At 43.2% G+C, this 121,896-nt stretch overlaps 1 protein-coding gene across 1 annotated transcript; it reads left to right on the top strand.

Moving 5' to 3' along the window:
• The first annotated feature begins 9,661 nt into the window (after positions 1-9,661).
• On the top strand, positions 9,662-88,467 carry SIM1 (SIM bHLH transcription factor 1). Its single transcript, XM_061626275.1, has 11 exons — positions 9,662-9,836; positions 34,214-34,296; positions 35,692-35,781; positions 38,294-38,402; positions 38,505-38,590; positions 42,407-42,606; positions 42,697-42,803; positions 45,946-46,093; positions 70,095-70,260; positions 81,465-81,870; positions 87,491-88,467. The coding sequence occupies exons 1-11, from the start codon at positions 9,662-9,664 to the stop codon at positions 88,222-88,224; spliced, it is 2,304 nt and encodes a 767-aa protein (XP_061482259.1). The 3' UTR covers positions 88,225-88,467.
• Positions 88,468-121,896: the final 33,429 nt, after the last annotated feature.

The following is a 121,896-nucleotide window of genomic DNA, read 5'->3' as shown; positions in this document are numbered from 1 at the left end:
CAGCACTGCTACAGGAGAGGACCCTTCCGCTACTAGTCAATTTCACTTCAGCCCCCAGGGCCCCCCCCCCGTGATGCAGTTCCAAGGAGTCGAGCTGATCTCGCGTGCTGTCTGGTATAAATGAGAGCTGTTCGTGCATGCTCTGTGGATCTCCCGGAAGGGGGTGGAGAAAGATCTGGGGAGGGGGCGGGATGATTAGGAAACTTGATACACTGACGAGTAGTGCTGCAGGCCCAGCATTTTACAGCAGTCCTGGGAAGCCCATGCATTTCAAGGACAATTTGCATCCTCCGATTTAGACGCCTCAAAGAAACGGTTAGCAATATTGAAGCTAGCAACGACAAGCGATTTTTATTTCGATTGTTCCTTTTAAAAAAATTGCAAGCCAATAAATTGCTTAAATGATTTGCACCCAACCCTGTGCATGTTTCATGGGAAAGTTCCGCAGTATTCGATGTGACTTGCCCCAGAAAAGTGTGCACAGGATGGCAACCATACACGATGCCTCCCTCTTCTCTCATTCATCTCTGATTTTCACAGTGCAGTCCTATGGATGTCTACTTAGACGCAAATCCTATCGAGTTCCATGGGGCTCACTCCCATGTAAGTGGGTATAGTAAGTATTGCAGCTGTAAGTGCCTGTAGGTAAAGGGAACCACATTAGGCAACGTTCGGTCGTGAGCCACTGATGATGGCTGCCTCTGCTTTTGGTCGGAGAAAGGTGGCTGAGTTATGCACTGGGTCTTCTCGGATTTCCCCCATAAACCGTCCACCGCACACAGGCCTTAAGAGTAGCGAATGGCACCACCCACATCCACGTTTCCCACCCACCCCTCCTCTGGTGACCGAGCAGCCAATGGCAATAGGTACCCGATAGTGGCTGTGTGTAATTTGTGTGCTTAATTTAGTTTAAAGCAACACCACAGCAGAAGAGTAACAGCAGATGTTGAAATGTGAGTGTGCCAGCGTGTGCATGCGTTTACCTAAGAAAGCAGGCTTTTACCCTGCATCAGGATCACTGAGACCGGAGACTTAGTAAAATAAGAAAAGCTACTTTACTTATAGAAACACATAGTAGATAGAAAAGGCATACCTAGTTCTAATTAACTAAGTTGGAGGCATAATGCCCAGGTGTAGGGGTTAGCCTCATGGCTTGGAGAGAGCAGAGATAAAGGACTGTCTCCTTTCTCCAGACAGTTGGAGAAGAAAGGAGTGGAAAGGGCGGAAGGAGAAGGGGCAGGTAAGCTTCCCTAAAGACGTAACAGTCTAGCGACAGAAGGAAGTCAGTCAGAGCATCACAGGTAAAGGTAAACAAGCCTTTCCATCTGGAGGACCCTAGCTCTATCTCCCTTCTGGAGCATAAACAAAAGAACAAAACAGGAGTTGCTCTTGCCCCACTTCCAACACCCCTTCTCAACAAGTGTTTGGTTCAGTCCACGAGATTCGTCTTGTTTCACAGCTTGCAATGTCTGAGTTTGCCCAATGACTTCGTAAGAGCGTCTGAAGTCAAGTCTTCTGTTGGACAATACTCCATCTTGAGTAGTCCTCTGTGGTAGGTGGGTGCTTCACGTCTATGTACTTGGTGCGTGAACTCACCCCTTCTGACTCCAAGAGTCTGTTGCATCCTTGCTTGCTTCCGAGTCCCTCTTGGTTGGTGAGCTGGTTTTTCAGCACAGGTATCCCACCGCTACCACCACATCTGGCTTGATAACAGTACTGATATACAGACTTTTCTTTAGCATTTGGCTTTTTCTTGAATTTCCTCTTGTAGCCTGCAGCTTTCTTTCCTTGAGGAAGCTTGGTTGGTGTCCAAGTTTCACTTTGGTGGAGAGATTCCAGCTCTTCCTTTGCTGGCTGCCTCCACCTTTCAGCTTCAGCTTTGGGTAAGGCATCAATCTCTTTCCAGGTCTCTGGTTCTGGAAATTCATCTCTTACAAAGTAAGCAAGTCTCTCTAGTGGTACACCTCTTCCATTTCGCTGTCATCTGTTTGGTGTGGCGCCCCTTCTGGTTCATGTGCGCACTTTCTTTCATCAAAATGGACAGCTCTGCATACTTCAACTTTGCCAGTTTTGGGATCTATTACTCTGTATCCCTTTTGCGTTGGAGAATATCCAATGAATATTACTTCCCTGGCAGTGTTGTCAAGTTTGGATCTCTTTTCCTTTGGGATGTGCACAAATACACGAAGGTTAGACATACTTGGTGTCCTACCATACCACAGTTCAAATGGTGTTTTGTTGGTTGCAGATGCAGGAAGTCGGTTCTGCAAGTAAGTGGCAGTAACCGCAGCTTCTCCCCAGTACTGCTTTGGTAAATGTGCATCTTCCAGCAAGGAACGAACCATTTGTTCAAGGGTCCTGTACATTCTCTCTGAGACCCCATTCTGCTCTGGGTTGTATGCAACTGTAGTCTGGTGCTCTATGCCTTCCTCACAGATAAAGTCTTGAATAGCTCTAGACACATGCTCCCCTGCATTGTCAGATCTTATGATCTGTGGCTTTCTGCCTTTGTTGGATACAATCCTAACATAGTCCTTCAGTTTTTGAAGTACTTGACTTTTCTCCTTTATTAAATACATTGTAGTATATCTGGAGTAGTTATCTATAAAAGTCAGCATGTATAAATTTCCACCTTGGGAGGGCACTTTCATTGGCCCACAAAGATCAGTGTGAATTAACTCCAGAGGCTTATTGGTTTTCCTCTCACTTTTCTTAGGAAATTTTGGCTTCACACTTTTGGTTTTAATACAGCACTCGCAAGTTTGTGTACAATTGCACTGTTTCATTTTAATGCCTCTTGCCAAATTCTCTTTTTCAAGAGCAGTTACTCTAGTTAAACTGGCATGTCTCATCCTTCTATGCCAGATATGCAAGCATTCAGAATCACTAGTTTCCTTGACCACATTTGCATGCATTGTTTCAATGTATTCTAAAATTAAAAGTCCATTTTTCAATTTTGCAGTGCATCTTATTCCTCCTTCATCTAGAACAGTGGTTCTCAAACTTTTTTGGTTCACAGCTCACTGTAAAACATATAAAAAATTTCTGGCGCACTTTGTGTACAAAATTAAAAATATATTAATATATTTTAAACTATGAATAAAAATAACTTAATAATAATATACTTTCATAATATTCGCCGCACACCTAGCCACCTCTCGCGGCGCACCAGTGTGCCCCGGCGCACTGTTTGAGAATCAGTGATCTAGAACATGGCAAAATTCTCCACTCATAGTAGATAGAAAGGCATACCTAGTTCTAACTAACTAACTAAGTTGAAGGCATAACGCCCAGGTGTAGGGGTTAGCCTCATGGCTTGGAGAGAGCAGAGACAAAGGGATGTCTTCTCTCTCCCAACAGTCGGAGAAGAAAGGAGTGGAAAGGATGAAGGAGGAGGGGCAGGTAAGCGACAGAAGGAAGTCAGTCAGAGCATCACAGGTAAAGGTAAACAAGCCTATCCATCTGGAGGACCCTAACTCTATCTCCCTTCTGGAGCACAAACAAAAAAGAACAAAACAGGAGTTGCTCTTGCCCCACTTCCAACACCCTAAAAGTTGTCGTTTGTAGAGTGACGGATCCGCGTTAAGGTGGCCAAATGGCCATCCAAGGCAGTAATCGGGAGCCCATCGAAGTGAAAGGTCCACCACACTTTTTCTTCGCCCTGAGTGCAAATCGGCGGCAGTCCTGTGAACACTCGCGTGGGGCTGAACGCCACTAAACTCACTGGGGGTTACTTTCGGAGGAGCAATCGCAGGTTCCAGCCCCCCCTCCCCATGAAAGCGATACAGAGGAACGGAATGGCGCCTCCCCGGTGGGATTGTCGCCCCTCCGTCGGGCAGAGGGATTGCTGTGAGCAACTCAAGAGCGGCAGTCTCTCTCGGCCTTCCGCCCTTAATCGCAGGCCCTCGAAGGACTCCTCGGGGATCAAGGAATGAATGGCACTTCCTTTCCTACCGCTAACGAAATAATCTTCTTCAGTCCGTTACTGGACCGATTATAGCTCCATTTGGGAGCGGCCTGGAGGAGGGGTTGTTGCACGATCAGCATCCAGGCCATTCTCCACGACTAGAACTGAACCCGATTTTTCTCCCATTTAATAGCAGATCACATCAGCTGCTACCCAAGCTGAGCTGGGTGTTGCGTAGATAGAGCCACAGCCACAGAATTGAATTGCCTTTACTATTTCTCTCTCCTCAGCCACTCTCACTCCCTCCAATTTCTCACACCTATTTAAAACTGTACACGTTCGATTCTCCCCCCCCTTTTTTATTATTTAAAGAAAGCCTTTAGTATCACTTTTGCGTCGGGGAAGGAAAAAAAAGATTACTACTACCTATCGAGGAATACAAGGAATTTAACTCCGTGAGGACTGCGCAGGTGCAGGCCGATCCTAAGCCTGTTGACTCACAAGCCCCTTAACTGCCTAATAAGTAGGCATTGGGATTGCAAACTAATGGCAGACGAGCAGCTTTCCAACTAAATGTTCTTAGAATCCAGACGCCCATCCTTTAAAGGCAAAATATGTACGATCTCTCTCTCTCTCTCTCTCTCTCTCTCTCTCTCTCTCTCTCTCTCTCTCTCTCTCTCTCTCTCTCACACACACACACACACACACACACACACACACACACACACACACAGAGGCGGGCACAGAGTGCATCCAACTTGGCAGGTGCGATCCCTTCCTACACCCGCTTAGGGCTGGAAGGAAGGGTTAGCCGAACTCCCCTATCTTGGAAAGCTTAAAGGCTGCAACAGCTGCCTTCATATTACGCGCTTATTGCGATGGGTTCTTCGGCATTTATTTATTTATTTACTGCCCTGCCTGCTTCCAAGGGCTCAAGACGAGAGCCATTTAGAAAAGCGGAAATTCAAACATTAAAACTGTCCTGCTCGCCTCCGGCCAGCTTCTCCAAACAAGAACCTTCGGGGAAGACACACATTCTCCTCCACTTACGAAGATTCAGCGATAGGACCGGCCACCGCGAAAGCCGCCATAGAAGGACATCTCCCCCCAAAAAACGCCCCTCGCCAAAACGCCCCTTGCCTTACACCTAGTCGTTGTCCAACAAACAAAGCAGCAGATCAGCGTGAATTAAATACGTAGCATTATCAATCCAGCAGCAGGACACAAAAAAGTTTTAAAATAAAAAGAGAGAGGGGGAGGCTGTGGCTCCAGGAACAAGAGGGACAGGCTGGCGCGCCTTTAACAATTGCTTGGAAGAAGGAATGTCAAGTACCTGGGCCTCCTTCGCATCTGACCACCCTAGCAAAAGATCCTCGTTCTCGGGGCCTGCCGAAGAAATTTGGGAGCCGAGGGTGCACAGTACCCCTGAACGTGCACAGAATTGGCCGTAAAGGTAAATTTCATTTCAGATCCTTAGATAGGACAAACGCAAGGCGCGCTCCTATTGTACCTGCCTGCTCTTCCCATACGGCTAAAGATATGAACCCAAAGAGCCGAGGAGGGGCCGGAGACAAAGATTTGCTCCATATCCTATGGGGCTATGCAGGCTTCGCTCTCCTCCGTCCCCTGTTCCCTTTTGCTGCATTTATCCATGAGGAATTACTTAGTGCAGTCTGGTCCTATCCACACTAGGAAAGGGGTGTGTGCAGGATCAACAGCCAGACCCCGCTCACAGTGAAATAGCGAGCGAGCTGGCCTGTGTTCGCTAATCCCTTAAGAGACGAGACTTTTAATCTAAACGTCTAAGGTAAACGAAGGGAAGTTGCACAGTGCTTTTGAGCGCTAGGTTTGCGCTACTAGATCATAAGGAATTAACAGGGCAGCCCGAGCCATGTCCCACTGACAGGCATTCCCAGGCAAGGGCAGATGGAGCGCAGCCTGAATTAACAGAGTAAGCCTTTGCATGTTTACTCGGAAGTAAGTCCAGCTGCAGTCAGTTGGCCTTGCTTTTATGTAAGCATATTCAGGATTGCAGCCCAACGAAAATACGTTTCCATGTAAACAGGCAGATGTGTGTGTGTAGGTAGGTATATAATATTCAGATAGATAAAGATAGATAGATGTGTACACACATCACTATCAGTGTGTACATTGACACATTTTATTTGCCTTTTTTTACCTATTTACTTAAGGCAAGAGGGATTGGGGGGACGCATTTCCAGAGTTAGCAATCCCCCAGCATGAGAAAATGTGCGTGGCAGACATTGGCTAAAGGAGATCGTGTTAATCAGGTCCTTCTTCTGAATTGAAACTCTTTCAGGCTGCAGTCCTAAACACATTAACTCATGGGGATCAATCGCATTGGACTCAATCGGACTTCTGAGGGAACAATATGCTCAGGATTGTCCGTTAATTCTGCCTCTAAATGTTTGGCTCGGTCCTCAATTTCCTGTTTTAAAAAGCAAAGTATATATTGCCTTCCAGGTTTGATTCTGCCTCTGTTGTCTTCAACTCGCAAGACTGTTTTGGGGGGGGCAGTTTCTGTTGAACTGAGCCCCACTTTCTGCAGGCAGAAAATTTAGGGCTCCTTCTGGGTGGAAGGGCGGGAAATACGTACATACATACATACAAGATCTTATTTCCGTTTCATTAAATCATGAAGAGCGGCGGATTTAAGCAGGCCGCGCGCCTGGGAGAGTCGCTCAGATCGACAAGAGAGGCTTTCAAAGAGTGCGTTTAAGAGGATCGGGTTGTAGGGAGTCTAAACAATTTTTATTTTGCCCTGTTATCTATTTCCAGAGGAGGCTAATGCCTCTGCTCTCCAGAAATAAGTTGGCTCTATAGAAATTCGTGGAAATATATTTCCAAATAATGTGTTCCAGTCCTGGTATTCATCACGGTATAATTTGTGTGACAATCCTTACTTTATTTACTTGGAAGGATATCCCGTTGGCAACAGATTCTTTTGGAAGGGGATCCGATTGGTTTGCAACACAATATCCTCCCACCGAATAAATTTAAAGGTCTGACTCTGAGGCTGTTACACGTTTACACTCTTCCCGCAGTTACCCACATGGACAAAGTGAGCAGACGGCTCTACGTAGCCAGGTGTCCTTTGCGTTCTTCAAGGTCTTCTTCAAGTTCACAGGCACAAGCCATTTGCCGCTTTGGAAGCGCGCTGGGAAATTGGGGGCCGCAACTGCAAAATCTTCCCCGCCTCCCTAACTGCAAGAAGCAAGCTGGTTAACGCGGGCATTGCTCTAGCAGAATGGGCGCAAGCAGTTGGTCCCCGAATGTTCCTTTCCCAGCACAGCAGAAGAGACGCCGGCCGCTCCGAGCCGCGGATGCTTTCCTTCCCATCTGCCTGGTAGCCGGGAGTGGAGCGCTCCGGTCCTCTCTCCCCGGGTCCGCTCGACTGGAGCGCGGAGGTCACAAACCTGACGCTGAGCGCCAGCTCTCGGGCCCGCACAAGGGGAAAAGTGGGTGTGTCCGGAATGCGGTGACGTCATCCCGCCGCTCAGCCAGTGAGAGGCCGGTCTTTCGGAGCCCCGTTCCAATAGGAAGCGAGCTGGCTCTCTGAATGGCATTAAGGCCGGGCTAGAATGAAGCAGAGTTGAGAAATGAAGTTGTGCTAAAAAGCCCTTTTGGCTATCAAGAAGTTTATTAGGCATTTCTCCGCCTGAAAATTAAGGAATCTTCATTAACAGCCCTTCCTCCCAGTTAGAGCCCAGGGCGAGCCTGGGAGAAACCAGAGGGGATGGGACGGAAGAAAATTCCCTCCCCGGCGGGGGGAGAAAACTTTTCCACCTTTGGCGGAACTTCCTGATTTTCATTCAGACCCCGGTGAGCTTGGGCGCGGGGACGGAAGGTAAGCGGCCGCAGGGCAGGCAGCCGAGGGTGGGCCCCGAGGCACCGGCGCTGGAGCGGGGAGGTGCGATCTCTTTGCATTCGGGGGAAATGTCATCTAACCTTTTCTTTTGTGCTGGCCAGAGAAAGGTCTCCTTGACCGATGCGCTCTTTTGCTGGGCAGGTCTGTTTGGGGAAAGGCGGAGGGACAGACATTTTAAAGTAACTCTGCCTATCATCACAAAATACATTATTTGTGAAACTACATTAGAAAGGGGGACTTGGTCCAGCGCATGGGGGCAGATCGGAGCAGGATCAGCGGCAGTTGGTTCTGCAAGGGCAGAGCGACAGAGATCGCTGTCTGGTCCTACCTCCTAAACGTCCCCCGTATTCCTATCCAGAGAGAGAGAGAGAGAAAGAGAGGAGGGACGAGCTGATTTCATTCTCCATAGATGTCACCATCCGCAAAGTGGTTAAGCCAGAGGGCCGGGTTTCGGAACTAATTGATCGAAGTGGATTTCAAACAAGACTAAACAACACGTTACGCAAAGGAATCCAGCCTAACTGGTTTCTGGATCTGAAGCCCCGTTTGTGGAACTTTACTTCTTTCCGTGAAATCGTGGCTGGATCGTTGCTTATATTTTTCTCCCAAAGAAAAAGTGGCTGCTAGGAGGACATGGGGAAAGAGTAGTAGTAGTAGTAGTAGTAGTAGCAGCAGCAGGCAACAACGGGCCCAGCGGAAGCCCCCTTAACATGAAACGACTCTGAGGCACACTCACATCAACAGGGTGGGAGGAGGAGAACACCTAGATGGGACTGTGCCCTAAATCATAATTCTGGTTATTTTTTCTTGGTTAAAACTCAGCGTCCGTGCGGTATGTTTGATGGAGTGGTAAGGGATTTCGCTTGGTTTCAATTCTCAAAAGGAGCGGACACAACTCTAAGGGATGTCCCTTCAAAGGGAGACCATCTGGCCTTCTCCCAACGCCTCTTTCGAGTCCATTCGCCGTCTCCCACTCCACATGTGAAGGACACATGGGCCCCTATGGCAACCCAACCCTCCCCCCGTTTAACTCGGAAGCGAGTCTCACTGAGCTCCATGGGACTTACACCCACGTCAGAGGGCAGAGGACTGCGGCCTTACGGTGGCAATCCTATAGGTGTCCAACTCAAAAGTCAGGTCCATTGAGTTCGCTGGGACTTACTCTCGGGATGCCAGTCGTATTTCCTCCGGGGACACCAGAGCAGGTTTCCACGCGACGGTGTTTTCCCTCGAAAATTCACCCTTCGATCCCCCTGTCTCACTTTCCCGCCGCTGTTTTCTTCACAGTTGCTTGAAGGAACCTCCCTGGACCTTGCAGATTCCCGAAAGGCAGCAACAGAAAGGCCGGCCACTTCTTCGCAAAAGGGCCTGGAGATTCTCAAACGGGGGGGAGCACGGGAGAAGAGGGGCGCCATCATGTCTCTTTTGCCAGGAGTTACATTTGCAGCCTCGACAGGAAGAAAACCTCAGGGATTCCCTTGGTTGGATCGCTGAGATCTGAATCTATCATTGTCGGTCTCCTCTTTTTCCAAGAGCGTTGGGATGCTCTGAGCCGGATGCGCAACTTTTCCCGCCCGTTGATAATCACCTCATTTTTACAGAATATTCTTGCGAAGCAGAACGTTTTAATAACCGATGGTTTGGCTCCTGTTATCAGTCCGCACCCTAACGCTTGGGCCCCCGCGCCTTCGCGTTTTAAAAAGCGAGGCCTGAGGGGGTCACAAGATGGCTCGGTAACGCAAAGGCAAACAAACAAAAAATAATCTCACGATGCTTGGCTCGAACTGACCGCGGCTGACCCCTCCCCTCCCTTTGGATGCATCTGTGGAGCTTCCATTGTCAGAAAGAAGGGGGACGAAACCACCATGAAAGAGAAGTCCAAAAATGCGGCCCGGACTAGGCGGGAGAAGGAGAACAGCGAGTTTTACGAACTGGCCAAACTGCTGCCTTTGCCTTCGGCCATCACCTCGCAGCTGGACAAGGCCTCCATCATCCGGCTCACCACCAGCTACTTAAAGATGCGTGTGGTTTTCCCCGAAGGTAGGTGCCCCGCCGGGATTCCTCCTCCTCCGCTTCCCTAAGAACCTGGGCATGGGGAGGATTCCTGGCACGCGTTGGCCTCTTTCCCGGGGTCCAGGAGTTCCGGAGCGGAAGAGAAGTTCCAGAGGGAAGGCGAGAGCCGGGTAGTTGCCCTCCTCACCTTGCCGGGAGATTCTGTGGCTGCCCCGCCCCGCCCCGCTATACCTTCATAGCACTTTCCTTCCCACCTCCAAGGAATCCTGGGAACTACATGTTAAGGGCTCTAGGAACTGTAGCGCTGTGAGGGGTGAACTACAGTTCCCAGGATTCTTTGGGGAAGTCATGCGCTTGAAAGGTCGGCCGCCAGGGTTGTTTTCGCCGAAGACAGCTCGCTGGAGGGGTTCCTCGTTGTCAAAAATAAACAAACAATAAATCTTTTCCTTCTGTCTCTCCCCTCCCGTAAACACTTCCCCCTTTGGTACATAGGATGTGTTTCGTTGGGAAACCAGCGGGCTCCTTTGTCAACACGTCGAGGCTCAGAGCTCAGCTGCTTGTTCCAGCAAAACAAACAATGCCTTTTCTCTCCACCCCCCCCAGCCCTCCCCCGACAAAGCCACGTGTATTGCCCAAAAGGGCAATTCTTCCATATTTATTATAGATAAATTGGGCAGGAGGGAGAAGGAGGGAGGCAAATTAATACAAAGCTCAATATTTGCATAGAACTAAGCTCAGCTCTGGCTTCTGTGCGGAGCAAAAGGAGGCAGCCGCCGACAGATGCAACGGATCGCAGGGAAAAACGGGGGGAGGGGTCGGACGCGGGGAGGGAGAAGCAAACGAATTTAAATCTCTGTCTTGAATATGCATGAACTTGGCACATCTGGATGTGAGGCCGACGATCGCGGCTTTTGAGAAGGTATATAAATCAAAGCCGTTGTTATAGTTAGGAGAAAACTAAGGCAAAACAGTCATGCTGGTGCTCTTCCTGAGAACCTAGGCCACGCTGGCTGCGGGAGGACACACTTCTAGAGTAGCTGTGGCGGATCAGGATGGGGGAATGAATAGCTGTGCGATTCTCTGGCCTTAGAGGAAAATAAAAGAAAAAAGGCCGAGCCGGATCCCTTAGTGATTCTCTGGCCTTAGAGGAAAATAAAAGAAAAAAGGCCGAGCCGGATCCCTTAGTGAGGCATCGCACACTCCAAACGCAAGAAAAAAATTAGCCAGAGAGAGAAGAACCAGGACCGTCCACCTCGACTCCCTGTTTAAGAATAAACCATATTGCTTAGTCTGTTCTGTTTTGTTTTTAGACCACGGTGGTACTCTACAGTCTGAAACTTGAGTCTATTGTAATGCATTGTATTAAAACTTTAATTTAAAAAAATCCTTTTAACTTAAGTCTTTCGAAACACGTCAAACGCTTTTCTTCTGTGAAACCCCACTCCTAAATACGTTCGGTCTGAAGGCCTCTGTACGCTTAGGTGGAGCAAAAATCCTGTCCAACTCCGCGGCACTTACTTGTGCTAGCCAAACCCGCCTCCCTTCAAGCTCTTATTTGGAAGACGGGCTCCAGGTATGTTCTGTTGAAACCAAATGACCCTTCCTTCCAGTCTACTTAAGATCGGGATGTGAATATATTGCCGATTAATCTAAACGCTCTGGCAAATGAGAAAGGAAAAATGCGTTTCGCTTAATAAGACCCATGGCTATTTTTAAATCAAACACGCGGGTGGAAAAATCACTGAGGATGATCTGAGTCTTTTGTGAAGATTAAACAGGAACCAGGGAATATAGGGGACGGGGACACACTGTAGAGGGAACTTCTCCCGGCGGAGTTAACGAAAATAACTCGTTAGGGGAGCGGTAGCCTTAAGAACAAATGCAGTATTACAGACATGAAAGGAGGCGATGGGATCCACGGGATGTTTTTGTTATGAATCGGAGAAGAAAATCTGCGGCAATGTATTTGTTTTCACTCTTTGTTGGTGTAAATGAAGCTTCCATCATTTCATCATTAAGTTTTCGTTTTTGTGTTTGTAGAGAAAAGCCAGACCCGACCATATTTACTTGGTAAAGTAAGTTTAAACCATTTAAGTGGCACTTATTTCCAAGTAAGAAACTAAGAATACTTGTTTAGAAGAGGTTCCTTTGCAATCAATAGGACTTCAGAATAACTGGGCTTGGTATCCAGCCGTGCGTTTTACATCTTTGGGAGAGGCAAGTCAACCTATTAATATGTGAATTAAGCTGGTATCGCAGAGCACGATCCAGGTGACATTCTTTCACCTCCACAGATTTCTAAGGTGGTGGGACCTTGAGCACATGCTCAGAGGTTAGCAAAGGAAATCAAAGGGGTGTAAAGGTGCTTAATTTTGGTTGGGTCGTGCCCATGCTTTGTAACTTGTAATTAGTTGTGTTTCTTTGAGCTTTTGATGAAGGCAGTTTGGAATCGAATTTATTTCTGCTTTGCCGTCCTGCATTTTCTTCCCACGGAACAGGGCACCTCCAGATTCCGATTCTTTTTTCTTTGTTTGCAAGGAAGTTCCCTCGATTTCAACGTGGGCACGATCCAGCCAAAGCTAAGCACTTCCCGTGAATTTTGCCAAGAGACACAGCACGTGTCTAATTCTGCTATACCGCGATCGATAGGATTGAAATCTGCTTAGGTTCGGCTGCGTCGTGCTCCAAGCTTGGGAAAGCTATCAAAGGGTGTGTGTGTTATATATACTGAGCGGCAATTCCCAGGTGTATGTGTTTAGGGGAAGGGCGCTAAGAACTCTGGGGAAAGGAAGATGCAAAGGCAATGAAGTCGCCTTTTTCTTCTGGCGCATGGATTTTGGAGCGCTTTCCTTTCTTCTGTTTTTCCTGGAGACTGCCTTTCCGATAGACTTAATATTTCCCCTTTCGAAAAGGCGTCCCCTTTTCGATTGTCGACGCGGAACTGACCCAAGTGGGCCGGTGGGGCCGGTGGGATTCCTCCAAAGATGATTAGCCGCGATTTGCCCGCTTCCTCGCTCTCTGCGGGCTAACAGTGGAGCGTGCTTCGTGGCGGGTCTGGTCAATTACCAGCGCCTCCCTTGCGGGCTGGTTTGATCAGAAGAAGCATCTGGTGTTGCTTGTAGGCTGCGAGTAATAAGAGAAGGCAAAGAAGGGCTGATCCCCCATTCCAGCTCACCCTGGCTTGTAAAGCCGACCAATGCCTAGAAAGAGAGCGAGCGAGCTCTGCCAGGGGATTGTGTGGCCAAGTGCAAAGCGAGCCAGATCCTCTGCTGGTGCTGGCCACAGCACATGCCACACTGGGAGCCTTATTAGAGGCAGCGGGCGAGGGGGCTTTGCACCAATGAAGCGGATGGATCAGGTTGGCCTGGATTTGCTCCGGTGCTTTCCCAAACCTCCCTTTTCCCGAAATGTTGATGTCGATCTTTAGCACATTGGGCACAATGCAACGAAGAGTCGCGTTCGAGCCCCTTGAAGGCGCTAGACTGCAACCCTAAGCACGTTGATTTGGAAGTAAATCCCACCGAAGGCAGTGGAATGTAACTTCTCCCCAAACAGGCCCTCGCTCTCTTCTTTGTCCCCTCTCACTTTCTTCTTTGTCCCCTCTCACTTTCTTCTGTGCAGCTGCTGCTTCTAGTTGCCTAAAACTCTCTCCCTCCTCCTCGCATCTTCTCTATATGGGCGGGGACATTTTATGGCTTGTATTTTGATGAACATAAGAAGAGCCTGCTGGATCAGGCCAGTGGCCCATCTAGTCCAGCATCCTGTTTTCACAGTGGCCAACCAGGTGCCTGGGGGAAGCCCGCAAGCAGGACCCGAGTGCAAGAACACTCTCCCCTCCTGAGGCTTCGGACAACTGGTCTTCAGAAGCATGCTGCCTCTGACTAGGATGGCAGAGCACAGCCATCATGGCTAGTAGCCATTGATAGCCCTGTCCTCCTTGAATTTGTCTAATCTTCTTTTAAAGCCATCCAAGCTTTAAAATCAGTACAATTCTGAATGGGGGGACTCAACATAGAATCGGACTGTTAAGAGTACTGGATTGGGGAGGATGACATGAAAATAAATCTAACTGATTTCCTTACTTCCAAGCAAGGTTTCCAACCTGCACCTAGCCATGTTTATCAAGTCCAATGGATTTCAGCAGAGCCTGCTTACTTCCGAGTAGGATCTCGGCCATAGCTACCTTCCGGGATTTGTAATACGTCACCTATTTACGTCTGGAAAGAGCCCCATTCTCATATGTCTGGGTGGTCTGGACTAAGCATGTTCTGGATTGCCGCTTGAAGGAGTGAGAGGGAGGGGGGAGAGAAGACTGTAAGGGGACGATCCACAAAGCAGTGATTCTGCATACCAGTTGCTGGAAACCACAGGAGGGGACCGAGCGCGCTCCGGTCCTGCTTGCGGGCTTCCCACAGCCATCTGGCTGACCACTGTGAGAACAGGATGCTGGACGAGATGGGCTCCTGGCCTGATCCAACAGAGCTCTTCTTCCGTTCTGATGTTCATTTATGGGGAACCTCCAGATGGTGCTGAGCAACAACTCCCATCACCCTTGACCATTGGCTATGCTGGCTGGGGCTGAAGGGGGCTAGAGTCCAGCAACATCTGGAGGGCCACAGATTCCCCCTTCCTGAGTTATAGAGCCATCTGTTTTCGGTGAAGTACGCCTGGCAATCAGTCCCATACAGCCTAAACCGCTTGGCAAAAGTTGAATATCCTAGGACCAGTTCCTCTCCTGTAAGGATTATTGGGACTGTCTCTACCAAGTATGCAGTGGGGTCGATGCCTTCACTGTTAAAAAGCTCAGAGGTCTTTACATTCAAGCGGGATATAAATATTGTTAAATAAAATTAAATACATAAAGAGCATAAAATTAAATACATAAAGAGACGTAAAAGGCAAATTCCATGCTAGCGATAATTAGGAAAGGTATTGAAAATAAAACAGCCGATATCATAATGCCGTTGTATAAATCTATGGTGCGGCCGCATTTGGAATACTGTGTACAGTTCTGGTCGCCTCATCTCAAAAAGGATATTATAGAGTTGGAAAAGGTTCAGAAGAGGGCAACCAGAATGATCAAGGGAATGGAGCGACTCCCTTACGAGGAAAGGTTGCAGCATTTGGGGCTTTTTAGTTTAGAGAAAAGGCGGGTCAGAGGAGACATGATAGAAGTGTATAAAATTATGCATGGCATTGAGAAAGTGGATAGAGAAAAGTTCTTCTCCCTCTCTCATAATACTAGAACTCGTGGACATTCAAAGAAGCTGAATGTTGGAAGATTCAGGACAGACAAAAGGAAGTACTTCTTTACTCAGCGCATAGTTAAACTGTGGAATTTGCTCCCACAAGATGCAGTAATGGCCACCAGCTTGGACGGCTTTAAAAGAAGATTAGACAAATTCATGGAGGACAGGGCTATCAATGGCTACTAGCCGTGATGGCTGTGCTGTGCCACCCTAGTCAGAGGCAGCATGCTTCTGAAAACCAGTTGCCGGAAGCCTCAGGAGGGGAGAGTGTTCTTGCACTCTGGTCCTGCTTGCAGGCTTCCCTCAGGCACCTGGTTGGCCACTGTGAGAACAGGATGCTGGACTAGATGGGCCACTGGCCTGATCCAGCAGGCTCTTCTTAAGTTCTTATGTTCTTATGTTCTTAAATAAGTTTTAACACCTCGAATGCCGACAGGTTCAGTTGGAAGCGGGGTGCCGCGGCTTTGCGGACTTGGGTTTGGCCTCTTTGGTTGGTTCTGGAAGACAGGCAACTATGTTGTCTGTCTTCTGAATTTCCCACCAGAAGCCCAGGCCTGAAACACGAGTATCGCGAAAGAATATGCTGGGCCGACATTGAGGAGATCTGCTTAGACTTCTGGTCTGGCCCTGTGGTGAGAATCGGCTCACGCCATCCAAGACTGTACTTAGAGGTGGTAGATTGTTTTGTACCTATTCTATGCGGATAAAATGAGCTTTGCCTGTTCTCTCTTTCCTGAGCTGATGGTGGCCCTCCAGATGTTGTTGCAAGGCAGAGAACATGCAAAGCTAGGAAAGATTATTCCACGCCCCCTTAACTCTGCCGCATCTCTTTCCTTCCTTCCTAATCCCAGAAGATCTTACTGAATTCGAATCCACAGCGGTTCTGAGGTCAGAGGGCAATTTCAGGACTGGGTTTCACCTCGCTGTGTTTATGGGCGAGCTCTGGCCTTGATCCTTTTATAAATAAATGGAAAAGGGGGGCATCCCTCCCGTTCTCCTCCTCCCTCCTGCAAGGACAAAAGTCTTACTGAAAGATAGGCACATTTAAAGGTGAGAAGCTCTGGCTAACTTCCTCCCCAGAGACAAGCAATGACAGAAAGAGCGAGTGGAAGCGAGAGGCTAAACGAGACCATGACGCAATGGCGGAGCCCTGCTCGGCTTTCTGCGTCAGAGCCCTGTCCGGGGAATATCTGCCTGCCTCCCCGGCGTATGCTACGGATCGAAGGATCTCGGGCGAGCCCAATAAGGAGTCCCTGAAGGAACAGAATCATTGTAACGGGACCCCCCTGCTTGTATTATTCACAGACTGAAATGGAGCAAAAGGCCATCAAGCCTGTCTGCATCCCAACTTCATGTCCCATCTTTTGCAGAGAGCTGCTATTATTATTATTATTATTATTATTATACAATAATAAAATGCTAAATCATTTTTGTATAGAGAAGCAAAACTCAGACAAAAAGACAATGGTCCCAATTCACTTTTTAATATTTTCTAAGCAGTGTGTGTACATTTAAATTATTTTTTAAGACCACTGATTATTGTATAGATGTTGCTCAACATCTGTGTGTGACTGGACAGACGGGGCTGAGCACTCACTTGATAGCTAAGGATTTACAACACAGAGCTAATAAATTTCTATAAACTTTATAGTCGAATGCACAACCCAGCGACCGGCTTGCTTTTCAGACGGGTAGTGCCTACTCAAAACCAAGCCCCAATGAAACCAATGGGGCCACCCCTCAAGAAAGCTTCGTTGATTTAAATCGAAGCTTTCAGACCTGTTTCACTGCATTAACGACCATTCTGACGGGTGAGTCCAAGGGGCAGGTAGGTGGAGGGATCGAGGCATGTTCAGGCAGGCATTCCAAGCGGTTCCAGGAAATTAATGCTAGAGCTAAGCTTAAAATAAAATGTGGGAGTTCGCCCGTCTATTCTGTTGTGGTGGAAAGATTTTCTGGGTCTTAATTTTTGTGCGTGTGTATGCCCGCTTGATATTTCTCTCACCCCTTTCATCATTTATTTTTATAATCTGGGATGAGACTTACTAAAAACACGCGGGTGTGTACTTATTTGTCGTGCAGCGTGTTTGCATCCCTTATTGAGTCGTCCTTAAACGAGGTGAGCACCCAAAGAGACTTTTCTCTCTCTAGAGTCAAAGATCCGAGGAAAGCTTTTCGTGTCCAAACAGCGGGGACGGGTGGGGAAGAGGAAAGGACGGCGTCGTCCTCTAAATAACAGATCTCCCTTTTGGGGAGGGCGGGAGAACCAATTGCGGGAGCCTTGAGGAAGCAGAAGAGCTGCCCTGAAGCCACGAACTTTTGCTCGCCAGAATTCCTCTCTGCTCTAAAGCGATCGTTTGTAAAAGGCTGTGGGTTGTTGAGGGAAAGGTACAGGCCCTATCCTATGCTGACAGCAGGCTCGCTCGTGTCGTTGGGTTATTTCTCTTGCGGCGGTTCCAAAATAAAAGTGCAAGTTAAAACAACAGCCGCGCGTGAAGGGATTTTCCGCGCGTGAAAAGATTCAATTCGCATCGCTGTGACACATTTTTCGTTGATTTCAGTTAACCGGTCTCCTGTGTGCTCACTGCGGGGTCGTGTGTTTGTGTATGTGTGTGTGTGTGTTATGCACTACCTGACCAGAAAGAATAAGGAACTCCTCCCGAAATCGCCACATCTTCTCGGCGCAGGGTGTGTGTGTGTTAAACGGGGGTTTGACATCATTTTTAGTTAAAATAAAGAAATGCGAGACTTTTTGAAAAGACATGTGTTTTAAAGCAGAGAAAGAATCTTTATTGCTCAGAGCCATAGGCTACCACGATGCTTTATTTTTAAGGGTACAATCGCTTCATTTAGTTCGATTCTGGACGCTCCAATGAAGCTGCGACCCTATAACTATTTACCCAGGAGTAAAATGAATGGGACAGGCCCTGACTGGCCCTATATAGGTTAGTTGAAATCGCTTCGCCAGGTCCTACGTTGGATCACTTTGTAGTTACTGTTTTCTTAAATAAATACATTTAGCATTTTAGTTTTGAAACTCATGGTCTTGTTTCATTTTCGGGAGGAAAAAACAGAAGGAAAGGGGATAAAAAAAGAGCCAAGAACCTTGTTTCCCACGTGGATTGGTGATTTAATGCTGTTTTTCTTGCTGCTAAGGGAAATGATTGAGCATTGGGTTTCAATGTTTATTTTCTTACAGACGTTTTTCTCATTTAAAGGCCTTTAAGCTGCCTCCCTTTGTTTAATTCCAGTTTTGATGTGGACTTGAAATGTGAAGTGCAGAGGGAAAGCCCGTGCATAGCTGCTGCAAAAGCAGATTTATGGCCGACAAAAACAGAGATTGGCAAAAACCATGATTTCTTGTCGGAAAGCAGTCTGAATCGCCAGAGTAAAATGATGCTAAAATAATGGTGATGATAATAATAATAATAATGGTAATAATTAATAAGTTGTTTGCAGATGCTTTCATCAGTCGTGCGATTAGTATGTGATGAAATAATTCATTTCTCTCCCTCCCCAAGGATTTTAGGGCAAAATGTTAAAATTTCTCCTGTGTTGCTGTGGTTTGCATAGAAAACGGGATCGTTTTGTAGGCTCGATGAACAGCACAATGCTAAATATGAAGTTCAATGGGATTTACTGTTAGGTCAGTGAGTATAACATTCATCCTAAAGCGGGTTGGGCTTTTTCCTGGTAAAATACGACGATGATTTCTAATGATGACTCCATAGCTGTTCTGTTCCCCAGTAAGTTTTACAGAAGCCAGTGTTTATTGGAATAAAAGATTGTACAGAAATAGAAATAAGTTTTTTTAATTTTTTAATTTTTTAATTGGGGCACATTAAGGTATTGGATTCCACTGATTTTTAGAGAAGAGAGCTGAGCAGCATTTTGTTTGTGTGTTCATTTTTATTTGTATGTAAAGCGGACTTGCATTTTTCTTTTTAAATGGGAGAAATAGTAAATAATGCAGGGCTCACTAAGAACTGCAGGTTCTACAAGGCCGCAATCTGAGCCGATCCGACCTAAGATTAGCACCGCAGCATAGGAACAGAACATGGACTGGATACTAAGAGCAGGAGTCTTTCTTTTTCTTTTAAAACTAAACTTCCTAGCTGTGGGGCTTTGGTTTTTGTTCTCAATAATTAGGAGTCCTGTTTCTCCACACACCCCGATGTAAAGTGCTCTGGGTGGATCCGTCCCATACTTCCATTCGGTCAGGTAAGTAAGTCCCATTGAGTCCAATGAGACTTATTCCCAGGTAAATGTGTATAGGATTCCAACCTTAATCCAAGTTTCACCAGAGCAGATAGGGCCAGTAGTGTGAAAAGCACGCCCGAATTTGTGAAGTTGCTCCATCCCCGAAACACTTGGATTTGTGCGTTTGAATTCAGGCCATCTTAAAGTCAAATACTTCTCTTTCCTGGTTTTTATGGGGGGGGTAGTGGTGAAGGTGGAGGGGGTGGATTACTGCTGGGTCCAATGAGTATTAACCCTCAGTGTCCCCAAGATCGGCAAGAAAGGGGAGAATTGCCTGCGGGAAGCTGAAAAGGTGCTCTTTTGTGAGCTGCAGGCTGAAATGGCAGTCCTCCGGAAGTCTGATGACCAGGATCACCTGACAGACGGAGAGGCTGAAGGGTCCCCACGTGGTGGGGAAAGGGGCCGGCCCAAGCAGGGATCCTGCACGTGCAAGGCCTGCTGGTCGCCAGCTCGACCCCTTCAGGGACGCTGATCCGAAGCTGAGTAGGCAATGCACCCCAGTTGTCCTTCCCGTTCTCCTCTCATTTGAAAGCAGAGGCGAGACAGCAGATTCACACGGCATTTGTTTCCAGTGTGATCATTAACAAATCACAAAGTAAAACCGCAAACATCTGAGAGCACAGAGGGCTTCTTCAGATGCGCTGCCTCACCTTAGCAGCAAAGCACCTTGGTCCAATAGAAAGACGGATCTGATCTACCTCGGTAGTCTTAGGTGCGCACTCACCTGGGACAAAGTCCCATTAAGCTCAACAGGGCTTCCTTCTGAGTAGACATGTATAGGGCTGCAAGGTTTATAAGCAAACGTTCGTGTTTCACCGAGGATGGGGGGAGGAGGGAACCGGGCAGCCGGGATAAAAAACAACCACCCTGAGTTTAGACTAGGTTTCGGTTGGTGAGTTAACATATCCAAAGGGGATACAATCCTGTCACAACAGAGTAAGGAATCATAACAGGAAACCTCTCAGAGGCTGGGACTGAAATAGAGCTCGATGAAAGGCCTGTAAGACTCCCTGCCTGCTCGCTGCTTAGAGAAGGGAGGGCCTACCTGTCCAATGGGTCTTGCTCTTTTAAAAACAAAAGGTTCCCAGGACTGGAGCTTTAGGCTGCTCTTGGGAGTATAAGTCAGTGGGACTTACTTCTGGGGAGACGCGTAGGGGATCGCTGCCCGGTTCTGCCCTGCTAACACCTGGCTCGGGCACCTCATGGGTGGATTTGGCAGCGCAGTCGCCGCTGCCATGTAAGTAAGAAAACGATGCACGTGACGTGAATCTCAGGTCGCTGGCGAGAGTGAAAGCAGATCAGATCGGCAGGAAAGGTGACATTCTTTAAACACTTAGTGAAGCACCCCGTAGAAGATGGGGAGGGAGGGGAGAAGAAATGGAAGAAGTCTTCACGTAACCTTTTCTAACTTCTTTCTGATCAACAACGGTCCAATTAAGGAGCCCCACTTTGGGGTTGAGGTCAAGACAGACCGCGTGTGATTTCTTTCCTTCTCGTCTGAGCCTGGGTTTTACACGGGAAGGGCCACGGCTCAGTGGCAGAGCAGCTGCTCGGTTCAGTCTCTAGCTTCTCCCTGTAGGGCTGGGGAGAACCCCCATTGGAGCGTCGTTGCCCGTCCATATGGACAATCCTGAGCTAGGCGGGCCAAGGCTCGGGATCTCTGCATAAGCCTCCCTCTCTCTAGAGGCACCCAGAGAAAAACCGCGGCTTGGGTCCTTGGCTGGAACTCGGATTTGACCGGGGGGGGGGCTCAGTCCGGCTTCAGGGGAACCAGGACGGAAGCTGGGACGGGCCCCTGTGCCGTGGCCGTTGCTGCAGAGCCTCCAAGGGCGTGGGGAACCTCAAGCGATCTGCCATCCACTGGATTTGAAACGGTTTTTAGAGAAGGCTAACCTTCAGCCCAAGTCTCTTCAGCGGGAAAGGGCAATGTGCAGGACTTCTTCGGCAGATTAGAAGAAACTCCCTTCGGACTGACTACCAGAGAAAGTAGCCGTGATCTCGGTTGCCGCCCCTGCTTTCGGTCCATCATTTCCACACGGAGATTGTGCTGCTGCGTGTCCGCTAAATTAGAGTGCCGGCCTTTAGTTGCAAGCCGGTTAAATCAAAGGCCAAGGGTTGTGGTACATGAAGGCGGGACTGTACCAGTTCAGGCTGCTGCTGGGGGCTCACCTGATGGAATGTGCCTCTCTCTAAACCAAGTGTGAGGAACCTTGGGCCCGCCAGATGTTGCTGAACTACAGTTCCCATCATCCCTGGCCATTGGCCATGCTTGCCGTGGCTGATGGGAAGTGACGTTCAGCAACGCCTGCGGGCCAAAGATTCCCCGCACCTGCTGTCAACAAAGCAACAAACCACCTGCATGTTGTCATTGGGTCAGGGTGAAAGCTAGACGAGAAACTTTCCCCCTGGTGTCTATTTTTTTTAACGTGCAGGTAACTTTTATTGTATTTTATTTTGTATGGAGGAGCTTTATGATGTGAGCCCCCGGGGCCAATACGACCTGGGTACCGCCTAGACACAGGTCTAACACCTTAAAGAGAACCAGGCCGAGGAGTTAGACTGAATCAATCCCAGGATCTTTAAGAAGGTCCAGCAGATCAACTAAAGCAAACTCCAAGTATTCTTCTGGCTTAGCCAGGTCGGGAACTGCATTTTTCAAATAAAGTGTCTGTCGGATAATTTCTCCTTGAACTGACAAAAAGGAGTGACTCTGGTGTCCAGTATCCCGTTTCCCTGCCTCCACGTCTTCCTGATCAACAGGTTCCATAGGAAATTAACTCCACCGCGGGATTCTGGTCATCTCAGAAGAGAACCTACCCACCTTGTCTTGTATTCTTCCTTCTTTATTTCGGATTGTAAACTCCACGGAGGGAGGGATCTATCCTTTTTGTTTTTGAATGTGTAAAGAGCTGCGCACACTGACAGCACTGAGTGACAACTTTTTAGCGTTAGCCTTGTCATTACTTCAGGGCTGTGGGGTGGAAAGGTCTGAGATTTAGGAAGAAAAGGTGATGGGGTTGCAGTGAATAAACGCTGCAAAGTCTCCAGGGTAACTCTAAGTGCAACTAACTACTCTAGAGTAAATTGTATCCAAAAATAATGGGGGAAAGATCACGGCACAGTTCAATGATATGAAGGGAAACGGGGTTGTTTTCCCCAGTCTTATAGTGAAAAAAGGTAGAACTCTGGATTGGTTGACGGGCAAGTGTACCAGGTAGTCTAAGGCGACACACAGCTCTCAGGCACTAGGCTGAAATACATCAGGGCTATGGTACTGGCCTACCTTGCGGCCTTGTTGTAAGTATGAAACGCACGCAAAGCACGCTAGCGTGATCCTTTAGTCCTAACCGTATGTGGATTTATCCTGCGTTCTTCCCAAATTAATTCTGCCTCACTTGATAGCCCTTTAGATTGCCACTGGGTATAGAAGCCACCCCCACCCCCCAGTTGAAAATCACATTTGAAAATCGGAATATCTTTTGTGTGTGTGTGTGTTTTGTTCCTGAAAAAAGAACGTTCAGGGTAATCCTGCACATGTTGACTCAGATATAAGCCTCACTGCTTTCAGTGGGTCTTATTGCTAAGAAAGGGTGCATAGGATCGCGGTCTTATCTAACTGATTGACAATTCCACCCTATTGCATATTTACCAGGAGGTAAGTCTCATCGTGATCGTAGGACAGGTGAGCGCTCCAAGGATTTCACCCTTAGTTATTCCCCCCCGCCAGGTTTCCCTCTACTCCCGATGCGAAAGAGGCGTTTGGGGAGCGGAGGGACTTGCTAGCACACAGAGCCCCAGAGCCCTCTCCCATCCAAAGCCTCCTGGCTGGGGGTGGGAGAGGGGCGCTTTGGCTCCAGATCCCTGGACAGGCATGTCACGCGCTAGTCTCTTTTCTGTCTGCCCAGCTTGGGAGGGTGAAATGCCGCGGCAGAGTGGGCGGGGCTTCCTCGTCTCTCCCATTTCTGAAGGGATCCACGACCCTCTTCCAAAGTATCTTAGTGGACTTGCCATTTCATTCAATGGGACTTACTTCTCCTTACAACCAATGCGTTTAGGATCTGATCTAAGGCAGTTCTTCAATCTGGTAGCCTGGCTGAATTGGGTCCTGGGTGGACTTTTAAGTCTCAGCTCCCTACACCTATCTAGGGTCATAGGAACCTGCCTGTTCCTCGGTAGGGCCATTGGGTGTGTTTATAACCTGAGTTTCAGGCCGCAATCTTATACCGACTTACCTGGCAAGAAGACCCACTGAACTAATTAGGGCTGACTTTTGAATAAACACGAGTTAGGCTAGGACTGCCCTTTTAAGACTGAGCTGCACTCTGAAGCGGTGATCTTAGTTCGGCATTAGAACGCCTTACTACAGTTCCAGCGATCTTTGTCTAGTTTAGAATTAATGACATCGCAGTAAAAGTGTGGAGACAGAGGCTAAGTGGCGAGCCCATTGAAATGTCGAGCCCAGGGTGCTGGGTGCATAGCAGAACAATCGCACCACAAACCAAAATGCAGTTATGTGGGCCAAAGGCAGTGGGATAGATAAAACACTGTCAGCTCAAAGCATTTGTTAAGGTTAGCAGTTCACGCAGATAATAAGGCTGTAAACACACTAGTCGCCAGTTCAGAGCGTTTCCATTGGCCCAACTGGAGGAGGAACGGGTTGATCTGCCCATCTGTTGTGAAATTTATTTGAAGCTGAACTTTTAAAAAATCCGCACTCAGGCTGCTCCCATCAGGTTTTACAGTAAAAGGGGGCGGGGTTTGTCTAGTCTCGTGTGCCCCGTTTTCAGGAGAGAGAGGTGGAGACGCACTGGAACCTGCAGAACAGTGAGTGTGTCTCGACCTCTCGGCTGGCTTGATGTGGGGCAGGAAACATCACTCAGGTCCTAGAAAGAGTTCATCTGGTATGAATAAGATCGAGGACTAGAATCTCGTTTTGCTTCTATTATTATAATGATATATCCCTGCTACTGCAGGGCAGGTTATAGGAGGCGTTAGAAACCATTTTTATAGCCTAATGTTATCATGTTATTACTGGTAAACACTGCCGCGAACATTGGCAATGCTAGTACTACCGGGGCATTACTGTAGCAGTAAGTTAGGAGTAAATCAATAGTATAGCAGTGCTATACAGCTGCCCGGGCTTCTGTGTTACTCACCCTATCCTACTGGCTGTCACCTAGATTTTTACCTGCTGCTTGGAATCGCATCGTTAAAGTTACAAACACAAGAGAACATTTTTCCCTGCACTGCAATGTTTACTTCTGTCCTGATAAAGGCCTTGGCGCTACTGCTGTTTCAAATACTGCCAGATACTAGTGATTCAATGTAACTATACCAATATAGAGAAACGTTTTATCTCCAGTTTGTGACTTTTATCATACACCCGCCGTCAGACGACATGTGGTTTTTCTGGGCAAAACCCACCAAGATAACAGTACATTGGAATTCTCCTTGCCTTTTTTCGGACACTTCCTGCTCGAGGAGATTTTTTCACATTATTTCTTTGTGGCTGGTGGAATCACGCTGCGGAAGAGAGGCAAACCCCTGGGCTTTGAGTCGAGGTGGCCTCTCCTCCATTCCTCCTCCTGCCTGGAGCTGGCTTTGAACAGGCACGAAGCACATTGACGCGGGGGTCACCCCCGTCCCGCTGCAAGCACCTCAGTCAGCGGAGGTGGTCAGAAATCTCCGACGGGCGGGTTGGGGAGAGAGCGGGCAGGCCAGGCCAGATCCATGTCTTGCAGGTCCCTTAGAGCTCTGTGCGGAGGTTGCCTGGTCTGGAAAGACTCCCTTTCTCTTTTTATTCCAGCGGAGCCTGTTTCCAAATGTAGATTTATTGTCTTCGACGCAACTGTTCTGGAGAAGGATGTAGGCGGGTTGTAAAACAAGCAAACAAAAAAAACCCCCAAACCCAAACCTCACGGAGTTTTGAATATTACTACAGGCGCTCCTGTGAGAGAGAGACGTCTCAGTCTACGGCTCACAAACCAGCACAATTGTGGTTTTGTTTTGTTTTTCTAAAACCGGTGTATGCCAATTAGCTTCCTGGGACTAAACGTAAACACAATCGACGGCGTATCTCAAGAAGCCCTTTCCAGCCCCCTCCTAAGCATGAGCTATTGGAAGCTGAGAGTGCCCAGGATTGCAGCTCAAAGGTCTTAATCCGGATCGAAATCCAGCCCAAGGGCTCCAAGATCAGAAAAAAAGCCTTGGGCAAGTGGAGAGGTGGTTCACAAAAAGGACTTCTCCTCTTCCTAATCCTCCCCCTCCTTCCTCTCCTCTCACCCCAAACGCGATCGATGCCTTTCGGCTGGCAAGCGAAGCCGGCAGTTGCCTAGACGCTGCTGAGGGCAAGAAGGGGCGGCGGCGGCGGCGGCGGCGGCGGCGGCGGCTTTGTCGTCATTCCGCCTGCCGAGCAAACGGTGCCTGTGGGATTAGGTCAATTGGTGTGTGGATCTCCTCCGCCTCATTTGGTTACTAATTGGTTTCTTGTTTTAGAAATCGAAATCTCATTTCCAGGAAATCACAAAGCCTCGGCAAGCAAGCCGCGAAAGTAATCCCGGGGTGGCCTTTCCATGGCAATCGCCGGGAAAGCAACAGTCCGGCTTTTCAAGCGAAATGTGAGCTCGTTAGAGCCATAATAGATACATCCCACCCAGCCCTCTTTTTAAGGCTACTTATGTAAAAATGGTAAAACCAGGCGCGGAAAGGAGATTTAAAGAAAAAAATCTAGGAAGGTTAATTTAGCGTAGCTTGGAAATGTTCCAAAATAGATTATGTTTTCCCTTTTTATCTCCGACCACTTTAGCCGGGAAAAATCCCCCTTCAGACTGCAAGGGCTTGAGGCTCCTTTTTCAATGAGACCCTCCAAATTGCAAGAAGTAATCTTTAGATCTCCTGGCTGGCCTAATCGCAAAAGCAAAAAAGCAAGATCTGCGTCTCTCGGTTTTTTAAAAAAGAAAACGCAATTAGACAGTTTAAAGAGGAAGAAAAACTGGCTGCGGTAGGTCAAGTGCGCGGGCGCGCTCACACACACACAATACCCAGCTGTTTAAATTGAACGTTAAAACCGGGGGGAAATATTCATTTTTTAAATACAGAACTATAATGTATCCGAGGCTGCAATTCTAGTAGCACTTGCTTGGGAGTAAGTCTCATTTAACTCAGCTAGTCTTCCCATCCATTAAACGCGCATTGACGCGTGAATGGAAACATTACGAGTTAAGCACCATCGATTTTAAAGCAACTTACATTAAATGTTTTCAGACCGGGACATTCATTTCAGATGGACTAGAAAATGAGGCATCACTTCAAGCATACGGTCTTCCCTCCCCAAGACTGGCATGGAAGTAAGCCCCAACGAACTGAAAACGACTACTTGGGAGTAGTCATGATTAGGATTGCGCTGTTACTTCGGGGTAAACATCTCGGGCTATAAGGCTGCGATCTAAACACACTTAGGCTGCAATCCTCCTTACCTTGGAGGAAGTCTCATTTAATTCAGTGCGATTCACTTCTGCGTAGACTTGCGTAGTAGTTTGGACTAAATGCTGTGGAATCAACAGGATTTTCGGCTAGGGTGGTAAATGTACAGCTGGTGGAGATCAGTCCGTTGGGGCTTGTTTGAGTTTGAGATCCCAGGGCTTGATTTACAGTGCCTGTCTACTCAGAAGTAACTCTCACTGAGTTCTTACTCGCAGACCAGTGGATAAGCAAGCAGCCTTCAGTTGCTGTCACCTTCACCGGATTGCGGATTAGAAAGACTGACAGGCTTATTTCTGGGGATCCTCCAAGCAAGGTTTTAAGGACTTCAATGGAGAATAATCAGATGGCTGCCAGTCGTTCACAGCGCTCGCCATCGGAAAGGAGGGGGACATATCCCCCTCCCCATCTCAAGTGACAGAATTCGGAAGAGAAACATTTGGAAGGGCGAGCAAAGCATTTGCTTAGAAAATATTGTCTCTGCTTGGATGGAGGAAGATTTTCACCGGGAGCAAAGGGCGGTAGGGCGGGGGGTGGGGAAGAGGACTTTCTGCCCCAAAGTTAACCTATAATGCAGACAAGCTAGTCATTCACCCGCCAGGGCAGGATCTGCTTCTCCGTTTTTAACTGCCTAAGAAGCAGGCACCTCCCCCGTCCACCCCCCCCCCTAGATTTTTGCCTTGGGATTGATCAGCCGCTGGCAAAACACGACGGGAAAAGCGCCGAGATGGGGGTACAAAGTCCGGGATTGGCCAGATAGTCAAAACCCTCTTTCCTCCTTCTTCGAAGCCTCCTTAATCCCGCTAATGAACCCATCAAAACAAAACTGAATCCGAGATGTTCTGGCCTGCCAATCTCTAGGACCGCTGCGAAGTACCTTCAGATCCTCGGAGGGGGGGCAAGCCCTGTAGCTGGCTTGTTCTCTTTATCCAACGATTCACTACCCACTGAAGCCGCCATCTCCGCAGTTGCGTCCAATAGCTCGACAACCACTCCTCGCTTACCTGAGCTGTGAAGGACCGGATTAGCGGACAAGGCTACCATCTCAGGCACACCTGCCCCTGAACCTAAGCGCGGAGAGGGGACTTACTTCTAAACTAAGCAAATCTACTCCGGTTTGGGCTTCAAGGCTGAAATCCTGGGGTGTGAGCGCCACTGAAGTCAAGGAGTCTTCTTTCCAAGTTCACGCATGAAACCATCAATTCTATGAGCACTTGGAAGTAAGCGTCGTTGATCGACATTGAACTTACTTGCTAGGAAAGAACAGCTTGGAACGCTTCGATCCCTGTCCTGAGGGGGTTTTTTTATGCCACAACATCTGTTGATGTGGCTGATTGCGATGTCCACGTTGCCAGGTGTCACTTTGGAAGGGAAGATTTTTGAAATCCACAGGATTTCCCTCCGAAATAAGAGCTATCTCTTCCTCTCAATATTTAGGGGTGGTCAGGTGGAAAAGAAGGCAGGGCTCCTGGGCCTTTGAGAGTTGTGCAGAAGCACCGATTGCTTAACAAGCCACACCTGCGGACGTTTCCGTTTCTGCGGGACTGTTAAAGAAGCAGGGGCCCTGCCCTCCTCTTTTGCACCCGAACAAGATCACCAACCACTAGGGACGTATTTAAAGCACAATCTTCCCCCGCCGCCCAAGAATCCTGGAAGCTGTCGTTTACCTGTCATGGTGGGTACGCAGTTTCCAAGAGAGAAATCTGGATGGACGCGCCTTATGGAACTCGCGAAGGCTTGTCAAAGCCCAGAGGGCCAGTTCTCACATACATGTAAACCGTTAGAGGAATCAGCCCCACAGATAACATAATTTTCATGCAGAAGGTTCAGGGAGGCAGTTAAGTAATTTTACACTCCGGGCTTAAAGATCTCCGTCTCTGCCCCCCACCCCGTTTAGATTACTTCACTTGTATGACTTCAAGTGTATCGCTTTCCTCCTTTCAAAATGTGGTCAGCCAGCCCTGCTCTGTTGGGGCAGGTCATGCTCATCCCCTTTTGTGGGTTCCTAGACTTCTGTCCCAAGTCCTGGCCTAATGGGGCCACCGTGGAGGGTCCCAGGTTCATTACCTGGAATCTTCAGGTATTTTATTGTATGATATTTATGTGTCTGATTTCTAACCCGCCCTTCACCATAAGTGTCGGAATTCTATTGAGTTGCGTAGCAGAGTTGTGTAGCGCTGCGGAATGGAGAGTATTGAGCGAGCTTAGTGTGTGTGTGTTTGAATCTTTGCTAAGATTCTTCCTTCCCTGCAAATTAGTCAGACAGAGACTTTAAGCTTTAAAATAAGGAACAACTACTTTATTCTGGAAGTACATGCTTGATAGGAAAGAGTTCTATATCTAGCTAACTGGCTATGCTGGAGCAGCCTGCACTGGTCCCAGTGCTGGCCCTCATCCTGGTTGAGAGGAGAGACAAAGAGAAGATGTCTGCTCCCCTCTTGAGAGAAAGAGAACACTGAGAAAGGCGGGAAGGAACTGGGATCAACATTCCTTTGCTTATCAGCCTAGCAGGAAGGGAAGAGATGGCAGGATCAAAGGATAGGTATAGCCTCAACCAGCAAGAGGTCTAGCTCTCTAGCTACCCTTATTAACTCCATGCAGCCTCAACCCACGAAGTTGGAGTTGAACCTCATACATTCCAACAATAAGATCCCAAGGTGGGTTACGACAATAGAATATACAATGATCAAAACCAACATAGCCATGGCAGTGAGAAGACACACAAAAGTGTTTCAAGCAGAATAGAACAACACTGAACTTGGCAAGACTGTTGTCAGAAGCCAGAGAAGTTCTGTTAGTCAGCCTGACAGGACCGAGCTAGGTGGACCTTATCAATAGCTGCTTCTCTGTCACTGGTTGATGGGCACAGACATCTAAACGCCTGCAAGAGCTCATCCTTCCTCTTCCATTTGGGTAGTGCAAGGTTAGGCAGACCCGGAAGCTGGAGCATTTCACAAGTGTCGGCTGAGTGGTTTCCAAGAGAATTCGACCAGGATGGTTTTAGGTCTGCTTTCTCCTTTGTTGGTATTGTCTTCCTCAGTCTTTGCTGCTGTTGTAAAGTAAAATAAACTTAGATTGCATTTGGGTTAGCTTTAAATACTGGCTGGACTCTAGAGACTTAGGCCCAGGGATGTAGTCGTCCAGGGTCTGGGGGAGGGGCTTAGACCCCTTACTTTTTTGGAAGCAGGGGGTCCCAGCTGTCGGAGAGTGGTGAAACTGGGAATGGAGAGACTGAGTGAGCCTTTATGTGTGTTTGAATCTTTGCTAAAGATTATACCTTCCCTGCAAATTAGTCAGACAGAGACTTTAAGCTTTAAAATAAGAAATAACTACTTTATTCTGGAAGTACATACTTGATAGGAAAGAGTTCTACATCTAGCTAACTAGCTAAGTTGGAGATGCAAACGCTACGCCTAGTGTTTGCCCTCATGCTTGGAGGAGTATTGTATTGTGTACTGCCTTCAAGTCGATTCTGACTTATGGCGACCCTATGAATTGGGTTTTTGTGAGGCTGAGCGGCAATGACTGGCCCAAGGTCACCCAGTGAGCTTCATGGCTATGTGGGTATTCGAACTCTGGTCTCCCAGGTCATAGACCAACCCCTTAACCACTACACCACAGAAGGAGAGACAAAGAGAAGTCTGCTCTCCCTCTCAAGAGAAAGAAGAAGGAAGGATGGAAGGAGATGTGGTTAACATCCTCCGCATATCAGTCTAGCAGGAAGGGAGAGACAGCAGGAGATCAAAGGACAGGTATTAGCCTAGCAATCAAGAGGTCTCCACTCTAGCTACCCTTTTTAACCCCATGCAGCCTCCACCCACAAGTTGGAGTTGAACCACATATTCCAACACCAGCAGGGTCCCTATGTCTACAGCATCCTATGAGCCAATCAGCATGAAAGCCACCAGAGAAGAGTCTTCTAACATGCTTGCTTGTCCTTTCTTGCTGACTGAAGCCAGAGTGAAAGAAGGTGAGTCAGCAACTGAGAAGACTCTTTCAGTAGGTAAATCTCTCCCTTTTTATGCTTATTGGCTTTTAGGGATGTCTGTTGTTGTGGGAGAAAGCATTAACAAGGATCTCATTGTCAACCCAGCAGCAAAAAAGGATGTGTGTTGCTGTGATTCTCATGAAGGGACCCTGCACTTCTGAATTTGCCAATACACTACTGCTTCAGTGGTAACCCTATACCCACTTATTTGGAGTCAGTTGCATTGAACGCTATAGGACTTATTTGTGAGTAAGCATGTATAGGATTGCACTGCCAGTCCTAGCTTTGGGAGACCTGTTGTGTGTGTGTGTGTGTATTCATCCCGCTTGAATGCGTGGGACAGGACGGAGATGTGGAAGCGGAATAAGGACGGGTACCTTGATCTGAAAAGAGAAGTGTACATAAATCGGAATTTTCTAGACCTCATGGTCTCAGAGAGAGAGAGAAAGGTTTTAGTTTAAAATCTGAGCTTGGAACAGATCTTCGTTACAGCACTGCAGCTAAAGTGTTGGGTGTGTGTGTTTTGTGTGCTTAATTTTGTTTAAAGCAGCACCACAGCAGCAGAGTAAGCAGATGTTGAAATGCGAGTGTGCCAGCATGTGCGTACGTTTCCCTAAGAAAGCAGGCTTTTACCCTGCTTCAGGATCACTGAGACTGGAGACTTAATAAAATAAGAAAAGCTAAAGGCATACCTAGTTTTAACCAACTAGCTAAGTTGGAGGCGTATAGCCCAGGTGCGGGAGTTAGCCCCATGCCAGGAGAGAGCAGAGACAAAGGAATGTCTCCTCTTTCCCGGGACAGAAGGAAGTCAGTCAGAGCATCACAGGTAAAGGTAAACAAGCCTATCCATCTGGAGGACCCTAGCTCTATCTCCCTTCTGGAGCACAAACAAAAAGAACAAATAGGAGTTGCTCTTGCCCCACTTCCAACATAAAGCACTGAATACGTAAAATGTGAGCTCAGCGGATGAGTTGCTGTCCTAATTGTTAGCTCACGCTTAGGACCTGTCCTACACCAGAGAGCCTTGCATTTCCTTGGGCTCGATAGCTTTCACGAGTTCTCACGTGCTTGTGGACGCGATCGAGTTTAAGGGAATGCGAGGCTCTCTGATGAAGGCGCGGCATGCCAATAGCGGGGCGGGGGCGGCCTGGAGAGGGATAACACGAAGGAGGAAGAGAAGAGGGCTTGCTGAAAGGGCCGGTGTTTGCGCAGCCGAGCTCGACCGTTAGCTGGATTTAGCTGTATCAGCAGCAAGAGGCAGCTCTTTGGGCTCTTGTTTTCAATTCTAAACTCACTTAGGTGGATGCAATGGGCTGAGGCGGCACCGATGGGGCTTTTCTTTCAAGAAAACGTGTCCTGGAATCCACGCGTAACAGAGTCTGGATGACCACGGAGGAGGGGTGTCGGGGATGTGTGCGACGCACATTTGTTGGGATCCCTTTTCGCAGACCGATCCACGCCCGAGCTGAGAGACCGCCACGCCCTTGGATTCTCATCCGTGTGTGATACCCCGATCACCTCAGCGGTTTCAGTGGAACTGTAACGCGCCCACTTCCACCTAGTGTGTCTCTGTGTGTTAGTTTAGCCAAGCACACTGGGTGCAAAGCACACTGATTTACTTCGGAACCACAATCCTACAGATTGTTACTTGTAGCCGTTTCCGAATAAATTGTGCCTGGCATCGTAGGTCAAAGCCAATCCTTTCGATTCAACCGGCTAGCTGCAAGCATTTCAGAAATATTTTCGGAACAACAACAACAAAATCCGGTGGTGGTGGGGAATGAGGCCAGAGAAATAGCATTGCATACACGCCCCTCCCCATTTCACATCACCCTCCTTCCCTTGACTGAGCCGAGAAACCCCGGCGGCGCCAGCCATGCTCCAGCAGGCTTGCAGACCTGCCTGCCTCTGTTGCTGTTGGAGGCTGAGGGAGGTAGCTCGTGGCTCAGGAAGTCATCCCTCCAGACCAGAGAGAGATGGAGAGAACAATTCCCTACATGGAGATGGGGGATGGGACAATTGGGAGGTAAAGTGGCGGCGGGGGGGCTTAATCTGTAGGGAAAGAAGTTGCGCAGTGCCCTGCAGGAGTTGGCAACTTCAGCCCAAAGAGGCGGGCCAGCTGTTCTGTCCAGGCTGTCGCCGCTGCTACGGCAAGAGTTTCTCCGAAAGAAATATTCTAAAATAGAAGAGGGGAATTATCCGAGGGAGATTATAGGGACCCGATCCTGCAGGACAGCTGGAAATATAGATATTAGATATATAGCTGTGTGTATGTGTTTCCCTTGGATCCTGAGAGAGCACTTGACTAGGGATTAGTACAGGAGATAATCCAATAAGTGATCCTGATTGGGGAAGTCTCTCGGCAGCCCTGCGGTGTCTGGTGTCAGACAGAATCTGTGATCGTCTCTTGATAGGATATTCGTCCTCCGGGAATTGTGACGTGCTTCTCAGTCGTGTTTCCTCAGACGCCAGTCAATCCCACGGCTTTAATCGAGATTTGTAAAACGATCCGATGGCTTTTCCTCTAAATAAAGTTTCTCATTGAGCAATGGAACTGATTCCCAGATGAGGGAAGGGGAAATTTCAGGACCCATTTCTGGGATGGGGGAAAGAGCCACCAAAGCAAAAGTTCATTGATTGGAAATCTGCAAACAGGCACGGAAAAGTTATTAATTATCATCACTTTTGTTTTATTGTTTCTTTTATTCAAATAGTTGATTGGCCATTAAATCATATGTGTGATCACACAAACTGGAGATTTGTTAACACACAGCTTGATACTTTTGAAACATTTAAACAAAATTGTTGTGGTTAAGCTGAAGAGCCGCTTGATGTCAGCTTCCCCAACGTTTCTCTTCCCAGAGCGTTCCAACATGGATTTTGTTTTCCATATTTTTTTTGGCAACCCTCACCCGCTCATTTTCTGGATACCAGAATTTGGGTCGTTGTGTATGGGATAGATATGGGGGGAAAGGACTTCGATTTTTTTTTTTAACGAGCCGGTTGGTAAGGCTTCGATTATGTGAGGCACAAAAGATTTCCAGTCCACGAGTCGGCCGAGAGGGTGCTTTCCTAGTCCTAAAAACAAATCCTACTGGTTTCAATAGCATTTTCGTTCAAGGCTGGAATATCTGAAGTTCTGTATAAATTTATCCGCATGTAAACCCAGCCGAACTACATCCAGGTAATGACATTTAAACTGTACAAACACACACATACACACACACGCTGTCTCTCTCTCTCTCTCTCTCTCTCTCACACACACACACACACACAGAGAGAGAGAGAGAGAGAGTTTCCTGTACTGTCAGTCGCAATGTGCAGCACCAGAAACACTATCATCATTCGCAGCAGTAATTTCTTAATTCTAGAATAGGCCATAGGACCCTCCGGCCCCGTCTCTCTTTCACGCGTTGGTGTCTCCACAGGACTTGGAGAAGCCTGGGGCCACTCGACCCGAACCAGCCCTTTGGACAACGTTGGGCGCGAGCTGGGATCCCACCTTTTGCAGGTACTCGCCCGGAAAGCCACTCTTTCCCTACTACTGATTTTACATGGGGAGACCCCACAGCCCTGTCGAGACGACGACAGCCTGGACGGGAAGGCTGCCCGTGGGGAACCCAGAGGAGCGGGTTGTTTTTACTGCATCCGAGCTCCTGAAACGTTTACATGTAAATGTACTGCCTTCAAGTCGATCCCGACTTATGGCGACCCTACGAATAGGGCTTTCACGGTAAGTGGTATTCAGAGGGGGTTTACCATTGCCTCCCTCTGAGGCTGAGAGGCAGTGACTGGACCGAGGTCACCCAGTCAGCTTCATTGCTGTGTGGTCTCCCAGGTCGTAGTCCAGCACCTTAACCACTACTCCACACTAGGTCTCCCTGAAACATTTACAGGCTGGGAATTTACTCCTCCTTTCTTTCTCTCCCTTCGAAATAAGTGACCTCCGAGGGCCCTGTGGGCAGGTGACAGGTCTGTTTCAGGAGTTGCGGGAGGGGCCATCGTCTCAGGGTAGAACATCTGCTTTTGGCCACAGAATTATATATATAATTCAAACAAATAACATCCAGAAGAAATCGGCACGTTCGCCTTAAGTGAGCGTACCAATCCACGACTGAGCCAAATACCGACACTGGGTTTTATTCCACGTAAAATCAATCGGGCGGTTTCAGTCCAAGCACTCCCACTGAAGTGGGCACCGAACCAGAGAGCGAGTCTACATCTACACTACACAGTGAGGTCGGGTTTCTACCGGGATCTCCGTTTTGGCTCCCCCCAAAGAGTCTTGTGACGGAACCGCGGGTTAATGGGAATACTCACCCGGCATTCTCTGAGAGAGATTCCTCCCAGCAGGCATCCTGGGGCCCTCCAGGGGTTGCTGGACTACAGCTCCCATGATCCCTGACCGTTGGCCAAACTGATTAGGGCTGATAGGAAGTGGAATCCAACATCAGGCTGGAGGGCCGCAGGTTCTCTACCCCCGCCTCCCCCAAGAGATCCTTCTCTTGGAAATACTACAATAAGGGTTCCTGGGATAGGGAATGCCTGTCAAACTAGTGTCCTTCTGCAGTGTGGCCTTAGGATCAGCCCTTCAATGGGGAATGTTCTTTAAGAGAGGAGGCCTGTCTTTTGCATTTCCCCCTCATGATCACATCATTTTCGTCTCGGACGGTGCACTCCTGCACATTTCTATTCGGGAGTAAGCCCCACTGAGTTCCGTGGACTTACCGCAGGGTAAATGTGTTTAAGGCCTGCAGCCTGAAAGGGAATCCCTCCCTCCCGGCGGCTTAGGGGGAGGCTGCTCCCCCCTTCTCATTGTTAAGGACTCGGGGAGGGAAGCGGGAAGGGCCGGCGAGGACCACCATCTGGTCGATTAGACTTGACAGCTTTTTCCTTTTCCTGGCAGACTTTGGACGGTTTCATATTTGTGGTCGCTCCGGACGGCAAGATCATGTACATCTCCGAGACCGCTTCTGTTCATCTGGGTTTGTCGCAGGTATGTTGTGGATGTGCGGGCAGGCGCAAGATCCACGCAAAGAGGAGAGGGAGGCCCGTTTGAGGGGCGGTAGCCGATGCCAGCGCCCCCAGAAGCGAGATGTGAACGCTCAGCCCGCACATTTGTCGAGCAAGGCAGGAAAAGTGAAGACTATCTGCTAGCGCAAATCCCAACCACGTTGACTAGTCCGTCCATCCGTCCCATTCATTTCAATGGGTATTTTTGAGTACATAGGTTTTTTTTAAAAAAGTTTTCCTTAACGTTTTCAAAAACAGACTTGCCAATAAAAACAGCAAATATAGACAGTGGTACCGATCTACCTCTGAATGCATAGGATGATGCTTTCAAGTCTCATTGAAAATGACTGCCAGCCGAACAGCCCGGCCCTGGATGTGTTTGTCGGGAAGCTCCGCTGGGTTCACCCAGTTTACTGGCCAGGGAACGTGCATAGGACTGAAGCTGGGTAGTGATTTCCATTGCGCTGGGAGACTTGGGGCAATGGGGCTTGTTTCAACTAAACACTCACATAGTGCACTCCCAGACATCTCTGTTCAGAAATAAGTTTCATTGAATTCAGTGAGGGTTACTCACAGTTAGGCGCCTGTAAAGATGGCAGCTACAGTCTCTATGCAAACTTATTTTGATGTAAGCCCCCTTGAATTCAGAGGTGTGTGGCATATACTAATCCAGACTGCAGATGGGGGTTCGCATGATCTAAATTAACTCCACCTAGAAAACTTGAGGCAGAAGAGTTCTAGTCTAGCCTTCTCCCTAGCATGCTGTTTTTCTCTGTGCAGCGATCTGTTCTTTTGCGTTCAGTTAAATAATCCAACACAAGCACTGTGCAGAAATGTGGCCCAGTCACAGATTTACCACCTCTACAAATGCCAGGGCTTTCTTTGGAATAAATATGCACAGAATTGTCTTGCACATCCAGTTAACCTAGAAATAGGCCCCCCACCAAATCGTAATACAGCCAAGCAACAAAATAAGTTAGTGTAGTCTACCAGTTCTGACACTTAGAGCTGTTGCTTTTTTCCTGGTTGGGCTCTTGTGCACGATGATCCACAGGAGTTGAAGCTTTGACCCATTCTTTACTTAACAGATGGGGGAAATGCATAACCTGTTGAATTTCTAGTCACACACCATTTAAAGGCACAGGGATACTTTCTGGGAATGGCAACAATACCTCCTATTTACAGCCAATCTTAAGCATGTTTACTCAGAAATATTTTATTTATGTATGTATTTCAGCAATTTAGATATAGCTTAATTGCAGTCATGATATACAGGAGACAATACAATGAAACTAAGTGTCTTACAACTATAAAATAATAATTATAGTTAAAAAGTTTTCTGGAATGAAGAAGTTCAACAGGGAAAGGCCCTATCTGACCTCAAGTTGAAGGGAGTTCCAGAAAATTGAGCCCACAATGAACACATGGTTCCTGGTGGATACAAGCCATGCATCCAAGCCATGGGGGACCACTAACACGACTCCTCTGAAGCCTCAGTAATTGGACAGGGTTATAAAGGACCAGATGGCCCCTGAGGTATCCTGGACCCAAGTTGTTAAGGGTCTTGCAAATTTTTATTTATTTATTTATTTATTATTTAATTTATATCATGCCCTTCCTCCCAGCAGGTAAATCAGTGACTGGGCCACATCTCTGCACAGGGTTATACCCTGAGCCTAGCTTGGTAGCCTATGGGCAGCCAGTGCACGTTTTTGAACACCAGAGTTATTTGCTGGAGACAGTCTGTCCCATCAACACTCTAGCCACAGTATTTTGCACCAGCTGGAACCTCCAGACCAAGCCCAAGGATAGTCATACGTAGAGCATATTGCAATAATTGAGTCTTGATTATCAATGCATGAATCACCCTGGCCAGACTATCCTTGTCCAAGAACATCTGCAGTTGCCCTAGCTGGTAAAAAAAAAAGAGTTTGCCTTCAATAGGAGTATACTTAGAAACTGAATTGCACCGTCAGGCTTCACACTATGTGGAATCTGTGGCCCTGCAGACGTTTCTGGACTCCATTTCCCTTCATTCCTGTCCAGTAGACAGGTTGACTGGGGCTGATGGAAGCTGAGAGTTGGGGGACTTCTGGAGGGCCACAGGCTCCTCACTACTGGTATAAGGTCTCCAAACTTGCTTGAGGCAGATGCCGGTTTGCAGTTGAATTTGAGTTGCCCATCTAAGGCTGCAATCCAATGCACACTTGCCTGGGAATAAGTCACATTGAACCCAATGGAGCTTACTTCTGAGTAGATATGTATTGGATTGCACCCCAAGTCGAAGTGTCTTGCTTGCATTCATTGTGTGAATCACAGTCCTTCGCCGAGGCGTCAAACTCCAGACAAAGAGGGCAGCGGCTGGTTTCCAGCGAGTTGCTTATTGGCCTGGGGGTGGCCGAGATTTTTTTGGGCCTAGCGCGGGGCACGTTGTGTCACCCATGGGGATAAAAAGACAGCCCCCTTTCCTTTCTGCCCCGATTCTCTTCTTGCAGGTAGAGCTGACCGGCAACAGCATTTACGAATACATCCACCCAGCCGATCACGACGAGATGACCGCTGTCCTCACTGCCCACCAGCCCTACCATTCCCACTTCGTTCAGGGTAAAGTTAACCGGGTAAAGCAGCGGGTGGGAAGGAAGGCAGCGGCCGGCGGCAGCAAGTAGCCTCTTCCCTGACATGAGTATTGTGCCCCTTTTCTCCTAGAGTACGAGATCGAGCGCTCCTTTTTCCTAAGGATGAAATGCGTCTTGGCCAAGAGGAACGCTGGCCTGACCTGCGGAGGCTACAAGGTGGGTGGGCGCAAGAGGGCCAACTAGTGGCTGACCGAAGAACTGCTTGCTCCCTGGCTTGAGGACGAAGGCGCTGTGAAACCTTCGCTCATCGGAATAATCGGGGCTCATTATCAGAGCCGCATTGTTCTGCATGTTTCCGCTTCTATTTGAAGGACACTTACTGGGAAGTAGGTCCCATTCGTTTCCTTTCCCTGGGACTTGATTCCAATCAAGACTGAGATTCTTTGCCCACTTATTTGCGAGAAAGCCCCGCGCGGTGGGACTGACCTCTGAGGAAATGTCCAGAGGGTTAGTCTGTAAGGCAGCAGGTCTTGGAAGTAAGCCCCTTGAAATCGGTTTAAGCTCCAGTGACTGCTTGCGATAAGGCTGAACCTTAAGGAAGGCTGTGTAAGTCGTATGCACAGAGAGAACAAGGCTGCACTCCGTACTGTACTACGGCTTACTAGGGCGTCAGCCCCCATGAGTGTTGCTGTTGGTGCTAAATTAGTTTAAGCAGCACCGCAGAGAGTAACAGCGGTCTGAAATATGCCAGCGTGTGTGCGCGTTTACCTAAGAAAGCAGGCTTTACCCTGAATCAGTATCACTGAGACTTAGCAAAATAAGAAAAGCTACTTTATTTATAGAAATACATAGTAGATAGAAAGGCATACCTAGTTCTAACTAAGTTGGAGGCACAACACCCAGGCTTGGGAGTTGGCCCCATGGCTAGGAGAGAGAGGGCAGAGACAAAAGTTGAACTTCAGAGAAGTGAAGAGAGGGCGGAAGGAGGAGTGGCAGATAAGCTTCCCTAAAGAGATATCAGGCTGGGATGGAAGTAAGTAAGTCAGAGCATCACAGGTAAAGGTAATCAAGCCTATCCATCAGGAGGACCCTAACTCGACCTCCTTTCTGGAACATAAACAAAAGAACAAAACAGGAGTTGCTCTTGCCCCACTTCTAACAATGAGCTCAATGGTTGACTTCTAAACACACATAGGCTTGCTGTGTCTTTGGCTCTGCCGCTGGATCCTATGGATGTTTGTAAGGCCCAGTGAGGCCAATGGCACTTTATTCTCACCTAACTTTAAAAGGTTCAGAATAGTGCTGTAGGTGGAAGATATTTTCCAGAATATTATTATTAGCTGCTTGTTTCCCAGAAAAGTGAAACTCAAAGCGACCTACAAAAAGCATTGTAAGGATCTGGTTGTTGGCTTGCTTAAGGCCGTAACACCCCCACACACACTTTCAGTGGCGCTGTGGCCAGTTTCTGAGTGCAGTCCAGGGGTGTAGTTGTGCAGGGTCTCAGGGGTCTTAGACCCTTTACTTTTTTGGGAGCAGGATCCCAATAGGGTCCCTATATCTCCAGCATCCTACAAGCCAATCAACATGAAAGGGGAGGGTGTTAGCCACTGAGAAGAGTCTTCTAACACGCTTCCTTGTCCTTTTCTATGGATTGGAGCCAATCAGAGTGAAAGAAGGTGAGTCAAATACTGAGAAAATTCTTCTTGGTAGCTAATACTCTTCTCTTTCATGCTTATTGGCTCCTAGGCATTATCAAGGATCTCACTCTCAACCCCACAGAGTGGGCATGGCTGTGATTAACATGAAAGGACCCTGCTCTTCTGAATTTGCCACTACACTATTGGTGTAGGCAGTCTCCCTGATAATCCCCTTGGCCACATCCCAAAAGCAATACAACCAAAATGGATTTTTGGCCAATGCAGACATCATGGCTTCCCTATCTAGCCCCCAGCCCCTTATTATTTTGTTTAATATCCAGTCTCAAGAAGAGTTCTGGCAGACTCAGTCATTTGCTCAGTAGCGCATGACATTTTGGTTGGTCATAATAAAGGGGCTTTGGAATTTTTCAAAAATCAAAGTGGTAAAATAAATAAATCAAAGTAGCCGTTTAACCTCAGCCATATGCATGCTAGTGTAACCTACCTCTTCCTTTGCATAGCTTATTTGGTGATGTTCTCTCTGAGAAAAGCTTCTTTGGCAGGCAGAGAATTGGCAGATGACATCATCATCCCTGCTGTGAACTAAGCAGAGCCACTTCCTGCCTGCTCCTCTGCACCGCTGCTCACTTCCTCTGAGTGGATTTGCTTAAGGCTGTAGTCCTATACACTGTTTCCTAGGAGTAAATTCCAGTGAACCAGTGGGACTTCCTTCTGAGTAGACATGCCTAGACCTGCCCTGTAAGAGACCTGAGTGCTGGCATGGCATAAGGGAGTAGTTTCCTCTATTAGGCTGCAGTTCAAACTCTACTTACCTGGGAGTAAGCCACATTGAATTCAAGGGGACTTACCTCTGAGCAGACATGGCTAGTGTTGCTCTCTTAGAGTACTTTATAACAGCCCCATGTTTTCTCTACAGAAGACCCCTTTGATTTCAGGGCACACTTAGTTGGGAGTAATTCTGCTGAACACCAATAAAAGTGCATAAGATCATGCTGCACGGAAGTCTGCTGCATAAATAAGCATGTTGTATCCCAAAGAGGGCAGGTCTGCTTTCTGAATTTTATCTGACTTTGTTCTGCGCCTAATTCACTTGATCAAATCTTTCTTTAGAGAGTCAGGATTTCTCTTGTGGCTCCAGTTCTTCCAACTCTAATGCAGCACAGCTCAAAGCCCATGTAATCCAAAGGGATGTTGCAAAGCTGTAGTCTGGAATGGCTACCCTACTAACCCTCCAGTAATACTACATGGCTTGTCAGCAGATCTATACTGGACACATGCAGGGGGATGTCCTAACACATTTTGTAAACTTAAAGGACCCATGTGGGCACAATGGCCAGCAGTGCAATCCTACAGTGTCTACTCAGAAGTAAGTTCAACTGAGTTCACCTGGGCTTATTCCCAGGTAAGTGGACATGGGATTGAAGCCAAAGGCTCCACTCCTATGTACACTTCTTTGGGAGTAAGCCCCATTGAACACAGGAAGATTTTCTTTCAAGTAAACATCCTATGCAGGTTGATCAGATCACCCGAGGCAAAATTTGTATGTTGTCTTCCACATTCCCAAAATACAATACATCCAAATGTAAAGTGTTCACATGTTCAGCTGAGAGTCAATCAGTGTCCATAAGACTAGCATTTGGGTTGGTTCAAGCATGCATGCACTACTGAGCACTGCAGGGCTGATGATGATTGGCATCTGATTCCATATGCATCTGATTGGCATCTGATCTGATTCCATACAAAAGAGGCAGGGACAGCCAGCTTATTGATCGATTAGAATAATTTTTTTTAAATCATAGTACTGAAACCTTTATTAGGACTAGCTAAATTGGAACCCTAAAAGGCGGCTTACATTAAGACACAAAATAGGGTGCAAGCTGATTTCACTGAGAAGCATTATTTATTTATTTATGAGATTTGTTAGACACCCATCTGACAGAGGTTAATCTGCCACTCTAGGCGATTTACAACCAAACACAAGTAGGTTCCATACAGACCTAATCAAAATCCTAAAAATTAGAAATTAAAAATTAAAGCTTAAACATTTAAACATTAGGAGTGATTTGGTGGATAATCCATAATGACCCATTCAGATGTGCCTAGTCATTACTTGGTGCTTTAGTTTTCACTGGGTGAGGAACATGGAAGTGTGAACCAAGTTGAGGTGAGGAGGGAACAGCAGCGCGATCGTCTCCATGTTTATTATGAGGCAAGTCCACTGTGTTCAGTCGGGCTCACTCGACCTGAAGTGTGTTTAGGGGTTGCCCTCCTGAAGTGATCCATATCTGCGTGTGCGCCATTTCGCAAGATCACTGGCCACGGGTGGCAATGCAAATCTCCCTCTTGACTAGAAGGCATCTCTGTGCCCCGACAGGTCATTCACTGCAGCGGCTACCTGAAGATCCGGCAGTACAGCCTAGACATGTCTCCCTTCGATGGCTGCTACCAAAACGTCGGCCTGGTGGCAGTCGGCCACTCCCTACCCCCCAGCGCCGTGACGGAGATCAAGCTGCACAGCAATATGTTCATGTTCCGGGCCAGCCTGGATATGAAGCTCATCTTTCTCGATTCCCGGTAGGTCGGTCTCCTGGCGTACTTTCCACTTGCCTTAGGAGCACCAGCCCGCCAAGTCAAAGCAACCGACGGCCTCTCTTTCTTTGGCAGGGTAGCCGAGCTGACCGGTTACGAGCCTCAGGACCTGATCGAGAAGACGCTTTACCACCACGTCCACGGCTGCGACACTTTCCATTTGCGCTGCGCTCATCACCTGCGTAAGGAGCCTCTCCTCTTAGCTCCCTTGAAGTCCTGACCTAGGCATGTCGACCTGAGTTCACTGGGACGTCCTCCCTCCCAAAGGAAAAGTGGGCGGGCTGGCCGGGACATTGCCAAGAGGCTGCGCGATGCCAATCGCGCTTGCTGGGAGGGAGGTCCCATTGGGAAACGCGTGCGTAGAACTGCAGCAGAAGAGGGCTTCTAGGGAATATTTTCCAAGCGCACCCGCCCCCAAGAATCCTGGGAACTGTAGTTTGTTAAGTGTGCTGGAAACTGTAGCTCTGTGAGCGGCAAACTACAGTTCCCAGGATTTGGGGCGGAATGTGCTTTAAAGGTATGGTGTGCGGGCGAGGCACAAGGTCAGTAGCGTTCCACCCGAGGCTGTTCACTAGAAGAAAGCAGTCAGGATTTCTCCCTATACGTTCTAGGAGCAAGTGGTCCCTTTTAAGTATTCTGTTACTCTTCATGTTGCTGCTATGATCGTTATGGCAAAAGAAACAGCGCTCTTATGCGGAACGCTAAACCGATAGATGTGTTTTATGGATCATCGACATGACTTTTGTGTTGGAGGGGGGAAATGTGTAGATGATGTTTCCAATGTGATTCCTTCACTCCAAAAGAATCTCAGGCCTATTAAGGTAATAAAATATCCAACTCCACCCCTCAAGAAGGATTATTTTTAGAAAGTAACGAATGATAAGCATTTCCCCCACCCCTACCGCTGAAGGGTTTTATAATGTGTTAATGGTAGGTATGGAATAGGTTTGGCTTAAATAAATGGTATTATTTGGGGGAAGAGCTGTGTAGAATTGCTTTTCAAGCCTATTATGAGTGGAAGTGCAACTTCATAAGAGCAGAACCCTTTGGGCTTAATGCAGAGCTATTCAAATAATTTTATTTTATTTTATTGTGCAAGCCATTTTGGTGGGATGCACATACTGTCTCCCTGCCAACCCTTAATTTTGGATCCTGACTGTTGCTGTATTGGTCCCAGATTTCTAATTATATTTACAAGGGTGTGAACCCTATTAACTTTATCTTAATTTAGGATAGGGCTTCAGAAGAACCATCAGATGTTAGTGGCTTTGAATGAACTTTTCCAGGGCAGATTCTTATCACTGCTTACATTGGTTTGCTGTTTGGTGTGCTACTTCTTAGCTTCTTGCCTGTGTTTAACAATTGTGTGCCAGACAGAAATTCACCAAGTGAAACATTTTCTACAACTAGATCTCCACGCTGAGGAAAACTGCACTGTGAAAGGTGAAGAATGCCTTTCAGAGTATCAAAAAGAGTTGGCCCTAGCTGCTACTACAAACTTCTAAAGAAATAAAAGTGATTACACAATTGCTTTTAAGACAGAGACAGTGCACAAGGAGGGCTGGGATTTCAAGCCACTTAAATACTATTTTAAGTAAATTCTATTGAGTTCAATGGGGCTTTCTCCCAGGTATGTTATATATATATATGTACGTATGTATACACACACACACTTTTACTCTCACTAGAAACAATGGGAGGGAAATAAAAGAAAACTAGTTTATGTCAGTTCAGTTGACAAAGATTTAGCCTGGGTCTGGGGGCTTGTTGGGGGGGGGCTGGAAAGGCATTGGATCCCTAATAGTCTGTAGTATCAGGAGACCAAAGATCCAACACTGGATTGCTGTGTCCAAGAAGGTCTGGTCCTAAGGCCTTTGGGGTGCTCTTCCAGAAGTCATTGGATTGCAGCCTAAAAGTCTTAAATCCAATTACTCTAGATTATTTTGGTTTGTGGTCCACAGCTTCTGAGACCCTTCCTAATTAAATCGTATATAGTTTTAAATGTATGCTGTACTTTTAATTGCTGCCATTCTGCACACATTTACTTGAAAGTAAGCACCTTTGAAAACTATGAGGCATTTAAGTAAACTTGGCTAAGAGCGGCTTGCAGTATATTTTGTTAATTTGAGCTCCTTTGGATCTCAGACAAGAAGATTGGTCTAAAGTCTAATATATCATTTTAACACAATTTGGGACCAGAATAAGCTACTCCTATCTATATTACAAGGACAGTGTTAAGTTTGGTAATTATAGTTTTGTAATCTCCAGTTATGGAAGCTTTACAATCTAATCTTATGTGACTACTCAGAAACAAGCCCCAGTCAGTATAGGCAAGTGTGTATAGGACTGTAGCCTCAATCTGCTTTCAGAAATGCTATGTTGATGTTTGATGGGGAAGGAGGTCATAACAGCTGAACCCTTTAGTAGCGTAGACACTACAAAGCTTTTAGTCTCTCTCATGATTGCCAGGAAAAGGTATTTTCACAAGAGACCTTAAGAATGCCTTTTAATCTAACTGCTGACACTTGTGAACTCCTGTAATATAATAATCACATGCCAGAGACTCATTTTAAATTTGATTGACATCCTGGTTGGCAAGTAGACTTTCTTTTGCATTTAATGATTGATTGTGCCTTTTGGTTGCCGTGATCTTACAAAAGAACAGTAACTTACCACCATCTGCCACCACTTTGGTAAAAGTTGTAATGGGAGGTGTGACTTCTTTTAAAATAGGTGTAGATCAGGGATGGCCATCAAACATCTGAGGACCACAACTCCCATCATCCTTGGCCGTTGGCCATACTGGCTGGGGCTGATGAGAACTGCAGTCAAACAATATCTTAAAGGGCACAGATTTCCCATCCCTGGTGCAGGGGGATGTGGTGGTCTGGAGAGGTATCACTCTTGAACAGACATAATGTACATAATTTGATGTATTGATCGCCTTTCCATTGAGCTCTCAATGTAATGGTGTAATGATCAAAAGAAATACACAGCACTGGTAAAACTATATTCTAGTCCCTGGTGAGAACATTGAAAGCCTTTCTTTGAGACACTAGTTGCCGATCGGTCAAATGGAATCCAGAGAATGGACCAAGTGTGTTCACTGCTATTCAGCCTTGTTGAAACAAAGGGGAAGTAGATCTGGATGGGAGGCCACCCCATTGCCTTGAGCTTTCTACAAAGTAGGACACAAGTTAAACTCACTGAAACAAAATAAATGAAACAGAGCCATTGTAGTGATTTACTATTCCTCCTTGGAGGTACGACAGAAATGGGAGCAATCGCTCACTAAATAAATCTGCATTTTTCTTTCTTTTTCAGTGCTAGTGAAAGGACAAGTTACCACTAAATACTATCGCTTCCTGGCCAAGCAAGGTGGCTGGGTCTGGGTGCAGAGCTATGCTACCATTGTTCACAATAGCCGATCTTCACGGCCTCATTGCATCGTCAGTGTCAACTATGTGCTCACGTAAGTGCTGCCAAGTCCTGGGAGGTGTTTGGTGCACCCCAGCAGAGGGCATGTGTCGACTCTCACAAGACTGGGGCATCGTATACCAAAGTTCTGCTAATGTGCAAGTTCCATGGTCTTAGCAAGGGGCTGTTGGAGGAAACAAAATAAGTGCTTGATGGATTGCATCAAAGGTGCTCTTCTTTTTCTTTTTCTGTCATGGAAGTGCTTTAAGTGGGGTCATAAAAAAAAAAGGCCAGTATTTCAGTCCTGCCAAGAAACCTCTCTCTGGCCCAGTGCTTTCATTGACAAGGCCCATCCCTCCCCATGAACTTGGTAGGAATCCACAGAATTCTTTCATCTGTCTGAAAGCTTTTCCCTCCTGTCTTCTGTTTCCCTAGAGGGGAGAGAACAAGATTTAGAGCTTTGTCACCCCTCGAGTTTTCTCCCTCTCTGTCTTTTTACAGTTGAAGGGGGCACCCTGCATTAAATAAAGTTTAATGCAGCGTAAAAGAAAGGTTTCAACGTACGGAGTTATTTATACTTAGCAAACAGGACATCTGTTTTTCTTTTTCTCCCAAAAAGGAAAAAAACCTGTGAGTTTGAAGTTCTTAATTTTATCCAGAGTCTCTATCAAAGCCCCGTGATTTCTTTCTTGTTCAAAGGAATGGAGCCTTACATGGAACCAGAGAGAGAGAGAGAGAGAGAGAGAGAGAGAGGGGAGTGAGTGGTGGGGCTAGAGTGACCAGAAGGGGTTCAGTTAGCATACTAATAAAATATAGGGGGGGGAAGAGTAATGAAAATGTTGACTTTTGCCCCTCGCTCTTTATCCCATCATTGTTAATATTTAGGTACTGCCAAAGGGAGACATTTATGTAGATGGCATTAGACTTCATATTCAAGGTCATTCCCATGTGAATTTGTTATCCCTTAACGCAGTGCACAGCACAATCCCTAGGTGTATTAATTCAGAAGTACATCCCACTGTGTACAGTAGATAAACACTCATGGGGTGCAGTTTTATGGCAGAAACACACCTACTGTTCTGCCGGTTCCAGGGCATCTCCGCCTCTCTCTTCTGAAAATGGAGGCACACGATGCTACTCAAACCTCACTCCTTTTTACTGTAAAACCTGGAGGGAGCAGCTTGAGTGCTTTTTTAAAAAAAATCAGCTTCAAGGAGATTTCGCAACTGATCAGCAGATCAACCCGTTCCCCCTCCAGGTGTTGCTAATGGAAATGTTGTAATCTGGCAACTAGTAGGTTTACAGCCTTAGTTGCTTTCTGATTTCAGGACTGAAGTTGTTAAAGAGTAGTTAAGGGGAGATTGCCCTCATCACCTGTAGTTCATTTCTGGCTGCAATCCTATACTGGTTTATCTGGGAAGAAGTCCCATTGAGTTCAATGGGGCTTTCTTCTGAATAGGCAGGTGTAGGATTGCACTGTAACTCTCATTTGAAAGCGTATTGGTGATTGGGGGTAGGGAACCAGGCTATGAAGTCTTACTGAAACACTATTTACATGTAGCCTGTCTACTGCCTCAAAATGTCATCTCCATTCTTGGATCTTGTGTTATGTCAGCAATGTGTTAATGAACTTCTCATATAGTTCCTGTTGTGTGTGATGGTTTTGGGTCACAAAAAATAAAGGTAGCTTTGTTGGCCAGTATGAAAAATTCCAATATCCATATTAGGGCAATACCTTGTTAGACCGACCAAAATGTCAAAAAGTGTGCAAGCTTTTGAGCTCTCCAGAACCATCAGGCTAGATGGCAAACACTATGAAATGTGGGAAGAAGTAGCAAACATTCACACGAGTCTGTTATGCAAGTTTCAGGTTGCACCAAGGCCTGCTGGCAAGAAAGAGTATACAGTGCTTGACCCCCCCTCCCATCTTTGAAAATATAGATATCCACTGTTGCCCAGGTCTGTCTCCATCCTTACATAAAACACACAGTTTTTGTTAGATGGAAAATAGATATAAAGAGAAACAAGACAATTTTCACATTAATAAAGCTGGAGATTATAGAATCATAGAATAGTAGAGTTGGAAGGGGCCTATAAAGCCATCAAGTCCAACCCCCTGCTCAGTGCAGGAATCCAAATCAAAGCATTCCCGACAGATGGCTGTCCAGCTGCCTCTTGAGTGCCTCCAATGTCAGAGAGCCCACTACCTCTCTAGGTAATTGGTTCCATTGTCATATGGCTCTAACAGTTAGGAAGTTTTTCCTGATGTCCAGTCAAAATCTGGCTTCCTGAAACTTGAGCTCATTATTCCGTGTCCTGCACTCTGGGACGATCGAGAAGAAGTGGACTACTGAATAAAAGAAAAAGCTGATAGATGCCAAACTGAGTAGCTTTTCCTAGCATTTGGAGGTAATGTTTCATCTGAGAGTAGAGCCCCATCATGTGGTCTGGATTATGGTCTAATTTGGATGGGGGTATTCTCATGATCACTTTGCACAGATTATCACCTACCCTCCTGTTGTACTAGTGGAAAGTAGTAAAAGAGACAAGCTAAACATTTTCCATCTTTTAACTGTAAAATGATAATATGATGAAATAATCTGTGGATACTAGTTATATCATACAAGTAAAAATAATCATCTACATCTGAATTAAAGATCAAAGATTCTAACACAAAATTCTAAAACTAGCCAGGAGAGCTGCACAAAGATGTCAAAGGCTATTCAATTAATACTGATATTTTAACAGGTGAGGAACACAAACACCAAATAGCTAACGGTTAGTCACAAAGGATTATTGTTGCTTCCAAGTTTTGCTTGCTATTGTTAAACGATTGAGAGTCAGAAAACCTTGTCTGTCTACTGCAAATCTCCCAGAAATCTACTGGTAGAAATCTACCAGCTGCCCATATTTTCAGCATTCAAAAAGTGCTGTAAGGATTCTTGATCATCCTGAAATCTATCTTCCTGCTCATCAATAATATTGAAAAGAGAGGGGTTGAGGCTGAAATGTGGTGTTGTCTGTGGTTGACCAATACATTTAGGTGATGTGAGACTGGAACTGAGGGCTTCATAATTCACTGTTTGTTAGAACAAGAAAATTAGTTCTTTTCACGGATTGCAAGCATTTTCATAGGACCACTGCAGACCAGTGGAAAAGATATCTACATTCACTGTAATGTTCCTTGGATCGCCAGCTGAGCAATGCAGTGCGCAGTCAAGAACTGGGGAGGTTCCCAATAACTGACGTCAGCTTTACAAGCCACCATGCTATGCTGCTTACAGTAGTGATTATGACCAAAATGACTTGCTGATCATGTGGGTTGAGTAAATCACAGGACCAACTGTCAGGGCCGGTGAAAATGCAGTCATGTGTGTTTGGTGTTTATGCCTTCCATACCATGATTTGTATGCCTTTGTTAAAGAGGAAGGGCCCTGGTTCAGAGGGACAGCATAAGCATTGCCTGCAAAAGCTCCCAGGCTCAGTCTCCAAGTAGGGCTAGGAAATACTTCTGTCTCAAACATCGGAGAGCTATTGCAAGTCAAAGTAGGCAACACACTGCTAGATGGACTTATGCCCTGGCTTGCTATAAGGCAGCTTCCTGTGTTCCAGTGGGAGGTATATACATTCCCTTCAGCTACAATAAAAAAAGGAATAGGAGAAGTTATAAGACTGGAAGCAGAAAATAGTGGGTGTTTGGGGGGGAGGAAAGGGTTTTTTGCTATATACTTATTTCTAGCTTTTGTATTTGTAAGTCATCTATGATTGTGCATCTGATAGTAGCACAGTCTTACATCTATTACTTAGAAATAAATTCCTACAAAACAAAACAAACAGAAGGAAAGTGGACATGAAGCTGCCATGCAGGATTGTATCCAACAGAAACTTTGACTTAGTGGAAAGTGCTACTATCTACTAAAACTGGGCACTAGTCACAATGGCAATGTTCTGCCTCCACTGTTGGAGGCAGTATGTTTCTGAATACCAGTTGCTGGAAATCACAGGTGGGGAGAGTGCTCTTGCACTCAGGTCCTCTATGTGGGCTTTCCATGGATATCTGGTTGGCCACTCTGAGAAAAGAGTGCTGGACTAGATGGACTTTTGGCCTGATATCTTATGTTCTTATGCATGCCAGGGTCAGAAGAATTTCTGTAGTTTGTCATAGAGCAGTGGTTCCCAACTTGGGGGCTGTGAACCCCAGGGGGGGGGACGTGAAGTAATCCAGAGGGGGCCACAAACAGTAAAGAAATGAATTATTTATTCATTTCTTTTACAAAAGTCTTCACTCCCTGGACACTGTCTGCTCCCCACTGCCACTGCAGATGACACCTCCCCCTTGCTCCAAATGAGAGGGGAGGACTTTTGCTGAAGTGCCAGAGTGTCCTTCAGGCGTGCCGAGGATAGGTATCTGCTATGAAACAACTGGCAGACGCCAAAGGAAGCTGAGGGTGGAGCTATCAGGAAGAAGAGGGGATTACTATTGCCAACTCCCATCTTCTTGCACTACTGCTGCTGCTGACATCCTTGCTCAGAACGAGAGGAGTGGGCTTTTCGTGAAGCAAAAAGAAGCAAGGCCGCAGGAAGCAGCTTTCCCCCTTCCTTCCTGGAAGCAAGCCAGCCTGCCTTTCTTGGCTCCTGATTCACTGCCATCTCCTTTTAAAAATTATTCTTATTTGCAAGGCCACCCAGATCTCACCTTTGGCCCAGATGGAGCCAAGGAGCAGAGAGGAAGCTCAGGACTTGCTTGCCCCCCATCTCTGAGGCTAAGTGTATGTGCCAGTGTCCCCCCTTTCTTCCAACTACACTCTGCCCCCTCTCTCCAAGATGCTGCGGCAGTTGAGGGCTTTCCCCCTCCCACATGTCCAAATGCATGCACACCTGCAGATGCTTGCAGGTGTGTTTGTGTGTGTGTGTGTGCTGATCCGTCTTCTGCTCCACTCTCATTCTCCAAGTGCATGTCAGTCAAGTCATCAGTTCTGATGATCATCCCAAGGCCTAAAAGCACTAACCCCCTCCTCAATCTAACTACCCTTTTTGTCTTCACAATCTATCATCCCCACCACTACTACATTGCTGCATATAATAATAACAACAACAACAACAACAACAATAATAATAATAATAAAAGCTCAGCAGGTTGGCTGCAGCTGGGGTCCACTACTATAGCTGAAATGTATTTATTTAATTATTGCATTTATATCCCACCTTTCCTCCAAGTTGCTCAAGGTAGTCACATGATTCCCTCTCCCCTCTTTCCATTTTATCTTTACACCAACCCTGTGAGATAGGCCAGGCTGAGAGACTGTGTCTTGCCCAAGGTCACCCAGTAGGCTTCATGGCTGGGTGGGAATTTGAACCTGGATCTTAGTCCAACACTGTAACCCACTGGTGTTCGGAGACAGAACTGTACATCTTCAGACTATGTGTTTGTGCGGGAGGGGATACCAATTTGATGAACCTTTGCATTAAGAAAAGAAAGCAACACTTCCTTGTCTGCAGGGAGCTTTTCAAGGAAAAGGATATTTGGAGATGTGATTTTGCCATGCAACATTTTTTGAATTAACAGAGGCTAAAATTACAATTAGCATGGGGGGGGGTTCACAAAATTTTTTGAGCTTAAAAAGGGGGTTCCATACTCATAAAGGTTGAGAACCACTGCCATAGGGAATGGTACAATCCCCACCCACCCACTTAAGCTCCCTCCCTCCACACCAAAAACTACTCTTGAGGGTTTGGAGACTCTGGAACAGAGCGGGATATGCTGTGGAGAGTTGCAGTCGTGGGGATGGGGAGGATAAGTGAAAATGGGGTGACCCAACTACACAAGGGGAAGTGCCTTCCACTATGGCAAAGCCATCATTGCATACAGCCCATAAAGGCCATTACATTTTTTTCGTTTGAATGGCTCATCAAGGTGTTTCCTGTGGGACAGTTCAGTATCTTTTCCTTGGTACTACTTGTGTGGCATCTCCCTCACTCCCCTCGCACCCATCTGTATGGCAAACTATGGCACATTAAGTCGTTATTAAGACAACTGCCATGTTGTGATGGTGGCAGCTCTTTTGTGTATCCTAACTCTATCGTGCTTATGTTGGTATGAAAGCTATCAGCTTCTAAAGCAAATGCATATTTATCCTCTCATTGGAGCCCATTGAGTTTTGGCTGATTTACACATGTGCTACTGGAGATCCAGTTAACTGACAACACCAAACTGAAGTTAGATTCCATAAGTCCTGTCTGTGATGCATATATATTTTTTCTTTTAAATGGTTGGGTCTCAGGAATGAGCATTCATGTGTGAACTTGTGAACTAACCAACCAAACCCACTGCCATAATGGCATCCTATACAGGGACCATAAGATCCTGTACACACTAACTAGGGCACACTGAATAAGCATGCCTAGGATCTGGAAAGAGCTACTCTGACCCCACACCCCAGCTTCATGAGAATTTTTTCCAGGCTAGCTGAATCTAGAAACTAATCCTCTAGTTCTGGAAATGTCTTCAATGACCTCCTATGTAATCTGCCACTCTTTTTGGGTGGGGTGAGTGGGAACCAAAAACAAACAGAGATAAAGGAAATAATAAATTTAGCCAGAACCAACTAAGTTTTGAATAGATGACTACTTTACCATCAATGTCTGGCTGGGCATTTGCACCCTCCTAAACATGACCGCCTCTGTTACCTGCATAACTCATGTGCTTTAGCTAGAGAGAGAGAGAGACCGGGCATGTATGAACCTGGAAATAGGCACAGTACACTGTAAGAAGGACAAATATACTAGACAGCAGCACTTTCAATCAGTGGATTCAGAAAGTCAGTGGCATTGTAGCTCATTGACAGATATGGTTCTGGATTAATGGTGGCACCAGAAAAAAGTATTGGGGGGATGACACAGAAGGGACAAAGTATGGGGGGTGGGGAGCTGTGAAAAGAGCCTTTCGTTCAAGTAACCATAGGGGTCCAGGAATGGAGGGGGAGATACTTGGAGGGGCACTTTCCTTCTTTCCTTTCTCTGGCTCTGTATATGATCTGAGACACCCAGAGCTTGTTTAAAGTGTGTGTTCTTGTATGAACAATGTGCGTTGATGATCAGGAGTCTGAGTATTAACATTTCTGTTAAAATGTGTGAAACAGTGGATACTCCCCCCAACACTCCCCCCTATTTTCCTTCCTTATGCTGTTTTGGGTATTAGTTTCAGTCTGCCTCACTAATTCTGAATACTTAGGGAATCTAGGAGTAGTAATTATTTTAGATTGCTTGATCTGGATTGTGTCTCCACAGCCTACAGGCTCACCAATTAAGAAAGTTCAGGCGCTTATTGTGTTGCTAATAATGTTGTCATTGCAGTGATTAAAAAGCAATGTCCTGTGGCTGTCGATGGAGCTATCATGGTTGCTAGTTGCGTGCGGTTTACCTTGCACATCTGGTGGGCCAGAGGGCTGACTTTTTTCTCATCTCTGCCAATTAAATAGATTTTGGTATTGATTCTCTCTCTTTTGTTTTGATTGAATTGCTTTGCTCTGTTTTGAAGAGGGTGTGTGAGTGACAAGGGAGAAGAGTGATAATCAAGTGACCTTTGATTCCACCATAAAACCTCAGGTACTTACATTTCATCTAGGTGGTCCCTATTGCACACTCTTGTTTCCCAGTTTCTTTGGTTTCCAGTAACCGGTATTCGGAAGCATACTGCCTCTACAATAGCTAAGCCAAAATACTTGAATTTCAGGTTATTGAAATAAGGAATTGCACCAGGGGTAAGTTCTTCAGTTGAATTGGGTTTTGGCTTGGATTGCTTAACAAATGTTAAGAGTGATTAAATATTCTTTTCCCTGCATTTTCCCCCATGTAGATATGAGAAATATAGACATCCAGCAAGCAATGCGTATTTCCTTCTCCATCCCTTGCCTTTTGCTGCATACTCTTTGCTTTGCACAACCTATCACATCATGACCCTGCTCTCCTTCCTTTTATGCTCTTTTCTTTCCTCAACATGTATATTTAGGCACTGGTGCATACATCTGTAAGAGAAGTGTGTATGTGTGGAAACAGTGATGGTTTGTGGCTCCATGTCAGTGGGGCAATGGAATCCGCTCTGGGTTTTAGTCTGATGAAAGTACCTTGACAGCTCCTTGAAAGTAGAAACCAACCAAGTCTGACATCAGGACCTGACATCAGGTGACTGATATCCATTTTACATAGATGGATGGATGGATGGATGGATGGATTCCTTTACTCGGTCATTACCTGAAAACTTCATAAACTTCCCTGAAACAAACAAATAAAATGCAGCTGTCAAAAAACACAGTTTGATGACCCAGCTAAGGCAGAGTTTGTGCATGCTGGTTAGAATTATTTAAATAAATCTTCAACATCTTTTTTTTTTTTTTGCTTGAACTGGATTGCAGATTGAATTGGATGTGGAGGGTTTGTGGCCCTCAGATATTGTTAGACAACAGCTCTCATCATCCCAGACCATTGGCTATGCTGGCTGGGCCCAATATATAGAGGACCACAGGTTCCCCATCCCTGATTTACATGGTTGCAATTTTGGGGTAAAACCCAATTTTCCCAAAAAATGTTTATTTAGAGCATTTTATCCCACTTCCAAACAAACTCCCAAAGCAGATTACAAAAATCAGTAAGACTGCTCCTGCCCTTGAGGTTAGAATCTAAAAGACAGGCCATAGTAGGAAAAGAGATAGGGAGGGAGTAAGAAAAAAGCAAACACAGGCACTTGCTGTTATAATGACCAGCTGGAATGAAAGCAGTTCGGTGAGAGAAGCCGAAAGATGCTGGTCTCAGCTGCTGATCCTACTCTCCATCTCCTCCTCTTCTGCAGTCAGTCAGGTGATGAGAGAGGAGCTGGATGGAGTAGTTTCTCAGCAAGAGCTGATGGAGTGGCCCTGTTTTCTTTCTCTCCCCCTGCTGTAGCCTGGTTGCTACCAGGTACCAGCTGATGGAGGGAGGAGCCTGATGGAACTGGCTTCTCTGCAAGAGCTGATGGGTGATCCTGCTTTCTTTCTCTCCCTCTGCTGCAGCCTGATGGAATGGCCATTAATCAATGATGTTGCTGGAGAGAAGACTGACAGAGCTGTACAATGACTTAGCATTTGATGACTGGAAGCTGAATGTGTGATCTGTCTGAGTATTGCCTGTATAACTGTTGGCTGGATGGGGTGGTATGGAAGAAGAAATCAAGCCAAGTTATTCTCCTTCCTTGGTTCTGTGGCTTCTTCCACCTTCCATCATGTCTTAAATGTGATTGAGTCAGAAAACAAAAACTGTATTATATACCAGTAATCATATGATGGGTGGAGTACATATAGCAAAAAGCCCAATATCATGCTTTGACCTTGAGGGAAAAATATTGTACCCTGTAATAGAATGCCTGTTAGTGGAGGCTGGACAAGGCTAGCGTGTGGCAGAAGCAAAGAGTGGCTTTTGTTAATATGGATGGGTAGCCAAATGCCAGTCACTATGATGTGTGAACTGGATGTAAAAGGTAGGCCTGTACATTTCAGAGGGAGTGGATGGAACTATCTGCTTCTAACTGAAGGGTTGCTTTCCCTTTCTGTAAGCGAATGGTAGCTATTCACTTTTAGGTGACCAAAAGGAGAAGGGGGGGGAAGGAAGAGTATGCTTGGGAACACTGTTCAGTGGTATCTGGGTAGTCAGCCCAGTGTTTTGAAGTGAGGATGTGGTTCTTGTTGGAATATGTGGTTCAACTTGAACTCGTGGGTTGAGGCTGAATGGGGTTAAAAGGGTAGGTAGAGAGGAGACCTCCTGATTGTTAGGCTAATACCTATCCTTTTATCTCCTGCTGACTCTCCCTTCCCGCTAGACTGATATGCATAGGATGTTGACCACATCTCCTTCCCTCCTTCCTTCTTCTTCTTTCTCTTGAGAGGGAGAGCAGACATTTTCTCTTTGTCTCTCCTTCTCCTCCAAGCATGAGGGCAAACACTAGGCTTAGTGTTTACATCTCCAACTTAGCTAGTTAGCTAGATGTAGAACTCTTTCCTATCAAGTATGTACTTCCAGAATAAAGTAGTTGTTTCTTAGTTTAAAGCTTAAAGTCTCTTTCTGACTAATTTGCAGGTAAGGTGTAATTTTTTGCAAAGATTCAAATACACAAAGCTCACTCAGACGCTCAAATACCTAATTTCGCTACTCTGCAACAGTTCTGCTCTTTCTCAGTTGGATTTCACTTTTTGTCTCCCCTCCATAACTTTGAGAACTTGGTCGCCTCCTATCTGTATTGCTCCATCCCTATCATCTGTGTATGTCTTCTCCTAGGTTGTTTTGTGTGTGTGTGTTTGTGATGCTTGAATGTGACAGAACCCTGGGAACTGATCATTTAAAAATAACTCATGGCATTATATACAATCTAAAGTGAGACTTGCTTGGCTTTTCAAGTAATAGCAAATAAAGCAAGCATTTCTCTCTGGAGAATGCTGGAAATATTTCACTGTATGTTGTACTTGGATGTTTTTAATGGATTGACATCTCTCCGATACAATGTATGGTAGTCCCAATTGCTCTCTTTACATTGCTGATAAGGGCTACAACCTATAATTAGTTGCACTATGTGGTCAATGCCTTATTTAGGAGAGGAGTTAAAAATCTATGATCATAGCATTGGAGATAGCCTTATCCGAGGTACTTGTTAAGAACATAAGAAGAGCCTGCTGGATCAGGCCAGTGGTCCATCCTCCTTGAAATGTTATGGGATCCACAGAGTCAATGGAATAAAAAAAAATCTATATGGGTCCAGAGGCAAAAGTGGGCAGGGCAATAGATGTGACCCATAACTTTGTGTAGTAGACTATAATTCAGTCATGCAAAAACCTGTAGTTTCTACACATATATAATCTCTTCATCATTCAGGGAAGCAAGACACATGCTCACAGTTCAAGCGCACATTCCAGTCAGACAAAAAGACTCAAGGAGGCAGAGCAGGACTGGTGAAATTTGGTGAGAGTGTCCTGAGGGCCACATAGAAAGGTCTGAGGCTATCCTTAAAATAAATGCCAGTGCATGGGTTGCTGTGCTAACAGGAAGGTGCCTTTGCTCATGTTATGAAATCTGATCCCAGACTGCAGGCACATGAAGCCACCACCTTATTGAAGCTAAGCTGGCGTGGTGTGGTGTGGGTGTGGTCAGTGCCTGGATAGGAGATTGTCAGGAAGGATGCTGCCTTGGGTTTCTATGATGAAAGAATGGCGGGGTATAAATGTAATTAATTGGGATCAGATAATCATGCATGGGCGCCATTGATGCTATACACTGGACTGCCCTTTTATGGTCTAAAGACTTTCAGTTTAGCAGGATTCTGTTGTTGTTTTTAAAACTCTTTGCCTTACATAGATGCCTCTATTTCTAATTCTCCTGTCAGGGGCGTACCAGATACTGACTCCTCAAATTATTTTTATATCTCCCCTTACTCCTTCCACTGTTAGATACACAATAACAATAACATTTATATATTCAAAGTCCAAATCTTGCATTTATTTTGCCAGTTTAAATAAAGGTGCTGAATGTATATTTAGGGAAGCATTACAGCACCAAAGGCTTAAGCAGATTAGAAATGAATAAATCCAATTAACGACCACATCTGTGCAATTTGATAGGTCAGTGGCATGGATGAACTGTTTGCACAGTACCCATAAAAAACCATTAATGATCAGCAACTTACAAGAGGTTTAATCAAGGATCAAATATTTATGATGTAAAATATTTAGATTAAAAAGAAGATTTTGACTTTATATCAATGAATATAACTTTTTAATGATGGCTGTCTTATGGCCATGTTGCTGTGTGTCGTTTGTTGGTTGCTCATAAACTGCAATGAACCTCTGGGGTTGCTTGCCTCACATCTTCAGCTGCATCAGACCTGATGGATGTTTATCCAGTCCTGTCTCAAAAACCTCCCTGGAAGAGAGCCCACAGTTTCCCTGGGAATTATTCTCACCATTCACTGGATTTTCTTTTGCTTGTACTCAAACCTAACACACTTTCTAGTCACTTCTTGGCTGTGTATCAGTGTCAAGGAAGTTCAAATTATTTTCCATTTTCACTTAGGAAGACTTTTAAATGGGAAGAGCTCCAGCTTAATGATGAAACACATACAGAAGGTCCCAGGAAGGTCCCAGGTCCAATCCCTGGCATCTCTAGGTAGGGGTAGGAAAGATTCCTGCCTGGAATTCTGGAGAGCTGCTGGCAGTCATGTTGACCCTGGAGAGCCAACACAGTGCCCTCCAGATGTTGTTGGACTCCAACTCCTGCCAGCCCCGGCCAATGCAATACAAGGAGTGCTGGGATTTGTAGTTCAGCTACATCTGCAGGGTATCACAATGTCTTCTGATGTAGACAACACTGAGCTAGAAGGACCAATGAGTGACTTAGTGCAAGTTGCTTCCTGTGTTTTTCCTCCATCTGAATTAGCATAACAAGGATCAGTGTAGAAGCATACAAAGTTCCTTCAGTGTTTCCCATTGTGTCTTTGGCTGCATATACATGTATAGTTTAAAGCACCCCCCACAAAAAATCCTGGGAACTGTAGTTTACCCCTCACAGAGCTACAATTCCCAGCACCCTTAGGAAACTAAGTTCCCAAGGTTCTTTGGGGGGAAGTGCTTTATTCAGTCTTTTACTTAGTAGGAATACTCCTCATCCATTATAATCAGGGTTGGCATTACCATGAGACAGACTAAATCTGCTGTCTCAGGCCCGTTTTGAGCATCATTGTCAGCAAGCTGTCATTGTCTACTGTTAAGCTTTTTTTTTCTTAAAAAACAAAACAAACTGTGGAGGGCATCATGTACATTCTGAAATATCTTGGTATCCTATATGGCATACAATATAAGGCATTTAGGTTGCAAACCCAAACACACTTAATAGGGACTAAGCCCCTTGAACGCAGTGAGACTTCCCTCTAACTAAAAATGAATAGAACTGTAGTGTTAAAAACTCTACCATTCTTACTTTTTAAGTTATGAGGGAGGGAAGAAACACAGCTTTCACTTTGGGATCTCCTGCATATTTGTTTGTTTGTTAGATTTATATTCCACCATGCTGCAAAATGGTGCTTGAGGCAGCAAACAAGAAGAATACAAGCCAGTTTTCCACCCAAGAGATAGCAGTCAGTGCTGTGCAGGAAAGTGAAGCTGCAGACTTGACCAGCTGAAATAAAATGAGGCTGGGGTAACAGGGAAGGAAGGCCAGTCCGGAGTAGCATTCAAACCCTGACAATAATCTTGTGGATCTGTGTTGTGCTGGTTCAGTACATGTGTCCACACAAGCCACATGGTGCTGACCTCATCCTAGTCCCGCATTAGTCCAAGCAAAAGATCATGTCCCAACAGCCATGAGTATTATGAATATGAATTTAAGAAAGGATCAAACCACAAGGGAGGAGCCTATGGCCCTCCAGATGTTGTTGGACCACAACTCCCATCAACCCCAGTCTGCTTCTGTGTTGGAATTGCTTTTTAATATGTTTTTAAACTTTTTTTTAAAAAAAGCAATATGTTTTTAACCTTTTGTTTTGAAGATGTCTTCAAAGCTTTTTAAAAAAAATGTTTTCAAAGTTGTTTTGTTTTAATGTATTTTAAAGTCTGTTTTTATGATGTTTTAAAGTGTTTTTAGTGCTTTTGTTTGCCACCCTGGGCTCCTGCTGGGAGGAAGGGCGGGGTATAGATAAAATAATAAGTAAAAAAAATAAACCCCAATGGTTGGTCATGCTGGCTGGGGCTGATGGGAGTTGTAGTCCAGAACATATGAAGGGCCACGGGTTCTTCACCCCTGGATTAAACAGATTCATGGAAGGTAAATCTAAAAATGTTGAGTAAGCATGATAGTCCAGAAAGGAAACACCGTATTCAGAGAAGACATATCTGAAGCTGGCCCTACATAAGAAATGATGCCAGCCATTTCACAATCTGCCTGACACAGCAGTAAGTGGGCTTAATGATGTTTGCTCCTGATGAAGCCAATGGGGCTGCATTGCTTTCAGTTTAAGTCTTAACTGGGTTATAGATTAGGCCATGAATCAAGATATCTAACACAAGCCTACTGAAACAGACTTGGTTTTCTGCAGATAGGCAGTGTGATGTAGTGGTTAGAGTATCAGACTAGGACCTAGGAGACCAGGGTTCAAATTCCCACTCAGTTATTAACACTCACTGGTGACTTTGGGCCAGTCACAATCTCTCAGCCTAGCTGCCTACCTCACATGGTTGTTGCGAGGATAAAATGAAGAGGGAGGAGTACCATGAATGCAACATTGAGCTCTCTGGAGGAAAGATGAGATATAAATGTAATAGTAATAAATAATATAAACCAGTAAAAAAAGAGTTAATCCAATTGAAGTCAGTGGGACTGTGAACTGGCTCAAATGAAGGTACATTTACAGAAGTATTAAGTAGATTTCTATGCTGCTTCTTAGCTGAAGCTTCCAAACCAGCTCAGAATTAAATCTTTCATACAATTAAAAAAGAAGAAGCATTTTAGCAACATTGTCTCTCAATTCTCTTTGCATCAAGGACAATGGTGAAATCTCCACTGGAAGGTTTAACTATCAGCTGTGATGGGAGTCCAGGTTAGGTCCATGTCAAGTGCTTCTGAAATTCTCACACAGAATGACTATCCCAAGATCATCTGAGATTCTTATTGTAGTAGAAGGAGAAATTGAACTCGGATCTTGTGATGCTCTGTCCAACATCACTGGTATTAATGGTTTTATTTTATTTTTTCTCAAACATGTAAAAAAGATTGTATTGAAGATTGAGGTGAAAATGTCTAGTCTAGGAAACTGTCGGGAGTCCCTATTAACTTTGCATATAATGGGGGATGCTCTGCTGTCGGTGTGTGAGGATTTACATTTCTGTGCCATTAATACAAATAAGAGATACTGTTTATGCATAAATGCTTGGATATTAAAGTGGAAATGTAGTGCAAATGCTGGCTTTGAGAAGATGCATTCTTAAAAGATGGGAGGGGGAGTAGAAACGGGCTGTTTTATCTCTCATCTAATAGGCTTTCAGCACATTCCCAGCAGACATGCCACTAAAAAGCATCTATGAATTTAAAGTAATGGGAAATGATGCTATCTAAACTAAATCAACACACTAACATGCTCAGTGTTGACATTGTGGGATTGTGCCATGGGATTCAGCATTGTTAAAAGGGCATTATTTCAAATGAAACATTGGATCAAGTTCTCCTCCTCATATCTTTGGTGCCAATCCAGGGTGATGCTGAGAGTTCTCATGGTACTTTTCAGACAGCTTCTCTGTTAGCCAACTTTCTCATTATTAAGTGAATTCTAACATCTAAATGCCTTTGTGAATTATTGCCAAGTGCATGTTGTCTATTTATTGCATAGTTGCTGCATTTATAGGAAACATTGATTTGGCCCATTGTATTTGAACTTAACCCTACACAATAGCGCACATACTACTATGAACAGAGTTGTTGTTTTTCATTATCCCCACCCCACCCCATTCAGTCCAACTTACAGCCCAATGTAGTTGAACTGCTTGGAAGCTGGCTGTTGGGCACCCATGTGCCATGTGTTTTGAGAGGGAGGGATCAAGTTCTCTAGATCACGTTCTTCCTCCATAACATGTTGTAATACTTATCCTGGCTTGGAATGTCATATATTTTCCTGCCACCACTCCACAAGCTGCTTGAGAGAGCAGGAAAACGGATCGCATCATGATAATCATGACACTGGGTAAATGTTGCTACATGTTATAAAGGGGGAGAACGGTTGTAATCATGTGTTTGGGCAGTAGCTCTCTCTCCTAGAAAGTAGATCTAGTATCTGATGCAGATGCTCCTGTCTTACCTGTCTCTAAAATGCTAAAGGAGATTTCCTTCTCCCCCTTCTTGCCTGCTGAAGTTGGTATTTACGAATTTGTAAGAATTTCGTATCATAGTAAATTCTAGTGCTTTTGGGGGATACTATTATATATTTCTGGTGTTCCTCACATTGAAACAATTGTGATTCCCAGAAGTGATTTCAATATATGAGGAAAGCCAACTGTTACAAGAAATAAGTCGGCTGCATGGGTGATTCTGGGCGCTTCCAGCCAGATGACCTTTTTTTGTTGAGCATTCGTCCTGATTTGTTTGCAAGGAGGCTAGATTATGTTGAGTCAAAGCAAGTGTTATTCCACATGTTTCAATGCATTTCCCCCACATTTTCCTTGTTGCAAAAAGTCTGGTGTTTGGGGGAGGTGTGTTTGTTGCACAAGACCCCCCCACCAATCAATTATAATTGTGCAACTGGAATTTGCTGGTATGTGATTGAATCCCACCCTAGTTACACTCTGGAAGTGCCCATTGGTGTTCTTTACTTCTGATATAGACTGTTGTTTAGGCTTGCAAATCTATCTTCTGAAGAACCTAGGACTTAGGTCATTGTGGCTTGCTGCATGCCACCTATCCCCTCCCTACCTTCTGAAAAAAGAACATCTCTTTTTTGCATCTGCTTTCACATGGTTACTGTCTTTGTCCATGTATACTTAACTTTATAACTGGCATTTATGATGCTCAAATTTTCAATTTGTCACTATTGGCTTTCATTGTTGTCATGTTCCTGACAGGGTTTCTGCTAGCTGAGTGGGCTGAAAGCAAGATAAATAGTCCTTTTTTCCTTTTCAGTCTCCAGTCTGCAATGACTGTGTTTCTGGAAAGGCAATACAATACACACAAAGGCAGAAACAAATCTTAGTGATTAGTGCAATAACCCAGCTTCTCAGTCCTCTTTCTATTGAGATCAGTTTATGTCTGAAGCACAGCAGTTTATTCCTTCTGTATCCTACAGTTCAGTTTATCTAACTGGGTGACTTCAGTGTGAAGGGACTTGGTGTGAGAAAACAAGAGCCTCCTTTTCCAGAGGTAGCATTATCCAAACTGCTGTGCAGGACTTGTTGGACTAGGATCTGGGAGACTGGGGTTCAAATCCCCACTTGGCCATGAAGCTCATTGTATAACCTTGGACCAGCCACCATCTTTCAGCCTAACCTATCTTGTGAGGATAAAATAGGGAGGAGGAGACTTGTGTACACCACCTTGAGCATCTTGGAGAAAAGTTTGGCTATAAATGAAATAAAAAAGAGTGGTATTCAAAATTATTTTGCCCCACCTGAAGTAGTAGAGTCCATTCAACCGCTTCCAAACTCATCCAGTTTATTCTGCTGCATGTGGAGATCAGGCTTCAGTGAAATGATATAACTCATTCCCATAAAAAGTGGTGATAGTCACTATCCCTTTATTAGTGGATTAGACAAATTAATGGAGCATAGTGCTATACATGGCTGCTAATATATATCCCCACCCCAGGATCAGAGGCATCATGCCTTTGAATAGCAGTCTGGGACACAACAGGCGATGAGGCTTATTTGTCCCTATGTCCTGCTTTTGAACTTCCCATAAGCGTCTCTTTGGCCACTGTGGGAGAATGGGATACTGGGCTAGATAGGTTTTGGTATGCTCCAGCAGGGTTCTTCTTATGTTCTTTATGTAGATTATGAATGTAAGTCAGGCCATTCTACACCACTTTCATTGTGTCCTGCCTTCACCTATCCCGCTCAAATAAACACCAATGGCCAGAAGGGAGAAGGCGGACAAATGACCACAAGCATTTGTATATTCAGATTAATTGTACCTCATCTGTGAATGGCTAAACAAGCAAAATTTTCAAACCAGCACATAATTTATAGTGTTTCATGCATTTCCAGTTATAAACTTTTCTGTCCATGGTATGGTATAGAATAAACTTGCTACTTTTATCTAGGAGGTCTGGCTTTGCACAATCCCCTGTAATGAGCCGCTGTTCTTGGCTTGATTTCTGATTACAGTGTCTCCAAAGAGATTTCTCCTGCTCCCCATTGTGTATGGTTTAAAGTTTTGTAATTTAAGAACTCTAAACAAATGAGTTATTTGGCTGCTGTGGATTGAATATATTCAGACCCATACCACTAACACTTCAGATAGATTTACTTGAGTAAATATAGAGCAACATTTGGAGTGAAGTTCAACATTTCTACTCTTTCAAGGGACTCTTCCCCGCCCCCTGCCCTGGGGGCTCATGTCTAGATATAGCAAAGGAATCCTCTTGCATATCCTGAGAAGCCTCAGGAGTTTAGATATATTTTTGGGGATTGTGTACTCTTTGTATTCTTGGAATATGTCGTGGTTGTGTTCTTAGAAAATTGTCTCTCCATTACATGGTATCAATTGTGTTGTCTTAGTACTTTCCTTAATGCTTGATGCTTTTCATTGTGCCATTTGTTTTCATTGCCTCCTTATTGACATATGGAGCTCTGGGCATGAAGGTTAACTGTGTTCATAACTATATTTGAAAAATATTCTGTTTGAATGAGCAATTTCCACTGCTCGCATGGAGCATCCTCTTGTCCGGGGAAGAAAATGGTATAGCTGCTTTGTACATGGCAATCATTCTGATGTGTAAAACCCAGGTGTGCTCCCGGGCACTTGAAACATGGTGCATATGTGAAATTCAGGCTCAGAACAGGTATTGGACTCTGTAGTAACATGCCTTATGTGGTGGGGCAAGAGATTTGATCTTGGGTAAATGACCCAGCACCATGTGAGTAGCATGTTGTATGAGCCAGGTGAAAGCATATAGTGTTTACTGGGTAAATCATTTACCTTGCAGATTCTTTTTTTTATTATTATTAATTTTTATTCAAATTTTCAAAAACAAAAAACAACACAAAACAAAAAAAATTATACAAACAAAAAAAATAAAATGTTGACTTCCGATTTGTCACAGATCAACCATAGGTCTACAATATATAACAATCCTGTCTCTAAAATTATATTACAAAATCACTTTCCTCCAGTAGTTATCTTAATTAATCATCAAATCTCATAAACATTACTTTATTCTTTCCACAAAAAGTCCAAAAGAGATTTCAATTCCTTGAGAGATATCTTTCAATTTTTCTCCAAATAAACATGTCGCTTAATCCATCTGATTCAAATCTGTTAGGTCCAATAATTTCAATAGCCATTCCTCCATTATCTATATTAATTCCATCTTCCATCTTCAATAATCCTGTTAAGTCCAGTAATTTCAGTAGCCATTCTTCCATTATCTGTTGTCATAGCCATAATCCAAATAAACATATCGATTAATCCATCTCGTCAAATCTATTAGGTCCAATAATTTCCATATCCATTCTTCCATTATCAATATTAATTCCATCTTCCATCTTCAATAGTCCTGTTAAATCCAGTGGTTTCAGAATCCACTCATCCATTATCAGTATCTCATGATGATCTTGCTGTCATAGCCATAGTCATATAACAAGAGTCTGATGGGAATTTCCCCCTTCACAAATACGTCCTTGCCATCAAATCTGAATATGTTGCTGAAATATTGTTGTAAAGTCACTTCTCTGCTCTTCTTTTTTACAAAATGCACTGGCTCATCTCTTAAAAGTTTTTCCATTGTCACATATTTGTAATTAATTCCATAGATTTTTTCTATGTCAAGCTCCATCACATCATTCCAGTGAAGAAAATTATCCAAGACGTTGATAACTTTATCACTAATATCTTCATTAGTTTCTTCAGAGACAACGTTGAATTCCAAACAGTAAACTTTATTTCTAACATCCGTAAACTCCAGATCTTTTTCCAATTCCTCATTTGTTCCAGTCTCCATGGCTTGTATCTTCCCTTTAATTTTTCTTTTCTCATCTCTAATCCCATCAAAATCCTCTTTCACAGAATCCCCTGTTTTTTTAAACTCCTGCATCATTTTGCTAAGTTCAATTTTCATCTCCTGTCTACCCTGTCTCAGGGTTTGTTTCATTATATCAATCTCACTCATTATTTTCTGAAACATAATTTCTTCCATGGTCTCAGTCACTTTCCTGGTTGTCATTCTTAAAACCACAAAAACAAAAAATTATTTCAGCCACAATTGGGTTAATGTTTCAGGCTTGCAGACATCAATACAGCCTGCCTTATCTCTTATAAATTCATGAAAACAAAACAAGTTTAGTTCCCAGCTTCAAACAGTTAGTGGCGTCGTGAGTAAGCAGATTCGTCAAAATGAAATAGACCAAAAAAAAAAATAGTTCCAGACATAATACTCCAAAGTTCATAAATCAAATTTGTTTATTTTTTTCCCTCCTTGAAATAAAAATCCCTCTTCCGTTAATATCTTTAGAATGCACTTCCAGGCCCGCTTTTTGCAATAAAAACAAAGACAAGCTTTTTTCGATTTCTTTCCTCCTTAGTTTCGTGAGTGAAAGAGAAATTTTTTAACTCACCCAGTTCTTTATAGCTGATTCATTGACAAATCTCTTTTTGGTGCAACAATTTAAACCAAGTAAAAAAAAAATGGAAAGAAGGATGCTTGCCTGTTAGTTCGTTTTTCTTTGAAGAAAAGATAAACGTGTCGCTTAATCAGCAAGAGCTTTGATGGAAGTCCGTCCGGCATTCGCTGGCTGAACTTTCTCTCATAAATTAATGAAATCCAGTCCCCCCAACAAAAACAGGCTTTGTGGTTAATCTCACGTTTCTCCCTGACCGGGAGAAAATCTTAACCAGTCAAAAAAAAAACATTCTGACTGATTAAAGCTGAAAAAGCTTCTTCTGAGACAAGAGCTTGTCTCAGAGGCAGCACAGGCAAAATCACCCTTCCCGGAAGTCCACCTTGCAGATTCTTGAATCAAAAGATGAATAATAAGAATGAATTGTATGCAATGTAGCACTAAGTAGTTCCATCAGCACAAGGATTTCTGCTTGTGCAACAGAATTTCCGCCCCTCTCCTCTCCCCTCATGCCCCCCTAAATCTGTTCTAGGGGTTTCCCAACCCTCCAGAGCAGATCTGGGGAGGGATCAGGTTGCACGGGAAGGAGGAGAGGGAGGAAAGTCGCATTGTGCTAGTGGTAATCCTTGTGCTGATGGGACACATTAGATTACCACCCAATAATAATATAAATATGTACAAATATTATTACTGTGGTCACACAAGTTTTTATTACTATAGTACTGGATGCATGCTTTTCAGTTCAAGTGAAGGCTATTACCACAGCAACCAACATCTGAACTGGCCATGGTCTAAGTTTGGGGTCCCCAATATATTGCCTGTGGGCATTGTGATATCCTCAGACATCCCCCCTTGGTGCCTGCTAAGTCCCACTGTCCTCCCCATTTTTTAAAAATGGGTTGTCTGCTTCTTTGTTGGTTTCATTTTTTGGGGGGTGGGATATCTTTTAGGAGGTGGTGTGTGTTAAGCATTACCAGTTTTTCTTCTGTGAAATGGGTGTTTTGTGTTGCCCACTACAGTTTCTTATATTGCCAAATGTGCTCCTGGATTGAAAAAGGTTGAAGACCCCTTGTGTAAGTTGCTGCTGATCTAGTAACTACAACTTACTTCCCATTTTGATCCTTTATAAATGCAAATATGTATCACTGAACACTAAAGTCAGGATCATTCAGACCATAGTATTCCCAATCTCTATGTATGGATGTGGAAGTTGGACAGTGAAAAAAGTGGATAAGAGAAAAATCAACTCATTTGAAATGTGGTGTTGGAGGAGAGCTTTGCACATACCGTGGACTGTGAAAAAGACAAATAATTGGGTGTTAGAATGAATTAAACCAGAACTGTCACTAAAAGCTAAAATGATGAAACTGAGGTTATCCTACTTTGGACACATAATGAGAAGACATGATTCACTAGAAAGGACAATAATGCTGGGAAAAACAAAAGGGAGTAGAAAAAGAGGAAGGCCAAACAAGAGATGGATTGATTCCATACAGGAAGCCACAGACCTGAACTTACAAGATCTGAATAGGGTGGTTTATAACAGATGCTATTGGAGGTCATATTGATTCATAGGGTCGCCGTAAGTCGTAATCGACTTGATTATGACTCCTGCTGGAAGGGAGGAATATAAATCGAATAATAAAATAAATAAATAAATAAAGGCACATAACAACAACAAATAATTAAATTATTATCTATTTGTTTGATTCTCCATAAGCTCAACAGGGATAGTTAAATGTATACATATTTATAGACTAGTTAGCCAGATCTTTTAAACAGGCTGCTCTTTCCTAGTTGCTAAGCTATGACATTGGGAAACATTGACTCCATCACAGATCAGACCATGGAGGGAACAAGCTTGTGGATTTAGCTATGAACATAAATAGGATTTATAGGTGTGATGCTAAACTGGTCTGAATTCTTAAATGTCTTTGAATCCCAATCAACCCTCCCCTTTTTTTGTTTCTTGGTATCTAGTAGCTCATCAAAGTTCCCCTTCTTCTCTGCTCTCTTGCAGCTCTTTTCTGTTTGCTGGGTTTGGGTCATGAGAAGGAGGTTGTTCAGGAACGTGAACAGTTTTTGCGTTTGTTTTACATTCTAATAGTAGCACAAACTTTTTAAAAAACTTTAAATAAAAAAAAACGTTGGCAGTGTTTGCATGTTATGAGTGATATCCAAAGTTTGTCATGCTCAAAGTAGTCCTACCAAAATCAATGGCCTTAAGTAAACATATGCCCACTGATTTCAGTGGTCTTACTGTGAGTATGAGTAACAAGTGAAATTACGATATAAGTTTGTTAGGTATTGAGATCTTCTATTTTGAGTTTTGTAGACACAATTTCCCCCTTTATTGTAACTCCTGCCACAGGAACAAGATAAGATGCCCTGGCTAGTAGTTTGTATTAAATGAAGTTTGAATTTCCAAGTAACAAAACTTTAGTAAATAGGACTTTCATCATAAGACCTCACACTGGTATGAGCATTTGTTATTATTGCTGACTTTATGTTATGCTTTTGCAGTTGCAGAGTCAGATGGATTTGCACAGTATAGTCTCTTGTACAGTGATCACAACTAGGGATGGAAAGATCTGTCAATTTCAGTTCTCTCAGTTTCTCACTTTTCTAATGTTAAATTCAGTCCTCTACATTTCTGCAGGGATCTGCAATTTTTTTTAAAAAATCCTCATGAAAATTCTCCACCATATTAGTGTGCATTTCTCCAAGTAAACACATTTTTGTAGGCAGTTTTGACAAAGGTACACATTTTTGTGAGCCATTTCTCATTTTATCTTACCTTTTTGCATGTTACTTTCACTCATATATTCATTTTTATGCACACTTTCCTCTAATGTATGCATTTTTGTAAATATTGTTTAGTTGGCGAACTGCATCCCAAAATTCTAATACATGCAAATTTTGAAGGATGTCTGTGTTTGGTTGTTTTGGAAAGTGCGAATTTGATAAATTCTGCTTGAAATGCGAACTGAATCGAAATTCTTACCCATCCCTAATCACAACTATGATGTGATAGTCAGTAGTGGTTTGGTGGGATGGGGTGCTGCTGCTTACCAGACCTTCTGTCACTTCCATCACTGTGGCTTTCTGGGAGGGGAGGGGGAAGGCCAGTGGTGAGGTGTTCCTGCCGGCATGTTTACACATGGCTGTTTTCTGAATGTTTATGATCTAAATTTTGCCTTAGTCTAGCCCCTGTGTGGGCCCAACGTGATCAGATATGGGTATATGGATCTACAGTACCCATATTGTAAAATGAATAAAATTGTTTGACTCTGGAAGATCTCAGCTCTTTATATAATGTTTATACTTTAGTGCAGCTTGGAAAATAATGAAGATTAGAGGAAAATTCAAAGGAGCACTTGAAACAATCTATGTTGAGTTAGAAGAACTTTTGTCAGAGACAAATGAACCCAATTTCTGCAAGGGACATTTAAGATGCCTGCAAAATTGGAGTAATTGGTTCAGGCGTTCAGTCCTCCAATTCAAATTGAGCCTTAACAAAACTGTTTAAAGTGTACCTCTGAGGTTTCCTCTTCTCTATTCCTGAGCTGGTACTTCCCCTGTCCCCTTTCTTCCAGAGTTTGGAAAGGAACACACATTTGATACAGGTTTGTATGCTTTATGGGATAATTTCTTACAAAAGGGTTCAAGACACTGCATAAAATGAAAGCTACTCCTGAATGGTATTAAGTTCATTTTATGCCTTTCATCCAGGGATACAGAATACAAAGGACTACAACTCTCATTGGATCAAGTTTCGGCAACAAAGCCTTCATTCCCATATACAAACTCAACTCCGGCTATAACTGACAACAGAAAAGGAAGCAAATCACGTCTCTCCAGCACTAAGTCAAAATCTAGGACCTCTCCATATCCACAGGTATGAACAGTATGATTTTTTTCTTCATGATGGTTGTATTTCATGAGATTTATAGAATATTACAAATGCCTGTTACTCAAAGAGTGGCACTGACAAAATTTTTAGTGTGGTTTCAACAGCATAGATTTAGAATGGATGCAGGGTGAGCCACCCAGCCTGTGTTTGCATTTCTTGTGTGATGTCTAAAAGAGGATCTTGCATATTTTCCACTTTGATGAAATCCACAAGCATCAGATACATGTGATGCTTCACATAGATCACTCAGGGGAGAGGCAGGAGTTCCCCTTTATAAGTTATGCACAGAGCATGCACTGAGGAAACATTTGGTCTTTGGTTCTCCTGTGTAACTACTATGGATGAATTTCAGAGCTTGGAAAAGTTACTTTTTTAAACTACAGCTCCCATCAGCCCCAGCCAGCATGGTCACTGGATTGGGCTGATGGGAGTTGTAGTTCAAAAAGTAACTTTTCCAAGCTCTGTAGGATGATCATAAACATACTGGAGAATACTTTCGGTTGAAATCAAGGAACTTCCAATCAAATGTCTTTAGTATCAGGGTTTGGGTTGTAAGGTTCTGAGTTCCAGAAACTGCGATTAGATATTACTCTTAAAAAAACAGGTACAGTGCTAAGCATTTGGGTTCTTTCTGACTAACTCTTTACAGGTGGTTGCCCGAAGGGCATGGCTAGCAAGTCTGTCAGCGCTGGAAGTCCTGTTCCAGCCTCCCACATTTCTCTGCATATGTGAGGGATTTTTTGTGAACAGCCCTATTTTTTTAAAAGATTTGAGGCATGTATAAATATCCTAGCATGCACACATGTACAGGGATACAGAATGTTTGCTTCTGGTCAAAAGGGCCTGAGATAGGAAAACTAGGGAAGAGCTTTGCCTAGAGAGTTGATACTAATCAGGATAGACCATACTGGGCTAGGTGGATCCATGATTTGACTCTATATGGGAGAAGGGCCTTAGCTCTGTGGTAGAGCATCTGCTTTGCATGCAGAAGGTCCCGGGTTCAATTCCTGACATCTCCAGGTGGGGCTGGGAGAGACTCCTGCCTGAAACCCTGGAGAGCTGCTGTCAGCCAGTGTATACAGTACTGAGCTAGATGGATCAATGGGTCTGACTTGATATAAGGCAGCTTCCTATGTTCTGTATAAGGCAACTTTATATGCTTGTGTGGGTAATGAATTCCCTAATTCTGGGACTGCAAGTGAGAATGTTCTCACTGCAACCATCTCTGCTAATCTTACTTCATAAACATAAAATATTTTATTTTAAATAAATAAGTAAATAACTGAGGGGGCAGTAATTAGGGAATACTGAAGATATTTGAAAGAATGGAGGGCTTATAAAGACAGATGCTCCTCAAAGGATATGCAGGGTCCAGGCCATATAGGGTTCTAATGGTGAACACCAGCAGCTAACTAAAAACCAGGGCAATAGCCATAATGTTGTGTTAATATGTTGCCACATCCTGACTCCTGTGGTCTTCTATTTTTACCACCAAATCATCTTCCAAACCATTTTCAAGTTCAACTCCAAATAAAGTGCATGACAGTAGTCAGTCTCTGAGTTAATAAGCTTATATGATTGGTTGCCAGAAAATGAAAAATAAAAATGGCTGCATCTGATGCAATGGTAAAAAGCACCTCTAGCTAACATTTTATTTATGCATTTTTATGTTGTCTTTCGCAAGACCCTCCGTGGCGCAGAGAGGTAAGCGGCGGTAACGCAGCCGAAGCTCTGCTCACGTCTGGAGTTCGATTCCAATGAGAGGAAGTCGAATCTCCGGTAAAAGGGGTCAAGGTCCACTCCGTCTTCCATCCATCCGTGGTCAGCAAAATGAGTACCCGGCATATGCTGGGGGGTAAAGAAAGGCTGGGGAAGGAACTGGCAATCCTACTCCATATAAACGGTCTGCCTAGTAAACGTTGCAAGACATCACCCTAAGAGTTGGAAACGACTCGCACTATAAGTGCGGGGACACCTTTACCTTTATGTTGTCTTTCAGGGGCAAGCATTGCCTTAACTCTTTGGTGCCCTTGTTTGCCATCATTTATGTTGTGTCCTAGCTAATTCTGTGTGGGCATGTGGAATTATGATGTTGTTATGCTTCCTAATTTACTTAGGTCACCCTCCCTCCATTGCATGAGAGGGGAGAGTGGGCACACTCCCACCCCATCCATCCCATCATCAACACGGTTCCTGCATTCCTCCTTATTTTCCTGAAAATTCTGCTGATGGGATACAATACAGCAACCATAAATAACTTAGACAGATTTACTCTGCATTCACCCATCAGCTTGCCTGTCATATGAATTGCCCTTCCACTCTGAAAAGCCCAGCTTATGCAAAGTCCAGGTTTCCAGATAATGGTGGGAGTTTCACCTGCAATGTGGAGCACATTTCTGAATGTTCCTTCCAAAATTTATGGGGATCACCCTACCAGTAGGCAGAGTGAGACAACTACATCAGGTGTCAGTTGTTCAAGGGCAGCAACTCCTGGCTATTACCCTGGGCCCCTAGCCATTCCCCTCTGCTGTCACATGGCTTCTCCTGGTTCCCCTTATCTGGCCTGATCCTCAAATATGGTGAAGCGTGTTATCCCATCACCAGAACTGAACTACCAGTACATGGAATTGGGAGGGAGTACCATATTGTCAACTTCAGGTACCCAATTCTGTTGGGTGGCCCTAAAACTGAGGCATGCATTGTGTATGTGTTACTGAAGAAGATGGATAGAAGGTCCTTGAGATTTATTTAGACAAAACTGACAAAACAAAGTCAACCCAATCAATAAACACAAGATTTCAGCAGAATGTGGTGTCTTTGAATTCAGTGGATAGTAGCTGGCTTAAATTTGAGTAGATTTAACCATGTTGCATATTATTGGATTTTATGTCTCTTTCACATCATGTTAGGGTGCATTCTTAGAGCTGGCACTTCACTGTCTGTGGGACTGTAGAAAGTGCTGCTCTGCTTCCAGAGATGGAAGTTGCCTGGAGGGATGGTAGTTCTGCTACTGGAAGCCCCCAGTTCATCTCCAGAATGCTCTGCAGGTGTAGAAGCCCCACTGGCAGTGTTCCACCAGCCATAGGAGCCAAAATAGGCTGTGGAGAACATGTCAGGATCTGCAGAATGCTAAGCACCCTCATTGTCTCAACACCTACCCCCAAAATAGCCCAAACCTATGCCAGACCTTTTTAAAAAGTAGAAGAAATGGAAGGGATGGGAAGAAAAAAAGCCTTCATCCTTTCCTACCTCGTGGTGGTTGCTCCACCATGGATCTCCCTCCCCATCCTACACACACACAACTGTAATGTTCTGCCCACCATGATATGGACATCAAAATTACTTTTGAATCATATTTATGCTGCCAAGCATATCATTTCATTCTGTTCAGAAGAAATTGACAAACAGTATTATTGATCATGATCATCTGAATTTAATCTTTCCTTATAATAATCACATAATGAAAAGTACTCTTTCTATAATGGAAACACTTGGTCAGCATCTGGTTCAACCTTTTAGAGCTTCTTGTGCAATTCATTTTTAGCACTCTTGGAGAACTGGGGGTTAAGCCACTGATTGGGATGTTGTTTGCAGCTGTTTAAATCCAAACTTATTTACTATAATAATAACCTTGCCTTATTAGTGTCAGTGAAAGATTGCTAAGCTGGTATGCAATGAATATTGAGATCGCCTCCAAAAGCTAACCTCCTAGAGTCGTTCTGCAGCCTGTTATTGTAATTAGACATATCTCTCTCTCGTTGATTAAAAGGGCTGTATAAATAATGGGCTGGATCTAACAGTTGCGGAAAGTGTTTCTGCTTATACAAGTGGGGACACCTGGGTGTTTTTTGGCTAATTTTTGCATCCCTCTTTAACCCCCCCATCACTCTCAAAAATATGCTTCTGAGGTTTTGGAGACCCAGTCTGGAACAAAATAGGATATGGAGTATAAGGCCATGGAGAGAGGAGGTTTTTTTGTGTGAAAACTGAATGCCCACTCAGTCACCATTAGATACAGTTCAACATATTGAACATACTAGGCTTCATACTGGTAGGTCCGTATTGATTTTTACCAACTCTGAAAAGCAAAGAAAAACATTTTACCTTTTTCTAAAAGTAACTTCAGAGTGACATAGACTTGCTAGCAGCAGAGGTTATTTTAATGGTTGTGCTTGTATTACTTTAATCTAAGTCTTTTGCCATCTGTTCTGCCTATAACAGTAAATGCAAAAAGAACATACTTTACATTTCAGGGTTACATTAGTAAAAAGCAAGATAAAAATGATTTAAAAGCATGCATATGTTTTCAGTACGGTGTAGACTGCATCTGTGATTTCCCCCTTCAAGTTTCAGGCACAAATCAAGAAGAAAGTTGCAAATGTTCCATGCTGCCAAAGAAGACTTTACTGAGAAGGGGAATTACCTTTACATGAATAGTTGTGTTGTCCAGGAATTGAGATAAGGGCTACATATGCTATTTACACATCTGGCTTTGGATGTGAAGCCAGGTACTGTTGTCCTCAGTAGGATAGGCATGGAGATCCAGAAGATAACATTATTCAGATCTGATATGAAGGGTTTGTGTGCTGTTGCTGAAAGTTACTCGGCAAGAATGTAGCGCTTAGCAGCTTAATAAAGTTATAGGCCCACGCATAGTGATGAATGCTTAAGCTGCACTGAAATCTACCGCAGTCTCAGCTTTCTCAGCCTCTCTTCTTAACTAAGTGTAACACAGCTTTGTAACTGGTAAGTTGATCTGTTCTGCTGAAGCAGTTTGTGTTGTTAGAGGGTGAGAGTGTAAGCTCTGCAGCTCTTTCAACAAGAATGGGGGGAGGGGGGAGCTAGACTCTCGTAAAATGTATCAATTTTCCTATTTTGTCTCCATATTTATATAAAGCTTAGTTAAAAGAGAGACTGCAAAAGGTTTCACCTCATTTTGGCTGCAGTCCAGGCACCACTTACGAGTTGACTCACATGACCAGTTCTTTCAGTGCAAGGTGACTTTTTGTAGTTGCCTTTCCAGGGCGATATAGAAAGAACTGTGTATGTGTTTGTGTGTGATATAGTTATAATGCATAACTTAATTTGAGCCAGGGCTTAGCTGCAGAACCTGTTTTAATGCCAGAGATTGACCTTATTATTACTAACAAAATTTATACACTGCTTACTAGAACAAAAGACCTCTAATCAGTTTACAGTAGCCAGTCTAAAGTACTCATTAAAAACATCAAACGTTAAAAATATACTTTTTAAAAAATAAAACAAAATCAGTAATTTTAAAAAATGCATACTTGCTAAAACTACATGCTAAAATTACATGCCTGGGTAGACATGGCTTTGAATGATTTAATCAAAATGGGTGTTTCTGAGCATGACCGGTGCCCCGCTTTTTAATGCTAAGCATAGCCAAATCTCACACATCTTCTGAGGATGGAGCTAAAACTTCCAGATCAGAGGACTGTTTCCTTTGGAAACTATGACTGGAAACTCCAGAGCATGAATGAAGAATCTTATTGCATCTAGCTAGTGAACTATGGTGGACTGTGTACTCACTGGGGCTCTTATCATTTGCAGAAAGAAATAAAGGCAGGCAGCATGAGTCCCTGAAACTGTGAGGCAGTATTAAGTCTCTAAACCAGGGGTAGCTGATCTTTTAAAATTTATGTTTATTTTTTTATTCTTTTGCTCTGCCGAGAGCACAAACCCTAGCCATCCTTCTATGTCTGGAGAGGCATGAAGACTCCTTGATGCCATACTGACTTCAGAAGAAAAGGAGAGTGGGTTCTCCATGCCATGTTAAGTACAGCCACCCATGGACCCAGCAAAACCATGACATGAATCACAGGCCCACCATATTCAGTGATCATGTATTTTGGGTGGCTTTTTTAAAAAGATGGGATTTGCTGGCTAATGTGGAACGGTCTCAGTTAGGACCCCTCCAGCCTGATTTTTTTTTGCAGGTGTATTCCGCAGCATATTTTTGAGTAGTGCAATAGAGCTTTAGTTTGTTTAGTGATGGTGCTCCAGTGCTACCACATTATTGCTGTCTGGAGGAGCTGTACTGCAACAAAAGTGGGACAAAAATAAACCAGAACATTTGTGGTAGAAAAAGTTTTGGGATTTCAGCAGGAAGTTTTGGGATATGCCCTATAGAAATGAAGCAGTGTGACTGCCTCAAAACATTTGAAGGTGCAAATAGTATTGAAATCAGGACTGCGTGTGATTGCCCCAATGTAATCATGAGCACAAATCTTTAGGAATGCAGTCGAAAGGTCTGGAGGGGCCCTTAGAAGCATGGGCACCTTTGGGGTAAATAGCAGCCAGATAGGTGGCAATTTACAGCCAAAAATTGGCAAGGGGCTTCTGAACCTGATCAGAAGCATGTTCCAGATTGTGCTCCACGGCTGCTTTTTTTCAAAAATAAATGTGGGCAAAGCACACTTGTTTAAATATGTGTCCAACATCAGATGTAGTTTGGTCCTTAGACTTCGGGCCTAAGTGGCAAATATATGATCTAAGCTGTCCTTCAAACTTTTTGTGACTTTTTCCCCCTTGGGATAAAGCCACATTGGAGACTCTGGTAATGCCTTTCTTGGTCAATGCTCTTTCCCAAATCTCTTGTCATTCTGCTGGCACACTGGATATTGGCCCTTGTTTTAGGAACTGCCAGTCCATCCTCTGGGAATCTAGCAACACAACAGGAAGAATTGGGATGCCTGGACATGGTCAGAAATAGATCGTATGAACTCTCTGGTGCACCTTTACTGCCAGTAGTCCTTTTAGTACTGGAAGGTGATGATTGATTTTAGGAGCAACTCCAGGCCAAATAAGCTCTTAGTGTTTATCCCAAGGCTTCATCTTGTAATTTGCCTGGACAAGCCACATTAAAAACTGTAGGAGAGTTGACATGAGGAAAATGAGAAGAAACCACTTCCAAATATGGTTGGAATTGGTCCCCAACTCCACCCATTCCCCTACTCATTCCTATCTGCCAAAAGGCAGCTGAAGCTCACCCAGGAACCTTTTCATGTTTATCCCTTGACCAGAAGAACATGATTCTATTTCAGCCCCGGATATTTTTTCTTTTAATTTCTTTTCCTCTCAGAGTAGACTGAATCTGGTTCCTGCCCCCAAATATACCTCCATCTTCTTTTTAGAGAATAAGATAATATGAGCTGGATCCAGATTTGCCCCTCTGTGAATGAAAGGGCTCATTTCATTTGTGGAAACGGGACCCAGCCCATTGGATGAAAGGGGGTGTGGCTAGAGATGTGAAGTCCCTGGAAAAAAAATGGTAAAATTAGGGGTGTTTTTCCCCCATCCACCCCCCAGAAAAACAAAAAAGGATTTTGAAAGAAAGGGAAAAAACCATTTCTCTTCCCCACCCCCCAATCTTTCTGCTTTTTCCCTGGGCCTTTACATCTCTAGTGACTTTACTGTTTCCCCCTGCAGCCCCCAGCACCACTTCCCACACTGTTCTGGAGAGTTGCCAATCCCTCCATAGTAGCATTTCAGGGAGCTCCAGAGGGATCAGCAAAAATCGCCACCCCATCCCCTTCCTCCAGTGTGTGTGGAACTCGGTTGAGTTACACCTCTAGAGCTAACCTCATGTTCTTATACAAACGTTCATGTATTTCAATAGGCTCTCTGTCGGAGAAGATCCCAGCAGATTGCATCCCTGTCAATGGTCTCTAGTACAGATACTTTTCATACTGTGGGGGCCGGGGTGGGGTGGGGTGAGAGAATGGGAAGTCTCGTCCCGCAGGAAGCACACCTTGCATCTGGGAACAAGATGTTCCTAAAGCTGTGCCAGGAACAGAGCTGCATTCAAACAGGCCTCGTGTCAACATCCATGAGGATGGAAAGAGACCAGATGGTGAAAATGCAGAGGCATGCAGACATTTCCCTCACTTGTGTACCAAATATTTTTGGGGAAAAGTGAGACCACACCTCATCCACCACCCCACCCTGACAGTGACCACATGTTTCATGTTAGTGAGAAAGGGATGTATGCCTGTAGATCTCTTCCTCACATGCAGATTCCTGAATGTATGGTTAAGCTTTATGTGGGAACAGCCCTTTCTCACTAATGTAGAAGCCATAGCTTGGCATGGCCAGTAGGCATAATAACAGAGCCCATTTTGCCTCTGCCTCCTCCCACAACAAAGGTAGTCCAGAGAATGGGTGCTGCAAGCTTCCCTCATACCTACATCCAGCTTATCTGTCCACTCTGTTGTGGAGCTCAAGTTTAGAGCATGCATTGGCCTCCATTTCCTTGTAATGGCCTGGCAAATGCATCAAGAGGGAAGGCTCTGTTAAGCCCTATGGAGATTCTGCTATCATGGACAAATACTGTGTCTGCTTGGGGAAGGACTGTGTCCGCAGTCTTTTGTATTTATGCAGTAAATACAAATAGCAGATAAAGTGTCAAACCGGATCCTGTTCCCACCACAACTCTCCCCAGGTGATAGTGTGCTGTGCACAACTACACCATATAAGAATTGCTGGGTCTTTTGCCAACATGCTGCTGGAAATGTGACCTATAGAACAATTTTTGAGCACTACTTAAAATAAATCTCTCTGTATAAAATTCTGTGTTGCTTAAGAATCTGAGAACACATTCTTACCACTTTCTTATCAACCTTTCTCCTGTTTTCTTGTCATCTTTTCATCATTCTTTTCCATTATGCTTAAGGAGGAGCCTCATTCAATATTTAATATTCCTCTGATGTGGTAGACTATTTTTTTTATTTTAAAAAATCTGCATTTCTTCTGAGCCACAGGGACATAACATGCTAGAGTAGGGTGGCCCCCTAAATCTCCAAATGTGCAAGAGATAATGCCTTATATTTGGAGATGCCAACTATCTGTAAATATTTGGCCTGAGAGTTAATGGAAGTAGAGTAAATGCTGAATGACAAAGGTGAACAGGTCTTATTGGCTACAGAAAACAATTTTTGGAATTCTGTCTCTGATATGCATTGCTGTATAATGCAAGATCTGGCCTTGTCAGTATGAAGAAAGCTATATCAGGCCTGGTGCCAGCAAGCGGCCAGATTGGGTACTGGCCAAAGGCCCCTGGTGCTGAGAGGGGCCCCTGGTGCGGGTGCTGGGCAGGTGTAGCTCCCACTTTGTCATCTGTGCTAGCATTGGGTCATGGAGTGCGGAGTGGCAACACTCTTCATTGTTCATGCAGGCTGGCTACGGAGCTGTGGCGCCATGCAAGCATGCTGTGCATGCATGGTTGCCATCACCCGAGATGGCGGTAGGGACATCAACACAACACCTGCCATCTTGGGTGATGGCAACTATGCGTGTGCAGTACACTAAACTGTTGACATGGCCAGGGCTATTTAAGCCACCAGCAGTGGTAGTGCATGTAGCAGTGTCAAGCGTCCCTGCAGTCTGGTGCTGGCTGTGGATGAGATAGAGAGAAACCCAGAAACAAATTCTGTGATTTGACATAGTCATTCATGAGCTTACATACTTATCTAAATGAGCCAGCAATAGATAACCATGAAAAAGAATGAGGAACATTAAAGAAAGCCCAAGCTTAGTGCTAAAGACAAGGCCCTTCAGAGAGTCCAATCTTCTAATCTCAGAACTGCAGCTACCACACAGTTAGGAACAACAAAAACTTTCCTCTTCAGGAAATTAAACATTTCTTCAGATGTTTAAATCTGAATGGTATGTGAAAACAATAAGGAGTGCAACTGGGTGTGGCATTATTATGTTAAGGCTGCAATCCTAAACACTAACAAATAGTACGGGCACTTCCAGATTACCTGTTTATTGAGGATTTATTCTGATTTGTTTGCAGGAAGGTTACAAGATGTTGCATCAAAGCAATTGTTATACAACCACACTTTCCAGTGCATTTCCCTATCACTTTCCTTGTCACAAACAAATTTGATCTGTTGGAGAAGTGGGTTTCTTGCGCAAGAAGAGAAGACTGAACAGAGATATGATAGCACCCTTCAACTTGAAAGGTTGTCACACAGAGGAGGGCCAGGATCTCTTCTCACTCATCCCAGAGTGCAGGGCATAGAATAATGGGCTCAAGTTATAGAAAGCCAGATTTTGGCTGAACATCAAGAAAAGCTTTCTAACTGTTAGAGCAGTACAACAATGGAACCAATTACCTAGGGAGGTGGTGGGCTCTTCAACCCTGGAGGTATTTGAGAGGCAGCTGGACAGCCACCTGTTGGGTATGCTTTAACTTTGATTCTTGCATTGAGCAGGGGGTTGGACTCAATGGCCTTATAGGCCCCTTCCAACTATACTAAGCTATGATTCTAAGACCTCCCAATCAGCTACAATTTCACAATCTGAATTTACAAGCATGTGGTTGAATCCCACGTGAAATAGCAACAGGTTGGAAGCACCTTAAGTACCATTGAACTAAGTGAAACTTAAGTCTGAGTAAATATACATAGGATTGCACTGCAAAAGTGAGTGTGAGCATCACATGGGTGATTCCTAAATACTTCTGCTCAAGAGCCTTTTAAATGAGTGGCTCAGGATACTGGGAAAGACAACATTGCAAAAGTAACTTGGAAACAAGGAGAGAAGGTGAAAATGTCTGCCACAACATTGATTTCTGGTCTTTGTTAAAAAACACTTAAGAAATGCCACTTTTGAACTTGATTGCCAGCAAGTAGGTATTAAAGGTAGGTCAAACTAAGGAGGGAACGTTTTAGCCTGTGAGTTTCATTGAAGCACCATATTGGCACAGTAAGTAGATAAAGCAGACTGAGTGGTGTTGCTACTATAGCAATATCGCAAGACACAACATAGCAATATCATGACAAGCACAGGATTATGTGGACAGGACTAGAAGTAGCAATAGGTTTGATACCTCTTCATGGGATCCTAAAGGGATTTTCTCCTTTTGCAATTGCAGCTGAATAGACAATATAGCCCCATTTGACTTTTATGGCTTTTATTAATCATTTATGGCTTCATTGCAGAAAGCTGTAAAACACTGGGTTTGCAGTGAGTAAGCATAGATACCCTAATGCACAAACCAGTTATGTGAAAATATGTGGATATAACGACTTAGTCCTCCTTGTGTCCAAGCTTCTGATTTGTGAATTGTCAATTGGACTAAATCAGTAAATCAAATTGCTTATCATAGACAATATTCCACCCTTTATTTCTTCTTATTTTTTCTTCTTTATATACTGCAGTATTCTGGATTTCACACAGAAAGATCTGAATCTGACCATGAAAGCCAGTGGGGTGGCAGCCCACTGACCGACACAGCCTCTCCGCAATTAATGGATCCCATTGAAAGGCCAAATTCTCAGCATCATGATGTTTCCTGTGCCTATAGACAATATTCGGACCGCAGTGCTCTCTGCTATGGTTTTGCACTTGACCATTCCAGGTTGGCTGATGACAGACACTTCCACACGCAGGCCTGTGAAGGTGGAAGGTGTGAGGCTGGCCGATACTTCCTTGGCACACCACAGCCTGGAAGGGAAATGTGGTGGGGTTCTCGATCTGGCCTTTCCGTAACCAAATCTTCTCCTGAGAGCAGAGAAGCCTTTGAAAACAGCATGCCTCATATAACTTCCATTCACCGAATTCATGGTAAGTGGTAAACAAAGAAAGAAAGAAACCCACCACACTGGGAGACAGGTTGTGTTAGCAACACAGAGCCAGAGTTTCAAAGGCCTGTCTAGAATGGTCTCAGTTGGCTTATTTATGGTTCCTGCCATGATATTAGGAGATGTCTATGCCTCTTCGTTGACTGTTACCTTACCTGCAAGCAGGGATGGAAAGATCTGTCAGTTTCAGTTCTCTCCATTGCTCATTTTTTTCAATCTTAAATTCAGCTTTCCAATTTCTGCAGCAGTTTGAGATTTTTTTTTAAAAAAAATCACATTATTTTAGTGTAGTAAAAATACTAATAAACACATTTCTGTATGCTGTTTGACTACTGGGCACATTTTTGCAATCATTTTTCCCAGTATAATGAATTTTTATTGCTATGTTTCACTCATATATTCATTTTTATGCACGCTTTCCCCAATATATGCAATGATGTAAACATGTTTTGGTTGGCAAACTGCACGACAAAATTTGAATAAGTGTAAATTTTGAAGGATGACTGTGTTTTGGCACTCATATTGTTTTGGGAAATGCAGATTTGATAGATTTGGCTTTAAATGCGAACTGAATCGAATTTCTCCCCCATTCCTACCTGCAAGGAAGGCTTGTAGGGTCCTGTTGGAATAGGCATAGGGAACTGGGTTCCATCAGCCCCAGCCAGCATGGCCAGTGTTTGGGGATTATGGGAATTGTAGTCTAATAAGTAGATGGTATATACTTTCTCCTTCTCTTGGGCATTAAAAATTGAACAAGGGTGTCTAGATGGAGCTTTTGGCAATGATCCTCAATTCCTCCACCCCTTTGCAATGAATTTCACATGTGTACTCCAGTCCCAGTCTAGCTCATCCTTATGGGCTTATTAAATACTGAAAAATCCATTTAAATTTTGTTAGCACTCATCTGCACTTCTCTGTCATCATAAAGATAATATCTTTCTTTATAAAAAGTAAAGGCAGCCATGCTGGGCCACTAGAAAATATCCATAATCCATAATAATGGCAAAGGTTTTAGTTGGGCAACCAAAATATCAGTAAATATTGTGCAAGTTTTTGAGTTCTGTGGAACTCTTCACCAGGCTAGGAAAAATAAGGGAGTGGGGAGGAGAAACGTTGGCTGATGTTGAGGTCATGTTGTCTGCATCTGGTCACAGTCTAATGCTAGAATGGGAGAGAAGTCAGCAGGTGTTCATGATTCTCTCTGGAACCACAAAGCTGGCTGTTACCCAGGGTTCCAGAGATGGGGGAATCAGCAATTATGAATGTTTCTTGTTCCTAGGAGGCCTTAGTGCAGCCTGATATGAGCCTAGCACATAAACAGCCAACTTTCCCCCTTACCTGCTCAGTTTATCATCTAGCTCAGGAGTGAGCAACTTTTGGCTCTCCAGATATTACTGAATATCAACTCCCACCAACCACAGCAAGGATGGCCAATCAACACAGATGATGGGAGTTGTAGTTCAGTAACATCTGGAGGGCCACAGGTTCACCACACCTGAATAGGATAGAGAGTTCTGTTGTTGTTATGTGCCTTCAAGTTGATTATGACTTACGGAAACCCTATGAACCAGTGACCTCCAATAGCATCTGTCATGAATCATCCTGTTCAGATCTTGTAAGTTCAGGTCTGTGGCTTCCTTTATGGAATCAATCCATCTCTTGTTTGGCCTTCCTCTTTTTCTACGCCCCTTCTGTTTTTCCCAGCATTATTGTGTTTTCTAATGAATCATGTCTTCTTATTATATGTCAAAAGTATGATAACCTCAGTTTCATAATTTTAGCTTCTAGTGATAGTTCTGGTTTAATTTGTTCTAACACCCAATTATTTGTGTTTTTTGCATGGTATGCTCAAAGCTCTCCTCCAACACCACATTTCAAATGAGTTGATTTTTCTTTTCTCCACTTTTTTCACTGTCCAACTTTCACATCCATACATAGAGATCGGAAATACCATGGTCTGAATGATCCTGACTTTAGGGTTCAGTGATACATCTTTGCATTTGAGGACCTTTTCTAGTTCTCTCATAGCTGCCCTCCCCAGTCCTAGCCTTCTTCTAATTTCTTCACTGTTGTCTCCATTTTGGTTAATGATTGTGCTGAGGTATTGATAATCCTTGGCAAGTTCAATGTCCTCATTGTCAACTTTAAAGTTACAGAAGTCCTGCTTTTGTGCTTTCCTCTAACTTTCATCAGCATTCATTTCAAATCATTACTGGTTTCTGCTACTAGTATGGTATTGTCTGCATATCTTAGATTATTGATATTTCTCCCTCCAATTTTCACATCTCTTTCATCTTGGTCCAATCCCACTTTCCGTATTATATGTTCTGCATATAGATTAAACAAGAAGGGTGATAAAATACACCTGTCTCACCCTTTCTAATGGGGAACCAATCAGTTTCTCCATATTCTGTCTTTACAGTAGCCTCTTGTGCAGAGTATAGGTTGCACATCAGGACAATCAGATGCTGTGGCACCCCCATTTCTTTTAAAGCATTCCATAGTTTTTCATGATCTACACAATCAAAGGCTTTGCTGTTATCTATAAAGCACAGGGTGATTTCCTTCTGAAATTCCTTGGTTCATTCCATTATCCAATGTATGTTTGCGATATACGATGATAGATGAGAGTTCTAGAGAAAGCAAATGTTTGCACACTATCTGGTGATATTTTGGGTGGCATAATAAAGATATTGCCCAAATATGGATTTTATATTTTTTTCCTTTATGTTCTGCTGTCCCCTAAATGATAACTTAAAAGTGTACCTGTATGATTATGTTATTTCCCCTTCAAATTGGTCTAAATGCTCTGCTTTCTATCAGGAAGAAGCTAACAGCAGACCTTACTTTCAGTTTATTTCATTTGATTTAAGAATAGAACTACCTTCCTTGTTTCTGTAATTGGAAATCTGATTTTGCCCCTCAATATTCAGGGTGGTGCAGTAGTGTAGTGGCAAATTCAGAAATGCAGAGTCTCTTCATGATAGTCATGCCACACACTCCTCACAGCCACACCCCCTTTTCCACTTTCCCTCATCTCTCTTGCTCTCCCTGTTGTCTCGCGAGCCAATCAGCATGAAAGGAGAGGCTGTGTGTTAGCTACTGAGAAGAGTCTTCTGAGTGGCTGGCTCACCTCCTTTCATTCTGATTTGCTCCAATCAGCATGAAAGGACAAGCAATCTTCTCAATGGCTAACATGCTCTGTTTTCATGCTAGTTGGCTCATACATAGGGACCTAGCTGGGACCCTGCACCCCTGGAGTGGTGTGCATGTGTTAGAGAGAGATTTTTCGGATAATCCACTTGTTCACTTGGAAATAAGTGTTCACTTGCAAATAAGTGCTGTGTGCTCAATGGAACTTCCAAAAGTATGCCTATAGTTGCAATGTCAAATATTCATGTCAGTATTTTTCTACTAAATGCTTGCTTCTTTATGGTTATTTTGCTGACAAACTAATGGTCAGGAAAAACCCATTGATGATCATTGTTGTATTAGTTCAAGAATAGTAATGGTGCTATTAATATGCCTGGAGTTACCAACTTTGTTATACATAGTAAGTGGATTCAGCTTAGCAAATTTTTTTCCTAACACATATGAAATTCTTCAGTCATCTGGCTTTGGAAACCAAGTGAAAAGGTCCAACATAAAAAAATAGATAACACTGCCAATGCTCATTGGATAAAAGAGATTTTCACATATTGTTCAGCTTGCATTAACTATGGAGTCTCTCATGGGGTGACCCTTACCAGACAAATCATTCCTATTCAATTGTCAGTGCAGATAGCTATATACATTGAGGAGATAGGTTTCATCTCTGATTGTGTTTTAAAGGAGCAGTTGAAATAAAACTGTTTGACAATGGGTAAATATGCTTCTGCTATGTGGATGCCTTCTGTTCCCAGGAACATATTCAAATATTTGATTCTTTTACCATGCATTTGTATGGTGTTTAGCATAATAGGTGCCTGATCTTACTTTGAACCACAAGATTCTCCTGCAAAACTATGTCTATCTGGAAGCCTCCTGCATTTCTAAATTTGGCACTGTAATGTACAAACACAGTAGCACAATGTACAAACAAATAGCACAGGAATTGTCTTATGCAAAGCCAGGTATGCTTTCTTGGGATGCCTCCCAGGCTTACATATACAGAATGCACTGATTGGGCCACCAACTGTATCGACTAGTCAGGACTTGATATGGAGTAAAACACCCTGAATGTATGTTGAAACACTGCAACATAACTCTGAAGTTAGAGCCTCCTGATACAATTGCCTTGTAATATTGATTAGTAACCATATATTGTATTGCACTCTGAGGCATGAAGCTTCTGACATTGGCTGAGGCTATGTGGTGGCACAAGAGTGTTCAGTTGCTCAGGGAAATAAACAGTTTGCAGGCCAGCCTGTGTGAAGCTAGAGAAAGTTATCAGTGGAGGCAGCCTTCTCTCTTTTTTAAAAAATCCCCCAACAATATCCCTGGGAAAAGCATCACTGCAGCTCTGCTACTGTTTGAAGAGGTGATAAAGTTGGGATTTTTTTTTCTTTTCAGTAAAGGAGAGTATAAAGCTCTCTGCCATCTCATCTAATGTGGTAAACAATCTGCCTCTCCCCAAAATATTAGACTTTGCCCCAGACCCACCCCCCAAGTTTCAAAAATAACTTCTCCACTTTTGTGAGCAAAAGCCCAGCAAGAGATAATGTATAATGGAGTCACAGCTTTTAAGAAAGGAGAAAGCAAGAAAATGGTAGGCCTTAGGCCAAATTGCTCATAGGACTTTGAGACAGGAAGAAGTTGTGATTGTGGAAGGAAATAAGCAAAGGAGGGTGCCTGGGGCATATAGTTACTAGATCCTAGAGCAGGAGTCAGTAACTGCTTTCATCCACCTGGCCAGATCAAAAAGTGGCCAATTGTCCATGAGTCACATTTGACATGTGGGTGGGGCCATCCCCTGGCAATCATCTCATGTCATATGGCCCAAGCTGAAAGCAGTAGAGCTTGCAATCTGCGCCAAATTTAAACAGTGCCAAATGCAAGCCCATCTGCAAAGGAACAATCAGGAGTCCATTCTAAGTTACACCTGATGTCATATGTCAGGTGAGTGATAGGTGGGTATGACCAGCCAAAACCAACTTCGTGGGACAAATTGGGAAGCCCAGCGGGCTTAGCTTGGCCTATGGCCAGAGGTTCCCCACCACAGTCCTAGAGTCTAAATCTGCCCTCCTCATAGTAGTGACTTCAAGATGTTTTGGACTACAACTCACATAACTTCTAACCATTGGCTATGCTATCTGGGGTTGGAGATCACTGGAATCCAAGAATATGTGGAGGGCATCAGGTTGGGGAAGGCTGGTGTATACCTTGCCAGAGGAATTCTGCCAGTTGTGCTTTCTGCTGACACTACAATATTGTGAGCTGGCAACAAGGGCCAAGAAACAGTAGCTGGTGAAGCCTAATTTCACGATTACATGGTTGCAGAAGGCTTGTAATTGTTGGAACAGTTATATTCCCACTGGACATGCATAGGTTCTGAATGTTCTGCTGTACTCTGTGTACAGCCCATTGCTGATTACTCACCTCCTTTGTTTTACCCCACTTTCTAGGAAGAGGGCACTGGGATGAAGAAAGTGTTGTTAGTTCCCCAGATCCTGGTTCTGCTAGTGAGTCAGGTGACCGATACCACTCTGAGCAGTATCAGGGCAGCCCACATGAGCCGAGCAAAATTGAGACTCTAATAAGAGCGACTCAGCAAATGATTAAAGAAGAAGAAAACAGGCTACAGTTGCGGAAGTCAACTCCTGATCAGCTGGTTTCCATCAACGGAGCAGCAAAAAAACACTCTGTTTGTTTTGCAAACTACCAGCAGCAGCAGCAGCAGCAGCAGCTGAGAGGAGATGCCTGCAGGGTCCCTAGCATCACCAACACGTCTCCCTGTGAACACACGCAGCAGCGTGATGGGAAAATGATCAGCCCCCATGACAATGACTATGACAACAGCCCCACGACACTGTCTAGAATAAGCAGCCCCAATTCTGACCGAATTTCTAAATCGAGTTTGATACTGGCTAAAGACTGCCTTCAATCAGAAGTGTCGCCTCCAGGGGATAATACAGCAGGTTCCCCAAACTATTACAGTTCTCATAGGCAGTACTTTGATAAGCATGCATACACGTTCACAGGATATGCTCTGGAGCACCTTTATGACAGCGAAACCATTAGAAACTATTCTTTGGGCTGCAACGGGTCGCACTTCGATGTGACTTCTCACCTACGGATGCAGCAAGATCCAGCACAGGGACACAAGGGGACGTCCGTTATAATAACCAATGGAAGCTGATGGGTGTTTCCCAAGCCCCCTTTCCTTGAAAAACAAAATGAAAGAAAGTTTGTGCTAGGAAAGTATCTCTGCAGTAGTAACAGCAGAGCAGACACACATGTTTTCATACTGTTGCTGTTTCTAGCATTTGATAAACTACAATGCACTAGAAAGAGTACTTGTAAGGTCCTGGGGAGGTGTTAGCTTATCCAAGTTACTATTTAAAATGCACTGGTATTAATCAAGGTTACATTAGCAAGTTGAATTGCAAAGCTAGCACCACATTGTGGTGGAGATCTATGCTGGGAGCCTCTGGAGCACACCAAGGGAGCAGCTTGTGTCCGTTTGTGGAAATGTATGACGAAAGTGGTGGGAGGGCAGAATTTCTAAAGCTGCTGGTACCTGTCAGGCCCTAATAAGACAAAAACACTATGCACTCCTTCCATGAAAAGAAAAAGTGAAATGCAGACTTTAAAAAATGGCAAAGCTATCTGTGTTTTCATATTTGTACTGCTCCTGCTTCCCCAATGGCGGCAAAGAATGGCTATACAAAAGTGACAAGGTCAGTATGGTCATTTGCTGGAATATAGGTACTTGACATGGAATCATGCTTGCTGTGCAACAAAATGGACAGGAAGAGAACTGCTAGCTGAAGTCTTGTTACAAGGGAAGGAACAGAAAGGCAAGGGGCCATTCTTATCCTGGTTTTGAGTAACAGAGGTGGTGTAACTGCATAGATCTAAAGGAGAGGAGCCCTTACCCCCATCATTCCTTGCCATTAGCCATGCTTGCAAGACCTGATGGGAGTTGTAGTTCAGCAACATCTGGAGGGCCAAATGTTTCCCATTCCTAACATAGGGGAAGGTAAGCAAGAAGGGAGAAAGCATTCAAACACAATTCATTTCCCATAGCCTGGCATGCCCTGAATGGCTGTCCTCAGTCTAACAATGGCTGCATTGTGAGGCAGACGGTGGGGGGTGAGGGAGAGAACTTCTTGTATTACTATTTTTAAAAAAGGAATTGGGGAAAAGTCCATCTGAAGAGGAGCTAGAGAAACTGAGGATCAGAAACATGGGTAGAAAAATTATTGTAAGAGTTGCTGAGAAAAGACATAAAATGCATTTCTGTGAGTTAAATGCAAAAGAAATCGGAAAAGCCAAGAAAACAACAGTAAATTGCTGGTTCGCTCACTTTCAAAATGATCTGAAAATGCATCAAAGGGGAGGGTTCATAAGAAACATGTCAATGGAGTTAGAAGGGTTGGTTGTGTGGTGCCCTAAGGCCAGAATCATTTGTTACCAATTCTAGGAATGTTTTTTGAAAGGCAAACTCATCTCCCCCCAGTGATGCTCTTTCCAAAGTAACATATGCTCTGATGTAATGTATCAGATGTAAAGAAACATGGTTTTAGTTTGAACACCCCATAAGAAACTATTCTGGTCATTTTTGCCTATAAAGGTCACAAGACAAAACAGCACATGAATTGTCTATGATGATCAGAGGACAATATAACAGTACTGAATCTTCAGAAATCAATTGGACAATAAGTTTATAGCTCAATAAATGTGCTGTTATGCAGTTGCAATGGGTTCAGGCGTTCCCTTTGAAGCAGTGTTCACTTTTAGTGATATATTCTCCCAGCTTTCACACTGCAGTGTTCCCTGTTCCCTGGAAAATGTACTCACCCCTGCTAGAACATCAGTAATACTGACACCTGGTAGAATGTGATTGCATAAGTGTCAAAGGATACATGATTACAGCAGTCCTTCAAGACTACACCTTCTAGTTTATGGAGATGGGATACTGCATCACCAGCACTCAATTTCAGTTAGTTTTTTGATATGGCTCTAAAGAAAACTTTTTTAAAAAAAACACACATCTGAAAATGCCTTGAGACAAAAGGAAACTGGACTAGGTTTCCCTGGTGTTTTGGGGAGAAATACCAAAAACAGAAGAAAATTCAATATATGAATGTTTAAAAATCTTGTTACTATAGAGATACAATGATCCAGAAGGCAACTAAAAGAATACCTAATAGAAAAATCATTATGACAGCTAGAGCACTCAAAGCTGATGTAAGAGCGCCAGTTGAAGCCTTTTGTGAATTAAGTCAAACCTCTCTGATCTGTTTTATTCAAACTTCAGAAATGGGGATTAAAATGAAGTGGCTTCATGTATTGTGAAAAATATCTGTGAGAGAACCATGTGTGAAACCCACTCTAGAAAAACTACCTAGGAAACCTACCACTAGAGTAGGGCCCCGCTTTTTGATGTTCCGTTAATATGACGGCTAAAATTAGAGTAAGGCCTCACTCATACGGCACTTGTTCTGCTTTTACGGCATTTTTCAGGCATTGGGCACCATTTTATTGACTGAGTTCCTCTTTTCGGCAGGTTTCGCATTTAGGCGGCGGGGTGTAACGTAACCTGCCATATGAGCGGGGTCCTACTGTATAGCTTAGGTTGTCCTAACCCACTCATTGAAATCAAGTGAAATTTACTTCATGTTGACAAATGAATTTTTAGTGTAATTAATAAAATCAAATAAGCTGCATTAAACTGGAAAAGTGTAGAATTTACTTTCAAAGAAGTATCTGCAATTGTTGAGGGAATCAGCCAGGTGACAGATGTAATTTCACCCGATTAGCGCATTTTCCTTAGAAAATGTACAGATATTAACTTAGGTAATTCATAGCTTTTAACACATCAAGTCCCAAGATTTCTGTTTTATTAAGATTAACTCTAACTAGAAAGGCTTTTAAAATTTAGATATAGTTTTAATTAATAGAGAAAGCTGGATTTGAGGTTTTCAGTGGGACTTCCTGGTACATGTTTCTAGAATTGTAGCTTCTGCAAATAATGATCCAGTCAAAATAAAGCCTTTTTAAGTCCCACTGATTTTTCAGTGAGAGGGTTAAACAAATGCTTAAAGTTCTGTCACTCAGGTCAGTAGGAAATACTTGAAATTATGTAATTCATTCATGTTCCCACCTTTCTTAACTATTCCTCCCAAGAAAGTAGAAATAAATGACAGAAGGGACCCCCCCCATTATAAAATTAAGACAACAGAAGCTTCCAATGCTCAGGTTGTCCAAGACTCCCACATGCACAAATGCAAATTTAATAGAATAATACACTGGTACAGAGAAGCATGATGTAACACGTATGTTTGCTGCCCTGGACTCCTACTGGGAGGAAGGGCAGCATATAATAATAATAATAATAATAATAATAATAATAATAATAAATGTGCCTTGATCTAGTGAGAGCAATTCACAAGTGGAAACAGTGTTATAGATCTGACCTCTGCCTGTTGGGAATATTTGGGGAAATAGATACCGGAAGCCGTCAAGATCTCCTAATTTCCTCCCAGCTGCCAGAAATGACAGTGCACTGACTGCTAATTCAGAATGACGGCACACATGCTCCAGAAGCACAGGAGTAGGTTTACTGTTTACTGGTCTATTCCGATAGATTTTTATATGATTTTTGTTGTAATTTGCCTTCCCCAATAAACTTTGGCAGGCACAAATAGTATTAAAGGTGGGACTATGTATGACCACCCCAACAGTATCATGAGCACAAATAATCTTGAATGCATGATAAATAGGACTCAAGTTTACTCAGAAATAAATCCCATTAGCTTCAAAGAGACTAACTTCAAAGCAAGTGTGTAAGGCTGCATCCTGGAAATGTACAGGCTAAGGGCAACAATACTGGTGGTTAAGAGCATTTGTTTCTCCACAACATATTTAACTCTTTATGCCTGTGATTTAAAGCACTTTTTCAGCAGCTCTCAGAGACTTCATAACTTTTTTTTATAAGCTATGGAAGCTATTTTGAAATACTTGAAATTATTTCTGTCAGCCTTTGTTTAAAAAAGAAAAAAAACAAGCTTTAAGCTATCTTTATTTAGCAGTGGCTCATCATTTACTGAGATTGCTCATGATTTTTGTTATTAATGCAGCAAATATTTCAGCATAAGCACTTCAGTGCAATGGGCCAGTTCAATGGGAGTGGGCTGAAACAGCTTTTCTACGTTGCACAGTCATATGTGTGACACACAAGTGAAAATATAATTTTAAGCAGCCAAAGTGTATATCTTACTTTGACCTTAGAAAAAACAACAATACTTTTCAAAGTGCTTGAATTATATTTAAATGTTCGTCTTCTACAAGTCTTATTTATTTATTTAAGTATTCTACAAGTCTGAATGAAACAAAGTTGCATGGGAGCAGCTCTTAGGAGGATGTGTCCTTAATGGGTATAGTTTACAAGTTTGAAACCTGAATTTTCCATGAATTTTGATATTTAATCTGCTGATATTTGTACAAACCTTTTTTCAAATGGTGAAACCCCTCTGAGTACTGCTTACCATGAAAACCCTATTCATAGGGTTGCCATAAGTCGAAATTGACTTGAAGGCAGTCCATTTCCCCCCCCATTTTTTTTCCAAATCAAGTTTCCTTTCTTTTCCAGTAAATTTTCAGATCAAGTAGCCCTTTGCTGTGTCAGCAGCTTCACTTAATGGCACTAGTAGTGTGTTTAATGACAGGGAGGGGCAGTAGGCAAGCCGATGCAATCCTATACATGTCTAATCAGAAGTGAGCTCCATTGATCGAAGGCAAATATTAGCCTTTACCAACCTGGGGCTGGTGGGAGTTGTAGTCCAAAATATCAGAAGGGCACAAAGTTGGCAAAGGATGTGCTAGTGAGTCAACCATAATTCTTGGTCAGCCAGCCAGCCTGGGCTAACTGTAATCTTTGTTTTGGTATTCCCAGCAACACCATTTCCCCCCCATTCTTTCTCCAACACAGATTGGGTCTTTGATAGGCTTGAAAATAGGGGGCATCATTACACTTTACAAAGTGTTCAGATCTTCAAAGATTCCAAGTGCCACTGATCAGCTGCCCCATAAGAGCCCTTTGTGAGTGAGAGGCCCACTTGTGTAGAGACCCACTTGTGTAAACTGATGCTTCCTCATAGCAGCAGTATACACAACCATGACCGTTACCATGATCCATAGTAACATTTAAAAATATATATATACCCTATTCTTGGAGATGCTAGTTCACACATTAGATGGCTCTGTGTGAATTTAGTCTGGCTACAAGCTCACATTTTATAAATGTGCTGCTTTTATGTGGTCTGATGTGTTTTCTCTATGCATGTTACTGAACATGGCCACTGAAGATATGCACTTGCATGTATACTGGGAACACCACTCTGCAACCCAGAGATTTTAATATATTAAAATGATAAAAAAGGGAATACAGTGGGAAAATAAGACTTTCTAGGAGAGGCATGGGAAACGTGCAGGACTCCAGATGTTGTTGGATTCCTACTCCCATCAGCTGCAGGCAGCATGGCCAGTGGTCAAGGATAATGGTAGCTCATCCATGTTGTATATAAATGAGGTATAATGTAGTGATGTGTTAAAGAATGACAACAGAGGGTGACTCCAACAGCATATTAACATAACAATACAGATCTAACCAGCTTGCTTAGCACTGAAATCTGCATTGTAAGACTATGAAGACATAAAGGACCATAGCTAATGGGCATATTGTCATGCTCTTATCATGCATAACACTTTCAGGAATTTGGTGAATGGGCGATGGGAGTACTATACACTTTCATAATGACTGCAGGACTGCAGGTCTAAGGCTTGTATCCAAAATGGTCCAATGGTCATGGTCCCATCATTGCAAGGATTTCCATTTGTGGAATTGAACTCCTTCCTCCATTCTCCTGTGTGCCCTCTAAATCAGTTTTACCCTCTGAAGCAGATTTAGTATGGGCATAGAACACAGGTGAGGAGGATAGAGGGGATGTCCCATTGTGCAAGAGTAAATCCTTGCACTGATAGGCTGAGTTAATTGGATGCCATCCTAAATGACTATCAGTTCTCACTTGAGTATTAATGTATACTTGAGCTGTAACTTCCTTTGGTAAATCTGACATGGTATTTATTATTGGTCCCATAATGGAATACAGGTGTTTCAAGAGAATGAATGTAGCACTGAATATCCCAGCACTCCTGATAAAATGTAGGCAATGTGATTACATTAGCAAGTGTAACCCTGCAAGGTAAATTGGGTAGGCCAACTGCCCATCAGTTTTCAGTCTAAAAAGAGCTGAAATGAATCTGGGGAGGAAAATTCTCCAACTATCTTCATCTTCAAAATGTGTGTTTATATTCTCTTCAGATCACTTAAGGTGTTAAAATTATCAAATGATCAAGTTTTTATGTAACATTATTAAAACTTACCATATTCAAATTTGAAATCTCATTTGGAGTGGACTGAGATAATTGTATTCACCATTATGTGGTATCCTCTATATACGACTTGGCCAAATGAAGGGGTCCAGTTTGCAAAAGACTCCAGTGCCACCTTGCTTCTGACTAGCTTTGAAATCACCTAGTTCAGATCCTCTAAAACTCTCCACTAGGGTTGCATAAAGCACCCCAAATTCAGTTTGGAACCTCGATTCGACCCGGGCTCTGAATTGAAATGGGTTCTTTTTTTTGCATAATCCTAATGTTTAATCAGGGGCTTAAACCCTAATTAAACATGTTGTCAGCAGTGTGTGGGGGAAGGAGATATACAGGCAGAGACTTTTACCTGCATCATTTCTCTCTCTTCCCACTCCCCCATGAATGCATGTTTAATCAGGGTTTCAAACCCTAATTAAACATGTGGTTGGTGGCAGGGGGAGGGGAAGAAGGAGACATGCAGGTAGAAACTCCTGTCTGCATTGTCTCCTTCACCCCTCTCCCTCCTCGCTACCCAACCATTTCCCTTTTGACAACCCCAAATTGCTCTAGATAGACCTGATCCCAGGGAATCAAGGGCTGCTTTGACTCAGTTCAGACAAATCCTGGATTGGCCTGGACCAATTTGATTTAAAATCCGGGATTTATCTGGACCAGATGCACAGCCCTAACCTCCACAGGGTGTATCCCTATGGACAGAACACAGCCCTGTGGAAGAAATGATGTCTGACCTGGTACAACCAGATTAATGAATGTACCCTTTGTTGATCACATTGTGAGCCAGGCAGCCTATTTCCTACAGGCACTCCTTGCATAAATCATTATGAAGAAGTGCCATTGGCAAACCTGGTTGTGCTGGGGCAGATGTTGCTTCCTCCACAAAATGCATCCATGGGTTCGCTCTGTGTGGAGTGTTTTAGAGTGTCTGAACATTCGGTCTTAAGTGAAGGGTATAATGTTGTAATCTAAATCTACTTTTTCTTTCTTCAGTATAGATTCATTTAGGATTGTGATAGCAGTGTGCTGTATAAAAAATGAAAGCTGAAATTCTAAGGATCCCAAGAAGAGTTGGCAAAATCAGATAGCATGCTCTAGAGTCTGCATGAGGCCTGAGAGGTAATCCATTTTGTGCAGCTGTTTAAGCTGGAAAGCCTGTGTGTTTAAGCCTCAGCTAGATCTCTTCACAATGAAGTACTTATGTAATATCTCTGCCTGATTATGTCAACTACAATCTGTCAATGTTGAATTGGTTTGCTATTCCATCAATTTCTAAATACAGATTACATGCTATTGTGCAGCATTTTTACAAACAGGACAGGATAACATTGAACTAACAGGGAGTCTCATGCAGAAATACTATCGGTCTTATTTTTGGAGTTTTTTTTTTTTAATCTCATGTGAAATTGTGCATACGACACATTTGAAAGGTGTGTATTTTGAATTAAGATTTAATTCTTCAAATTGTTTTTAACATGTTTTGGAGAGAAACAAATTTTGCAAAATGCATGTTGACATCATGCTCTTCCTCATCTGGAACAAGACTTCCTGGGGTGTTTGGTGTTTTAATAACAAAAACCAAATGGTTATTTGCTTTCCATTGCTAATTGGACACTTGCTTTCTTTTCTCTGAAACTCAGTGTTTTTATCACAGTTTGAAAATTCCTACGTGTATCTGCCAAAACCTGAAATCTACCCCTAAAGCTAAAACTGCACTTGAAACTAAGGCTGCAATCCAATACACACTTACCTGGGAATAGGTCCCATTGAACACAATGGAGCTTACTTTTGAGTAGTTATGTATTGGATTGCAGCCTAAAGCATGAAATCCAAAATTCAACCTTTATGTGGGATTTTGAACTATATGGATTCAGTTTTCCCCAAATTTAATTTTTGCTTTGTAGCTTTGCCATACTTGCCTTCTGTGAAATGATTTCCTTCCAGCAAAATTACAGATCAGGCTCTGCTCTGGCTTGGATGATTTTCTGTAGGAATTATATTACTTTGTTTATGAATTTTAAACAAGTTTTCTTTTTTTTCATCTCATGGTTTTCCTTTTACCTTTCAAAGAATATGGAAACAATGCAAGTAAAACATCAAGGCAATTAATTCCCATCAAAATTATAGAGACTGCCATCTATTTGTGGCTGTACTTAGGATCGAACATCACCTTCAGTGTGCACCAAGACAAAATGAAATATTTTGATTGGGGGGGGGATCCAGAAGGTTTTGTTGTCCTTATAGAATGACATGGCAGTGCATTTTTAAAATTTTGTGTAATAAAACTATGCCACATATTTACACTGAAGTCTACCAGATAGTTGGTGTTCATTTCCCAGACAGAAAAGTCTTGTGCATTAATCTTGGCTTCAAATGGGAAGAATATACTCACCAAGGAAAGATGGCTCATTTATGCTATGGTACTCATCATGTCAGGAAAGAGCAAAGTTGGCACTAGAAACCAAGACTTGGATTCAAAAGGCAGTGGTACGAGCAGAAGGTACCTGCTTGTGCAGTTTTGATATTCCCCCTGCCTGCTGCAATTCCCAGGCCACATACTGTTCTATTCTAGAGGTTCCCCAACCCTTAAAGGAGATTGTGTGTGTATGTGGGAAGCAACTTCAGAGGGAAGGGGAAGGCAGGAAATCCTGTTCTGTGAAGGGACCCTAAATTATGCTCCAAGACAAAGTGTCTGGTCCTATTCAGGTTAAGTGCACTTAAGACATTGAAATCAATAGCCTTAATTGTACCTAGCTTGGCTAGGACTGGGCTGAAAAAGTGTCCAGTTCTATTCACTGCTACTAATCTCTCTTTTTAACAGTAAAAACAAATATGCTCAATTATTATTGTAGCCATTTAAACTATTTATATAAAAAAGCAAAATCTTATTTATTTTTAATGCATGTGACTTAGCTTTCAAATGGAAAAATGTTCTAAAAACAAATACATAAGCATATAAAAGAAAAATGTTTTACATTAAGAAATAAATTAATATGCACAAATATTTTCTGTTAAGTATTGACACGTTCTTATTTTCCTTAAAGGGATATCTTGTTTTTTTTAAAAAAAGGTCTGAAATATATTATTGTAATTAAGAGCACTCCTAAGATAATGATACGTGTTATGTTTTCTTTTTAACAGACATACACACAGCCTGTTTCTAAACTAATGGGGTTTTATTCAATGGATGCCTTGAGCAAGTACATGGGCTTTTGACCCAGAAGGGAGATGTCTGCTAATGGGGAACAGATTTCTGGAGTGTTGGGGGCTGCAGTGTGTGTGGGGACATCAGCAGAAATCCCCTCCTCCTACTCCAGTAGCAGATGCCTTCTGTTGGAGCAACATCATTAGGAGGACCAGCTAGATTCCACCCATTGATATAAAAGTGGACCCCATTTATTCTAAAAGAAATAATTTCCTAATAAGCACATTTAAGATCAGCAAACAAGGCTATAGGCATAAACATATTTACTTGGAAATAGGCTCCACAGTAATCACAAGGTCTTTTCTTCCAAATAATGTCTTTGACCCAGAGTTCTATAGGTGCTCAAATGCACATACTGAGCTCCTTCTGCACATACAAACTCTCCCTTTACCTCAATGGAATGGGCTGCTCTGCATGTAAAGAAATGTATGCCTCCTACACCGAAGTGAATGGGGAAGCTCTTGGGAGCACTTCAGAGCAAATGCATTTAGGATCAGGAATCCATATATATGTATGGCAAAAGTGCAGGATTGCCAACATTACAAATACCATGACTTACAATGTTCAGGTTCTAGTGACTTTGTAGCATAACATCTGTAATTTGAAGTTCTCCTTTGGAATGTAATGTAGGAAACTCAACTTAGCTATGTTGCCAATATCTTGAAAATTGTTCCCATTTATAATTATTTATATTGTAAATATATTTCTGAAGTAAATTTGAAGTCAATGTGTATAAGATGTATTTATTATGTGAAGAATTTTTTCTTTAAAAAATACAGCTACCAATATGTAGTCTCTGTCTGGTTTCTTGATTGCGGTTAAAAGCTTATCCTTTGCTTAGGGACATTTTTGCTACTCATGACTCTTCTTTATGAACCACTATGCTGTTTATCTACTATGCTATTCGCCAGGAGTGACTAACCTATGGCCTTCCAGATGCTGGCCTCAGGCATGTCTAATTCAGGAATGATGGGAACTGTAAGCCAACAACACGTGGAGAGGCATAGCTTACCTCCTCTTGCTGTATAGTCTTTCTTGACATTAAGGCCCATTTTGGGCCATGCTTCTGAGAAGACATGCATAGGACTGCACTGTGAAAGGAATTATGCAAAGGAACCCTAGGCAAGTGTGAAAACCCCTATGAAATCTTGTGACTCTTTTTGCTTCCTTCACAATTCCCCAAATGTTTAACCAAACAGGACCTAAAATTTCACTTTGGCCTAAATGTAGTGATAACTTTGGACTGCAGTTATAGTGATTCCCACTAGTGTGATGCCACTTTCTGGAACACTCCTTTCCCATAATGCTGCTGCCATATACACGTGAGTCTCCACATTATGGTGCAGTGGCACATGTCTCAATTAACCTTGAGCTTGCATTTAATTGATCAAGCATCATTGCCATTCACATACTTAGCTGTGAATCATTCAGTGCTGAATCAGTAAGTGATCAGATGTCAAGTAACATCTAGAGCTTAGATTCAGCCTAAGTTATCAATGGAATCAGAGCTCCCAAGCAATCTGCTTCCTGATTCTGGTAAGGTTTAAAAAAACTGACTCGTGCAGCATCCGAGTCATCTTCTGTCATATCTAAACAAGTCACTGGCTTCTATGTGTCCAACATTAGTACATAACATGATATCTGTCCAGGCCATAGGTATGGTTATACTGCATGTGAAGGTAAGGCAGATCGGTTTAGGCATGGTTCCACACAGATAACATTTTTTCATGTTTAAATTAAACCTGAGACTGTTGAGCAGAACACTCTGAAGGAAAATCATTGCTATCTAATGAACAGCCCAGTTCAAAGAAGTCTCTTCAATTATGCCAGACTGGCTTGTGCTTCCATCACAGCCCATCCATGGCAATCAAGGGAGAGAATGACAGTCTGTTTCCTATCTTTTTGATGGCTAATAAAGCAAAAACAGGGTTGTTTGTCATCTTAGGGGCAACTGGAGATGTCTAAGGCACTATTAGGACTTGGGGTTGCCAATCTCCAGTTTTTGCCCGGAGACTCCAGGGTTTTGCACTCCTCTCCAGGTCTCTGGGTGAGTCACCCCACTCTCCGGACTCTCAGCCTTGATTTTAAAAAAAGTTTCAAGGTGGTCTGGTCCAAGAGATATACACCAAAATGTCAGCCACTCCCCTCCCACAACTTCTGTTAAATGAGCTTGTAGCTGCCTGCTCTAACCCTGCCCTTTCAGGTTTGTAGTCAATAAGTGAAGTCATGGTTATGATTGACAAGGGATTTGTTTACCTCCAGGCAATCGATGGAACCGATTGCAAGGGCAGAAAACTTGTTTTTTCCTGCTTGTCTGAAAATCTCATAAATTGAGTAAGTTTATAGCTTGCAGCAGTAGTAAAAGCCCCTTTCTCTCTGTGTGCAGGAAATGTAGAACAAAAACTCACAGCAGGATCTTGGTAGGCAATTATTTACTGTAAGCAATTTCAGTTATTATTATAATAAAAGTGTCCATGCAGGGTTTTTTTAATTACTTGCAAAAATAGCATATTATACATTTTATCTTTCAAATAATTTTTGAACAGAAATGTAAAAGAAGTGTACATGCAGCTTATGATGTCACTACAATGTGTTATACTTTTCTAATTATGAGGAGTCAAACAAGTTTAAATTTTCCTGTGCTGTTGAAAAGGGCAGTTTATTTGTCTAATTCATAGCCTGTTTTCAAAACCTTCCTAATATGAAGCTTTAATCCTATACTCACTTTTCAGGGAGTAAAACTGCAATGCTAATCCCACATACTGGGAGTAAACCCCATGGAATTCAATAGGACTTACCTTTGAGTAGACATAGGATTGTACTGTGAATTATTAGGACATTTGAGTGAACATAGCAAAGGGTTGTGTCTGTGTTGTAAATCTTTCCCCCTCCAATTAATTTTAAGCAATTAAGCAGGACTTACTTAGATGTCACTGTTCTTATTTTTTAGGAAACTAATACTGATTTTACATTTTTTAAAAAAAATGTTCTGCAGTGACCAACTGGTTTTGACAATAAACTATTATATGGGGTGTATGTATTTTTACATCTTCAGTATGTGTATATAGAGTATTTCCTATAACCCTGTGAGGTAAGGTTGCTTATTGGAAATCAAGGCAGCTCACAAGAAATATATCCATTTAAAATCCAATAACCATAAAACAAGTATAAAACAGCTGCAAAACAATTTAAAGTAGCATAATTCTGAATTTTGGGTTGGGTGAGTGAAGTTCCTTATCACTTGAGGTGGCAGTTCTGTGCATGCTTCCCTTTTTGAGTAAACCCCACTGAATACATTGGGACTTGCTTCTGAGTAAACACGAATAGGATTGCACTATAAATATCTTTACAGGTTGTGTAAATAATAACAATATTTGACACTCATGCTTATATAAATATTTATTCATACTATGTCCTGATAAGCACCTGATTTCACACTATGGCTGTACATTATTATTTCCGTCTTCCTTGGGGTGGTCCCCCTCTGTTGTTTTCACCCTGAGGGGCAGATTAGACTGAGAGATGGGGAGTTGTCCATAGTCACCCAGTAAATTCTGTAGCTGATTTCCATTTTTAAAAAATTAATCAAAATGATTTACATGCAGGCAAAGTTTATGAAGTAGATCCACAGAATACATTGAAAGCACATCCAACTCGCATTTAAAGTGCATGACTTCCCCCAAAGAATCCTGGGAAGTGTAGTTTCCCCCTCACAGTTATAGTTCCCACCACCCTTAACAAACTAGAGGCCCCATGATTCTGTGGTGGGATTCACGTGCTTCAAATGTGTATTGAATGTGCTTTAAATGAATGGTGTGGATCAGCCCGAGATGTGTGTGCTTTTATTAGTGAATTGAAAAAAAAACAATTTTAAAAGATACTTTTTTAATCAGGGGAAGGGCTATAGCTCAGTGGTAGGGCACATGCCTTGCATGCAAAGATCCAAAATTCAGTTTCTGGAAAAGCATATTGCCTGGAATCCTGGAGAGCCAATGCTAGTCCATGTCATCAGTACTGAGCTAGATGGTACCAAATGACTTGAGTTGGTATAAAGTAGTTTCCTTTGTGCCTAAAAGAGGAAAGAGACCTAAGGGCCACCGTGACGCTGAAATTTATTTACGTGTTTTATTTACAACATTTATATATCATTTTATTGTAAAAAACCTAAAAGAGGTTTACAGAAGGAATTAAAACAAATTATTGGCAAAAATAAAGACAGATGTTTTAAAAAATTAAAAATAATAAAACCAACAATGAGTTAAAAAAAGGTTGGTTGTTGTTATGTGTCTTCAAGTCGATTACAACTTATGGTGACCCTATGAATCAGTGACCTCCAATAGCATCTGTCGTGTACCGCCCTGTTCAGATCTTGTAAGGTCTGTGGCTTCCTTTATGGAATCAATTAATCTCTTGTTTGGTCCTCCTCTTTTTCTACTCCCTTCTTTTTTTCCCAGCATTATTGTCTTTTCTAGTGAATTATGTCTTCTCATTATGTGTCCAAAGTAGGATAACCTCAGTTTCATCATTTTAGCTTCTTGTGACAGTTGTGGTGTAATTTGTTCTGACACCTAATTATTTGGCTTTTTCGCAGTCTATGGTACGTGCAAAGCTCCCCTCCAACACCACATTTCAAATTAGTTGATTTTTCTCTTATCCGCTTTTTACTGTCCAACTTTCACATCCATACATAGATCGAGAATACCATTGTCTGAATGATCCTTTTAGTGATTAGTGTTACATTTTTGCATTTGAAGACCTTTTCTAGTTCTCTCATAGCTGTTCTCCCCAGTCCTAGCCTTCTTCTGATTTCTTGACTATTGTCTCCATTTTGGTTAATGACTGTTCCAAGGTATTGATAATCCTTGACAAGTTCAGTGTCATCATTGTCAACTTTAAAGTTACATAAATCTTCAGTTGTCATTACTTTAGTCTTTCTGACATTCAGCTGTAGTCCTGCTTTTGTGCTTTCCAGTTAAACAGTTAAGAAAACAGTTAAGAAAACATAATAGCTTCTACATGCCTGGATAGGCTTGCCTAAACGGAAATGTTTTTAGCAGGTGCCAAAAAAGTACAATGAAGGTACCTGGCTAATGTCAGAGAGTTCCAAAGGGTAGGTACTGCCACTCTAAAGGATCAATTTCTTACAACAGCAGAACAAGTATTATGTGGTACCAATAACATGGAAAGCACACCTTGAACTTGGCCTGGTAGCAAATCAGCAACCAGTGCAAATTTCAGAACAGAGGCTATTATATTTTTTAGTTTTGGTTATTAGTTAGGAACTCTTTAAAATTTGTATATTTGTTTTTAATGTTTTAATTGCTGTAAACCGCCCAGAGAGCTTCGGCTATGGGGCAGTATATAAATTTAATAAATACATGCATACATACATACATACATACATACATACATACATACATACATAAATTGTTGCTGTTGGTATGGTACTGCATTTAAGAAATCATCACTGTCTTTTTCTTTTTTATTTGCATTTCATTCAGTTCAGATAATTGGTCAGTTGCCTGCTTTGGATGGGGTCATACTCCCTCTCAAAAAGCAGGACTGTAGTCTGGGGGTGCTCATGGATCCATCTTTGTCGCAAGAGGCCCAGGTGAGGCTCAGGGGCCAGGAGTGCCTTTTACCAGCTTCAGCTGGTAAGCCAGCTACAGCCATTTCTGGACTGAGATAGCCTGACCACTGCTGTCCATCCAGGCTGGATTGGTCAGAAGCTGCAGCTGGTGCAAAATGTGGTGACAAGACTGCTCACTGGGTCAGGGTATCACCAACATGTCACCCCACTGCTGAAAGAATTGCACTGGCTACCTATTAGCTACCGGGCAAAGTTGAAGGTTCTAGTTTTGGTGTACAAAGCCCTATACAGCTTGGGACCAGGATACCTGAAAGACTGTCTTATTCCTTATATACTCAGTCAATCACTATGCTCTGCAGGTGAGGGCCTCCTGCAGATACCATCTTATCAGGAGGTCCATTCTGCACAACATAGGAAATAGACCTTTTGTTTTAATATATTTTAAAATCTGTTTTTATGATGTTTTAAAGTGTTTTTAGTGCTTTTGTTTGCTGCCCTGAGCTCCTAGTGGGAGGTAGGGCAGGATACAAATATAATAATGATAATAATGATAATAATGATAATAATGATAATAATGATAATAATGATAATAATGATAATAATAATAATAATTTACCTCTGACTTCACTCCCTTATATCCATAGAAGCAACAACAGTGGTTCCACGAGCTCAGCTCAATCACCTGAAACCCGCTGATGATGCACCTTGTTGTTTGCATGACAGTTTGTTTCTTGCCCAATAGTGGTAAAAGAGATTTCACATAATGGGAAGTGTGGCTTCAATTGCTATTGTTCCCAAGCTCCTGCCTGTGAAGGTAGACCAAACCATATGTGTTTTCTCTCTGTCAATTACTCATTGGAATTGGGTTGGCTGTCAAAGTGAGTTTATAGCAGCCCTAGGGTAGGCAGGAAAGAGTAAAGGATCTTTTAAACTCTTACTCATTTCTCAAAACTCTCTCTGCAGCGAAAGATCAAGTCTTCAGAGAAGTTTGGAGCAGCCACGTTAAAAGGCAGGCAGGGCATTCCAGGCAGGGGTTTCCAACCCTGCTTGGATATGGGTATCTTTACAGAGGTTCCCTAGTCAAGCCTTACCAACAGCACAATTCTAACAATATCTACTCAGAAGTAAGTCCTGTTGAGTTCTATGAGGCTTAGTCCCTTAGTAAATGTGTTTAAAATAGCAGCCTTCACGGGCATCCATCATTACTCCTGAATGCTCCCATCTAACACCTCCACACTAGGCTCCCTTCTACAATGGCCTTCTGGTGACTGGCCTGGCCTGAGAGCACTTAAACCCTTCTTGCCAGAAGCAAGTATGCTAGATTAAATGTTCCTTACCCAGGCTCCCTAAGTGGGTGAGAAGCAATGAGCCCGCTACTTCAGCTGGACCTGGAAACACCCTCATTTAGCTAAGATTTCTATCTTAATTTCCAATCAGAGATTTTTGTTTGTTTGTGTGGTATGCTCCAAGCAACTGTGGTTGATGCTTAATGAATCATGCTTAATTGGCTCACTCTGTGGCATTACTAGGGCCTGCCCCCATGATATCACTAGGGTCCACCCCTGAAAACTCAGGGTTTGGAATGCTGCTGACCTGGCAACCCTACTAGGGCTCCAAATGTATACATGCATTTAGCACAAAAGAAATGTTTGGTTATCCTTAGCACAATGATCAGACAGGCTGCTTAAAGAAAAACAACTGATCCCAATTTTTTTAAAAGACAGGATAGCATTGCTTTCTGTGATCAAACTTCTAAAGTACAGTAGTGAATATGCTATACTGCAGGTGCCAGCAGGCTTCAAAGCAGCCTGACTCGAAATAACATCGTATGGTTCTGCTTTGTAGTGTTGTCAAAATAGCCAACCACAAGTACAACTGCTTAGTTATTTCATATTTCTTCATTGTGAATGAATATGAATGGTATTTACTGTTTGAATCTGATAGCATATGGGAGTAATGCAAACATATCACTGGTGGCAGAATTTAATAAATAATTCACTAACAGGCAAAAAAACTTGTGGTTTAAGAATGTACCTATAGCCCACAGATATTTCTATCAAACTTTAAAAAGCAGGGAAATTGGGCAGCTATAGTGAATGCACCAGGGGAGCAGGAGACCCTGACCTCCTCTCTGAGGTATTGTACTGCCCTACAAATTTGTCAAAATGCAAACACAATTTGGGTTGGTCTTTCACAGTCCAATCCACTTCCTTTGTAGCTTGGAAGAATTTGGTAACGTGCCTCTCAGCATTTGGTGAGTGGTGGCAACACCTGCAATCAGGACTACATCTCCAAGAATGGAGAATTATATCTTTTGTATTTTGTTCATGTTTGTGCAATCATGGTTAGGATAGATAAAACTGACCATGGGGAGGAGAAGGGGGAGGGGAAAATAGAGGGAAGGAGAAAGGGAGGGGAGAGGGGAGCGGAAGGAGCAGGAGGGGGAAGGAGGGGATTGGAAGGGGAGGGGCAAAGGAAGGGGGAGGGAAGGGGCAAAAGGGCAGTAATGGGAGGAAGGAGAAGGGGAGGGCAGGTTTGACCATTTGCATGCTTATTGAGCGTAATAGGATTTACTCCCGTGCAATCATGCTTAAGATAGGTAAAACTGATCATGGGGAGGGGGAGAAGGAGGAGGGGGGGAAGAAAGAGATTGGAAGGGAATGGAATGGGGAGGGGCAAAGGAAGAGGAAGGGAAGGGGTAAGAGAGAGGGGAAGGAGGGAGGAGGGTGGGTTTGATCGTTTGCATACTTTTTGAGTTCAGTGGAATTTATTTCTGTGCAATCATATTTAGGATAGGTGAAACTGGCTTAGGGGAGGGACAGGGAGGGGGAGCGATTGGGTGGGTTGGCACAGGGCAGAGGGGAAGCCTCATTGCTTTCCAAAATATTGTGAACAGTATCATTCCTTTTCACTGTTTCCTCCACCTTTTTCTTCTACAGCAGGCACATGTAGCCTCCCACTCAAATTTAAACCCAAGCTGTCTCTGGCCACATCTACACCAAACCTTTATTTCACTTTAGACAGTCATGGCTTCTCTCAAAGAATACTGGGAAGTGTAGTCAGTGAAGGGTGCTGAGAGTTGCTAAGAGATGCCCTGTTCCCCTCATACAGGTTTAATCAGAGCCGCTGGCTGTTAAACACCTCTGGCCATTGGAGCTCTGTCAGGGGAATAGGAGTCTCCTCTCAGCATCCTTCACAAACTACACTTCCCAGGATTCTTTGTGGGAAGCCATGACTGTCTAAAGTGAAATAAAGGTCTGGTGTGGGTGTGGCCCCCTAATTAGGCAAGCCCAGCAGCTGTGAGTCTAGCTTGTAGAACACTGACAGTTGGTTCTTACTGAGCATGCCCAACATTACCATTGAGTTCAAGGTAAATTTTCTTAAATTAAGGCATTTTTTTAACTTTTAAACTGAAGAAGATGAAGGTCAGAGTATGGGGCAAGGTCAGTAAGAGGATTACAGGTACTCTGTGAATATGGCTGATTTTTAATTAATTTCAACAAATTATGAGAACTCTGACAGAAAAAAGTCCAAAAGGGGTCTGTTTCTCTCTCTCTCTTTTTTACACTTTGAACTCTCGATTCTCTCTGTTTTGTGTATCACCATGAAAATTTAGACGGCTGTTAAGCAAGTGTTTCTGAGTTCAGGCCTATAAGTTTTGTAAGGTTTTGTGTTGAAACGAGCTTATGGTAAGCATCAGAATGGCATGGGGGGTATTTTCAATTTAACATTGTGGAATGCGAAAAATCCACGCTGGCTGTAGTATACAGCCACTCTTGTGGCTGTATAATATTTTTTTTTTTAAAAAAAATTGTTTCTGAGCCAGCTTTGCTGCACGGAGTAATTCCATATGGCAGCTGGACTTCAGCTTACTCCAAAGTTAACTTAAAAATGGATCTTGGCAAAATGCTGTGCCGCATCAGGAAACCATTCTCAGTTTCTAGTAAGGATTCCTGGTAGCTTTCTTTAGTGTATTTTCCTGTTTCTAAACCTGTATAATGTTTCTTTAAAAAATGTATAGTGCCTTCAAAGCATTTGAGAACAGGCAATGACAATTTGTTTTGGAAGCTGCACAGAGTCTGATGCATCTCAAATGCATTTAGGGTCACTTTACCTATTACATTTTTAGGTGTACATCTAAGATATATTGGGTGACACTGTGATGGACTGATTTGACCATTTTGGTTCTCTCAGTTTCTTTTTTTTCCAGGGTTAAATTCAGTTCTTTATATTCCTGCAATAATTTGCATTAAAAACAACAACAAAGTTGTCAGCATTTTAGTGTGGATTTCTTCTAATAAACATCTTTTTTTGCAATTTCGCTATATACATTTTTACAAAGCAATTTCCCTTAATACAATGCATTTTTGTATGTTATTTCCACTAATATATGCATTTTTATGTACACTTTATGTTAATACAATGCATTTTTGTGCACATTACTTGGCTGGAGAACTGCATTACAAAATGATGAGACGTGTACATTTTGAAGGATGGCTTGTTCGCATATTGTTTCAGAAAATGTGAATTTGGAATTTTGCCGTTAAACACAAACTTACTCAAATTTCTTAGTCTCTCATGCTTACTCACATGCTTCCCACACGTGAGTAGACCAGTCTTATCACTTGCTTCTACTTTAGTATCTGAACTAACAATTCTCAGCCTAGCCTACCTTACAGGGCTGTTATGAAAATGAAAAGGGGGAATGGGAGGCAAATATACATAGCCTTGGCTCTCTGGGAGAAAAAGCAAGATACAAATATATAACAGTAAACAACAAATACTATAGGCAACTGCAGTTTCACACCTCTCAGCAAAACACACACAAAAATATTTTGCACACCTTGGTAAACAAAAAAAGGTATCGGGTTGTATTCAACTAAGTCTGAATCAGAGTAGACCCACTGAAATTAATGGACCAAAGTTAGCCATATATATTAACTTCATTGAGTCTACTCTGAGTAGGACTTAGATGAATAGTACCCGTTCTGTTATAGTACAGTGTATAGGATTTTTAACTTGCTGCATCTGTAATGTTTTTGACACTTTTATGGTTGCATGTGCTGATTCATTATATATTTTATATATTTTGTTTTATAGTTACAGAATATTAATAACAAGGGACATGGGAAATTGGAAGAATGGGGGCATTGCAATATCACCATTTTTTCAGTGGGAAGTATACCCCATTTATTTCATGCGAGTTAATACTGAGTAAAAGACATCATGGCCAGCTAATTATATTTCATACTGTAGAGGCAGCACACTTGGAGTGAATGAAATAATATGGACATGAAGGAAAGTGCTTAAACAAACATACTCCAGTACACAGGCAGGCTAACCTCCTCCATCCCTCATCAAACTAGCCAGCAACAATGAGTCTCTCTTTTTTTCCTACTGCTTTGGGAGGGGCCATCCCAAGTTCCAGGCGGGGGTGGTGGTGGTGGTCAGCATTTCTTCCTCTGATTGCTTAGCAACACTGATTAAGTGATTAAGCACCCTTAACAACAGCAGTTTGTATCTGCAGCCTTAGGACATTGCCTCCACATTTTGCTTTATAAATTTTTAATAGATGTCAGGTTGGCTTACTTTAAAAAAAAATGAAATGGAAGATGAGAATCTGGGGACCCTGCTGTCTTGTGGTCCAGTACAGGTGAACCTCTTATACCACCCTGTCAGCAGCCCTGGCCTGACCCATACGTTTATGGTTCTTCCTGATGACCTATTTGTTGAACATTTATCCTGATTTGCTTACAGGGTGTTTATACATCTTCCCATTAATTATTTGTTCATCCCACACTTTTCTGTGCATTTCCTTTCACTTCTCTAAATGCAAAAAGTTCTTTTTTTAAAAGAATTGATTTGTTGCACTAGAGTGACAGAATGCTTTAATCCACTTTAATTGTACAAAACTAACTTTTTGGTATGCACTCAAATTCTTGCATCTTGTGGGAGCAAATTCCATAGTTTAACTATGCACTGAGTAAAGAAGTACTTTGTTTTGTCTGTCCTGAATCTTCCAACATTCAGCTTCTTTGAATGTCCACGAGTTCTAGTATTATGAGAGAGGGAGAAGAACTTTTCTCTATCCACTTTCTCAATGCCATGCATAATTTTATACACTTCTGTTGGGTATGGAAATATTACTGACTTGATATAAAGTAGATATCGGTTTATTTCCCGATGAGCTGACCCCAAACATTCCAGTGGCTAAGTAAATAAAAGCCTGATTGAACTGGAAATGTGCTCCCCTCCCATTTCCTTGTGCATATCTATACACAATGTCTTATATGATGTTACCAACTGTATCACAAAAGAATGCCTGTGCTTCATTTACATGGTTGTAGACCTTGACACGCATACTCTTACAAATGTAGAAAATGTAACCTGAGTGTATTCTTAGTTTAATGATCCCACTTGTAACCGAACCTCCCCTGCTCCTATCTATCCTTTGTTCCTCTGACTTTGAGTGCTTATCTCAAGGTCGTATAAACTATGCAAGCCTATGTCTGAAAGAAGGCAAGATGTTCCTGGCTTTTGTTATCCTAAACACCCCTTTTTCCATATCTTAGATATTACTATGTCTAGCAATGTTTTCTATTCTTTATGATGTCTGCTCCCCATTTTGTAACTGTTGGGGAAACTATATAAATCTTGTGTGTATCAATAAACGGGGTTCCCACTTCTGAAAGGCAACTTGCTGGCAGGTCTTGGGACCCCTTTGCAAAGGTAATATTGTGTGTTATTTCCTGGCCTCTGGCAATAGGTTCTTGCTCTCAACTCCGCACCTTCCCGGGTGTATGTGAGCTGAGTAGACAGTGACGGCTTGCGTGTTGGGTTTGGACCTAACACTTCTATTATGTCTCCTCTGACCCGCCTTTTCTCTAAACTAAAAAGCCCCAAATGCTGCAACCTTTCCTCGTAAGGGAGTCGCTCCATTCCCTTGATCATTCTGGTTGCCCTCTTCTGAACCTTTTCCAACTCTATAATATCATTTTTGAGATGAGGCGACTAGAACTGTACACAGTATTCCAAATGCGGCCGCACCATAGATTTATACAACGGCATCATGATATCGGCTGTTTTATTTTCAATACTTTTCCTAATTATCCCTAGCATGGAATTTGCCTTTTTCACAGCTGCCGCACACTGGGTCGACATTTTCATCGTGCTGTCCGTTACAACCCTGAGGTCTCTCTCCTGGTGTTTTTAAATATTTTTTTTGCTGTAAGGTACCTTGCGGTTGTGTTTTCAGGCAGAAAATAAAGAGTTTAAATAAATAATAAGCAGATGCATTCTGGGGCAGACAATCTCACAATTTGAAAGGCAGCTTCATTCCTAGCTTCTCTTTTCAAAACTTATGAGACAATTTATTTAAAATATTGGATACTGCCTTATATTTTATGACATGACAGCATATAAATACTTTTAGAAAAATCAATCAGTCAATCTGTCTGCTTGAAAGTGAGTCCCATTGAGTTGGTTTTGTCTGAGATAAGGGTTCATAGGATTGCAGCTACACCCTCTAGCCTGGGACTAAGCCTCATTGAATTCAATGGGACTCACTTCTGCGTTGGTGTTTATAGTACTGTGGTGTAAAACACTGAACTGCTGTGAGATTTGCTTCAGCTCCATTCTACTTGGAATGATTCTACCAACTATCTCAGCTGTTTCTCTTTCATTAACTTCAGAAGTATTTTAAATGACTAACTGACTTTGGTGTTTAAGAAGGGTGATTCTCAATAATCTTATGAGATCACTGAAAGATGAAGGGAAGACCCTGTGCTTATTGGCCACAGAGGATGTTTTCAAAGTCATCGTGATCTATCACAAGATGTTTGGTTGGTGGCAGGCCTGAAGATCTATTTGTACTGACACCCCCCCAACACACATAATGCAGCACTTTGTTTGGGAATTGAATCATATCGTTGACTATCATGTTGCTTTCATATAAGGTAAAATTTGCTTAACTGTTGCCAGTTCATTTCATTATATGCAATACATGAGACACAGCACACTGCAATATGGTTTGTGTTTTAAATAGACCACACGTCTGCCCTCCTGCTTATGAAGCATTTAGTGAAAAATTACAATTCCAAATATATCACAGTCAGGGATGTGAATGGCAGGTGGGAAAGGGACAAATGTATGCTTCTAAAAGTAATTAATTTCCTGAAATGTCAGTACAAACAACTTTCTGTTTTCATTATTTATTTCAGTGCCTTGCTCATGTTCATTTATCATTAAATCCTTAAAGCACACGCACACACAAAAGAGGATACCATTTGTGTTTGTTAGGGTTCTCAGTAATGCTTATTGGTGGTTTTTCTTTCATGAGAGTATAAGTCAAACCCAAACGTGCTTGTTTGTGACAGGATTTGTATGTTACAAATGCATCTCTATACTGAAACAAGGCTTGCTTTTTCCTGCTGCAGAGCAAACTCTGCTCCCTGCCTTTACTTCCTACCCACACAGCTCTGAAACAAGACTGATTTTTTGCCTTTTCCTTGTGTTTTTGGCAGGGTTTTTTTTTTTTAAACACCAAGTGCCTGCCATGTGTATCTGCCTAACTTTTTTTCAGTGTTTTTTTTCCCAAGAGCCTTTTTTTTGGTAATTCGAACATAGCTCTGAGCTGGGCAAGCAAGTTCATGATTGCTGCAAGGGCCAGCTAATCAGCACTCTGTGTAGCCATATAGGGCAGGAGAAGGGGAGAGGGAGGTAGCTTCATGACTACCATAGCGGCCAATCAACAGTACTCTGCAGGGACAGATTCTTCTAGCAACAGGAAGAAAAGGTTGTTTCTGAACATTAGGAAGACTGTAAGTTTTGCCCCAAAACATTGAATGTGGATGTATAGTGGGATCACCACCCAAGTTATATATATCAATACTCACATTGAGTTCAGTGTAGCTAGTTTCCCTAATATGGATACTTTATACTACAAACCTAAGAAGGTGACCTAAATTGGAAGTTTCATCTCAACCTACTTATGACTAGTTTAGGACTCAGCAACCTGAAGGAATGTATCTCCTGGTATTGTCCTGCCAATGATTTGAGATCAGCTGAAGAGGCCGTCCTGATTGTACCATCACTAGCCATCCAGGGTACTGGAACTCAGTGCTAGCACTAATTAGCTTTTGGTTCCAGCTGAAAGCATTTCTCTTCCACCAAGCCTTTTGAAATTAAAATATTGGCCAATGTGATGGGTATGACAACTAGTGGGATTGGTGCATTAATTGAAGACTGTGAATTATTTTATTTTAATAATCTTTATTGGCTTTTATTGATTGATTTCATGTAGTTTTTCTATGTTGTGACCCATCCTGAGATGATGGGTTACAGCATAGGAAACAACAGAGTGTGTGTGTATGTAGACTTTGTATGTTTTTAATTATATGTATTTTTTATCTGGAAGCCACCATGAGTTCCAGTTTTGGAAAAATGGCGGGGTATAAATAAAGATAATAAAATAATAATAATAATAATAATAATAATAATAATAATAATAATAATAATAATGTATATTTATTTATTTAAAATGCTAGACACTTGTCCACTAGTCTAGGTTTCAGATCCATATTTGCTAAATCTACTACACTTCAGAATGGCCCCTAATGCTAACAGCACAATTCTATGGAAGTTTACTCAGATGTGTCACTGTTTTCTGGGGAATAAGGGCATATGATTGTAGCCTTAATCGGTTTAACCAGAGGCAAGGCGATGCATTGTGTGTTCTCTAACCACATCTCAAATATGCACAAAAATGGCAGTCAGTCGAAATTGTTGAATGTAGATGACAATGCAAGCAAAATGGAATATTTGGTTTAAACAAATTTGGGCCCTGGTTATGACATTATCAAGGCAGTCTGGTAAGAAAAGAGCTACTTCTTTAAGGTTCTGGCAAATGCTAATCTGGTAACATCTGTCCTTACATGGCTAAGGCAAACAACACAATGTATTTCTCCTTCACTAGCAGTGCCTCATGTGGTACATGACCATTGGGAAGCACATCCCATGTTTTCTGGAAATGTATGAATGGAGACTCTTGTTTCATTGTTACTAAACTGGTTAAAAGCCAGGTGCTTTAACAAACTATGGAGTTCAGTTTCATTCAGATTTAAAGTGGTTTTGTGCCAGTTTAGATTGCAATCCTAATCACACCTACTGAAGAAGATTAAGTCCCACTGAACACAGTGGAAGTTGTTTCTGAGTAAACATTGATAGGATTGTGCTGTTAGTTGTGATGGCCTTTTTTCTGCAGATTAGAATGATATTGCATTGACCTCTGTTCCATTTAAATGCAGAGAGTACCACTACTGACCTCGTGTGCAATACATTTGTGCATCAGATTCCATATCTGTACAAAGGTATAGGCCTTTTCACAGAACTAAAATTCCTAGGTTTCTATTGATGGATGTTCCGTCCATTGAACTAACTAAAGTTTCTAAAATACAGATAAAGTTGATGGCTCCCATTCAGTTGAAATTATGTTTTGATGCTCAAGAGAGTTTCAGAGCAACATGGCATGGAGGGCGTCTATTTAAAGGAAATAATTTTTTAAAAAAAGTTCTTCTGAATACATACAAATAACTAATTGTGTGATCCCATGCATGGGTATTCAGGACTCCATGGGTCTTCTTTTCCAGTTAGAATGCTGCCTATGTGTCCCTGAAATAAAACTGTAGCCTTCCTCAACTCAGCATCAACACATTACATTGATGGTGTTGATTTTCAGTTTATTTTTACTGTGCTTATGCTTGCTGTATTTACAACACTTCTGCTTTTAAATGGCTTTTCAGCTCAATTGTGATTTTTTTGTTTACCAGATTCTTAATATGTTGCTTGAAAAGGGTTGTGGGGAAAGCAGGTTAGAAAGTTTTATGAATGTATTTTGTTGCGACAGCCTTATTTTTACTCTAATGTTTTAGTTTGTTTTTACTGTCATTCACCAGACTCTGCACTTAAGGTATTTGTTTTAGTGTTGTAATCAAGGGTGCCGTAATGTTGTCTTCATAAACAGTCTCAGCTCCAGAATCCAAATGTAATTAGCACAAAGTTATTCATAGTGTACACCAGACATTATTGCAACAGCAATATAACTTCCACAAAGTGATGCATAACCTGAAAAAGGCTGCAAATTCATCATGCTGTGATGCTTTTGCAATATGGATTGCACTTATCTTTTTATTTTCCACTGACAGTGTAAGTTATGTATAACAAGATGGCGATCCATATACTTTAGCATCTGTGCAATACTATAAATTACAGAGTTCTCAGTACACTAGAGGAAATGAAAAGTTACCAGCATCCAATTCAGAGACTTTGATGGGGAAAGGAAGGCTGTACAAACGGCTTTAAAACTGATGATGTATTGAACCTGGGAGGCTGAGAAGTTCCTTTTGGGTCTGTCAAACCCTGAGATGAAGCTTTATCCATTAAAATAAGTTTCCCCACTTTCTTAATTGGGAGCAAAAGTACTACATTCTTTTCAAATACTCATAAATTCTTTCCTCATATTATTAGCAAAGATCAAATGAAAAATCCAAACCCATTTGAGAGGTCTCTAGTTCTATGCAAAACTCAGGGTGTTTCTAGACAACTGATATATTGAGCGTCCATCCTCATATGTCTGCAGGGAGATTAGATGACATTTACTATTTATTGAGCATTTTGTCTGATTTGTTTGTGTGCAGCCTAGATGATGTTGTATCAAAGCAAGTATTGTCCCACATTTTCCAGTGCATTTTTCCTATCACTTTCCTTATTGCAAAAAGTCAGATCTTTGGGGGAAGTGGGTTTGTTGCGCAAGACCTCCAAATCAGTTGTAATTGCACAACACACATGCCTAGGATCTGTCCTCAAAGGATGAATAATTTCACAGGTTGAGGACCAGGCAGGGTCTCTTGGAACCAGTGCTGAGGATCCCCTGGAGGGCCCTTGGAGGGGGGAGACCTTCAGAAGAACCATTGGCACTGTCAGAGGAGGAGCCACCCCAAAGTCCTCAACAACGCCGGTGGCAAAAGACCTGGGTCCAGGCTGAAGAGTAATGGCATAGCATGCATCTACAGAGCCAGTCATTGTGTGGCTGATGAACAAGGGATTGACTAATGAATAAACATTCCTGGAACTCCTTTGTTATCAGCAGCTGAGGTTAGGGTGTGGTCTAGGAGGTCTTCCTCTTGAGCTTTCCGCTTGTTGGAAATAACACAAGCCTCCGGTTCCCAATTAATCTTTTTGTGTTGTACCTTGCCTGAACAGCTTGTGCTATTGACCATTGCCTGTTGCCTGACCTAAGATGCAGCCCAATACACACTTACATAGGAGTAAGTCCCACTGAACCCAACAGCGCTTACTTCTGAGCAGACATGTATTGCATTGTAGCCCTAGTGTCTGGGCCATGTTTTGGACCTAGAGTTATCCTCTGTGTTTGCTCTTGGCTTGTTGAGACTATGCTGTATCTTGAACCCTGTTCTCTTAGATGAGTGTTTTGGTAAAAGGCTTTTACCTCCTGAGACTGAGGCTCTAGTCCCTGAGGGCATCCCCTGGAGCACAACAGGAACTTGAATTTGTTAGTGTATGATTGAATCCCACCTAAAAATAGCGGTAGCCTGGAAGCAGTGTTAGATTCAGGTTTTGAGAGGTGCTTCAGTGAGATGTCTTCAGTGGGCACCCTTTTTGACTGAGCCCAGCTTCCTCTTCACTGCTTTCAGTACTGCTCATTTACCTGCCCTCTCCCTTTGGGTCTAACCCACTGAAGGAGCGGCTACAGTGAATGGAGACTGTCGTTCCTTCTCCTTACTCCTGTGTGCTTTAAATGCATCCATCCTTAAACTCTGAAAATAAAAATATGACTTCCTCCTAGCCCAGCCTTTCCCAACTAGTGGGCCACCAGATGTTGTTGGACCACAATTCCCATCTTTCCTGACCATTGGCAATGCTGGTTGAGGCTGATGGGAGTTGTGGTCCAACAACATCTGGTGGCCCACTAGTTGGGAAAGGCTGTCCTAGCCTGAGCTGACTCTAGTGATGGGGGAGAAATTTGAATCTGTTCGCATTTATAGGCAAACTTGCCAAATTTACATTTTCTGAAACAATATGCTTACCAAATCACAGCTATCCTTTGAAGCTTGCACATCCAAATTTTGCAGTGTAGTTCTCCAGTCAAGTAACGTGTACAAAAATGCATAAAGTGTGCATATAAATGCATATATTAGGGAAAATAACATCTACAATGCGTTAAACTAGGGAAAATTGCTTGGCAAAAATGTGTGTTTTAGGCAAAATTGCACGCAAAATGAAGGAGAAATTAGTACAAAAATATCAATAAAGTTTCATTAGGACTCAAAAAAAAATCACAAACTCATGTAGAAATATGGAGAACTGACCTTAAGATCAGTAAAATGAGAAATGAGGAGAAACCAAAATTGAAGTGTTAGTGATATTATGTGATTTTTTCATTCATTGTCCCTGCCCCCAGAAACTCTCAGCACCACTTCTCAACGGCAGCAGGAAAGAGGAATCACTGAAATTGCATCTCCCTCCAACAGCAGGAGCCTTTGCTGGATCAGAACCATTTTAGATCTACTTCATCATCTTATTTCTTTTTTAAAAAGCATATTGTTTACAACCTGTGTTATACTGATCAGGATGAGACAGAGGATTCTTTATTTAATAATTCTTAAACAGTAAAACATCTGAGCTTGTTCTGTGCTAGGCCTCACCCAGCACACACAACACTGAATAACTCCAGTTAATAACTCCACTGAATAACTAAATCAGGCTACTCCCCCTAGGGCAGCCTTTCCCAACTAGTGGTCCACCAGATGTTGTTGAACCACAACTCTCATCAGCCTCAGCCAGCATTGCCAATGGTCAGGAAAGATGGGAATTGTGGTCCAACAACATCTGGTGGACCACTAGTTGGGAAAGGCTGCCATAGAGTGTGTAATACCCTCTAGAGAAAGTTAACTCTTTGCTGTGCATCTAACCTAAAGACACATTTCACTACATTTCCCGTTCTATGAGTTCTAACTTATTTTGTGTTTTTTTCTCTACCAGCAAAAATTGTGTAGAATAACATTTAGTCTCTATAATGTTCTATTTCTGAATTACTCTTTCTCTGGATGTCACTCTCTTCGGACTCTCAAGAGACAGGCTGTCTTTGGCAGGTGATGCTTGCTTACAAGAATGTGTCAGTTCTTTGTTCTCAGTCTTTTGAGATTGTTCGGGCAATAAATTCTGCTCTTCTGCTATTTCTGCCTCTGAATTCTCACTTTGTTGTGAATTTGGTTGCGGTTTGGAAACCAACTGTTGATGTCTCCTGTTCCTTCCAACTCTAAGGCTTCCCTTTTCTGTAAAGAAAGGTTTAAGGTTAGTTGTCACTTCAGACATGTACAATGGCCAACAACTGACAATATTCAGAACCGTTGAAAGATCTGGGTCAGTGCTGGTAGCTGCTTGAATGAGCTGAAGGAGTGTGATAGATATTGGTTTAGAAGCTTGTAGAAGATTTACATAGACTTTGATTTCCTCAACTACATGGGTTGTTTCAGGGTCTGGAGTTTCCAGTGGATTTCTTAACAGTGTGTCTGCTACAAGAAGTGTCTTTCCTTGTCTGTATTTTGCTCGAGGATTGTACCTCATCATGCGTGAAAGGAGTTGCTAACATCGTATTGGTACTCGATCCAGGTCTTTGCAATTTATCAGTGGTACAAAAGGTTTATGGTCTGTACCATAAATGATGGTGTGTAAATGATTCTAGCCCATAGAAATATTTTGAGAATTTTTCACAAGCCCAGCTAGACGTTCCTTTTCTATCTGAGCGTATCGGGTCTCAGCTTCTGTTAGCGTTCTTGAGCAATAGGCCACTGGTTTCAACTCTCCATCATGATTTTGGAGTAGTACTCCTCCCAGGCCATAACTGCTGGCATCAGCACTCACTACGGTCTGCCGGTTAACTTCATGGTAAGCGGGTATTGGAGCCTCTGTTAAGAGTTTTTTCACTGTTGAGAAGGCCTTTTTCTTGGCTTGGACCCCAGCACCATGTGCAGTCTGCTTTCAAAAGTGTATTTAATAGGTGTAATTTCTCTGCCAAATTTGTCAAGAAGCGTCCTAAATAATGTACCATGCCCAAAAATCTTTTCAGTCCTGTGATGGAGTCTGGAGGTTTAATTGATGAAATGGCTTCTACTTTCTTAGGGTCTGGACTCACACCATGCTCATTTATGCAGTGTCCAAGATATGTAAGGTCTTTCTGGTGTAAGATGCATTTGCTGTTGTTGAGTCTTAACCCTGCTGCCCTTACTGTTGCTAAGACTTTGGCCAATCTTTCATCATGTTCTGCCAGTGTGGCACCATAAACCAACACATCGTCCATGAACACTGAAATGCCTTCCAAGTGTTGTAACAGCTCCGACATTTCTCTCTGAAATAGCTTGGGTGCACTTGAAATTCCCAGTGGCAATCTCTTGAAGCAGTATCTCCCAAATGGAGTGATAAATGTAGTCAATTTAGTAGTGTCGGCAGCTAGGCGGATCTCCCAGAATCCACTTGCAGCATCAAGCAATGAAAATACATGGGCATCAGCTAACTGTGGCAGGATATCATCCATAGCAGGAAGAATGTACTTTTCCCGCATGACAGCTTTATTTAGTTGTTTTAGATCCACACATATGTGTACTGTTCCGTCCTTTTATGGTACTGGAACCATTGGCAAGCACCAATGAGTAGATTCTGTGACAGTTTCTATGACTCCACAGCAAACCATTCTACCCAGTTCTGCCTTTATTTTGGGTAGCAGTGGAACTGATATTGTTCTGGCAGTGTGAATAGCATAAGATATAGCCCCTTCTTTGAGCCTTATCTGTACTGGTGCTGTCTTCAAAGTTCCAACTGTGTCAGGAATTTCTGTGGAAAGCTCATCTAAATGTTGCACCACAGTTTCACTCACCATTCTAGTGTGGCACACAGTGGCAAAATGACCTGACTTCTTATATTTGTGGCATCCTGCAGCCTTTGCAGGACAGAATGTATGCCCTTTCCCACATCTTGTGCATCTAGGGGCTTTTATTTGAGCATTAGATGTTTGGCTGTATGTTTAATTCTGGTATTTTGGAGTTTGGGGGTTCCATTTCTGCAGGGGTTTCTTAGCTATTTCTTGCAGCTCTTTTAAAGCACCCTGGTCTTGGATCTGGCCTTTTATAAGCTCTGAGTTTCTTATCTCCACAGCCCTCTCCAAATGAGATTGGATTCCATGTGCAGCTTCTGGGACAGGTCTTTATCCAAAATTCCCACTACCAATTGGTCTCTGAGCATTTCACCCCTGGTGTCCCCAAAAGCACATTCATCAGCTTTCTCATGCAGCCATCTTATGTAGGCCTCTGCAGATTCCCCTGATTTCTGATGCCTCTGGTGAAAGCATGCCCTCTCATGAATGAGATTTTTCTTTGGCACAAAATATTCATCAAATTTTCCCAGGACTAGGAGATAATCATCCTGGTCCTCTGCAGCAGCAAACTCAAATGATTTAAATATCTGCTCTGCTTGCTGGCCCATGGCATAAATCAAGGAGCATACCTGAATTTCTTCCTTCTCTTCATTCAGTTTTGTAGCAATGCAGTATCTGGAAAACCTCTGCTTCCAATCTGGCCATGCTGCAGGCCTGGTGAAATCAAATGTCTATTTCCTTTGTTTTTTCCCCCTTGCAGTTGTCCCAGGAGCTCTGCTACTCTGGAGACACTATGAGGATTTCTTAACTTCTATTGATCAGGATGAGGATGAGGATAAAATAGAGCTTCAGAAAAACATCTGAGCTTGTTCTGTGCTAGGTCTTGCCCAGCATACACAACACTGACTAACTCCAGTAACTAAATCAGTCTAGCTCCCCCTGGGTGTGTAATACCCTCTAGAGAAAGTTAACTCTTTCTTTGCCATGCATCTAACCTAAAGACACATTTCACTACAACCTGGTTTGTTAGAATAGGAAGACATGAAATGTTTATGTCTTTCTATTCTAAAAGACCAGGTTGTAAGCAATATCCTTTTTATATTGTTAAACATTTCAATATAACATTTCAAATGAACATTTCAACAAATACAGTTTGTTCAGAAGTTATGGGTACTAGCCAGAACGTGAAGATACAATCATCATCAACTGTTATCAGCTAAAGATTTGCTCCTAAATGTAGCAGGATGTGAACTGTATTTCCCAGAGTAGGCTGGAACAATGGTGAGTCAATGCCAAGGGAGATTAAACTGGGTTCGATACATATAGCGTACATGTTTTTTACATTGTCCTCAGGACATCTTCATCCAAGCATCAACCCACATTTCCACCCCATTTAATTCAGATTTTCCTGATCCATGGATAATGCTGTAAGGGGGAAAATATCCAACATAAAATCACATTACCTGACTGTGGATGTACTGAAGTGCATTGTGAGGCTTTTTTTTTTAAAAAAAAGTTTGTGGGTGGTGCCATTTTGCTAGGTGCCATCTATCACCACACCGCCTACTTCAGTTGATGAGGCACTCCTTGGTGGACTGCTGGTTAAATGTTTATTTATGTACTCTGTTTGTACAAAAATGTTACGTTTTTATCTCCAAGAAAGGTAATGTCAAATGAGATTATAGCAGCGAGACTCAAGGGTTAATTTTATATGTGTGGAAGCGATGTATCCATTCAGTGATGAATAAATGGCACATATCATTTCAAAAGTTCAAAACGTATTGTTTTTCTTTGACAATTCTTTACTCCTCTTCCCTCCCTACCCCTTTTTCCTTATGTGCCATGTCTTCTAGATTGTAAGCCTGTGGGCAGGAGCTGTCTTTACTTGACTGTATGTAAGCTGCTCTGGGAGACTTTTTGCCTGAAGAGGCAGGTAGAAATGCTACAAACAAACAAACAATTCAGGGTTGCTGTATCGGTAAAGATTTGTTTTACTTTAAAGGGGTGGGGCCAAGAGGAGGACAAGTGTCTTTGAGGAGGAAAGCAATGGAACAAGGGTCCCACTGTGCCCAAGGGCTTCCAGAAACCTGGAGCTGGCCCTGTCACTGTTTCTTCGACTGCTTGTTCTTCTGTCAGTGTATCATTTCACAGGATTAAACAATGCTTTTTTTTTGGAGAACAGAGATTCTTCAATACACTAGTAAATAAGTACTCCAGTATTGCAACAATGCTAGGGGGGGGGGGAATCGGGAAGAAAGGGAAGGAAACAAATTTCATACCCCAAACTTGAACCAAGCTTTCTTTTGAGGTCAGATTTTTAAATTCCACTTCTTATTATTGGCTTGGAAAACAACTTTCAAAATACCACAAGAAAGGCTCTCCTTGCATCATTTCCAGCAAGCACAGGAAATACCAGCTGGTATAGAACAGCCTCCAATCTCTAGTAGTTAATTTACTGGATAAGTATCAGAGGGTTTTCCTAAGATAATTGTGAATACTTCCTGTATTGAGAGGAGCATAGTCAATTTGATTTAAAATGTTGGCGGGAATTGAAAAAGCCCATTCCAGAGCCCAGCTATGTTGAAATCCTTTAAAGACAATTTGTTCTCAATGAAGTCAGTGGAGTTATGTTGGCTTATATTCTTTGGCTACAGTTTACATGTACTGTGGAGTGATG

The sequence above is a fragment of the Rhineura floridana genome, chromosome 4 (assembly GCF_030035675.1).
Source record: "Rhineura floridana isolate rRhiFlo1 chromosome 4, rRhiFlo1.hap2, whole genome shotgun sequence".
NCBI lineage: Eukaryota > Metazoa > Chordata > Lepidosauria > Squamata > Rhineuridae > Rhineura > Rhineura floridana.
This window is presented reverse-complemented; position numbering and strand designations above follow the sequence as displayed.

What these genes read in the sequence shown, in the direction of transcription:
- SIM1 (XM_061626275.1), top strand. Translation starts at nt 9,662, where the DNA reads ATGAAAGAGAAGTCCAAAAATGCGGCCCGGACTAGGCGGGAGAAGGAG. An exon ending in CCATTCCCACTTCGTTCAGG is followed by an intron (nt 38,403 to 38,504) that starts GTAAAGTTAACC and finishes CTTTTCTCCTAG; the next exon opens with AGTACGAGATCGAGCGCTCC. An exon ending in TTCCATTCACCGAATTCATG is followed by an intron (nt 81,871 to 87,490) that starts GTAAGTGGTAAA and finishes CCCACTTTCTAG; the next exon opens with GAAGAGGGCACTGGGATGAA.